Source organism: Fundulus heteroclitus, chromosome 22, assembly GCF_011125445.2.
Source record: "Fundulus heteroclitus isolate FHET01 chromosome 22, MU-UCD_Fhet_4.1, whole genome shotgun sequence".
Classification (NCBI taxonomy): domain Eukaryota; kingdom Metazoa; phylum Chordata; class Actinopteri; order Cyprinodontiformes; family Fundulidae; genus Fundulus; species Fundulus heteroclitus.
In genome coordinates, this window is record NC_046382.1 from 23,636,587 (window position 1) to 23,780,765 (window position 144,179).

At 38.8% G+C, this 144,179-nt stretch overlaps 7 protein-coding genes across 9 annotated transcripts in view; 2 read left to right on the forward strand and 5 right to left on the reverse strand.

The window, feature by feature from the left end:
* Positions 1-1,249: 1,249 nt before the first annotated feature.
* LOC118557029 (leucine-rich glioma-inactivated protein 1-like) lies at positions 1,250-3,327 on the reverse strand. Of its 2 annotated transcripts, XM_036125902.1 has the most exons (5): positions 3,032-3,327; positions 2,228-2,703; positions 1,972-2,043; positions 1,441-1,512; positions 1,250-1,341 (listed from the first exon to the last, which is right to left on the reverse strand). In XM_036125902.1, exons 2-5 carry the CDS (start codon positions 2,422-2,424, stop codon positions 1,266-1,268), a joined length of 417 nt encoding a protein of 138 aa, XP_035981795.1. In that variant the 5' UTR covers positions 2,425-2,703; positions 3,032-3,327; the 3' UTR covers positions 1,250-1,265. The 2 variants fall into 2 exon arrangements, with proteins under 2 accessions (XP_035981795.1, XP_035981794.1); XM_036125901.1 differs by having other exon boundaries at positions 2,228-3,327.
* A 3,118-nt stretch (positions 3,328-6,445) lies between these two features.
* LOC118557031 (centrosomal protein of 55 kDa-like) lies at positions 6,446-15,852 on the reverse strand. Its single transcript, XM_036125903.1, has 10 exons — positions 15,829-15,852; positions 13,714-13,878; positions 12,711-12,830; positions 11,770-11,841; positions 11,450-11,600; positions 11,090-11,201; positions 10,828-11,020; positions 8,482-8,556; positions 8,094-8,216; positions 6,446-7,694 (listed from the first exon to the last, which is right to left on the reverse strand). Exons 2-10 carry the CDS (start codon positions 13,864-13,866, stop codon positions 7,503-7,505), a joined length of 1,191 nt encoding a protein of 396 aa, XP_035981796.1. The 5' UTR covers positions 13,867-13,878; positions 15,829-15,852; the 3' UTR covers positions 6,446-7,502.
* A 5,936-nt stretch (positions 15,853-21,788) lies between these two features.
* Positions 21,789-51,694, forward strand: myofl (myoferlin like). Its single transcript, XM_012880487.3, has 53 exons — positions 21,789-22,074; positions 22,497-22,552; positions 22,642-22,733; positions 26,046-26,154; positions 26,352-26,445; positions 28,071-28,240; positions 28,657-28,785; positions 29,082-29,144; positions 29,848-29,898; positions 30,051-30,081; positions 30,163-30,278; positions 30,367-30,493; positions 30,594-30,697; positions 30,778-30,846; positions 30,928-30,971; positions 31,055-31,137; positions 31,226-31,261; positions 32,387-32,511; positions 32,625-32,738; positions 33,337-33,514; positions 33,640-33,764; positions 33,851-33,960; positions 34,069-34,261; positions 34,357-34,512; positions 35,494-35,625; positions 35,718-35,881; positions 37,263-37,377; positions 39,064-39,166; positions 39,260-39,399; positions 39,535-39,699; positions 39,909-39,996; positions 41,903-41,980; positions 42,072-42,253; positions 42,351-42,518; positions 42,599-42,700; positions 42,803-42,964; positions 43,849-44,014; positions 44,109-44,179; positions 44,605-44,703; positions 44,829-44,957; positions 45,377-45,532; positions 45,669-45,760; positions 45,855-46,025; positions 46,144-46,292; positions 47,931-48,070; positions 49,055-49,143; positions 49,236-49,331; positions 49,439-49,580; positions 49,674-49,773; positions 50,603-50,778; positions 50,877-50,986; positions 51,077-51,224; positions 51,378-51,694. Exons 1-53 carry the CDS (start codon positions 21,987-21,989, stop codon positions 51,414-51,416), a joined length of 6,135 nt encoding a protein of 2,044 aa, XP_012735941.2. The 5' UTR covers positions 21,789-21,986; the 3' UTR covers positions 51,417-51,694.
* Positions 51,695-54,999: 3,305 nt separating this feature from the next.
* On the forward strand, positions 55,000-88,318 carry parga (poly (ADP-ribose) glycohydrolase a). 2 transcript variants are annotated; one of them, XM_036126395.1, is made up of 18 exons: positions 55,000-55,079; positions 55,644-55,700; positions 57,423-58,070; positions 58,193-58,325; positions 59,936-60,058; positions 60,157-60,237; positions 60,695-60,769; positions 66,650-66,742; positions 70,756-70,910; positions 75,045-75,124; positions 75,223-75,283; positions 75,419-75,494; positions 80,350-80,497; positions 82,893-82,971; positions 83,114-83,222; positions 83,404-83,509; positions 85,241-85,369; positions 87,130-87,375. In XM_036126395.1, exons 2-18 carry the CDS (start codon positions 55,672-55,674, stop codon positions 87,300-87,302), a joined length of 2,298 nt encoding a protein of 765 aa, XP_035982288.1. In that variant the 5' UTR covers positions 55,000-55,079; positions 55,644-55,671; the 3' UTR covers positions 87,303-87,375. The 2 variants fall into 2 exon arrangements, with proteins under 2 accessions (XP_035982288.1, XP_035982287.1); XM_036126394.1 differs by having other exon boundaries at positions 55,044-55,195; positions 87,130-88,318.
* Positions 88,319-108,926: 20,608 nt separating this feature from the next.
* chata (choline O-acetyltransferase a) lies at positions 108,927-124,854 on the reverse strand. Its single transcript, XM_012880466.3, has 15 exons — positions 124,616-124,854; positions 124,003-124,068; positions 123,548-123,739; positions 122,352-122,470; positions 122,023-122,076; positions 121,769-121,949; positions 119,589-119,766; positions 117,079-117,248; positions 115,434-115,534; positions 115,211-115,339; positions 115,002-115,124; positions 114,770-114,911; positions 112,455-112,517; positions 112,229-112,366; positions 108,927-109,595 (listed from the first exon to the last, which is right to left on the reverse strand). The coding sequence occupies exons 2-15, from the start codon at positions 124,048-124,050 to the stop codon at positions 109,281-109,283; spliced, it is 1,953 nt and encodes a 650-aa protein (XP_012735920.2). The 5' UTR covers positions 124,051-124,068; positions 124,616-124,854; the 3' UTR covers positions 108,927-109,280.
* A 534-nt stretch (positions 124,855-125,388) lies between these two features.
* Positions 125,389-127,936, reverse strand: slc18a3a (solute carrier family 18 member 3a). Its single transcript, XM_012880467.3, has one exon. The coding sequence runs from the start codon at positions 127,448-127,450 to the stop codon at positions 125,888-125,890; it is 1,563 nt and encodes a 520-aa protein (XP_012735921.1). The 5' UTR covers positions 127,451-127,936; the 3' UTR covers positions 125,389-125,887.
* A 13,164-nt stretch (positions 127,937-141,100) lies between these two features.
* The window catches only part of rgra (retinal G protein coupled receptor a), a 6,728-nt gene continuing 3,649 nt past the window's right edge, over positions 141,101-144,179 (reverse strand). The window contains exons 6-7 of the mRNA XM_012880642.3: positions 141,874-141,987; positions 141,101-141,548 (exon numbers count right to left, since the gene is read on the reverse strand). Of these exons, the coding sequence (XP_012736096.3) occupies positions 141,405-141,548; positions 141,874-141,987 (258 nt within the window). The 3' untranslated portion in view covers positions 141,101-141,404. The remainder of the gene's footprint in view (positions 141,549-141,873; positions 141,988-144,179) is intronic.

Below are 144,179 nucleotides of genomic sequence, written 5' to 3' on the forward strand. Positions count from 1 at the left end.
ATGTCTCTTTGGGTGGTAATGGTTGTAGATCCCTGATTTAACCCGTTCTATTTTAGCTCCGGCTGCACGAGCACGGCTGTTTTCCTGCTCGAAGACTAACCTCAGCCCCAGGCTCAAATGTTTTGCAGCCTCTCATAGATTCTCTTCCAGCTTTGCTCTGTATTCAGGCTGGTGGTGAACTTAAAACAGCTTCCCTGTCCAACTGGCAAATTGCAATTGGACTTTAATATAATAAGACACTCAGATTTAGGTGAAGACTGTTTTAAAACGTGAATCTATTTTGATTTAAGCCATTTCCCTGTAGCGCTGCTTTATTTTTTGGGTTGCTGTCCAGCAGGAAGATGAGCGTCCACCCCACCAGAGCATGGTCAGCAACAATCCTCAGCTAGGCTTTGGCATTTAAACGATGCTCAGGTCCTCTGCAGCATCTGTCAAGTTTTTTATTTTCCCAGATATGTCTAGTTCTCTCCATCCATCTCCCCATCAACTCTGACCAGTTTCCCTGTCCCTGCTGAAGCAAAAACAGCCCACACAGCATGATGCATGTTTTACTGTGGGGCTAGTTTGTTCATTACCATTGTGTTTGTTGCCAGAGCACCTTGATTCACGTATCTGCGGTGTCCGCTTCGACTCTAAGCCTTAAACTTCTCTGCAACTGCATCCCTGATCTTTCTCTCTTGGCATGAAGCGGTCTGCTCACTCACGTCCTTTGGCAAACCAGAGGCCTTCACAGAACAGCTGGATTTATACTGAGATTAAATTACACACAAATTGACTGTTCACTAAGTAGGGGGGCTAAATACAGATGCTTTCCAGAGTTTTTATATCTTTACATTTGAAAAACATATATAAGTTTTTTTTCCCCCATTTCTTTTATGCTCTGCTTTATGCTGACCTATCACATAGACTCCATAAAATACATAAAGATTTGTGTTTGTAACATGTCAAATGTAGAAATGTAACAAGGTAAATGTATAAGTACAAGGGATATGAAAATTCAGGAAGCCAACAATAAATAAGAACATGTAAATGTGTTGGCCAGTCACGTAGCAAGGATGTTAAGATTTTGCTTTCTAATCATTTCACCAGCTGCGCATTGCTTGGAGAAATGTCTCTGTGGAAAATACAAACAGTGTAATAACCTTTCTCGGCATTTTATTGGGTCATGGGCCCCCTCTACACACACACACACACACACATGTTATTAATAGTATGTTTGATGCGCGCATATCTTGTTTTTACGTTCTTTGCAGAAACATAAGTACTTACAGGTGCACCAGGGTTTTCAGGCCCCGGAAAGCATACGGCGATATCGACTGGATTTGGTTGTTTTCTATAAACCTGGAAAAAAAAAAGGTGTAGGGTAAACTGCATCAGCAAAGAAAGACAAATTGTCCAGTAGAAGGAATGTTAACGATGCAATTTCTCACATCAACTCACAGATATTCGAGATGGGGAAGTCCAAGGAAGGCGTCCTCGTTGATAGATTCCAGGTTGTTTGCTGTGAACAGGCTGTGCAGAGAGATCCCGGTGTTGGTCACTTTACTGTCAGAGCACAACACTGAGAAAACGCATCTCTATGCCACCGTAAAACACCTCACAATACTGACTAAAGCATTTTGAGGATTCCTTCAGGCAGTCTTACACAGTTGCTTTTTAGGGGCTTAGTCAGAGCCAAAGTATGACTCAGATAAAGAAGGAAATCCCCTGGAATACATCTGTGTGAGCAGGCACATACAGACACATGTATGTGGCAAGACTTGGATGCATGCTGAGAGCAGCAGGGATCCTAATAGCTGTGAGGGAAAAGTAATCATTGAGGTTTCTTTTGCTTTCTTGTCCAATCAGTCTAAAGTGTTGCAACAGAAGGAAAACGTCTTGGGAAATTAAACATGGCGTTGATCAAGCTCTCAGGAAAATGACAGCATGCAACAAACACCAACATTAAAAGGCTCAGGAGAGATTTCTCACAGGAGATGCAGGGCGGGGGTGTGCATAAAGCTCTCCTTAGCGATCTCGGTGAATTCCGACTTGACAAATGATCTGTGGGAGTAAAATGCGACAAAAAAAAACACACTGTTCATTTCCACAGCAGATTTTTTTTTTCTTTTGTGTCATGGTTATTGCAGTCTGTTCGTTGGGAATGCATTGCTGTGCTGCTGCAGCAGTAAAGCCGCTGGTCATACATGTTCATAACAAAGCAATACCCTGGTTAAAACCCACTCACAGAGATGTGACATCGGGGGGAAAGCTGCGAGGAATCGACACTGCGCTTTCGCACAACGCGTTATCTTTGGTGCATGTGCAGGACATGGGACAGCGCTGCTGCCTGGCTCTCTTGCCCTCCGCGGAAAGTGCAACAGCCGCCGCCACAAGTAAGCCGAGCCAGAGCGATCTCCTGGGTATTCTGCGTGTTTTTTCCATCCTGGTGAACCGCGGCGGGCACGACTTGCGCGTCGAGCAGCCCTACACATGAACCAGGGTCTCCGCCGTGCTTCCTTCCCCCTGCCGCCGCCGCCGCCGCTGCTGCTGCTGCCTGGAGGCCAAGCGACGCGCCGTCCGCTCCTCGCTGTCTCCACCAAACGGGGCTTCGCGCCTTCTTCGCCGCCGATCTGGGGAGGGGATGGGAGGGCGATCGAACCGGGAGTCCCCTCTGATCTGCAATCACACCACAGCCTGGACAAAACACGACGAGCGCGTCTCCTGTGTGGCACAGATGAAAAAGTAGTCAGAAGTGTGTTGTGTTGTGGTGCGTGGAGCAGAGGAGGACGCCAGCTGGCGCTGTGACAGACTCGGCGTGAGGGCAGGTGGGGATCCCAGCGGGAGCAGACGGAGCATCTCTGTCCAAAACCACGCCTATGGTCTCAGCCAACGCTACCCGCTCACTGACAGGCGCATGGAGGATTCCGCCCAATGGACAAGCGCGGATCTGTGGATGTTATTTTTTTCTCTCTCTCCCTCCTCTCGTCAATCAATTAGTAAATGTACCACCAGCATATATGTACATTATAAAATAAAGTCCGCCACGAACCAGCAGATCGGTGCCTATATTGTGGCGCAGACGCTCCCTAAGCTGTTTATGCGGGAAGCGGGTTGCAAAACCGGGTTAAAATTGATCGCCGCCGTCTGATGGAAATGCACCTGCAACACACCGCCTCGTTACGAACCCATTAGCCTCAATTACAGGTAAATAGCTGGACCTGCGCGCGACCGTGGCAGATAAATTGGAAATGTTTTGGCGCATTTCCGGGTTTCCACCCGGTTGCCATGGTGACCGGGAGACGCAAAATGCTTGCGGCCAGTAAGTAATTAAAGGGTGTGGGGGAACATAGACGTAATATAATAATTATATAAAGTCTATGGTGGGGAAGCCCACCTGTTCTCCAGACATCTGTTAATGGGAGACGCCCCGCGATCTGCTAATCCATGTCTCTGTCAGATTATCACCAAAAAGTTCCCGTTTTTCACTCATTCAATCTAAAAAGTCATATTGTTACACACACAGTGATATTTCAAGCATTCATTCTGATAGCTATGACTTACAGGTAATAAAAAAAACAGTTCTTATCAATTTATTTATTTTTTGAGAATTAGAATATAATATAAAGCCAATAAAAAAAGCGTTTTTTTTAGTAGACATGTTTAATTGTTTACACCCAGCAGACTATGTGTGGATGGGTCACTGACACCCTCCATAAGTAGGGTAAACCAGAAAAGCTCGTTTCTATGAAAGGTGGCTTCTTACAGAGTGTTGTACCCAAACAGATTAAGGGAAAGTTAAGTGGAAGGAAACAGTGTGATAGAGGAAGGTGCACAAGCAAGAGAGATAAACACGGGACACTCTTCACAGGATTGTGAAGCAAACTTCTTGGAAGATTTTTTTGAAAAAAAAAAAAAAAAAGAAAAAAAAAAAAAAGAAAAAACATAAGCCGTGAAATACAGCCTGAGTCTTGAGGACATGATTATTGTTCCTTCGGTTATCCACTCCAGAAATTTCAGAAGGGTCTCACAGAGGCTAAGAAGAAAGAGGGTCAGATTGGTGATTAGTTGTCCAACTAATCACCAATCTGGGGGGGGGGGGGGGAAGAGAGTGTGGAAACGCAGAAGCCAATACAGAAGCAGTATTGCCCAAAAAGGCCTTGTTGTGGCCTTTTTGTAGATAACATGCACATTAAACCGAAACTGCTCCACCCTTTTGAAATTGGGGAGTCGTTAGGGTAATCCTTGCCTGGCTTACAGGGGAGATGTTGTGATCACCTGCATGGAGGCGAGGATAGAGGTGAAAATTGGAAGGAATCAACCCTATTGCTGTGTTGTAAGTTTTCGAAAGTTGAAAGTTTTCAACGTTTTAATTTGCACGTTATCTGTAATAATATAAAGTTTGGAACCCCACACTACTCCAGACATTTGAATTGAGAAAGCTTTCTGGATGGGAAGCGAAACGTCTTCAAACTTCGGAAAAAAGCCCAGCTGTTTTGTTTGTTTTTTTACTTTTTTTTTTAGAAAGATATCTGGTGGTGACGGGCCTCTGTGTTACATCAAGTCCAAAGCCAGCGGTGCAGTCTGCCAGGAAATTCTTGAGCACTTTGTGTTTCCCTCTGCTGACATGCTTTATGGGAGACACTGCTTTCTTTTCCCACCAGGACTTGGCGACGGCCAAAATGCAGAAAAAGTACCAATACCTGTTGGATCTCTGAAGTATTGTTGGGAGGAACATGAGATGCACCAGACCCAACAATAGAGACAAGCTTAAGGCCGGCAGAAAACCAACCTGGACTTCCTTAACACATTAAGCAAAGCACCGGGCCCATTCCCTCCATGCCATGCTGCAGTAACGCGAGAATTAAAATAGTCGGTGCATATACGTTACTGCACATGGACATGCTTTTTTTTAGAAGGCTGACATTCTGCATAGAAAAATGCTTTTTTTATTGGCCGTATGCAACATTCACATTTTCTGAATCCTGGGCTATTATTATCTGTAAGCTATAATCATGAAGACAACCAGCAGAGATGTGTCCCTCCTTGTGGTCGGGTTCCTCTCTGCTTGTCTGCAGAACACCATGTTAAAAAGATTTCATTTCCAGAAATGCATGCAGAGGAGACGCCTGGGAGCTCCATAAGGTCTTCTTCGCCGTATAATTCTTCAGATCCCATTAGAGCTGTAGGATTAATATGTTTACCCGCTGTGCATGCACCAGATCCATCTGGGAAGAAGCTTTTTGAAAGGTCTCTAAATAAATACACTCTGTTGTCCACCTCCTGCCTCTCCGTCCCTGATGTGATTACGCTATTAGATGCCCAGTGCCAGTTTGCCACGATAACATCATTTCGCCTGTAGAAATGAAAGCAGGAACGTTTAGAGGAGCGGAGCCATGTTCTGGGAGGCGTAGTTAGCGCGCTTGTGTGCTGTTTAGTAAGAACAAAACCTTCTTCTCAGGGAGAGAAGAGGGAGAAAAGAAGTGGTTGGAGAAGCCGAGCAAAGAAAGTGTTTTTCTCACTTTAGTTCTGCGGCAGAACATGGAGAACACTGGACTTCATTGTTTGCGCTGCTTAGTGATGGTGTTTCATAAATGTCATCATTCATCAGCAGAATGGAAAGCAGAGTGTCCAGAAATATATGGGCCACAGTGTGCGTCTCCATTCTTTCAGTGGAATTTGGGGCGACTGTCCTGCGACTCGTGACTTCGTTTTTCTACCGCCTTAATGTACTTCTCCAGCTGGAAAATATTTGGGACGTATGTGTATGATTAATCATACTTTATAAGCACTACACGTTTGGAACTTGGAGGTGCGAAAACAAGAGGGAATGGTAGTGTTAGCCTTCACTTTGTTGTGGCTCCGGTTCACGAGGCAGGATCCTAACATAGTCGGGCGATTGTCAAATCTTAGATAAAACAGGTTTGTTCGTATTGTGTGGTGTCCGGTCAGAGGGCGTGCTCAACACACCACATACAGACTTTTGCTTAAGCTCATTCAGATCTGACGGGAAATCTTGCGTACCCTCTCAATATCCAATGTGAGTACAGAGTAAATAAACATGAACGTCCAGGAAGAACAATGGGGATAGTTTGTGGACTGATTTTAACAGAGAAAAAACATGACAAAAAGAAAACGCGTTGGTTAAAGAAGCGGAGACGACGTGGCCGGGGGCTCTGCGCTTGTTGCACTATGAATTGGAAGTGAGTTAGTTTGTCTTTTTCTCTCCGGAAATCCCTCACCTCGCTTTCTGATTGGCTGCATGTCACATTCAACAGGATAGTGGGGCAAGAATATTGAATGTTGAATATCCCCAAGTTGAGGTCAGTGTCGCGAACGGGATTTGCAGGATCCGGTATTCAGCCAGGCAAGTAGAGATGAAAAGAAAGGAAATTTATTAAACAAATAACGGACAGTCAGAACTTAAATGGGCATCTAGCCAAAAATGGAACAACAGAGTCCAAAAAAAAAAAAAAAAATAGTTCAAAGCTGATGAATGGTGAAACTAAATAATCAAGAACAGGGGACAGGCAAGCTCCAATAAACAAAAATCCGATCCGGTCAGGCAACGGGCAGGCAGTCAGAACAAACAGGTAAATCAGGGGTCTGGCTGGCTCAGAAATCCAGAGGCTAAACGGGTCAGGTCAACAGGCAAAAGAACAGAGAACAGGATTCACCAATAGGCACGGAAATGATCTGGCCCGGAACAGAGGAGTGAAGCAGGTATAAACAGGGGAGTGAACAGGTGAACGGAGTAGAGACTAATTAAAGAAAACAGGTGGAACTAATCAAAAGAAGGGAAGTGACTGAAAGTAAACCGAAGCTGATTGGATGGTGACTGGTGAAAGGGGAGGGACAGGAAAACAGACAGGATGTTTACTGAGAGGTGAACTGAATGACTGGCAGGTGAAAACAGGTTAACTTAAACAGTTTCAGGACAAATCAAGACAAACCCAAAACTGAAATAACACCCAAAACTATAACAGAATCGGTTAAATTAAGAGAATAACTAAACCAAAACAGAAACTTAAACTGAGGCAGAAACTCAAAACACGACAGTCAGAGCGGTCCAGACGTTCCACCGAGCGGACCTGATGGCTCCTAACACACCACACACGGCACGAATGTCTCTTAAGAGTTTCTTAAGAGACACGGCGATAACCGGTGCCTCTCAGAAGGGGAGGATCGGGGTAAAAATTGGGCTAAAAATCCTGCCGTGTCAACCAGCCTTCCACTAAGGGGCTATAGAGAGTACAATTTTCAGGTTTTTGTCAAATATATAAACAAATTCTGGGATTTCCAGTTAGTCGGTTTTCACAGAGAAACAACAAAGGTGCAACAACAAGGTAATTTATTTAAACCAAAACAAAACCAAAATTCTGTTCCAACCTTAAATCATCGCAGAATAGCGGGCGAAAACAACATGGCAGCAAAGCCAAAGTTTGAACAAAGCCTGAACTTGTGGTCACACTGTGCGGCGGCCTTCTAACAAAAGACACACAAGTGAACTTTCTTATGTGGGTTCACTCGAGACACATCTCCAGGTGCGTTAGCAGCTCTCGGTACTGGCTGGCGGGGTACTCGGCCTGGCAGGTGGGACACTCCAGGAAACTTTCATCCAGCGCGCTGCTGTGAGAGAGGGACGCCAGGCTGCCTCTGGGGATCCAGGGGTCTGGGCTCGCCTCTTCACATACGCCGACGTCCCGCTGGTCTCTCTGGATAAAACCAAACGTCATTTCAGATTAAGGATTGGCTTAAAAAAAAGGACTTCTAGGTGAATCTGTAATTCTTATCCTGTGAGACTCAAAGCTGCACTGAATTTACAAAGAAGACGATAGGACGGTAATGAAAGTGTTGCAGTTAAGCTTATAGAGCCACCGATAGAGCACCTAAATCTGACTTTGATAAGAACTTTGGCTGTTCGGCGTGAGGCTTTGCTGTCTTCAACTTCAAGCCCAAACAAGAAGCAGTTAGCGTAGCAGCAGACCGCTGAACAAAGAGCAGCCATTTTTTGATTTGTTCCAAATGCGTTCTGGAGACATTTTTGATACAGCTTTAAGTTTCATCACAGATAAGAACTGATATCTGTGTTCCTCGCTGTATTCGTGCCAAACCTTTGACTGTTTTGGGTTTTTGCCTTTTGTTTTTGGCAGCCTCTTCAGAATTCTGAGCAATTGCTTCTTTAAATAGGAAGAGTCCCGCTTTGCGTCCTCAAGGTCTTGTGAAGAAATCCTGAGCTGGGATTGAAAAAAAAAAAAGAAAAAAAAAAAGAAAAACCTGCTAAGCTGTAGAGCTACTGGTCGCACATTTTTCCAACATTCACCAATATCAGAAGACTGCTTTTCAGAACCATGTCATGGATCTCTGTATAAGTATAACTTCATGGAGGGAAGCACTAAACGACACATTGTCATCAATCTGTGGATGTGTGGACGAGGGCCGACTCTGAGTAAAGACATCAGAACTGAAACAGCAAGTGGAAAATAAGCGTTTCTGTCCTACCTGTCTCTCTAGGTCTGCAATCTTTTCCTGGTCTGCATGGTGATGGTTTAACATGTACCTCTGATAGAGGCTTGCCTGAGAAACAAGCAGATTTCTTTTTTTGTCTTCTAGTTTAGGGGCTTCATATCCTCACATGAATGGAAACATGACCGATTATGGTGGCAATACATATTAACAACCCGTACATCCTTGGATTTAACGGTTACTATCCCAGAAACCAAGTGGTTACCTTCTCTAAAACCTTTGAAGTACTTACCAGGAACTTTACCAGAACAGTTTTTAGAGCAGTTTTCCCTCCTTTTGCATTCTAGCCTATCAAGTAGGTTAATACTGCACTCATTAAGCTCCGCCCCCCTCCCCAGGGTTCAGAGACCATGGCTGGGTCTCATTCCGCCTACTTCCGTCAGTGCACTGCTGATGTGCACTGACCACTTACTGCCATAGTGCCCACTTTCGACCGTTAGTAGTGTTCCAAAACACTTATGTTAAAACACTTACCGGAAATGACGGGATGACGTGACGAACGCAACACACGTGACCGCAAATTTTTCAGACCGCCAAAAAATATATGCCGGCGTTTTTTTTTTTATAAAAGCAACAATCGTTAACATTCACAGCATGTTGAAATTACATCGCCTCCGACGTCAACGCAGGATCCTCCAAATATTGGCGGAACATGAGGTATGTTCGTGTATTTTACAAACACCTATCAAGTACAATGCCTCATATTACCACCATAACTTACATCTATAAGATTGCGGTGTCGCAGCTCCGGCTGTCTCGGCTGAATTGTCCGCCATTATTTTCAAAATGGGAACATCTTCCCGACGTCCTTAGCCCCTCCCTTTCCGCTTTGTAGTCAAGATGGCGTCCGTTTAGTGCGCGTAGGGTCCATCGTTACACACTGTATTTTGTGCCCGTTTTTAGGGGGTCATCCGGGTATTTTTTAGTGCACTGACTTTTTGTGGTATCTACACTACCTACTTAAAACTAAGTGTTCGAAGTGTAGAAGTAGGCGGAATGAGACACAGCCACGTGTCCTTTTATAAAAACTTGCAGTTTTTGTAAAACGTTTGTTGAATAAAGGGTTGAAGTTGAATCTACTGTTTGTGTTCTTTATCTAAAAGTAGGTTATCAAGCAACAGCATAAAATGGCTGGAGCTGCATCTAAAATATGGTTTGAATTTTTTAATGATTATCGATTTCGATCAATATGAGTTCTATTTTATCGATATGCTTTTTTTCTATACCGTCCAGCCCCACCAGAACATACCAAGTACTTCCCTACAACGCACCGTCTGGAACTTACTGGGTCCTAGGGCTGGGTGTTATGGACCAAAAATAGTGTCCTGATATTTTTAGGCTGAAAGCTGATATAAAATATTTATCTCGATATGTTTTTGTTTTTAGAAAGAAACCAAAAAAAAAAAGGCATCTCTGAATCAAAGCTTTATCCCAAATGTCTCACAGGCACGTGTTTTAACAAACAGCTGTAGATAAACATGAGAAACGGCTGGGGAAAAAAAACCTACTGGAACACATAAAGGTAAAATTATAACACAGCGTAGACCATCTCAATATTAACTCGTCTCATCTAATATCTCTTTAAAAAAATCTCAATATTTTTTCTTGATAAATTACCCAGCCCTATTGGGTCCCTTCTGGTAATTTTCCAAGATTAGCCGAAAACATTTTTGAAACGTACAATGTCATTTTTGGGAACTGACTCAGTACTTTTAATAAACTTAATGCGAATTTTCCAGGAATTTTATTAAACATATCAGATATTTAAGGGAACTCACAGGGTTCTTTCAAGTTACTAACATAACACTTTTAAGAACCAGGTTGTACTGTAAGTTGACTCATAACACGGTAATTTCCTGGAACTTATCAGGCAACTTTGTGGAACCAAGTATTTTTCCAGCACTTATAAAAAGGTACCTTCTCAGAACTTTGACGTTCCTGAAACCTACTCAGTACTTTCTCTAGACTTACCTTGTAGTGTTACATAACCTACAGGTACATTTCTCAGATAATACCAGGTGCTTTCATCAAACAGGTCGTATTATATGGTTCCTTCTAACATGGAAACTTCCTGCAACACACCAAGTACCTTACCAGAACACAACGGGTACGTTCCCTGAACTTACTTGACATAACTAACCCAGAACCGTTCCCAAACGCTCGTGGAACAGTCTGGGTACTTTACAAATCCGAGTGCTCTCATAAGATGGGGCAATATTATATCAGGCTACCAGTTATAAGTCACCACATTACACAGCCTGGTTCCTCAAGCCTCTAACTTCAGGTGAAGCACAGGCTGTATTGTGTGGTATCAAAATGTACCTGCAGCTCAAAGCTGGTAGACCTTCGCTTCTCCTCCTTCAGCTGAGCTTGGAGCTCCTCAGTCTCCTCCTTCAGCTGTTGTTCTTCCTCCTCCTCGGGGTTGCTGCATTCTTCTTGTGGGCTTCCTTTACTTGCTGTGTCGCTCTTTAACTGGTGTGTGAGAGCCTCCAGCTCTTTCTCCCTTTCTCTGAACCTAATTATGACGTTCTTATGAAGTTCTAGGCAGGACTGAAAGTGTGTTGTTATTTTCCAGCTCACATACCTTTCTTCAGCACTGATCAGCTTCCGATGAACCACTTCAACCTGTTTATGAAGCAGATCCACCTCCTTCAGGAAACTTTCAAAGCGCTCCCTATTGTTTTTTTGTGCCTCTTCTGTAAGGAACGAATCACAAGTTAGGAGACAGACACCTGATGAAAAACGCTGTTCATCGTCTTAAAACGTGTTTTCCATGCACTATTAAACCACATCATCTTCAAACTGTTGCAGATGGCGATATTGGCTCTATACTCTGGTCTACTACAGCACAATCTTGATATCTTAAAAATACTTGTTGTGACAGTGGGCTGCCCACTGTTGCATCAGTGGTGAACGCTTGCTGCCCACTGTCCCTTTGCCTCACCATCTGAATGCTCCTCATTGTGCTGCTGTGAGTGGGCCTGATTGGCTTCATTCAGCTGCTTCTCCAGCCATAACATTTTGTCCAGAATTGCCCTCACATAGGCCTCTCTCTGCTGGTCATATTCCAGCCACTGCTGGTTCTTTTCCAAAGCCTTGAAGAATTGGATGAAAAAATAATAATAAGAAGAACACAAAAAGACAGCTGCACCAGGATATGAAGAAGCACTCAGCGAGAAAAATTAATTGGACACAGTCATCCTTTTTTTTTTTTTTTTTTACGTCAATAAATAAAGCGAGTAAAGTTTGTTTGGGAACACTTGCATCATTGAGCTTATTTTGAAGATGTAAAACAGCTTCGTCATTGGAGGAAACCTCTTTTTCTGAAGGGGAATCCTGCAAGACAAAAAGATACATACAGCAGAGCATCCCACATTTGAAAATCAACCACTGATATCAGCATCATTTCATCTGTAACTGGGGAAAAAAGAAAAAGAAAGGGAAATTTGGATTCCTGTGCAAATTCTCAGTTATCCGGGTCATAGCAACAGCAAATTGGAGGCCACCGGACCTTTGTTCAGTTCTTTCTGAAAACGTTTCGACACCTATCCAGGAGTCTCCGTCAATTCTGGTGGCTCGCCCTTGAGTGAAAAATTTAATAAAATAAAATAAGATAAATTAAAATAGGAACAGCCATTAGACGTGATTGGCCAAAAATGCAAGAGGGGGGAAACTGCTGCCATCTAGTGGTTTGAATCAGGTATGACAAGGGATCTCCTAAATTAAAGTGAAAGCAGCAGAACTTTCTATTTTACTGCCTGAATGCTGAAGTATTTTCAGGATAATTCACAATCCCATTAAAAAAAAAGAAAGTCTTCACCTTAATGTGAGGAGAAAATTAAGATTTCATATGTTCGGTATTTGTAATGGATAATCCTTGTAGTGTTTTTAAGTGTTTTCCCTTAACAGATTTTTTGTTTCTCAGTTGAAACGTCCAACATATATGTCAGATTAAAGATGTGAAAAGTCTTGAACGGACGTTTCGTGGTCTCATTTCCTGCCCAACACAAACCAGCCATGTTTCCAAAAATGCAAACAGCTTTTTTCATCCACTGTGTTTACATGCGATAAAATAAACCCGTGGTTCAGTCCAGCTTGAGTTTCTGCGACACCTCATCGACACCTAATGGCCCAAAGCCTATTTGCAATGTTTATTGACATCTCTGGCAAAACGGGATACACCTTTACATAACCCCCCTACTCACTCCGTCCACAGAGTTCATCTCTTTGGTGCAGAGATCCTCAGAGGACGAAGATGTTTTTTCATCCTTTGTTGGAAGCTGCTGACAACTCTCCAGCCGCAGAGTTTCCAGAGCCAGGAGTCTCTGTCGGTAGGGCAACAGAAAAAAGTGGTTTCAGAAGTCAAGGAAAACATTACTATTCGATAGAAATATAGCAGAACCCTTGAAGCTAGCAGCCGTTCTTTGGAACAACACCTAAAACGTCCTTTAACTCAGCTGTGTGTAGGAATGGACGATATAGAAAAAAAAAAGCATGTCGATAGAATAGAAATCACTTTGATCAATATCAATAATTATCAACAAATTCAAAACATATGTTCTACGTGCAACCGTGGCCATTTTATGCGGATGCTTTGCAACCTTTTTGTAGATACAGAACACACAATCACTGAATTCAAACTCAACCCTTTAATCAACCAACTTTTTACTAAACCTGCAAGTTTTTAAAAAAGACAAAAAAAGCATGCTCTTTGTTCCTTTGAAGGGGCGGAGCTTGGTGACTGTGTGGGTTTGAATTTGTGATTGGTTGGGAGAAAGTGATGACTGTAATATTAATTTACACTATATTTACACATTATATATTGCATTCTAGCCTATAATGTATATATATATATATATATATATATATATATATATATATATATATATATATATATATATATATATATATCCATCCATCCATCCATCCATTTTCTAAACCGCTTAATCCCTCATGGGGTCGCGGGGGGTGCTGGTGCCTGTCTCCAGCATTCACCGGGCGAGAGGAGGGGTACACCCTGGACAGGTTTTATATATATATATATATATATATATATATATATTATATTATATACATTATAGGCTAGAATGCAAAAGGAAACTTATTCTATTGAACTTTTTATTCACCCTTTTTTTTCTAGCTTTGATATTCGTCTAGCAATCAATATATTGTTATTAACTCATCATCCATCCCTAGCTGTGTGCTTACCTCCACGAGCTTATTATGTTCTGCGTGATGACGGGACACCTCAGCTAGAGTCTTCTTCAGATAGACATTCTCCTTCCTTAGGCTGCTGATGATCTTTACAAGGTCAGAGCTGAGCTTTTTCCTGAGCGAGCGATTACATTTATAGGCTGCCATCTTTCTCACCACCTAAGAGAAGTTTAGAGCCAGTTAAAAAATTGCAAAGTAGAGCACATAACCCCAGTTCTGAGGTCCTTAACACTGGATCCCTGTATCTCGAAAAATAGACTGGGAAACACTTCAGTTTGTTTATAAATCACTGAATGGTTTAGCACCATGATATATTTAAGAACAGTTGTTGTTGTATCAAGCTTTCAGACCACCTTAGGTCTTCTGGTTCAAGTCTACTTTGGTTCCCCAGAACCAGAATCACAAATCGAGAAGCAGCATTCAGTTTTCATGTTCCACTAATCTAAAACAAACTCCCAGTCTGGCAAAAATGCTAAAACCCTGTTTAAAAAAATAAAAATAAAAAATCAAGGCCAAAAACCCATTTGTTTAAAGTTGCCTTTGGGTGTTCTATTTAAACCTTTAGCTGAAGCATCATTATTTTCACTCTGTAGTCCAAGTTTTCTTTACTATGTCACAGCAATGTCGTTTTTTATGTGATTTTTCTTATGATTTCATCCTGTAAAGCACTTTGAATTGCCTTGTTGCTGAAATCTGCAATACAAACAAACTCATCTTGCCTTTTGTTCACAAGATAGGGTCCTGTATGGCAAACATAGAGCTGGCTAAAAGTATTTGTCACCAAATGAATGGCAATTAACAATTACACACTTAAAGGCCCTTATTACTGCTGTATTATCATACTTATGTCAGACTTTATTCCTAATTATATGGACCTGTTCCATTGTTAAGGATCTTTTGCAATAATATATTTCCTCTAGAACACTGATGTAAAGCAATCAGATGTATTTAGATGTTCGAAAAGAATTTACATTTTACAAGAGTCTTGACTTTTCTTTTACTATGGTTTACAAACATATTTCACAACTTTTTAATTTTCCTATTTGCATCAACTTTACTTTTTTTCTTCTTCCTTAACCGATCATTTAATTACTAGCGGTTTAGGCAGGGGTTGGGATGAGATTCTAACAGTATAATAATCTTATATAAAATAATAATACAGCATTATCTCAAAACAAAGACAGAAATGTAAAACCAAAATGTGTAACATGATCTAATTGCTTTTATTTAAAACCTAAAAAGCAGCATTTATTTCTACTGGTGCTGAAATAAAAGAATATATTGATTGCTACAGCTATAGTAATATGTATATATAAGATTTATTTTTATTTTTGAAACAGAGTCAAGTAAAATCGAGGATAAAATACCACTAAATTTAGCTGAAATTTACAAGTGCCTTTTCCTCGTTCCTCTCATTAAAATCAGTTTAAATCCCATGAATGGTATAATAAAAAAAACTTTGATGCCAGTAACCAGCCCCGGCATGTTTGAACTTTGCTCACCTTTTAAAAAGGAAAAAAAAAATCAGCACTGAATATATTTCTAGACAAAAGAATATTATACACAACTTTGTCTAAAACTGGCCCTGGTTAACTTGGGCTAGCATGCAGCTGAATGTGTTTGTGGGAGAGATATTAGCTAGAACAAAATAATTTTTTGCCTATTTTTACAAGCCAGTAGAGGCAAAGTTGTCATATAGATAAACTTGTTTTTACAGTTAAAATTAAATTATAATTGTTTCCCTTGGTTCATAAGTCGGTCTGACTGTAGTGTAAAAAACGTAGCTAGCTGGACAAATGAAGCTAACGCTAACGGTGCTGTGGTGAAATTTTACCATGTAGTTTTTTTTATTTTTTTAATGTTTTTCACACCCAATTAAACATAATCTATTGAAATTGGTTTATTTAAAATTACCTGAGGATGTTGGCAGTTGTCAAGCTGCGGCGTTGTTCTTCTGACCTCTGCTTTTTAAAACCAAATAAATAAATACAGGCGTTCGGCGCGATAACTTCCGTTTTAACAACAATTATTTCCTCTTAGCAACGTTTTATCACGACGTTCTGTTTAGGTTAACTTCAATGGAAAGTTAAATCAAAGCAGGACAAGTACTTGGGATGGTTTAGGTCCAGCGGGGACGAGCTCAATTTGCGGCGGCAGGTTCAGCGACTCTTTGGTATTTGGACTCCAGGGGGCGCTGTTGCTCACTGAACAGCCGCTGACTCAGAATGTATAAAAGAATTATAGCCTATGTTTTTCTCGCAGTCTATGTCTAAAAAGTTGTAATACAATAATAATGATAACAAAGAAAAATCGCATGAGCATATTTGGTTCAGTTATAGAGTTAGAATAGAGTTTTAAATTTTATATTTTAAATTGAAAGACTACCTGAATAACTTAGTTTCATGTTATATTGACACCAAAACTTCATTCTCACACTGTGTTTTCTGGAGGTGTTTCCACCCAAGTGGGCTTCTGCTGAATATGGGCAGGAAAAAAATAGCCTTGCTCAGGTTGTTAAAATGGGGCTGCTTTTCGCTCAATTTGGCGGGTTTTTAGGAAGTATTCATAGGAAAATTATTTTAAAATAGTTTTTGTGTGGCAAGAAAAAAAACAAAAACAAAAAACAACAACAACAATAACCCAACAAACAAAAAACTGTTAAACCTGACATCATCAAAGATTAATAGTCACTGGTTAAACAAGTGTCACTATGAAATGGTCAATATTGTGAATAGATTGGGATAAGTGCTCAACTGATCACCTTCAAAATATTTTCTGACTATATGTGAAAGAGAAATGTTAGATTGATCTATACTCGGTAAGAGAAAGAATGAGAGATATACATTTTTGTTAGATATACAATGATAGGCTAGATAACTTGTTTGCGGTTGCTACGACAACATGATTGGGGAAATTATCTTTCTGTGTAGGTTGTTTTGTTGCCTGATTGCACATTTTATGAAGGGTTTTCTTTGCATTAGTGCAGTTAATTGCATGTTCTTTAATATGTGTGTAATAGTTTGATGCAGTTACTGTAACATGAGTTTAAGAGAGGTTAATTTGTACAAGATTGTCTTTTTTTGTTTAGTTGGGCGGGTTTTACCCACTGAGCTATATAATACACTGGAGTGCTAATCACCGTCTGTTTGAACGAGTCACTTTGAAGCCACCAGCCGCCATATTGGTACTCCCTATTTCCCCCCAGTAACTAAGGAATATGTGCGCTACAGCATCGAATAACGACGATTTTCGCATGTTCAGGGGGAGCTTAAAACTTTTAAAATGTCAAATGCCATATATTTTTATGTTATGTTCTAAAAATATCAAGTACTGAGAAAGTCATGTGCTGAAATATTTAGCATTTTATTCATTTAAATATATATATTTAACATTTATAAATATATAAATAACAATATACAAAAACATATATTTACATATGTGTATACATATATATACATATATATACATATATACATATACACATACTTATATATACATATATATATCTAATATGAATAACATGTAAAATATTTCAGCACCTAATTTTCTAGTAGTTGATAGTGTTAGTACATCCACTGACTGTAGAATTACCTGTGAAACGTTTTCACTGAGCCAGAAAACTGCTTGTTGTTGCAACCAAATCCTCTTCTTTCTGTGAGAGTAGGGAGGAGCAAGATGGCGGCCAGTGACTTCAGTTTTTCGGCAAAATCAGCACTCCAGTGTATTATATAGCTCAGTGGTTTTACCTTGTGCTTGGGCTGGAAACTGTCAGATCTGGCAACCCTGTTTCTCGCCTAAACAATGCCACTATTTGAATTACTGCAAAGAGCTCTGTGTATTAATTTTTCACAAAGTAATCCTGGATCAGTGTTACTGTTTAAAGATAAGATAAGATGACATTTATTTATTGTTCCACAGTGGGTTAAACACAAAAAATAGTAATGAAAAAAGAGCAACCTAGTCTAATCTAAATTTATTTCAAAAGAAACGCCACGAATAAAAATTAAAACGTATATTCAAGTTTAACAGTGGTAAAAATAACTCCAATTTACAGAACCTGAGATAATATAATATGCATGTTTTTTTCTCTGTCTGCTTGCTGTCCTCTCAACCACTTGTGAATCATGGCAGATAGTGTCTCTTTCTAAACCGGGTTCAGATGGAGGTTTCCTTTGTTTGTTTGTTTGTTTTATTAGGATCCCCATTAGCTTCAGCATCAGCTAAAAGCTATTCTTCCTGGGGTCCTTCAGTCTTCCATGTGACAATACAATGTATCACATCACATTACACACTATACATACAAGACATTTACACAAAATTTAATACATATTTACATTTAACGCCTTTTATCATTAAAAAGTAACATAAATAAATAAACATAATTAACATAAAATGTTGCTACTCCAGATAAATCTATATCAAAGAACTAGCTGACAAGAACCCTACACAGTATCTCCTTAATAAAATTAACATTAACTATCCAAATTTCTTTGAAGGTAATATTTCTTAAGTGAAGTTTTGAAACCATAGAGAGTGTTTTGTTGTACAATAGTCTTTGGGAGTGAATTCCATTCACACATTGCCCTGTACCTAACTGAACGTTGAATTGATTTTGTTTTAACTCTAGGTAAAATAAAACTACCTCCTACTGCATGTCTTGTTGCATAATAATGTGTATCAGTACTAAAGGATAGTTTTGTATATAAAATGAAAGGCGTTTTATTTGTTATAACATTATATAGAAATACCATTACTGAATACACCAATCTGTTTTTAACTTTTAACCATAAAAGACTATCATGCATTTTGTCCACATTTGATCTAAACCCACATGAAAGGGCAACACGTGCAGCTTTATTCTGAATTACTTGTATTTTTTTTATATTAATTGATGAAGTATTTGACCAAACCACTGAGCAATAATCAAGATGTGAAAAAAACAAAGCATCAAGTACTTGTGTAACAACCTGCGGTGTAAAATATTTTGAACACCTTTTAATGACCGATAAACTATTACCCATTTTAGTTAACAAGTTCTGAACATGTCTATCCCAACACAATCTATTATCAATTATCACTCCCAACAGTTCAGCCTCTTGTTTTTGATCCACAGAATTTTGCTCTATGGTGAGTTCAAGTTTCGGTTTGGAAAGTAAAGAAAAAGGAGTTTGAACCACTAAACAGGTAGTTTTAGATACATTGAGAACCAATTTGTTACTCCTTATCCAGTCCACCACTAACTGTAGCTCTCTTTGTAGTTTTGTATTTAACTCACTAATATTAGTTTGTGCTAAATATATGGTGGAATCATCTGCAAACATTGAGATGCTTGCCTTTTCTAAAACAGATGGAAGATCATTTGTAAAGATTGTGTACAGGAGCGGCCCAAGACAACTTCCTTGAGGCACCCCGTGTTCCACAGCCCTTACATTTGAAAAACTGCCATTAAAATAAACTAGTTGTCTTCTATTCGACAAATAACTTTCCATCCATAATAATGCAGTTTGTGAAAAGCCATAATACTCCAGTTTTTTTTATCAGTAATTTGTGGTGTAAATGCTGCAGTGAAATCAAGCATTACAACACCTATTATTTTTCTCTCCTCCATATCCTTGAACCAGTCATCAACCATCTGAGTCAGGGCAGTGGCTGTTGAGTGTTTTTCTCTATATGCATGCTGAAACGTTGTAATCAAATCATTATTCTTAAAATAAGATTGAATCTGTTCATAAACAATTCATTCCATTATTTTACCAAGAATTGGTAATAAACTTATTGGTCTACTGTTTGATCTAGAAAAGGGCATTTTCTTATTTTTAGGTATTGGCACTACTTTACATATTTTCCATTCTTGCAAACATATATTGTGCATGAAACACAAATTAATTATATCAGCAATAATAGGAGCAATAATAGCAACTATTGGTTTAAGCAACATATAATCAAGGTAGTCCACACCAGGTGTTTTTTTTTTTTTTTTTTGCAATTCATCAGAAGTAATTCCACTTTAGAAACATTTACACTCTTAAATTTAAAGCTACAGGTTTTGTCTTTCATAATCTTATTTATTAGTGTATTTGATAACTCTGTCTTGTATGGCTGTGAAGTATCTTTTAGTTTGTTTATTTTGTTCATGAAATAATCATTAAGATGATTTGCTATATCACTTGGTCTAGTAAAAAATTCACCTTCATGTTCTAAATAAGCTGGAATTGATTTATTATTTCCTCTTAATATATTATTAAGAGGAAATAATTGTCTATATAATTGTTTACTATCATGTTTTATTGCTAGAATGTTTTTTATATAGAATTATATAAAAAAAAATTCTTGTTATTTACCTTAGTTACAAAATTTCTAAGTTTACAATAAACTTGCCAGTCCTATTTAAATTTAAATATAATTGCTGCTTTTTTGGCTAGCTCTCTCTCTTTCATAAGATGTTTTAATTCTTGATCCAACCATGGGGTGTTAACATTTCGAACAGTAAACTTTTTAATTGGTGCATGATTTTCTACAATTCTCATTAAGGTTTGATCAAAAAGCTGAAAGGCCTTCTCTGGATCCTTTTGTAGAATTACCTCTGACCAGTTTGTATTTCTTACATCATTTTCATATTTTAAATAATTAAATCTTCTAAATGACCTTTTCATTATTATTTTTGGACCCAATTTTGGAACTTTTGTTTTTCTTACAATTGCAATAAGATTGTGGTCACTAAAACTAACTGGCTAACGAAAAGCTATTTGAGCACATTTGTAGTCTATTTATAAACTAGAAATCGAGTACCATCCTTTTTTGTACATATTCTTGTTGGTTTATTAATTATCTGTAATAATCCACATGCTATTGCTGTGCCCATTAATTTGCTTTTCCTCGGACAGTCAGAAGAATTCCAGTCTATGTTAAAATCACCCATCAAATAAATTTCCATATTCATACTACTAACATGATCTAACATATCACATATTTTGTCCAAATATTCACTATTCGCATTTGGAGGCCTGTAACAGCATCCTATAAGTATTGGTTTTAGATGTTTCAGACTAACTTTTAACCAAATAACTTCAATACTAGAATACATTAAGTCTGGCATCACCTGAACAGGTGTATGATTCTGTATATAGATAGCAACTCCTCCTCCATATATATTCCTGTCATTCCTAAAAATGTTGTATCCATCAATCCTTAAAGTTGCATCATCAAATGAAGAGTCTACATGAGTCTCCGACACTGCCAATATGTGCAAATTATTTGGTTGCAATATCTCTGTTAAATCACTTAATTTATTTCTGAGACTACATATGTTAATATGGGCAATTTTAAGACCTTTCTTAGGTAATTTAAATAACATACTGAAGATTATGTATTTTAGGATTCATACTGTTAGATTCTATATTGGAGCAAAGCAATTCACAAAAAACAACTAAATTAAAAAACATAACTCAACTTTGCTTTATAACTAGGATCATATTCGAAAATGTGTAATTGAATTTGAATATGTCTGTATGTGTTGGACAGATCTGATTATGTTTCTGTATGAGTAGGCATTAATTGGTCCTGTCATGTGAATTGCATTCAAAAGACATTTGCTTTGAATTGGCACTATATAATTGATATGGATTTCACTGAATTGAACTGATTTTTGTAAAGTCGCATTTTCTTGACATAGTATCAAAAATATGTGACCATCTGTGTTTTAGCTCAAGGTATATGCAGTTATTAATCATGGTTATTTTCTGAAAGAGTAAAAAAAAAGGCACTCGGATTTTTCTTTAAGTTACAGCTTGGTCGCAATCTAAGAGCCATCAGAATGCGCAACCATCGGTGTTTCAGTCCAGCTTCATGTGTCTTTGAGAGGAAGTCATGGAAGAGTGAACAGATGCAACAGCGCCCTCTGGCGTAGAATAAGTTTGAACTACTGAAGCAATATCAATATCTTCACTAGAGGGCGATGTTTCACTGTATTAAACCTAGACTGCTTTGACCCATTTTAACTACGCTGGGATTAAAAGTTTAGAGACAAATTGAATATCTATAGACAGGCTCTTGTGTGCAGGTCCATCTTTGTTCCTCATTTGAAGCCACAAAAAGGTAAATTGCGTTTTGGTCGCTATATGACTCATGAATGAGGGTTTCCTCTTGTAGTCCAGTCCTCCCCTCCCTGCATCTCAGTTCTCTCTGAGGACTTCAGCCCTCCTGACGGAATATGTGACAGCAAACTTTTTTCTTTTTTTTTTTCCTCCTCTCTCTTCATTTGTGTCACCATGTTGCGGGTCATTGTCGAGTCTGCGAGTGGGATCCCTAAAAAGAAAATTGGAAACCCAGATCCAATTACTACTGTTCTCTTCAGAGGTGAGAAATCTCCTGTTAATTTGACTTTTTTTCCCCCTTTGTCACGCGAATGAGATGCAAACAGTCTTAACGCAGTTTTGATCAATCCCATTCTCTAAATAAAATGTTTTGGTTGCAGTCTTCTCATAATAAAGCTGGAAGTTAAGGTATTTTTTTTTTTACCACAGGGCTAAAGTTGAATATTTTGGCAGTGATTCACAAAATGGTGAAGGCACATCCTTATAAGGTCATAAGCCTGTATAGCCTCTCTGTTTGGGGTGTTGTGCCTGTTCTTTAACGTATCTATTATCGTTACTTAATTGTTGTTATTAGGAATGCAAAAACAGAAGAAAAATTACATGGAAAAACGCCACAACAGGAGCCAAGAACCCATAATAATAATGATAATGATAAAAACAAGATTTCCCTTATTATGGTTTCAGGTGAAAAGAAGAAAACCAAAGCAATTAACAATGAGTTGAATCCAGTTTGGAATGAAGTAAGTTGATTTTATTTTAAAATAATTATTTACTTTACAAGTTAAATAAGTCATTGACTATTTAAACTGCTCTTTATGTGGAATTACAGGTACTTGAGTTTGACCTGAAAGGCTCTCCTCTGGATGCGTCTTCATACATCGATGTGATTGTGAAGGACTATGAAACACTTGGGAAACATAAGTAAGTGTGTATGAAACGCTGTCACTTTTGTATACTCTGAATTGATATACTTTGGAGTGCAATGGGTTTCGGTTCAAGCTGGTCATTTATGCATGGTGAGGAGAATGGCTCTGGGGAGCGAGGCATTCCCATGAGAACATCTGTGTGAGATTAGAAAAAGAAAAGAAAGGGGGAAAACAAAAGATAACTGTTTCTTGCCAGGCAAAGGGGAAACACCCCCCACCCATCCAGCTTGAAATGTTTATCTTTTCAGATTTAAGATGCCTGATTACAGTGACATAATTATCCTTTAAACCTTAGTTGAAAACAGTGTAACTTTTCTCTAGATGCTGGACAGCATGTTGAAACTTTACTCAGTCTTAGACTCACTCCAACCATGTTGAGACTTGTAAAAGAGTATGCTCATGTAACCACAATGGAAATGTTTCCTTGAATAGAAATAAAACATGTTGTTTTCTAAAACGCACATCTATCACAACACATAGTGCTGTGACGGCTTGCTTATTGCTCTGGTTAATTATCTGTGGCTCTGTTTCTTGCACAAGTTTGAGTCTTTAGGGGAGGCCATGTCATAACATTGCCACTGAGTCATTCCAGTGACTGATTGTAACAATGTAAACTGTTTGCTGAGCCAAGAGGTGGAGGGTGAGGGCATTTGGGGTGTCTGCCTCACCCAAGAATGATGCTAAATGATTCTTCATGGTCAAGAGAGCTTCTTCTTCTTCCTTCGCACAGCTGTGAGGACTGCAGCTTGGCCAGTAATGGCATTTTAAAGGTTTTAAGTGTCCATACACTTTGAATTTTTCCCACATTTTGTCATGTTCCAGGCACAAATGTCCATGCATTTGTTAGACAGCTGCATATGACACATAGCGTTAGTTTTACAACACGCATAACATTTTGCATATGGGTCAAATAGTTAAGCTTTTGTCTGATCTCACCAGAAACCCTACTTCTACATGTTTGCTATGTCCCCTACATGGTTTTTGGAAAACTGCAAACAGGAATTAATAATAATAATAATAATAATAATAATAATAATAATAATAATAATAATAATAATAATAATAATAATAATAATAAAAATAATAAGAATAATACTTGTTATTATTATTATTATTATTATTATTATTATTATTATTATTATTATTATTATTATTATTATTATTATTATTAGTAGTAGTAGTAGTAGTAGTAGTAGTAGTATATTATTTATTGAATTTGTAATAAACTAAGATTCCTTATTTTAAAGTGTAACAATATTAAAAACAACTAAAGAATAGAGCACAGACTAAAAGCAGTAAATGTAAAATAAATATTTAATTACAAACTTTTTTAAAGAAAATAGTTTTTATTCCTTTTGTAAAACTCTATGTAGTATGTGGTACTTCAGCTGGTTGTGAAGGCTGGTTCACTGACTAGGTGCAGCAGGGCAGAGGGGCCTCTGTTGTTCACGGTGGGCAGTTTTCTGTGGATCCCTGCAGCTCCTCCAGAGTTACCATAGGCCTCCACACTGAGACTCTATCCAAATGCTATAATAATAATAATAATAGCTCCTGGCTCCTGTTCCTTGACCTTTCATGGGGTCAACTGTAAGAACACTATTGTAAGTAGGAAAGGAGATTCAGACTGCAGTACCCGTTTTGGACAGCCTTTAACTCCGACGTTATTACGTGACGGAAACACACATGGATGACATGAGTCATATCTGGGCCTGCAGCGTTCTGAAAATGAACTACAAAGAGCGCGCTCTCTTCTCTTTGGACATTTTGGTGGATTTCTGTGAGGTGGGCTTTGCTGAGGATAATTTAAGGCTCCTAAGCGCTCGTATTGTGAGGTTTCCTCGGCTAAACTTGCTGCAGGAGGGAGTATACAGGCTTATTTTCCTACTTCCTTCCTTACAGACTACACTACTCAGACAGCACTTATCATGGCGACTGCTGATGCACTTCTGCTTTGGCTAAAGAGTCCTTGCTCTAACAGGGAATTCGGATGGAGCCTGATTCTCAGGATAATATTCTATCAACTTTTGTTAAATTGAAGGGAGATCATTGAAATACTGATGGCTTGGGATGTTGTTGTATAACCTAACCCTGCTTTAAACTTTTTTTTGTGCCTTTGTGATGTTTTGTGTTCATTACGGTTCTATTTGAAACCTTAATAACAGTTGTACTTCTATTAAGATTAAATTACACACAGGAACACTCTGAAGGCCTGACTTCAGAATGCCACTGGATGCACTGGGTATCAGAGTAAAGAAGGTTGCATGCAATCATGCATTCCATCATTTGCTGGTTTTCGTTTGTAAATGTTCAAAGCCCGGTATTATTTCCCTATTTCATTCCACAATCATGCTCTACCTTGTGCGTCTGTTGCATAAAATCATAATAAAATACATAGAATGTTGTTCTTGTACAGAGTGGAAATGTTCTGTGGGTATGAATAATTTTTCCAGGCATTGTGCTCAAATCATAACTTGTGGAATAGCTTTGCAAATGCTTTGAAAACTGTATTGCTAAAATGAGAGTATTGACAAAAGAAATACGTGCAAAAGGTTATTTTTTACATTTATTTAGACAGCGGTTTAAATGTTCATTGATAGTTGTAAAAGTAAAAGTAGGACTGTTTTACTGAAAAAAAGAAACAACTATATTCAAACTTCTGTTAAAATAGACAATAAATGCAATAAATAATGAATTCCATGTGCCTTATGTTGTTTTTTGTAATTTAATCTTTTTTGTGCTGTTATCTGTCACTAAAGTGGCCACAAAGTATGATTCAGATGTCTGTGGTATTTCAATATTTCTATTCTTACTTGTACTTCCCCAAAGTACATCCTTGAAAAAACATTTAAACTTTGAAACACTTCTGCATTTGCCATTATTGGGCAATCGGGGTGGAGGCTTTCTTATATTGTAATGCCATCCTTTGTCAACTCCTGTTACTTGGTTCAAATTTTGTTGGTATGATTTTACAGAATTTACGCTGTGTTGCAATATGTTATGATCATTAATCATAGCTGTAGAGCTTCTGTTTTCGACACAAATGGACTATCTTTCCACGCTATGTCCAGGAAGCAGTGAAACTGAGAAGTGAGGCGTATCAGTCATTCATGGTAACGAGCAAATACAGCCATAAACATTTAATCTGGTTACAGTTTAGGCTGCATGTGTTGGTAACTGTCTGTTGAAGCAGTCTTGAAGTTCTCTGGGTGATGCAAACTTGGAGTGTTGGTTCTTTCAGCAGCGAAGACTCAGTAATTTCATGATTTGTGATTTTTCCTGAACAGAAATTAACGTGATTACTTTTCAGGTTTATTGGCTCTGCAAAAATTTCACTGAGGGAGTTGGCCAGCGGTCAAGTGAGGTCCCTGCCATCTAAAAATGTGCCTTTGGTCACTGAGAAGCAGCAAAGTGTCGGGGTAAATAAATTTACTTGCTACCATCGTAAATGTTTCCATGTACACTCCAAGCACTAACATGCTAGACTTTTATGATAGCTTCAGTTTTCCTTGTAATAGTTTATTCTTTTGTATTATATTCATACCATAATTAATTAACTGGATCTTACTAATTGATATATAAAGTATTTATAATAGTATTATTCATTATTCGGCAGGCAACCATTAATTTGGTCATTGGATATGAGTCACCAGCTAATGCCAACCTAAGTGATCAAACTAATGCAGATGCCTCATCAAACATGGAAGCTGGTAAGATGACAACTATTCATTTATATCAAAATGGCCCGAATTTTCATTTTAACATTAAATTGTCATGTACTTGTGTACATCTCTGGTCAGCCTCTACATTTGCCTCTAAAGTTATAATATATATTCATCATTAAGTACTATTAATCAAAATGACCTGCTACTTCCTAATAATAACACACAGCTTTCTGTTTCTCTGGCATATAGTTATGACATGACACAGAGTCCTGCTTCTTTTTGCAAACGGCCAACAGGCCATTTGAGGACTGAAGTTTATCTTACAGCCACATACAGCTAGCAGGATATTAAGGGAGGAAAAACATCTCCAAAGTTCACTGTGAACTTGTGGCTCCCAACACTCCTCAAGGACCAGCATACACTATCCACCTACCACCCTTTTTTACTTTATCTGTACTGCCAGGAATTATTCAAACATGTGGAGTCTGCCAGATCAGACTGAAGTTCCTTTTTAGATCACAAGCAGGCAACCACATTAACTAATCACTTGATCTTTTTTTTTAATGACTGTCTTTTTATTGATTTTTTTTTTCCTTTTGTGCATACAGTTTGTGAATACAAAGAAGTATTTATCCAACACAGACATAAAATAGTATACCACTTTATCTTTTGACATCATCCAAGAACATCTGTTAATGTCTGGGGCAACGGCAGCATTCAGATCACAACGCTGGGATTGCAGAATCAAAGGCTTACAACTTGCACCATTCACCTGAACAATGCGTTGGATATTTTGGGGACTTGTTGAGTAGAAATTCCTGAGTTCTAGGTTGCAATCCCCATGCAGACCTTTCAAAACCTCTCAGTGCTTTAAATGCAGCTGCTTCTGCAGCCGTTGTCGTAAAACAATCTAATATCGCCCCTTACCATCGATAGGGGGTTACGAGTTTGTACTATCTCCTGTGATTTATCTGGAACATTATACTGGTGGGTTGACTTCAACCTCCCATTATGTGTAAAAGGGTCACCTCTTATAATCTCCAAACCTAAATGATACTGAAAACATGCTTATTTTTAGCTAAAGATAGAGGAAATATCTGGTTTAACCCTAATTCTTTATGATCTAATAAAAATGTTGGGTACAAAACAAAGCATTTGTCTCTTAATCAACACACTTTTTACATTCTGTTTAATTTCATAGTAATTAGGAACACATCTAGCCACTGACTTTTAATTAGATTTATGCTTGGGTTGCACCAAAATCTGCTTTTATCCATTTATTAAAATTGGCTAAATATTGCATGTTTCATGTAAAAGAAAGAAAGGCCGACACAAATTCTATTCTTATAGATGAGAATAGACACTAAAATAAAATAAAATGTTCACTGTAAATGTCAAAATATGTCCAAACTTTATTTGGAAAACCTATGAAACACTTGATTATAGCTCAGTCGAAGTTATTTGTAAAATCATTTTACTGTTATTGTGAAGTCCAGTTTTGTGTGCTACATATCCATTGTCTGTAACCGACAGCGCTGCAGTTTTTTATTTTCGTTTTGATTAAATGTCTATAGTTTTACAAGCTTTTTCCTTTGAAAATAATAATTTCATATCCAAGAACAAGACAAAGCATAGTTGCAATATTTGTGTGTTTTTTTTTTTTTTTCCAGGAGATAATGAGGATGAGGATGAGGGAGAAGAGGTCATGGAGATAGCCGGTCAGGTTGGAAGTTCAGGAATACCTCCTTCAACAAACCAGCCTGGAAAGCCGAGCCATAAGTCGCACCGTTTCAGCAGAAATAGACGCAAAATTCTGGCCAACAAACCTCAAGACTTCCAGGTTTTGTCTGAATTTTGATTACACTTCCTGACTACAGACACCAACTGGAATTGGGATATAGGATTGTTCACTCAACCAGATTAAATGTGCACTCAACCCCACACCAGAGATTAAATGACACATATTTCTTTAATGCTGTAGAACTGAAACTTCTTATTTGATGTCCCACGTACTTTCACATGTTTGACTCCTTTGATGTGGGAGTACTGTATTTTTTTGGACTATAAGGCGCACTTAAAAATCCTTTATAATTACATTTTTTTCTCAAAAACTGATGTTGTGCCTTTTATAGTCTGAAAAATATGGTAGTAGTGATTATCTGCTTCATGGAATCAGTACCATTTTTTTTTTAAATGTACAATTGCATTGCCTGACTGTTTGCTGTCTTCTGTTTTTTTTTTTTTTTCAAAATCCAGATTCGTATCCGTGTTATCGAGGGTCGTCAGCTGCCGGGGAACAACATAAAGCCAGTGGTGAAAGTGAATGTTTGCGGACAGACCCACAGGACCAGAATCAGGAGAGGAAACAACCCGTTCTTCGATGAGGTACTTTAGTGATAATCTTTGTTGCTCTGCTGTTTCTAATTCTTTCTTTGCTTCTCAAATATCCTCAAGCTCCTGCAAAATACTTGGCCTTTTGTTCTTTATCAGCTGAAAACACAAGAGAGCCTTCTTTAAAGGATAACCCTGCTGTTCTTGAACTTCACATTCATTTAATTCATCCAGCATGAATTTAGCTTTTTTCTCAACAGTAAAAATCTTGGTTTGTGTCTGAAATCCTGAAATGTTGCCCCTCATATTCACCCAAGATAAATCTTTAGCTTTTCGTGTCTCTGTTTCAGATGTTTTTCTACAACGTTAACATGCTGCCTTCAGAGCTTTTTGATGAGAGCATCAGTCTTAGGGTGAGTATTTAGTTTCTGTGCGTCAAAAAGCCGGGGGAAAAGTAAGCATTGAGCATGTCATTGTTTTTCGTATTAAACGTATTTCTAATGGGCCTATAGACATGAAACTCACACTAAGTGAAACACACCTATGGCTATTGTATTGATTTTCTGTCTCCTAAACCAACAGAAGGTCTTTTGGCTGTGTATTTGGGGTCTTCTCCAGATTCTTATCAAAAATGTCCTGGTGCATTTCCTTATTCTTCCTTCTGTTGCATGACATCTACCATTACCGTGTTCTGAAAAACGTCCCCCCCAGCATGATGAACCCATACCGTCAGACTTTCTGTTGATACTACGTTTTTGGGGTGACGTGCAGAGCCATTCTTTTTCCAAATACGACGTATAAGAACTTTATTTTGTTCTATAATCTCACAGGATTGAATTTGCTTGTCCAAATGTTCTATAGCAAACTTTATTCTAGGCATCAAGATGCTTCTCCTTCATCATTTCTTGGCATGATGTCCCATTTTGCCCTTTGGTTTAATACTTAATCTTTTTGGATTCCTCTTGTTCCTGTTCCAATACATAGCGTGAAATTCATGTCAATAAACACACTAGAAATAACAATTTACTGAGAGAAATTTTAATTTAGACTTAGACCTATTGGCCCAGCACTATGTAGGATATTTTGAATGGCTCATTGCTTTGTTTTTCTTCACAGGTTTATGACTCCTTCTCCCTCAGAGCAGACAGTCTAATGGGAGAGTTCAAGGTATAGCAATTATATACTAATATATGATACACTAAGGCATATGTTTTAAGTATTTTAAGCAAATATTTTAAGTATTCAGGTATTTTTATAGTGGTAATTTTAATTCTACTGGTCTGCACGTTGACATTTTTCTTTGTTTTTCTTCTACTCAGTTGGATGTTGGCTACATCTACAATGAACCTGGTCTGTTTTTCCAAAGAAAATTTATATATATATTTTTTTTATTCAGCCACCAATGTGAACAAATTCTCCATCTGTTTCCAGGTCATTCCATAATGAGAAAATGGCTCCTCCTGAGTGATCCGGATGACTCCAGCACAGGGGCCAGAGGATACCTGAAAGTCAGCATTATTATTGTGGGCACTGGAGATGAGCCACCGGTACAGGAAACATTTTCACACATCTTACAGCAGCTTTTTATGCTTTTATAGCATGAAAAACTCATCCCTCCTTTCCTTTTGGTTGCAGAGTGAAAAGAGAGAGCCAAACGAGGAACAGGATGACATAGAGAGTAACCTTTTGGTGCCAGCTGGTGTCACGATGCGATGGGCCACTCTGAGCCTTAAAGTGTATCGTGCAGAGGATATGCCACAGAGTAAGGGACACATTTATGCATAAACCCTTCCTCCGTTGGTAGGTTTGTTCATTCAAACCCCTTCAAGAAACCTCAGTTTACAAAAGCCTTTGCATTGCAGTGGACGATGCCTTTGTTCAGACGGTGAAGCAAGTATTCGGAGGGGATGGGGATAAGAAAAACTTGGTTGATCCATATTTAGAAGTTAGCTTTGCTGGAAAGAAGGTATTTAACCTTTGATTTAAAAAAAATATGAATATGAACATTGTAAATTTGCAATCTTACTCATCGCAATGCTGTTTTAGCTTTGCACCAAAATAATCGAGAAGAACGCCAATCCAGAGTGGAACCAAGTCATCAGTCTGCAAGTCAAAGTAAGCAGCTTGTCATCATCTGAACTCCATAATGTAAAAAAAAACAACACCTTTCAGCACAATTAATCTCTGCTTTTGCAGTTTCCATCCATGTGTGAGCGCATCAAGCTGACCATGTATGACTGGTAAGGGTTAATAATAATTTACAGACAAGTCCCTGGGCTAAATGTCAGGATCAGGATCTGATATCGCTGTCTGCATTCCCAAGGGATCGTCTAAGCAAGGATGACGCTATAGGAACAACATTTTTGAATTTGAGCAAAATGTCTTACTCCGGTGGGGAGATTGAAGGTGATTATGTAGTTTTCTTTTCTTTTCACTTGGCTTTAAGCCTTGATGTATAGAGCAACTGTTGATATGTTTGTTTAATTTGAAACAGATGCCAGGACAGAAACTTCCAACACAATCTCTGAATGTATGTATGAAATTCATTCTCTGCTTATTTGATTTTTTTAAACCTAACAACTTTGTTTTTAAAAAAAGACTTGGCTCAATGGTTATAAAGGATCATAGCCACACATTTAACACAAAAGATAAATTGTGTAGATAGTATGCTCTTAGATTGAAATTAGACAATTTTCTATGGAAATATTAAAAATTTTACATTCAATCTTTGTAAGCATTGAGCTTACCTGTAAACAGCAAAACACGATCTAACAAATAAACCGCTGGAAATTACACAAAATCTGTATGTATACACGAGGGAGCACAATGTGACTAAAATTAGCTGAAATTATCTTTTTTTTTGTCTTGTGGGATGAGAAAGTTGGCATACAAATGAACAGGTTGGAAAAAGTAACAGACTTGTCCCCTTTAAGTTGGAGTTTAAGTTGAAACGTTGGATAACGGATGACTCTCACCAACCCTGTCCTGAAAACCCAACATTGCTACATTGCATAGAAAACTTTCTGATAGCTGCAACAGCAATGATTATATACACTTCCAACTATCTTTATCCAATCAGATTTCTCACTCTGCCCATTAATGAAGCTGTTGCTACTGCAGAGAAATGCACAGACAGCTCATGTTGCTAGTCGTTACCCTGATCGTTATCCACATCCATTAGCAAAATCCCAGTCGTTTTCAAACTTGAAACTGGAACGCGGCTTGGTTGGGGTGAGACGTCCTTCCCAGATCCAGGCTCTGACTTCAGAGCTAAACTGAGGTTGTTGTGAACTTGTTCCTGGTTCACTGTCATTCTCTTACATTTGTACTGGATGTGTTTACATTTGTTTTCCACTGAACTTATCTTTTGAGTTCCTCAAGAATAAAAGATCAACGTGCTTGAAAAGCTCCTATTAGCTGCATATCAGTTCATTTGTTAATATTTATTTAGTAAATACTTGATACCAACATTCCTTCTGACTACCACTAAAGGCAACCTGAGTACCTTTAAGACGGGGTCCATTAAGATGTTAGCTGAGTATGTTTGTCAGGCCTGCTTTAGTTATCTATTTCTCTTTCTGTATCTGATCCTCATCTTAACCTTTCTGAAGCCTAAACATTTTTAAGGTGGTTTTAAACATGCGGTACTTTACAGTGAGCTCCTCGGCATCAGAGGGGGGATTTCTCCCAGCTTTTGGACCCTGCTATGTAAACCTGTACGGAAGCCCAAGAGAGTTCACTGGCCTGCCTGATCCTTATGAAGAGCTGAACTTTGGGAATGTAAGAAGTCTTTTTTACTTCGAATCTAATTTAGCAACGCAAGTGCCCAAACTCATGGTGTTTTAAATTGTGACCATGCATGAATAAGGTTTTTGGTTTCTGATGTGTCCCAGGGCGAAGGAGTTGCCTATAGGGGGAGGGTCCTTATTGAACTCTCCACTCAGTTGGATGGAAAAGCTGATAAGAATGTGGATGACATCTGCAGTGATGACATCCTGGTGGCACAGGTAAAAATTTAAAATGGTAACGTTTTCATATTACTGGTCACTTTTTAAGTCTATGTTTTATTCTTTTATCAATGTGTGTGTGTTAGTCTATAAATCCCTGAATGGCTTAGCACCTAAATACATCACAGACTTGTTGTCAATGTATCAACCCTTCAGACCACTAAGGTCTTCTGGCTCCAGCCTACTCTGCATACCCAGAACCAGAACCAGACATGAAGAAGCAGCATTTAGTTTCTATGCTCCACTTATCTGGAACAAACTTCCAGAAAACTGTAAAAGTGCTGAAAACCTGAGTTCTTTAAAATCAAGATTAACAACACATTTGTTTAGGATTGCCTTTGACTGCTCTAGTTAAATTCTTTACTGAGACATCATTAGTTCGTACTGCAGCTGTTTTTAATATTTGCTTTTAGTTTCTATTTTCCCATGTGTTATTTTGTTTCTACATTTTATTCCAACATGCTTTTGCTCTGTTTTATTTTCCTATATTTTAATCATGTTAAGCACTTTGCAATGTCTTTGTACTGAAATGTGCTATACAGAGCTAACTTTGATCTTACTTTTATCCTCTAACACTCCCTCATCCTTCTTAATACAGAAATACCAGCGCAGGAGGAAGTACTCCCTCTGTGCTGTCTTCCACAGTGCGTGCATGCTCCAAGAGCCGGGTGAGCCCATCCAGTTTGAGGTCAGCATGGGAAACTATGGCAACAAGCTGGATTCCACCTGCAAGCCCCTGGCGTCCACCACCCAGTACAGTTTTGCTGTGTTTGATGGTACGAAGCAAACCAACCACAATAGAAAACTGCTGACTAGACGCACTTTAGAATGAGGACACAACTAGCCACGGGGCACAACGTGTGTTTAAAATGACTGGATACACTTACCGCGATCTCTGCAGGTAATCACTACTATTACCTGCCCTGGGCGGACACAAAGCCAGTCGTCATTCTCACGTCGTTTTGGGAGGACATCAGCCACCGCCTGGACTCTGTCAATGTTCTCCTCTTTATTGCTGACCGACTGGTGAGATGTGCTCTACATCTTCAGTCTACACTTATGTTTTGTTCCTCATTAATCACTGTTTGTCTGTTTATTTTTATTCAATTCAGGAGTCCCATCTTACTTCTCTGAAGAAAGAAATCCAGGCCAAAGTGTCTGAGGCACACCTGACCGAGGCTCTGCTCAGACTCATCAACCATTTAATTCAGGATGTGAACAAGTAAAATATGACCCGTTATTTCCCGGGGGATGGGGTGTATTATATATAATCAAAGAAAAGGATATTTTTGAATAAACTGTTAAACTCTGTTTTTTTTACTCCTAAAAGCTTCCAGCTTCCAACACTGGAAGGTCAGCCCAACATCACAGCCCTGGACCTCCAAATAAAAAGTCTACGTGAGGCTGCTTTAGCCGGCGTCAGAGAGGCGGCCTGTCAGATGGGAGAAGAGGCCCTGGATGTCAAGTCAGCTGTTGGAGACATTGAAGAGTGGTTGGACAGAATCAAGCTGCTTGCAGATGAGGTCCTGACTTCCCCTATACACCTTTGAGTAATATTATAATAAGTACCCTAAAAGGTTATGATCAAACTTAAAAAAATGATTTGTGTATACACCAGGCTCAGAACAGCATGCCCGATGTGATCATATGGATGCTGAGGGGAGAGAAGAGAGTGGCCTATGCCCGAGTCCCAGTCCACCAGATCCTGTACTCTAACTACACTGAGCAGGCTTGTGGCAAACACTGTGGAAAGACTCAGACCATCTTTATGCAGGTACAAGAAGAACCTAAGAGCCTCTTTGCAGCCTTGCAAACTGCCTTGCAAAAGTGTGTGTACCCTTCTAACTTTGCCAAGTTACAAACATGAAAATGAATGTCATTTATTTCTTACGCCACAAAGCAGTTTCTCTTTTTTTTTCAAATTTATTCTGATCACCCTGTGCTTTGGTACTTCTAAATAAAATCGAATGCAACTGCCTTCAGAAATCCCCCTAATAAGGTGACATTAGTGACTATAAAGTGTCACGAGGACCAAGAAACACAGCAGACAAGCCAGCGTTAAGGTTTAAAGTGAAGTTTAAACAATTACCCCAAGCTTTAAACATGAGTATAGCAAAGGAGCATGACACGACTGCCAGCCTATCTAATCCCTGCCATCCATCTTAAAGTGAGAGGCCAAGAAAGGAAGGCATTAATCACAGAAACAGCCAAGAGGCCAGTGACAACTCCAGCAGTGGTCAGGAAAGAAAATCTGTCTACAAAACAATTGCTCCACATACCTGGCTTTTGTGGAGCGTAAAAGTGAAAGCAATTTTTTAAAGAAAGCCCTATGAAGTCCCATTTACAATTTGCCGTAAGTTATGTTGGAGCATAATCCGATAGAAGGTGCTCTGGCCGGAGGAGAACAGCACTGAACTGATCGGATTGCATGCCAAAACCTTTGTGTGAAGGAAGTATTTTACGATAGAGACATACATATGCAAAAATGGTCCTCAAATGTACTAGTGCAGGGGGGATGAATACAAATGCACACCACACTTTTCAGATTTTTATTTGTGAATTGTTTTTTTCAAAAACCAACATAATTTCCCTTCCTTCTGTCATGATTATTTAGTAGTTGGTGTTGCACTATCACATAAAATCCTCACAAAATACTCTGAAATGATTGGTTATGATGTGGAAAAAAATGTAACAAGATTTGAATCCATTCTTGTGGCGTATTTCATCCCACGCTGCACAATGCTTGCTTTTTCAGTATCCCATGGACAAAAACAAAGGGGTGAAGATCCCCGTTCAGCTGCGCATCAACATGTGGCTGGGCCTCTCCGCTCACGAGAAGAAATTCAACAGCTTCTCAGAGGGAAACTTCAGTGTGTACGCTGAAATGGTAAAGCTGTGACACTTTATGACCTCTAACTTTCAGTCATATATCTCCTTTTACTCACAACTCTGCCTAACGCGCCTGTCAACTCTGCGCAGTATGAGAACCAGGCTCAGGTGTTTGGGAAGTGGGGAACCACCGGCCTGGTGGGTCGCCACAAGTTCTCAGACGTGACTGGAAAAGTAAAACTTAAACAAGAGCGCTTCCTGCCTCCACGAGGATGGGAATGGGAGGGGGACTGGTTTGTTGACCTAGAGCGAAGGTAAGTTTAAGAAGCCGACTTTATCACGTTAACCCACACAAAATTCTTTGCACGATCAGTATGCAAACATCCCGTTATCGGTTTTGCGCTTTGGTACTTTCAAGAATTCAGTTTATACTTCGTCGGCTGCAGGAATGCAGTGGGTTACAGAGCATGCGGGGTGTTTTGGTATGAAATGTGCAGAATGAAACCCGATTGCTTCTGCAAAATGCAGCTATTCTAACTAAAATTATAACGTACAAATTTGGATTAGGTTTTTTTTTACTAAAAGTTTTAAATTCAGGTGAAACATCACTGAGTGCTCACAGTCTCAACACAAAAGGTTTTCTACTCCAGAGGTTTAAACTTTCAGTCTTGTCGAGACAAGCTTGCATACCTGCAGGAGCCTTTCCCTTTCACAGACCTCCCCCCCTTTTTTTTGCAGCTTCTCCTAATCCCTGTCCTCGTTTGTCCTACTATTGACCCAGATTCTTAGAGTATTGCAAATGCAGAAGTGTCCAAAATTGGAAGCGATTTTTTTTGGTTCTTATTTATTTTATTTTATTAAGCCTCCAAGTCCACAGCGAGGAGCGAATGAGTCAGGCAAGGCATATTTTGAGTTATGTTGTATGTCTAAATGACATGTTAGAACTTTTGTTGAAAAATCATTAAATCTATGGACATGATAAATGTATAATATTCCTGAAATAGACATTGTTATATGGTAATAATTTTGGGATTTAGTGATCAACTATGTTTTTATAATTATTAATTGGGAATCTGGGTCAATGATAACCTGACTATGCATTGAATCCATTAGAATGCTTTTGTATTGTTCCACATAAAGACATGTTTATGTGACAATATTTTGGTATTTTGTTTCAATAAATGTATTGTAATGGTCAAATTTTAAGGAGTAAGCACTGTCCTGCAAATTCCCACTGGCTTAAGTTTGGGGAGGAAACTGCGTAGGGAGGGGGCGATGCCGAGGACAGGCTTGCTGGGTTTGGTTTGGAACCCTTTCATGGATGCTTGCTGTTTTTAGTTATTGTTTTAATTTAAATTTGTTCAATCATTAGTTTTTGCTATAGTTGGTGTTGAAGCTTCTTAAGAATCCATCTTTAATAAATAATAAATGGTTACTCGTGCTAGCCAGAGCGCAAAAGCACATCATGACGACAATCACAGGACACTAATAGAATTTTAAGCACCAGTGTTACGATGGAAGGTGCGCAGATTCCCAGACTTTAGTCCTGTGAAAGTGCTCACATCCTCTCACAAAGCCTCGCTCTTCGATGCATGACTTCCTGAGCTGCTCGCACCACTTTGTTATTGTTCTGCACATTCTGCGTCTACGCCTCTCATTGACCTGCGTGGTGTGGTGTGCCGGTGTTTTCTGCAGCCTGCTGACAGAAGCCGACGCCGGGCACACAGAGTTCACAGATGAAGTTTTCCACAACGAAACACGGTTTCCAGGAGGAGAGTGGAAACCTGCCGCGGAGCCTTACACAGACGTGGTATGGTTCATGGTTTTCTCTCACACGCATGTAGATTTTACCATAGAACGCTGCAAACCCTGGCACCCAGTATGCAGTGATGCTTATTCTGTCGTTTTGCTGTGTAGAAAAAAAAAAATACAAATATTATTACAACTGTTTTATTTAAAAGGCAAATAATCTTCTTTTTTTCCAAAATAGGCCTCAGAAAGACACAAAATGACAATATTACCCTTTTCTTTTAGTAGTAGTAATATTCAAGAAGAATTTTTTTATCTGCTTTATAATTTGCATTTCTAAAACATTCTGACTGGAAGTGATGCTACGGTTTTGAAATGTGGGCCAGCCACAGTCCTGCCTTGAATCTAATGGAGGAAGTGTTGGGGGAGCTAAAGATAAGGCTAATGGCAAAGAGGCCTTCATATTCATTCTAAATTCATCACAAAAGATAAATTGTCAAAATATCAGCGATGAAATGCAGAATGCTGCTTAGCAATTAAAGAAGGTTTTGATTACTGCAATGTCAATAATGAGTTACCCATCTATTACTTAGAAGGGTGTAAATAAATTTGACACACCGTCTTTACAAAAAAAAGTAAAAAAAAAAAGAAGATTTTTTTTTAAATTACAAAACTGTTTCTCAGTTTGCATCACTATAATACTTTTGAAGAGATGTCAGTCTCACTTCCTATTGGAAACAAATTTGCTGGTAGGATGAAAATAACTCAAGATCTAAATCTGCCAGGAATAGAAATAATTTTGGGCTTAACTATACATGAACAAGTCTAATAATGCAAATCAGTCTGCAGTTAAAATGAAATGCTTTCAGTTGTTGATGTTCTGTTTCTGATGAGAGGAAACAGGGCCTTCAGTTGAAACAATATAAAGGACTTGTTTAAGAGGGTGATTTAAACAGAGCAAACTAATTTTAACCAGAAATACACCAGACAGACACACACCTATAATTCTTGTTGAAGTGAGACTTCCTATTTGTACACAAGCTTAGCTATTTCAGTGTTATTTTCTTTCTGCTGAGGTCACTGAGCCATTTGGAAGCCATAGGAAATATACAACAGCACAGTGCCAATAATTACTACTTTTTTGGGTCCACGATACCAAAGTATGTTTTTTCCTCAAACTTTTTATTTCAAAAGCCGTTTTTATTAATTATGACACTGCCTTTCACTTTAGGTGTATTTTCAAAGAATGAAAAGGTGATTTATTAAATGTATTAAAGGATTCATGTGAGGTGTTTTGAATATATTTATGCACATTGCCTTTTCAGTGATATGACCAGCTGTCTTTGTGTTGTGATTGGTAGCTGTCATAAGGAATTAATAAAATCTTATGAAACTACATTTTGTACTTTTGTACTGCTAATAGTGAAAAATAGCAGTAGTGAAATTACTGAAAATGAATCCACACAGCAGAGGCAAGGAGGGTAAAATTGGACAAAAATATATATATATTTTTTTACATATTGTTTAGCCTCTGCAGTAGTACACATTTGGATTTGAATTACAAGCACATATGATTTCAGCTGATAAAAAAAGTATTTAAAACACTGTTGTTTTAAAACTACACGGCATTGATAGAAAGCGTTGACATTTTGGTTGTTTAAACAGGACCATAAATTTGATTCCAAAAGTTCCAAAAACTACAGGTATGACATTACAGTAAATCATAGTGTTTGTGTTCGCTTTGCAGAATGGAGAAAAGGCTCAGAGCCCCGGAGAGTTTGAATGTCCTCCCGGTTGGAGCTGGGAGGATGACTGGAGCTTCGACAGCGACCGCGCTGTTGATGAGAAAGGTAGTGTGATTGTAAGACTTTTCTGAAACTGATCTCTCCTTCATGTTTTTCCATGCTTGAAATACAGTATTGAACTACATCTTGTTTTCCTAGGTTGGGAATATGGAGTGACAATACCTCCTGATGACAAGCCCAAATCATGGGTTGCAGCAGAGAAGATGTACCACAACCACCGCAGGAGGAGGCTGAGGCGAAAAAGAAGGAAGATCTCAGATAAAGTTGCTGCAGCCGAGGTGAGAAAAGGCGTAGAAAAGAAAAAGTGTGCACATAAAATATGCTAGAGCCTTACATTGTTATAGCAGCTGATTGTGGAAACGACTAGTACTGTTTTTAAAGTGTTGAATCAATGAGTGAGATTTTCCTTATAGAAAAGAGAGCCTGGGGAAGGCTGGGAATACTCTTCTCTGATTGGCTGGAAGTTTCATAGAAAAGAGCGCTCCTCTGACACATTTCGACGCCGGCACTGGAGGAGAAAGATGGTTCCTTCGGACCGCATTGGAGCCTCCGCCATCTTTAAACTCGAGGGAGGACTAGTGAGTCTTGCTGAAATGTTCTAAGTGGGTTGGCTAAATTTGTGGGGATTGAACTGGCTTTCATGGCACATGTCTGATGTGATGCTGTCTGAGTCATATCCCCTGATTATTCTCCAGTCCCTGAAAGAAGTCTGATGTTGCACTGGACTCTGCTACAAACGGTTCTTGATTGCTCCTTTCAGTTCCTTTGGCATGTGTTGTGTTGACAGGGGGTTGATGTTGAGGAAAAGGCCAGTAAAACGGATGCAGCCAAACCATTTGGTGCCAACACGCCCACCGTTTCCTGCCACTTTAGCCGTGAGTAGCTGGGCTGGATGGAATTCACTGATGTTGATTAAAGGTTCTTTGAACACCACTTGTTGGCTGATCATAATGAAAGATAACACATTTCAACATGTACTGGAACGCTTGCAATGATGCATAGAGTGCCTTTAAAAATTCCCCTTTCATTGCAAAAGCACAGTTTGACACTATTCATTTTAAACTCAAAATTTTATTTGAGTGAATTTGTTCTGTGGGGGGGTAAAATAATCATGTTTTCATTATTTAAAATAAAAACTACAGTGCTACTCTTATTGAGACCCCTCTGTTCTATTTGTTGTGCAATAAGACAGCACTTAGTGTTTTATATTACATTTCACAAGGTTGGAAAATACAGTTTGTTATTCCATCCCTTTATATCTTGGGTTCTTGTGTTTTCCTATTTTGCCCTTCCCACAGTGTATCCATAGAAATTGGGTCTGGTAAAAGACCAAGTGAAAAACAATTTTTAGCTTTCTAGATAAGGGCTCTGGATATTTATTAAAATGCCCAGGCATTTAAAAGAGTGCATAATGGCTTACACACTAACAAGGTTTTCAGGGACTTTTAAAAGAAACATATCATCACAGATCCTTCGCAATTCTCAGTATTGCATATTGTGTGACTTTCCACAAATTCATGCTAGTGTGTTGCTAGCGTTTAGCAAAAGCAACACCTTTACATTTCCAGTGCTACGATGCAAAATCCTTTTTTGTGGCATTCTTCCCAAACAACCATTTCACACATAGACAGGACCTAATTGTTATTTTGTCTAGACAACAGTTAAGCCATATTTAAATTTTAAATTATCCTCAGACTACCTAAACATTTGGTGCTAACAGAGGTCTCACTCAAAAGATAATAAAACAATGTGAAAAGAGTATCAATTTTGAAAAGAATATGTATCTGACTGTTTTATCAACACTTTATTTACAATGGCTTGTCAGAAATTAGTCATAGCCTTTTCTACGTTCAGTGGAAAAACCTTTATTGACGTTTCAGCATTAAACTACAGACGAGCTTTAAGTTTGTTTTCAGTCGTATTTGGATGATTTATCTTTAGTGATGAACTCCAAGTCTTTAAGGTTGGAAAGCCTTCTTGCCATCAACCTAATCTTTAACTTCCTATCCAAGTTCTCTATTAGAGAAGTCAGGACTGTGGCTTGGTCGCTCCAAAACATTTACATTACTTCTAGTCAGAAAAAACGTGGGTAAAATTAAACTTTTTACCTCCATTACAATCATTCACACTGTGCAGGAATGCAATTAAAGTCACACTTCCAGTGTTTTCACTTTTACATATTTATTCTGTGATTTGTAGATATGGGCAAGTTTAGGAAAGAAACTATTTTCCTGTAGACATTTCCTGACTTATGAAGACCAACACACATTTGCCATTTTGAACATCTGGTTTTCCTGTCCCTCTGACTTTGCAATCACCAGATGAAATAGGCCTCTGTGCCATGTCATATTTTTTAGCTCAGGCAATTAGGAAGTCTAGGAATATTAATCAAAAGTTCCTAAATACTCTAAACAATCTAAAAAACTAATGCATGAATTCAAACATGGGCTTAGTTTCATTGATAAATTCGGGGCCAATGGGCATGGCAAAGTTAAAGCTTGCCAAAAACGCAATTGTTTATTAATGTTTTTCTTGGAAAATATAATTTAATTTAAAACTGGATTTTTCATTATTTGGAGTTTATGCTACAACAGTCATGAGTTTATTTATTTTAAAGCTGTTTGCATATCTTTACCACAATTGGCAATTAGAATGAAAGGTGCAGTGTTACAATGTCGATAAACATTAGAAGGCATAAAAGGCTTTGTGGGTGTCCCATCAACTCGTTCTGCTTCAGTAGTGGTGAAATTCAGCATTTTGAACAATGTATTCTCCCTCCAGGTTCTTACCATTACCACCTCAGGGTGTACGTTTACCAAGGGAGAAATCTCTGTGCAATGGACAAGGACAGTTTCTCAGGTAAAAACAACATATTATTGTAAGCAGACTATAAATACTCTAGAAAGTGATTAGTCAGAGTAAATGAGACACTTGCATTGTTCCCCTCCAGATCCCTACGCTCATGTGTCATTTCTGCATGTGAGCAAGACTACAGAAGTCATAAGAACCACGCTGAACCCCACATGGGACCAGACTCTTATCTTTGATGACATTGAACTCTTTGGAGACCCACAGACAATAGCCCGCAACCCGCCAGATGTGGTCTTCGAGCTGTACGACAGCGATCAAGTGGTGCTTTATAGTTTGAATTAGAACATTTGATAAATCCTGAATGGTAGGTTTACTAAGATTTACTAAGCCTTATGTGCCGATGTGGTTTATTTACCAGGGGAAGGATGAACCAATGGGTCACTGCATGTGCCCTCCTGTGGTAAAACTCCCAAGTAAAAGCCCCAGTGTGCCTGCCAGTTTGAAACTGCAGTGGTTTCCAGTCACCAAAAAAGGCTGCAGTGCTGGAGAGGTGCTTGTCGCTGCTGAGCTTATACTAAAGGAGAAGGTATGGGAAACACTAAAATGTAGCTGATACACCGAGTTAACGTTTTGTACAAATGGCTGAACATGGCGGCTGTTTGACAGGGCGATGATAGAGATCTGCCTCTAGTGCCTCCGCGGCGGGGGGAGACGCTCTACATGGTTCCTCAGGGAATCAGGCCAGTGGTTCAGCTTACTGCGATCGAGGTATTATATTTTGATTCCTCAGCCAACGCTTGTAAATTTGCTTATGAGGCTTTCTTCTGTTTCTCTGCCTTAACAACCTTCCTTTCCTTTCACTCATCCTAGGTTCTGACTTGGGGCTTGAGGAACATGAAGACCTTCCAACTGGCCACAGTGTCCTCCCCCAGTCTCATAGTGGAATGCGGAGGGGAGATGGTTCAAACGGCTGTCATCAGAAACTTCAAAAAGCACCCAAACTTTCCCGCATCTGTGCTGCTGCTCAAAGTGGTATCAACTCTTTATCTACTCTATCTACTAAGCACGCTTGTGAGGAAAAAAAAATAACAACTGCCTTTTAACGGGAAGATTTACTACAGCATTAAATGAGCAGTTTGAAACATGGCCAGACTCAAGTGGCTTGATTAAAAAACAATAAATTACAGGCGAAATACAGCAGATCTCTCTGCAAATGGTCACAGAAAATCAGTGAAAAAATGACAATGTTGAAATAAAAACTTTTAAAGTTATTCAGGAAGCTTGAAAAAATATATTTTTAGACTTTTTTTAACTTTGAAAGATTACAAGAAGATTTTTCTCCACTCCACAGCATCACCCATGACGGAAATAGTGTTTGACATATTCCTGTATCTCCTGAAATCTGTAATCATCTCTTGTTTTGTTCACATTCAAAATGGGACGATCGTTTTCGCACCATGCCACAAATCTTAGCTTTAGATAAGGAGTGAAAAACAGGAGTAAAATCAGTTATTTCGTTTTGATCAGGGATCTTAATTTTAGGTCACATTTGAAAAATATCTACTAGCCCAAATATGTGCCCCCGCCACTATCAGCAGTGGAACGGTGCACCATGAGTTACTCTGAACATGATGTACAAGTGTATCGAAATGTGTGCGAGATTTTAGCATCTTTATGAAATACAGAACTGTCAGAAGAAATAAACGGATATGCAATGGTTATAAAACTTAAAGTACGTGGTTACGAAATTGAAACAGGAAAGGACAAAATAGCTGCTTGAGGGAACAAACTGGAGAGGAGAACCAACAAGCTCCGATCATATGAATTGTGATGCTGATGCACCAAACATGGATTAAGCTTTGAAGATTGTAACTGGATTATTTTACATGATGTGTAATCTCTTGCTGTGTTCCTAGCTCCTGCCTAAAGAAGAGGTGTACGCCCCTCCCATTGTACTGAAAGTCATTGACCACAGACCATTTGGCAGAAAACCGGTGGTGGGTCAGTGCACCATTGACTGTCTGGAGGAGTTTCGTTGCAATCCATACAACCCTAACAGTGACGCCTGCATGTCAGCCCGAGGTATTCTCATACATCTACGACATCCCACAGATTGACACACCCTCAGCTCCTTACGGTTCAGACTCATTGTGCTTTTTTTCTACTAACTTTTTAGTGACCATGATAACTACTGCCCAAGGAGATACTATCATAGACATTGAGGAGGGATTCATTTTAAAAACGCAGGTAAAAAAAAAAAAAAAAAAGGTTGCCACATCCAGTTGCTGCACCCGCTTTGAATCAAGTTTATTGGCAAAATATGCTAAATAGCAAATGCTTGCTATAAAACCAAACAAAAACGAGTAAAATAGTTCAGCATGGCTAATATTACAAAGGGTTTCCCCAAACTCTAGACATGCTGAACTATTTTACTTGTTTTTGTTTGATTTAAACTGCTCTTCTGTACTTTGCTTATCGCAAACATCTAAAAAATTTTGACCTCTCCACCAATTAACCACATGTTTTGTTAAATAATATGTGCAACTGTATGGACTTTGAGAGGAATTTGGCATAATTTTCTTTTTGTACTCAAGCAGCAAAGGTGAACTTTCGTCCATTTAGAAATAAAACATGTATCTAGACACTTTAAGTAAATCCTTTTTTCTGAACAGGAGGAGGAGGCAGTAGACTGGTGGAGTAAGTTCTATGCCTCAATTGGAGACCATGAAAAATGCGGACCTTATCTAAAGCTGGGATATGACAAGCTACAGGTGAAATACTCGACAAATTCCCAATAAATATTAAAAACTGTTTTGTCTCTTTGCAAAGTTCACGTAAGTTGACACATTACACAGCTTCAAAGCGACTGTTTCTGTTGCCGTTTTGGTGCTCACAGGTTTACAACACTGAATTAGAGGAGGTCCAAGAGTTTCAGGGGCTGACTGATTTCTGCAGCACTTTCAAGCTTTATCGGGGAAAGACGGAAGATGAGGAGGAAGATCCCTCCGTGGTGGGGGAGTTTAAGGTAGCAAACTGTGACTAATGAGGAGCCCATTCCAACTATTACTTTATGGTTGTAATGTTAATTTTTAGAGTTTCAGCTTGCCCTCTGGTGGATGGTTACATAATTAAAATTGTGAATTTAATGAAAGTTTTAACAGTTTTAACAACTAATTTGAGATGATTGAATTGTCTTTGATAACTCAGTGGCTCAATTGTAAAATGAAAAGTTACATTCTGAGATGATTAATAAAGTATTTACCCAAACGTGTGTAGTTCTTTAGTTAAACTTTACATTCAAAAGAAGATTTATGTAAAATTGCCAATACCATTTTTTTTAATCTGATATTTTCACTTGCAGTAAAAAGAGTGTAGAGAAGTGTGGATATTTTATATATTTCTCCAATTCTAAGCCTTTGTTTGGTTTTCTTCGGTGGCGTTCAGGGTTCCTTCAGGATTTACTCTCTGTCTGATGACCCAGGGGAGCCTGCTCCGCCTCTCCAGTTCAGAGAGCGTCCTGAGCTCGGACCGCAGGAGTGCCTGGTCAGAATATATGTGGTGCGCGGCATTGACCTGCAACCAAAGGATACAAATGGCCTGGTGAGCTTCACAAAAAATTGTGAAAAAAATGTGAAATGGCAATTTCTTTTTAAATTGAATTCCACAAATTAACTTTGAAGATACAATCGTTATTGTTTTGGGTTTATCATTCGGTGTTTCTGTGCGATTCTTTTAGTGTGACCCGTACATCAAGATCACACTTGGGAGGAAAACACTTGATGACAGAGATAACTACAGACCAAACACCCTGAATCCAGAGTTTGGAAGGTGAGATTTCTAATTATTCAAGTTATTTTAGGACTTTTATAAATGAAAGCTGTATGAATGCATCATCTCTGCACTTCCATTGATGTTCTCATAGGATGTTTGAGCTGTCCTGCTTCCTGCCACTGGAAAAGGATCTGAAAATCGCCGTGTTTGACTTTGACTTACTGAGCAGAGATGAGAAAGTCGGTGAGACGATCATTGACTTGGAGAACAGGTTCCTATCTTGTTTCAGGGCCTGCTGTGGGCTGCCACAGACATACTGCGTGTAAGTGCAAGCAGACTTTTACCTGTATTTTTTCCTTAAATCGACGACTGGAGCCCATTCCGGCTTAGATATTGTGGTTTGATCAATATAAGTTCATTTTGGCTTTATTTGATTGTAGGTCTGGAGTGAATCAGTGGAGAGATCAATTGAGACCTTCCCAGATCCTCCAAAATGTGGCCAAAGAAAAAGGTTTTTCTCCTCCACGCATAGACGAAAATGGAAGCTCGCTGTCCTTCGCTGGAATGCTATACCATCTGCAAGACTTTGGTACCGTTAATGTTTCATTTTCTTTATTTCTCAGCAGCTGTTTTTGTTTTTTGGGCTTATTGCTTTGTCAACTCCTTATATTCTGCGCCTGTTTTACTGTTGTGTTTAAAATGGCAGGATTAAACAATACATCACAAACCAGATCATTCACTGTTTTTGGTAGGGCAGTAGAAAACTAACAGACCAGAAGTCATGACAGACATGTGGCTGATCAGTTACCTGAAAGGATCAAACTCACAATGACCACAGTATGAAGTTCAATCAACGAAGTCAATTCTACTAAAAAGCTGGTGTCAAACAGCAGCCCCTTGTTTAAGGACAAAGAAAGGAAACACAAATGCTATAGCACAGGTTATCAAATTATATAGTATAGTTGAGTATAGTTGTAGGTTTCAGACATTTTTACCAAAAATAATGTTGATTACAAAGTGGATTAGAGATGAAAACATGGACAGGTCTACAGTTACCTGTGAGTTCTGTACGAATTAGAAAATGCTTGTTTGAAGTTCAGCAATTGACAATAAGCCCCTGCAAAGCCCCGTTGTTAAAAAAAGGAAATGGGCCGAGGGGTTCCTGATCACTAAAGAACATATTGACTGTCCTAAAGTGAATTGGTGCAACTCTTTATGAACCAATAAAAAAAAAAACAATGTTGGTTTTGGATCTATAGGCTGCAAACAGTTTGTCAGATAATCCAAATCACTGAATTCACTGCACACTGTGAAGCAGGCTGGTTCGCATAATGTGATGTCAGGCCTATTTATTACACTTCACTGGTCAAGGAGTGTGAGTCCATTAAGATACTCGAAGGGGTCGTGTCAAGGAGGAAATTCCATAGAAATGGATATTTCAACAAGCGAGCAGTTCTTTGTTCCAGACCAACCACATTTCCGCTGCCAGTTCAATCAGTGGACCTTATTGCAGCACAGATTTTGTGGTGTGGCATCAGAAATGCTGTTTCTGTGGCAAAACTATTAAATGCAGAGAAACCGTGGAGTGAAGTCCAATCAGCTTTGGCATGTAAGGCAGTGGGAACATGGGTAATTTGCAGAACAGCTAAACCTTGAAACATTGTTCAGTTTTTAAAGTAAATAGAACTTTTTAAATGCTAATGATACAGTTTCTCTCCTTTTCTGTTAAAAGATTAATAGATACTGTATTTCCCATTCATGTATGTATATGTTAAAATAAAGCTTTTTAATTGAACTTATTTCACACTGTTATATGCAGAAGTTGCATCGTGCAAACAGTAATGCACTGATAGTCCTCAATAAAATACTCAGAGCTGGGAGTGATTTTCAGATGTTTGTAACTGCAGGTGTTTCCACATTTAAAACAGTTTTAAGAAAGTTTATGTTTAACTTTACAGAACATTTGGACAGTAGGCTACTACAAACTCTCAGATTTTACTACGAACAGATCCTTTTGTTAGTTGCTCCTGCTACTCATCCAGAGAAAGCTCCGGTTGACGTGCCTGTTAAGAAATTGTTTACTTTTAGTTTTGCTTTGTTTGCAGTTTTATATCTTTAGGTTTTTTTTCCATATTTTACCTATATTACCCTTTTATATTTTGTCTGTAAATAATGTGTTGAATTAATTAATGATTTTGAACACAACTGAGTATGATTCTTTCTTTAGAGGCAAACACTGTGATCCACCAACACTTGGGACCAGCCAGAGAGCGACTGGCCCTGCATGTCCTCAGAAACCAGGGAATGGTACCGGAACATGTGGAGACCAGAACCCTGCACAGTTCTCACCAACCAAATCTGCCCCAAGTAAATAAAAATAAAGAAATAAAAACAAAAATCTGACTGTACTTAGTTGAATTGTGTTGGATTTGACCTCATAAAATGCAGTAGATGAAACAATAATCGTACTCCTTGAATCTTTTCACATCATATTGATTTGCAGCCTTGAACCTCAATCGATTTTATTGGGGCTTCATGTGTGAGACCAACACAAAGTAGCACACAATTATGAAGTGGAAGAAAATCATACTCTGATCAGCTCTAAAAAACAGAAGCCTGAATGTGTGTCGTTCATTTACATTCAGCCCTTTTATTCTGATACGCTTAAATAAAATCTAGTGCAACCAATTGCCACTTTTCAAATTATTTTACTTTAATTTTATTACTTAAACATTATTGGTTGATTTTTAATTTTACAGTATGGTAATAAAATGATCCAATCAATAAAACACAAAGTGCTTAACGTGGCAATTGTTTACACTGGATTGTATTTAGGAGTATTGCAGTAAAGAGGGTTGACTAAATAGGCTCAGCACACCATGAAGTTTCAATTTGTGAAAAGATAAATTAGAAAATCACATACTTTTTTCCCCCCTTTTCGATCATGTTCTACTTCATGTTGGTCTTTTACATAACTTAAAAATGAAAACAGTGATTTGGGCAGCATTAGAAGGGGTGGCTTGGACAAGCATTAGATAAAAAGAATATAAACCTATATATCATCTATATCTTGAACAAATTTTCTTATCAATTTTATTTCAAATGCTTTGCGCTGGATGGCACTGCATTTTATGCCACTGGATACATTTTCATGATTTCCTGTACTTTGATTGGAGGCGGCAGAAAGAGGGGGGCCGCCCAGGGCACCGTTCATGCAACAGCCACCACTGCCTATAAAATACACAGAAGTTTGTGATCGTAGCATGTCAACGTGTGGAAAAGCTCAAGGCACTATGAAAAAAGTGTGATCCTTCCTTTTGGTTATAGAAGTCCTCTTTTTCCCAAATACAGGGACGGATTCAAATGTGGGTCGATATCTTCCCCAAGAGTCAGGGCCTGCCTGGACCCCCATGTGTCATTACTCCTCGCAAAGCCAAAAAGTAAGAAAAGTTACAAAACCTTGTATATAGGCTAATATTTCAACAGACTACACATAATACTGAGAAACTCTGTAACTATGTATTTAAAACAGATACTTCCTCCGAGCCATTGTTTGGAACACGACCGACGTCACGCTGGATGAGACAAGTATCACTGGAGAAAACATGAGTGATATCTATGTTAAGGGGTGAATTACTTTCGCTGTCTCTGACCTCAGTCGATTTTCTCCACTTCTGACTAGGCCATATTCTTGTTCAAGCAATCAGGCATGCATAATTGAATTTTGTTTTTTAGATGGATGCCTGGAATGGAAGAGGACAAGCAGAAGACTGACGTCCATTACCGATCACTGGATGGAGATGGAAATTTCAACTGGAGGTTCATCTTTGGCTTTGAGTATCTGCCTGCGGAGCAGCTGTGTGTTGCCTCGAGGAAGGTAAGTGAATCCCTACATCAGGACGAGGTCGTTAAATGTTTCCATCTGTGTTTTGAACATAGTTATTAACAAAAAGATTTGACCTTTTTTTAGGAACATTTTTGGAACCTGGACAAAACCGAGCAAAGATTCCCTCCTAAACTAATCCTCCAGATATGGGACAATGACAAATTCTCACTTGATGACTACTTAGGTGAAATATTTTGGTTATTTACTAATGATATACCAGGATTAATAATCAACATAAAGTTAAAACCCAACATTCATGCACTCTGTATAACAAACACACATTTTTCTCTTCACTGTCTGACATTAAATCAGGCAAAATAATTTATATTTGCTAAGCAGCCAGAGTATTTCTTTAAATAAATTTCTACAAAGTCAAAGGTTCATACAAGCAGTGTCACATCCATCAGCTGAGGAACCCAGCTTCTCAGTCTGCCAGCTGCACCAGGCTGACAAATCGTCACAGTACAGGAAGCCCTTTAACTCGGCTGATGTACAGGGTGATCAGCAAACCTCTTTGTCTTTCCAGAGGGGGAGAAAGAAAGAACGGGGATGAGGGAGGACCACCAGACTCTGTTCTTTGTTTGCTTCCCCCCTCCATCGCAGCCTACAAGGCTCTCCCCAAAACCCTTAGTTCACACACGACAAGAGAAAAAGAGGCAAGGCCAAACTGACCCATATTCTACTCTCCACAGGCAGTCTCATAAGCACACACCTGTGTTGCTGCTCAATTAAACACAGACTGATGCAACCAGGCTGCCTGGAAAGGGCACAGTCAAAATAAAAAACAAAACAAAATGATGCTAAAGAGCATAATGAAAATCAGCCCGGAAGCCACAGATAGTTAAAATATCTAAATATTTTTTTTTTTATCCAAAATGGCCAAGAATAGGAAATATTTAATCTGATTTAAACCCACACAGTGAGGGGAAAATACATGTTTCTTTTTACAGTGTATGTGAGTATGTGGTTGTCTGTGCATGAAACATTAATTTATGGTCATGTTTCTGCCACAGGTTCAGTTGAACTTGACCTGCTCAAATTGATACCCCCCGCCAAGACGCCAGAAAAGTGCAACTTGAAGATGTTGTCAGGAAAGATGGGACCTGTGACATCCTCTCTTTTCTCCCAGAAGTCTGTGCGGGGCTGGTGGCCATGTGCAATTGAGAAAGATGGGAAACAAGTGCTTGGTGTATGTTTGTACATTTCCAAAGGAAGATTCCAGATTGATTGATGTTTTTTTTTTTTTTACTTAGACAGTTTTAAATACAAAGTTTCTAACTTTTGTAGGGTAAAGTGGAGATGACTCTAGAAATCGTGGAAGAAAAAGAAATGGAGGAAAGACCTGCTGGAAAAGGGAGAGACGAGCCAAACATGAATCCAAAATTGGAACCACCCAAGTAAGAACAGGCCTCTCCTAGAACAAAGATCTGGATTGTTTTTGAGGATTTTACTTTAAGCAAACATTCCTGACTATGTTTATTCAACAGCCGCCCCGATACATCGTTTTTCTGGTTTACAAATCCTTGTAAGACCATGAAGTTTATTGTATGGCGCAGATTCAAGTGGATTTTCCTTGGATTGATTCTCCTTCTGCTGGTTCTCCTGTTCCTCGGGGTCTTGTTCTATTCCCTTCCTGTAAGACTTTTACAGTTATCTTTCACTTTTTGTCAACCACATTTGATCACATTTAGTCAAACATGTTCCAGGGGTCATTTGCTTTAATGGTAAAACTGATTTATTAGGGAAGAGCTTTTAACTCAGTAACATTGAATTTTCTTCTCTTGACAGAATTACATCTCGATGAAGATCGTGAAGCCCTTTTCTTGAAAAAATAAGGAAAAGGAATACATTTCTGCTGCAAAGCCTACAGTCCTGCTCAGTTATTCATACTAGCTTACATAAAAATGCATTTTCATATTACAGGTATCCATTTCCCTTCTCAAAGTGATGCAAAATGTTATATATAAGTTGAATTGATAATAACGTGGAATTCTTTTTCGATTTGTTTTATATACCGGTATGCATTTTTATATGATTTTAAAATTCTTAATGTTGGATGAGTTTTCTATCATTAAACTTCAATAAATTACACACATTAACAAAGACATTGAGTCTTCCTTCCTCCCATTTTAATCTTTTGTGACAAAATCTTTCTAAGCTAGCATTCTTTTTGACATTTTGAAGTCACATTTTAAAAGTTTTTACCCAATATAGAATAGATTTTTTTTATCATAAAATGTATCCATAACATGTCAGAATACACAAAGGAAAACAATAAATAAATAAAAAAGCTAAAAGATAGAGATTTTTAACATGATTTTATTACTGCTATCGTGATCATTCAGATATATTTCAAATAAGCCCCAAATGGCAGCCGCTGGTTTAAGATGCAACTTTTTTTCCCTCCCTTCTGACCATTGGCATGGTGGAATGGTGCTTTAAACTCTCTCATAGCAATGAGGTGGCAGGTTCAATTCTCATGTGTGGGTATTTTGTAGTGTCACTGAAACTCAGGGTTCCTGGTTTGGCTGTACAGCTTTAGATAAAATTGAAGTAAAATACTCAGGTTAAAATAATAATGACGTAATAATGTCATAGAAGGTAAAACTCCTGTAGAGAACAATGAAACAAATAAACAAGTGACTAAAAATGGACAAGTTCAATCATCCATCCATCACCTATATCCACTTATCCATGCAGGGTCGCAGGGGGGCTTGTACCTATCTCCTGGGTGAGAGGTAGGGTACACCCTGGACAGGTCACCAGTCGATCACAGGGCAGCGCAGTGGCACACAACCATGTACATACAACCACAGTCACCAAAGGACAGTTGGGAGAGACCAATTGACTGTCAACAGCTGCTGTTGTCTTTTAACAATGTGGGTCCCCAATTGTCTTTTACTCAGTTTTCAGATCGGCAGATTTAAAAATAACCTTCAGCACATATGTAAGTTATTTTTTGAGAGATTAGAATCCTATTCCTAGGAGTTAGTCTTCTGTCCCAAATAAGATGTGGTAAGGAGAGGAGACAAGTAGTGCAAGCATCTGCTCGTTCTTTGTCCAAGATCGCCCCCCGGTGGCGCATTTGTTACTGTGCCCGGTCTGTCCTGTCTTTTTATTATCGCTGTCATTATGATTCTCCTTGTTTTCGCCCCTTTGTTTCGCCAACTGTATTTCAAAGCGACTTAAAAACGATATATCATTCCTTTAATGGAAATGAAACAGCAGATAGGGCCAGCAAAAAAAAGGCAACAACAGGACTGATCAACCTGACAGTAACCACAAGCAAATCAGAAGCAAAAAGCATAATTAAATGATGAAACGAAAGATTGAAGGGAAAGTGGCCGAAAGAATGGGATGAAGATAACAAAGGAAGACGGCAGTATAGGATTTAAAATAATATGGGAGGGATTTAGGACAAATAAAGAAACATTTAATTTAATAGACATGCGGCAGGGAGATTCAGAAAGTAAAATCCTTAACATTTTAATTAGTTTTTTGGGGAAAATAAAGCTGATTGTCAAAATATGATAACACCAGCTTTGAAAAGCTGGTGAAAGAACACATCGTCTCCAGCCTTCCCCCAACACTCGACCCGTTCCAGTTTGCCTACCGAAAGAACCGCTCCACTGAGGACGCCATCTCCTCTGCTCTTCACCTGAGCCTGGCACACCTGGAGGAGACGAACACGTACGTGCGGATGCTGTTCCTGGACTTCAGTTCAGCGTTCAACACCATCATCCCACAGCATCTGGTGGGAAAACTGGAACATCTGGGCTTCAGCACACCCCTTCGAAACTGGCTGCTAGACTTCCTCACCAACAGACCTCAGTCGGTCCGGGTCGGTCAGACCACCTCTGATGTCATCACCCTCAGCACGGGCTCCCCTCAGGGCTGCATCCTGAGCCCTCTGCTGTTCACCCTGATGATACACGACTGTGTCCCCAGGTTCACTACCAATCACATCGTGAAGTTTGCTGACAACACAATGGTGGTGGGCCTGATCAGAGACGACAACGACCAGGACTACAGAGAGGAGGTGGAGCAGCTGGTAGGCTGCAGAGAAAACAGCCTGATCCTGAACATGGAGAAGACGAAGGAGCTCATCGTCGACTTCAGGAAGAACCGGCCCCACCACGCTCCACTGCTCATCAACAGCTCAGCTGTGGAGGTGGTCAGCAGCACCAAGTTCCTGGGGGTGCACATCACGGACAACCTGACCTGGTCTGTGAACACCACGTCACTGGTGAAGAAGGCGCAGAGGAGACTGTCCTTCCTGCGGAGGATGAGAAGAGCCCGCCTGCCCCCGCCCATCCTCAAGACCTTCTACAGAAGCACCATAGAGAGCATTCTGACAAGCGGTCTCACTGTGTGGGGTGGAGGCTGCAGTACCGCCGACTGGAAGAACGCGAGGAGAGTGGTGAGGACAGCAGAAGGGATCATCCGGGCTCCTCTCCCCTCCATCAAAGACATCTCATCACAGCGCTGTGTGTCCCGAGCCCGTAACATCATCAGGGACCCCTCACACCCCCACCATGGACTGTTCTCCTTGCTGCCTTCTGGGAAGAGGTTCCGCAGCATCTGCTGTAGTTCCTCCAGGTTCTGCAAAAGCTTTTTCCCTGTTGCCATCAGACTGTTGAACTGCTAGTGACTCTGGGCTGTCGAGGCCGAAAAACGGACTCTGTACCACATTCACGTAACTGCACATTTACACATTTGCACATATGCTTCAGAATGCTGGACCGCAGAATGCTGGACTGCTGAAGCCACTAAATGGACTATCTACACATTTGCACAATTGCTTCAGAATGCTGGTCTGCTGAAGCTACTAAATGGACTGTGAACTGCTGAAACCCAAAATGGACACTGCATCACACTTGCATAACTGCACATTTACACATTTGCACATATGCTTCATGCTGCTGAAATGCTGAAGCCACAAATGGACTCTGTACCACACGTGAATAGCACACTGTCTATTTCCCATGCATTGTTTACATTGTTACATTGTTTTTTCATTTCAACTGTTTACATAAATCGCTGCTGCATCTTTAACCTGAAAAATAGTGCAATCTACTGTGATTTTTAGTGATTTCTAGAGTGACTTTTTTCAAGCTGTATGCAAACGAAATTTCGTTCTGTACGCACTTTGTGCATACAAAATGACAATAAAGATATCTAATCTATCTATCTATCTATCTATCTATCTATCTATCTATCTATCTATCTATCTATCTATCTATCTATCTATCTATCTATCTATCTATCTATCTATCTATCTATCTATCTATCTATCTATCTATCTATCTATCTATCTATCTATCTATCTATCTATCTATCTATCTATCTATCTATCTAAAATAATGTAGATATTTTGAGCCACACTCCATACCAGTAGGTGGCGGTAATGCTAACCTAGCGTTTCTTGCCAACCGCTAACAAAAACCAAGAAGAAGAATGTTTTGATTTAACGCCAGCAGCAGAAACAAGGTGAAAGTTGACGTTTAAACAAAAATATTTGGAGCGATGCAGTTTGTACAGAGAAGTGTTTATATGAGTTTGTAATGTTTTGTCGTCGAGCGTCTCCCTCAGAAAGGTGCACCGGTGTAAGTGGTCATTTCTTTGTTTAAAAACCGCTAGCTTGATGTTCTCGGTGTTTATATTCAGTCCCCCCCAGAAGGTAGATTCTCTCAGTCAAAGGTATCAGCGCTGTAAGATGTTTTAACTCGTCGGGTCGGGAGAAAAAAAACAAATCCTTCTGGAGCAGCTACTCTGCCAGGTCCATGGATCGGGACTATTATCCGTCATCTAGTGGAGAATTAGCTTGGTCATCGTCTCGGTTTTCTGCTGCGATTTACACCAAAAGACACTTGCAAAGATCTTGCTTTGTTTTCTGAAATATTCCCTGCGACCAATCCATGTAGCTCAGCCTTAAAATGTTTGGGGTGGAAAGATTATCACAACTCAGTAGCACTTGTTAGATATTGCTTGCTTCACTGATATTAAAGATTTGATTGCATCACAGCTTTTACTTTCTTTTGCTTTGTTTCACAGGTGTGTTTGCTTGAATGACCTGTCAACGATGGATACAGTGATGGACTCTCAAGCCAGGTAAAGCCTAAAAGTAAAAGTAAAAGCTTTAAGTAGGTAATGGAAAGTGGATGGATGCTACTTTCCATGCTGCGTTTTGATAAGGAACTGAAGCATTCATTGGCTGTGCACTGTTTTCAAAGAGAGACAATAACCATACACTTTGATGTTTACATTATTTGTGAATGATCGTGAACTGTGTGCATCACACAAGCTTTTTTTTCTAATAGAAATCTGAAGATTGTGGCATTCATTTCTGACCAAAAACCCAACCTGTCATAACCAGCTTGGTGCATTTACAGCCTAAAGATGTTAACCCCTTCTTTTGTGCAGAATAGTTTCAGTGAAGGCAGATCTGATGGAAAGCAGCTATGGACGTCATGTCTTTAAAGTCTTGTTGCTGATTCCCAATTAGATTTAGATTTGGCTTTTGTGAGGCCTACTCTAACAAATTGAACATGCTTTGGTCTAAAGCAGCGGTTCCCAAACCTTTTTAGCCACACACTCCCTTCTGTGTCCCAACCGGGTTGAGGCACCCCCAATTTTAAAACAAGAAATAAAGAAATAACAAAAGAAATGCAGTTACAACAACACAACCATCATAACAAAGGTTATGGCAATACGATTAGAACATAATTTGAATTAAATTGCAATAAGGTTACACAACAGAATCCTGAGGATTCTCAGGTGCATCGGTGGCTCAGCGTGGGGCCAGAGAAAGAAAGAGACACTCAGATGGTTAAACCTCCACAGACAATCTGAAACATCTGTGAATCAGAGACTATCCAGGTGGATTCACGGACTATACTCTGATGATCTCCCTGTGTGTGTTCTCTCTTTATTTATTCCAGTACCAGCTTCTAAATCTGAGTCTGATTCACAATTTTACGCTGCAAAATAGAAACACGAAGAAGTTTAATTTGATTTGTGTCCGATGATGAGCAAGAGAGACACTTTGGTAGAGCGGCACAGAGTAACAATAACAGAGCGCTCCATAAAGATGTTATTAATCAGAGAAATAAAAAGTTATTTCCTGATTGTTTCACAAAGTTACATCCAACAGGTAAACGTGCCCACGGCAACACACCTCAACTCCCCTCAGCCCCACCGCCGGTTTCCCCATTCTTGTCACAATACGCGCTAAAACTGCACCTGTCTGAATCACAACGAATAATATACGTAGCCAAAGTCTCCCACCACAGCTTTGGATCTCTGCAGCTTCTCAAAGTTACAGCGGGCTTTTCTGATTAATTCCTTGCCTGGCCCGCTTTAGGTGTTCGCCCATATCTTTCTTAGCTTTGCTGTTTGGCCCTCCTACCATTTTCAGATGATACATTGAACTCTGCTTGGCGGTATGTTGAAATTGTGAAATACTGGTTTTGTTTCTTTGCTTTAACCTTTTCCACAACTTCATCCCTGCCACGTCTGGTGTGCGCTTGATCTTCATGTTGCTCATTGTCCACTAATGTTTTCACAAAAAAATAAAATAAAAGCCACCTCTGAGGCTTACAAAAAAAAAGCTGTATTCATACTGAAATAAAATTTCACACAGGTAATTGATTTTATTAGATTTTGTTTAAGGATGTCAGAAAAAGGGGAATTAATTCAATGCATTCCTCAGGTTTCCGATTTGGTTTGTTTAAACTTTAGAAAACCACGTATGCCTCAGTTATGCATGTCGCCGGGCTGTCCCTCTACATTATAGTCTAATGATTTACTCTGATTTGGTCTTTTCTGCTACAGCATGACCGATGAACCCAGGCCAGAAGACAAAAGGAACGATGTTCAACAAACGGATGCAAAAGTGGAACCCCAAACGTCGGACCAAACTAAAGATCGCATACAATCAGAGAGCACGCCCGATGGCCTGGCTCGTCAAAATTCAGCTGACTGTGGGTCTGCAGGTGAAGTGGAGGAATCGCTTTCTGCAGAAAGCAGAAGTAACCAAGCTCTCAGCTCTAATGGACAGAAATCGAGTCGACCCAGCTCACCTGGACCTCACCCAGTAGAAACAACCTGTGTTGCTGCGCGCCCCACAAACCCAAAACTCAGCCTCTGTCTTAGTAACAGTCCCAGTAAAGCTGCCGGCCCGCCCAGCGATGTGGAGATGCTGAGTCCTGACAGCCCAGTATGTGAAACTAACATCAGCAATTCATCAGATTTTTGTGCTGCTGGCGGCGTCTGTGCAGAAGACTCTGGATTTGCAAAGGATCCAGGTATAAAATCCCATCAGGTTGTCAAAGATTCCTGCTCTGGGGGTCCGACTAAGGACAAAGGCTGTCCAGTTGCCACAAGCACCGAAGAAGAAGATGCGGAGATGGCGGAGGGCAGTGGCTCATCTAATATGAGCCAGGAGTTAACCGAGAGCCAGCCAGATGCAATTTATAAAAGGTACAACTTCTTTGCATGTCGGTTTGTGCCTTAGAAAGTGAAGGTGTTATACGGTGTAATCTCTTTCCTTCACTCCAGTCTTTGCACACTGACCTGCTGTTTTTTGATTTTTTTTGTTGCAGTGTTCCCTTGGCGTTTTGTAACTTGGACAAAACATGGCTGGGGACTCCCATAGAGGAGCTCAACAGAATACCTCAGTGCGCTCCCCCTCTGTCTCACCTGAAAGCGACGCCAAATCATACCGTCACAGTCAGGGTGAGTCAACAGACACTTGCTCTCATATAGATCTTTGATGTTCGGTTAAAAAAAGGGAAAAAGAAGAAGAATGTCTCATCAAGAATACAGATGTCACATATCATGGCTACCGTGGAATATTTTCTGCTCTAATTGGAGGCAAGGAGTTGTGAAAATTTCCCTTTCTGTAGAGATACAGACGGCATGAGAAAGAAAAGAGGGTAGACGGCGGCGCTGTGCTGAGCCATCGTCTGTGATTCCCTCAGGGTATCCTGTCAGTAAAGAGCCTCTCAGACTATCCTCCACTGCCTTTCCCACAGGAACGATGTCTGTTCTAGTGAGGCTGCAAGAAAGTCCGACCATCGACAACCGCCCGCAGCAAAACTAGACAAGGATGCATAGCTACTGTAGGAGACCTGGCTAAAAGCTGCTGTAATGTTCAACATCGTGCGTCACTATTTCATACCCATAAGAATACGATTTTCTCTGTTGTCAGCCACAATCCTGGTGATACTTGTAAAATTACAGGGAATGAAGATATCACCACCCACTGCCTAGATCAGGGTTCATACACAGCGTGGAAAAAGCGTCATATTTGACTGAGTATTTTCCAGGTCTGGATAAATATGTAGAAATAAAATTGAGTGTGGGGAAAATGTGTGTATCTCCAGATTTCTTTCCTGTCTTATTACCAAAATGTCGCATCTCCTCATCCATCTATCTCTCTGCTTCCCTGTTATAAAATCTAAAGTTAAAAATTATCTGTTTGAAAGAGTACGTGTCCATCTTAGTGATTATTGTGAATTAATAGTGTTAAAATGCTTTTGCGTGATTTTTATTTTGCTCTGCATTGACAAAAGTTTTGGGCCACTTGTCTTTGCACTGATAATCTTCAATGATATTCCATTTTTATTGCTGATGTTGGTTCACCGCTTCAAATCTTACAGGGCGACTGTATTCCAGTTCCAGAATGCTCTTATGGGAGTTTTTGACCGTTTGATTAAAAAGTGCATTTGTGAGGTCAGGCACTGATGTTGGACAAGAAGGCCTGATCTGCAAGTCGCTGTGCTGATTTTAGTCCAAAGATGTTCCCTGGGTGGGTGTCAGGACTCTTTGGAGTCTTATTGGGGGGTGAGAATTTCACAGCTGGACCTTTTGCATCCTGTCACAGTAACTCGCTGATCTCCTGAGAGCGACCCATTATATCACTAATGTTTGTTGAAGCAGTCTGCCTGCCCTGATGCAGGTTTTCATAGACCTGTGGCCATGTACGACGCTGGAACACCTAAATCCAATTAAGTTCATGCGTGAGCCAGTACTCCTGTATTTTGGATTAAACGTATATAATTTGTGTTCTTTACAAGACGTGATTTATGAAATCACTTATTTTTTGTGTTGCTTGTTTGATTTAGCCTCCAGTAAATAATTTGACGTAGCATTATTGGAAAGGTGCTATTAGAAAGCGGTGTTTTATTTTATATTTTGATTCTACTGGACCTCTTTATTTCATAAATTCGGAAGCACCGGCGCAGGTTTCTTGGGACCAGATCATGAGACAGGATTCCAGTCTTGACGACTCTAGAAACATCAGTAACTGCTAAAGATGGGATTTCTTGCCTTCTGTGTTACAGACAGATCTCCTCAGAGAGGGAGAGGTCCCCACCCCGTACCCCTCCAAGTTCAGAGATATGTGGGATGATATGTCTGTTAAGATGCCCTGCTCTGAGAAGAATCTCTTTCCTCTGGAGACTGAGGTATATTAATTACAGTTTCATGCTTTAGTTTGCTCTACAGTCCCTCTTTAAATCATGCGACTGCTCTAAAATTGTTTTCTTTAATGACGTTTATAAAGGATGGAAGTGGTTTCCAAAGTCGGTGGGAGCTGATCCATACTGCCTTACGAAGAGGATTCAAAAGTTGTCTGGATGTCAGGGTGAGAACCTTTTTATACTTGTGTATATCATAATTTTATTATTTGTAAAACTGAGTAATTTTGATGCTACCTTTTTTTCTTGGTAAGTTTTATAATTTTAGTATATTTGTTTATTTTATTTTGTATATTATTTAAACAGGTCTTTAACAAACTTGTTGACTGATGTTCATAACTAAAAAGAGAGAGAAAAAATGCTACTATCTTTTATTTTTTTAAGATCTCACCTAAACTGTAGATTTCCCTCTTTGGTTTTTACTTTGATTCCTAACACTTGATGGATCACTGAACTTATGCCATAAACAACCACAAGGTGGCAGAGTTCATCACTCTTGTGCTTCGGGTTGTGCATGAAACGTTTGTGCCGTTTGGAAACATTTTGAGTTTTCTATTTAGGATCAATGATGGCCAACCTTAACAGATTTTTGTAAGAAATAATGTCTCCCATTCTCCTCTTCAGGATGCGATACTGAGGTACAACACGGCCCATGCAAAGAAATGGGACTTCACTGCCTTGAACCTTTTTTGCACAGAGGTAAGCAGTTCGAAATATAATTGTTTTACAAAATTAAATTGTTGCAACATTGAGCTGTCATTCCTGTGAGGTAATAGATTAAACACAAAAAGAGAAGTCAGTGATTTTAACTTTAGTTTATTTTGTAAAAAGAAACATGCCAATGCTGCCTTAGAGCTGAGTGAGGAACGTCTGCTTTAACTTGAGTGACTGCACACACGCTGCTGTTCTTCATCCCCAAAAGGAGGCTCAGAGGCTCATGGGAGCGCCGTACAGTTAGCATAGACGAGTGCAGATCAAAGCATCAGCAGCTGTTGCTGATAAACAAGAGCGATGGCTTCCCTTCATTTTCCGCTCGTTCTTTTTAAACTTTCTATCCTGCATTTAGACTTGCATTATGTACACAAATATTTTACTTTTATTTAAGGACCAAAGAATTTTATGTTTTCAGGGAATTTCTCATGTCTTTATGGGGCATTGATTTCTACAATGTTGCTAAACTACTTCCAGCTACTCATATATACTTCATATTTGTCATTATACATGTCAACTGTAATTATTCCTAATGTTACCAAGAAAACAAAACGATGTCTTTGCATGGATAACTTATTAAAAGTGTACATTGGTTTTGTTAAATGGTTTTAGTCAAGTTGTTAAGTTATTAAAATGATTGTTGTTTTTATATGGCTCTCTGTTTTCACCAGTCAAAAATATTTCTTAGGTCCATTCCCTCTCTTAATGAATTACTCAGTTAAACTCAGACCATTTATTGTTCCCCCTCTTGTGTAAAATACATTTTCAGAGTAAGACTTTGTGGGTCAATATCAACCTAAGCATGTTTTATAGCTTAATCCAAGTAAATTAAAAGCCCCTTTAAATTGGTACAGACGCCAAGGAGGAAGGCAAGAGAGTTGCTTTTCCAGGCCTCTGTCGTCAGCAACTCTTTCTGTCCAATCACATTGCATTTGCTCCTTTTTATAGAGCACCGATTTATTGTGTTGTCTGCCATTTTTGGTGCCAAAACCTTTTATAAAACAGAGCAGTTAGTGTAGGAGAACAAATGTTTACAGTTAAAAGGGTCTAGGTTGTCGACTAAAAAATAATTTTAAAATTTGTGATAATTTTACTAGTGAGCTTCCATTTCAAAACGTTACATAGCGGCGGTGGCTGATGATTAAAAACTTTTTCTAGGGGGGGCGCACTAGATATTTACAAATGACTACATAACAATAAACTCTACTTGAACATAAAAACGTACATGGTAACTTGCCTGCCGCTGGATGTTTAAGGCTGGCCAAATTCGTTTTTATGAATTTTTCTCTCTAGCAAAAGCTTTGAGAAATTATTAATTTGTAACTAAAATACCTAATTGTCTTTCATTGTGCTGCAACGTCATCTCCTGTCTTGTAATTTTTCTCTGACTCTTCTGTTTGCATCCACATGTGTGAGTAATATTTACGCCTGCACATCTGAGCTGCCAGGGGTGTGAGTTGAAAGGTATGATGAATTAATCTGATTGGATGAAGAATCACATAAAAAGTGCTGATTGGCAACATGCGCAGTGAGCTGCACCTTGGGGAGAATCTTTAAGTAACCAATTAGAGGCCAGCATGGAGTAACAAAGAAGCCAAAAGTGTTAGACTGCACATACACACTCATCAGTCGGGCTCCCCCCCTGTTGACACATTAAAATTAGGCCTAGCGCTCCCTACTGACAAGCCAGCTCTGATTATAAAGTATCTCCTAGTTCTATTTTTTTCTGGTGTTTGAAATCAATAAACTGGACTCGCTGTCTGTTAAAAGAGCTATAAGTAATACTGACGCCATGTGGCTGATTTGGTACAACAGCTTGCTAATCACAACAATCTAATATGCCATTTTAAAAAGGTGTGTTGCTGTTGTGAATTTTTACTAACACAGGATAGGTATAAGCTGTTGCATTCTGTTCTGTTTCTGGTCTGCTTCTCTTACTGGCTGCCATGTCTGCAGACTGCTGCTCTTTTGTGAAGATAAAATACCAAATGCTGCTCTATGTTTTGGGAACTCTGGGAATCCCCATATGATTGGCTCAGGAACCAGGAAGTAAACATGGGCTACACACTGAACTGAAGTAGTTCCAGACCGTACCTCTAGGTTTGAAAGGATAAAAACGTGACTAAAACATTGTTGATGGAGAGGACTGATTGTTTATAGGGAATGTTGCTTCCATCCAAGGTGACAAATGAGAACAATTTAGGTTGATTTTACAGTAAACTTACTTATAGCTCCTTTAACGTGTCAATTTATGTTCTCTGAATTTCAATACATTTGATAATCGGATCTACTTTAGGTTTAAATCATTTTATCATTTCATAGACGACCACTTATTCGCTGTATGTGATGTGTTTGGTGCAAAGCTGGTCACAGTGTAGTGGCATATGGAACAATATTTTGTTAAACTAAAAGTACTCCTTCATGTTTGAATGAGGATGTAGAGGTATAAAGGCTAGGGGCTACATGTTATTGGGGAGATGTGCAATCTTACATAATGGTGTGGAATCTCACAGGGATATTACTTGCAATGCATAAATATGTAAGAGTACATTTCTAATATCTTTCAGTTTGAGGTTCACAGTTAAAATACTAGTCTGTGCAGATACTGGAAAATAATGATGCCCATGCAAAACAAAATACATATCTGATTGACCGTGTTAGGTGCAAGTCAGCATTTGCCAAAATATGCTAAAACTGTGTGAGACATCAGTTTTCTTTTTTTGTAGGCCTTACAACCAGCCCAGTGTCTGAACATAGTCATATAACCAGTTTTGTGAAAAACAGCCACATTTCTTATATCAGGGTTCTTAAACAGTGTTGAGTATTTTCTTTATCTGAATAAGTCTGAGAAAAGAAAACAGTTTGGGGAGATGTTTGTAATTCAATTCAATTCAATTTTATTTATATAGCGCCAAATCATGAAACACGTCATCTCAAGGCACTTTACAAAGTCAAGTTCAATCATATTATACAGATTGGGTCAGATTATACAGATTGGTCAAAAATGTCCTATATAAGGAAACTAGTTGATTGCATCAAAGTCCCGACAAGCAGCATTCACTCCTGGGGAAGCGTAGAGCCACAGGAAGAGTCATCTGCATTGTACATGGCTTTGCAGCAATCCCTCATACTGAGCAAGCATGAAGCGACAGTGGGAAGAAAAACCACCCATTAACGGGAAGGAAAACCTCCAGCAGAACTGGGCTCAGTATGAACGGTCATCTGCCTCGACCGACTGGGGTTACAGAAGACAGAACAGAGACACAACAAGAGAGACAAAAAAGCACAGAAGCACACATTGATCTAGTCAGGCTTTCAAGGCTAATTCAAGGCTTTCCTTTCTGTCCTAGGAACTAGATGCTGAGTCCATTCCTCCGTCTGTTTACTCTTCTTTAAGTTCCTTCATGAATTTTCAGATTCATCCATCCATCCGTCTGCATGTTTGTCCATCCATCTGTTTGATTCATCTGTACGTCCGCTCCACAGCTACGTGTTTTTCCATATGTCTAAATAAATGACAATAACAAATGTGTTTTATACAAAGAAATTATCGAAATGTTATCATGTGAATATAGATCTAATAAATACAATCTTGTCCCTGTTTGGTAATCGGTGATTCCAGTTTTTTTTTTTTTCTTCCCCTTTTCTTTTTTTTGACCTTGCTATTAAGTAATTTTTCTATCCATCTCTTTCTCTCTCTATCCCTCCATCCAGCCACCCGTCTATGCAGCCTGCTTGTAGTTTTTTTGCAAGTTTATTTAAATCCTGGACGTGATTAAAATGTCTTCTTAGTGAAATGTTGGATTTTTTTTTAAGCGGTCAAAAGTGGACTGAAAATGTGTGGCCAACAGTAGCATATTTAGTTAAAACTGGTAAACTAAATATAATGGTGTTTAGGACTGCTTTGAAATGAAAACAGATTTCTCTAAAGCAGTTTATTGTGAGTTTGAAATGAAGCTGTGGTTCCTCTCCTTACCCCGAATTGTCTAATTTGATTCTGAGCGACGTTTTTGTTGCCTGGGGTAATTGCATGGAGGTGTATTGCCCCCGAGCCAATGATTGACACGCCTCTCAATGTTTTAACAGCCATAGGAGGCGGGGGGAAAATAGGGTCATCCAAATTAGAGCTTGTCTGTAAATCGTCGTATGTTTCGCTCTCAGCTGAATGAAACTGTCACCGTGTCACTATCTGATGAATGTTTGTGAGAACGGAGCTGGAGAACAGTCCAAGAATAAGTATAACTGATGCAGCTCTTATTCGTGAACCTTCGACAGTAAAACAAAAACCCGACAGTTTGTGTTTACTGTGCTGCAGCTTGGGTTTGGATCCATTATTAAAAGGGTTTGGTGGGATACATTAAGCAAAAACATATAAAACAATACTTGTGTCGGTTTTTACCCCCAAGAAATTACATTTACCTTTTTAACTAGAAGATAAATGGACAATTAACCATTAACCTACAATTACTATGACTTGTTGGAGATATTTTTTAAAAACATTTAAGTATAGAAATGATGTTGTTTGCTTTGCACAGCCATGTGGCCACCTTGCTGCTTTAGCTGTTTAAATGCAGTCCTTTCTTACGTCATCCTGCTGCATCACCACCTACCATCTATTAGTCCCACAGGAGCACTTTATGATGTCTGCCAGCTCATTACTTCTGACAGCATTTAGTCAGACCTGCTCTACAGCCATATAAATGCTTCTAGCTAAGTCAACCGCAGAAGACTTCCTCTTGAAAATCAACCAGCCTGCCACTCTCTCCACAATTGGTCATTTGCATTTGCTCCAGAAGGTCCATTTAATCAGCGCAGGCTCCCCTGCTTACCTTGATAGAATAAGGCGAGTGATTGATGACAGTGACATTCGAAGCCAATACACTCATAAATGATTGTGTTGTAAATCTGGGTGTATGATGGAAAACCTGGATGTTTATTTGAGAGGGAATTGCCCGTGGATGCTGAGGTAAGCTGCCGCTGAAGTATGGATGCCTCGGTCACGGCGGGCTCATTTTCAGATTGATGACGGTTTCCTCTTAAACGCGATCCGTGCAGCGAGTGGCTCAGCAGCATCTTCTCTTCCCCCTTTAAACGTTGGGACTCTGTGATATCTAAGATGTGTAACATTAACTTTATGGAAGGCCACTTGGACCGGAACGGCGTGGTTGCTTTTATTATTTCTTAAGTCCAACAGAGACCAGGAAATGAAATGCAAAAAAAAAAAAAGTGCAAATAAATGTCCCTGTGGAAATATAGTGGAGGTAAAAGTGCAAAAGGAAAACATTGGCGCCTGAACATAAATGTTTAAGTTCTAAAACACATTTACAATAAATCATTTTTTAAACATAATTATATGTTTTGATATAGTACCAGATAGTGTCAGGAGATAAAAAAATAAAAAGAAGATGTGAAATACAGAAATTAATATTTGGGAGAACAGTTGGTGAAAAGAAATAAAATAACTTGGTTGAAAATTGAGTGAAATAAAAAGGCTAATTAAATGAATAAGTATCTTAACACTGGCATAAGACAAACATCAGTATTAATGTATGCAACATTTATAGAAATGTCTTACTTTTGTTTATTTTTATTGCAGAATTGGTCCTCCATACTTATCACATTAACCTTCTCTTGCCTTCAAAGACATTTAAATTCTGTTTAAGAAAACCTTTTGTTAAAATGTGGCTCTTGGTACTGGGTCCCTACTTTTCCCTGTCATTATAAAACTTTTACTGAAATAACTTTTCTCCTCCTCGTACATTTTTTGTTACTTCTAACCATTTTTGTTGAAACCAGTAAGCACGCTGTGATTTCTGACTATCAGATTAATAAAAATGACCCCTCCTGTGTGTTTTGGCTTCTCTCCAGTATCTTGAGCATTGTGAGGTGCAACAGCTGTTTGATTCCGTACTACCTGCTATGGTCGACTTGGCACTTAGTGCTCCCCGCCTCTGCACAACGGTAAGTTTTTCTCTCTTAATCCCAGTGGTTATCAGAAGGGGCGGCTTCCTTTTTAATACAATAAACAAATAAAAATCCTTAACATACATGCATTATGCTTTGTTTTGTCAGTAATGCATTTCCAGCACACTCAGAGTGTCTTTAGTGTTGCATTTATGTGTTTTTAAAGTGAAGTATTTTTTTTTTTTTTCTTGGATGAAATCCTATTTAAGTAGGATTGTGTGTATTAGTACAGGTAAAATAAAGCTGATATTGAATAAACATTTACAAGCGTTGTGTCTACTTCCTCTTTTGGTAGTCACCACAGCGAGTCCTTTGTCTCCATCTAAACCTGTCTTCTGCTTCTTCCTGTATCACACCAGCTACCATCATGTCCTTCTTTAACTTCATCCACTAATCTCCTCTTTGTTCTTCCTCCGGGCCTCCAGCCTGGCAGTTCCAGCCTCAGTATCCTTCTATTGTCTGGCCTCTCTGGCTTTATCTCCAAAACATCTGACAAGAGCTGTCCCTTTGACTAACTCATTCCTGGTCTTATCCATCCTCTTCACTCCCAAACCTCAACATCTTCTCTGCTACCTGCAGCTCTACCTCCTGTGTCTTCCTCAGGACTACTGACTACCTTGCTGGTCTCACCACCATGTTGTAAACCTTTCCTTTCATTCTCTCTGATACTTTTTTTGTTATCACACAACACATCTGACACTTTTCTCCACCCATTCCGAGCTGCTTGGACACATTTCTTCACCTCTTTTTCACACTTGTCAACGGCATCATTCTGGACCTTTGACCTTAAGTACCTCAACCGTTTTTATCTCTGATCCCTGTAACCTCAGGGCTCCACTTGGGTCCCTCCCATTTACACACATGTATTCCTCTCCTTTCTAGGGGAAACCTCCATCTCTCTAGATTTCCCTCCACCTGTTCCCTGCCCTCACCCCCAGATCCCAATGTCATCTGCATACGTCATAGTCAATGGAAGGTCCTCTCTGACAGCATCTTTCAACCTGTCCATCACCACAGCAAACAAGAAGGGGCTCATAGCCAATCCTTGATGCAGTAACATTTTCACTTGAACTCCTCTGTCAGACCTACAGCACACGTCATCACTGTCTCACGGCTCTCATACATGTCCTGCACCACTCTAACATGCGTCTCTGCTAGTCAAGACTTCCTAATACAACACCACAGCTCCTCACTCTGCACCCGGTCATGTGCTTTCTCCAGATTTACAAAAACACAATGCATTCCCTCCGGCCTTCTCTGTCCTTCTCCATCAACATCCTCAAAGCAAATACTCCATCTGTAGGACTTTTTCTTGACATGACATCGTACTGCAGCTCACAGATGCTCACCTCTGACATCAGTCTAGCTTCCACTACTCTTTCCCATAATTTAATTGTTTGACTCATCAGCTTTATTCTTCTGTAGTTGCCAGAGCTCTGCATATCTCCATTTTTCTTGAATAGTGGTACCAAAAGTCTCCTCCATTTCTTTAGCCTTTTCTCGCTCTCTATGATCTCATTGAACAGCCTAGTCAAAAACTCTATTGCCGTCTTTCCTAGACACTTCCACACCTCCACAGGTAAATCATCAGACCCACTGCTTTTCCACTCTTCATCTATTTCAAAACCTTCCTTACTTCATCCTTTATAATCTTTGTTACTTCCTGACACTTCTTCTGCCTTTTGTTCTCCCTAATTTTCTTAATTCCTCAACTCTTAAAAGCACTCCTTCCATCTTCCTATCACACTAGTTTCACCTCTCAGTACATGTTTACCTCAATCCTTAATCACCCTAACCTGCTGAACATCCTTCCTATCTTTCTCTCTCTCTGCCTCGCCAACCTATATAATTCCTTCTTTCAGTCCTAACTGTCCAACCTATCATACAAGCGTCTATATACCCTTGGTTTGGCCGTAGCTACCTCTACCTTTACTTTACGCATCATTTCTCTTTACTCCTGGCAGTTCTTCAGTCCTCAGTGTCCCACTTTTGTTTTGTAGCTGATCTCTTTTTCTAAACACACTCCTGTACTTCCTTGTTCCACCCCCAAGTCTCCTTATCAATTTTTCTTCCAGAAGACGTACCAAGTACCCTTCTACCTGTCCCCCTTATAGCATTAGCTGCCGTTGTCCAGTCATCTGGAAGCTCTACCCGGCCACCCAGACCCTGTCTCAACTCCTCCCTGATAGCTGCACAACTTTCTTCCTTTACATATGTATACTTTGTATACATGTTTATACTCTGTATACTTTGTATATATGTTTTTTGAAAGTTAGTGTTTCAAATTAACACTTGTCACGAGAAATTTGTGCAAAGGGTGTGTTTGATAGTAGATGGTAAAGAGGCTTAGTTTATCACTTAAAATTGCAACATGATAAATCCCTGGTATCTGCATAAAACACTTTTTAGAAGTAAAAAGTAATTTCAGGCGTTTTACTTCTACTCTTTGGCTGTGTTCAAACTACAGGTCTTGATGCTCAATTCCATTATTATTTTTTTTACTTAAATCAGATTTTTTAATATTTTTTTGAGGTGGGTGTTAATATTATTATTAAATGTGAGCGCCATCATAGTGCTGTCTTAACGGTTCAAGACCGCAAAGCGACCCGCATGTACAGATAAGAGAAGGAGACGTCACACAGCAGCGCACTGTTTGCAGAAGTAATGGTGAATGTAATTGTTTCTAGAATGTTGAATAGAGTTTGTTAAAAAAAAAAAACACAGACAAAAAATGTTTTTTAAATGCGGAGACCAGCCGGCATCTCTCCTTGCTATTACTAGAAAGCTGTTGAGCAATGGGAGCCGACAATATTAAGACCACATCATAGCGAGATGGAATAAGGTAAGAAGAAAGCAGCACAGCTGTTAGCGATGGTCTTTCATGGAGCGCTAGCTGCTACTGCTGTGTGTGGATGTGTAGTGAGAGACAGGAGAGGGATGTGAAAGACGGATAAAATGCGACATGACCATTCAGACGGCGGACGCTTTGAAAAAAAATCTGATATTTACCCAAATTAGTACTAGATATGGAAGTGGCACAAATCAGATATTTTTGGGGGTGAAAAGATCAGAAGTGGGCTGTTCACACTACTGTGAAAAAGACGGATATGGGTCGCACGTGGGCAAAATATCGGATTTGGGTCACATTTCCCTGCAGTGTAAACGTAGCCTGTGTTGATCATTCATCATTCCTTCATTACTTTAGTTAACACAACGCATCAGGAATTCCCTTCACTGAGAAATGCATTCAGGGAAACGTGGCTTTATACGCTGCCCATTAGAGCCCACAGACCTCTCTTTAACTCCCAGTACATACAGCTGGTCCGTCTTAGAGGTCCGTCCAAATGTCATCCTCATTTGTCTTTGTTTTCAGTCTCTGCCATCCATTATAGCAATACAGGAATTATTACAAGATTGGTATTTTTGTAATTGCATTTTCTATTACAGAGTCTTCAGCTAATTTAATTTACTAAATTCAACTCCCACTCAGAAAGTAGAAGTGGAAAAAATAAAACCCTCCTGTGGCTTTCCAAGCAAGCAGCTGTTGACCACTGTTACTAAAAATGTATTGGTACCTGTAAAGTATAAAGATTGTCTATGTAGTATTAGGCAAAGTTAATGTTTATTTGTGTGTGATTAGAGCTTGTATCGATCTGCCTACTTGGCAGCCTTGGGAGGCTCTTTAGCCCTAATCAGTAAAGATTGATGGGCCCCATGCGTCTGACTGAACGAACCTGAGGGAGAGCAACAAAACCGGAACCTTAATTACTCCCACCCATTTAACTAATGGAGCCTTCCTTATCTCCTGCTCGCTAGATTGCTAAACTAATTTTCTGCTCTCATCAGCCCTCCAACCTACACTGCTACACCCACAAAACCCTGTTTGTATTGTCAGTATTTACCTTTGTCTAATATGTCGCCTTCAAAAACCTTTGTCTCCTTGCATTGACACCATGCCTCTAGTCTTATTATGTTTATAAGTTGTGTGTTTGTGTTCTTTCTCTCTTTAGCCAATTCCTCTACTCAAGTCAGGTATGCACCACTCCCTGACTCTGTCTCAGGAGCAAATAGCCTGTCTTCTGGCCAACGCCTTCTTCTGCACATTCCCTCGACGCAACTCCCGCAGGTCGGAGTACTGCAACTATCCTGAGATCAACTTCTACAGGTAAACAAACATTGATGGAGACATGATTCTCGGATAGCAGCAACCACTGTTTCTTATTATATTGTAACCTGTTCTGGGTCTCACCAAATTTACCCTAAATTCAGTACGTTTTGATTTTTTTTTGTAAACCTTTGCTTTAGACAGGAGAGAGGAGTGCTCCATTTATGACGCCTGTTTCATATCAACAGGGTCCTTTTTTAATAGGTTTTAAAGCATTTAAACTATTTGCTAAATGTTGTCTAAAAGGATGATTCCATTTTATTCCTTTTATTCACAAAAACATTATTTCCATAAGGGGGAGCTACTGCCTTGGAAACCAGCCGTATAGGAATCAATTGGATTTTTTCATTTTTGTTAAACTCCACGAATTCTGTTATTGGTTTGCAGGTATATTACATTCTCAGTTTGAATGTTAACTTGTAACTTAGTTTACTGACAGAGGCTATAAAGAGGATTTTCGCTTTTATTTTTGGTCAAATATTTAGTTTTGCTGTGTGTTTACCAAAACTTCATCGATCACTGGGAGGGAGTTTAAGCTGTGGGCTGAGATTTATTTTGCCCCCTGTTTCTATTTTGTCCTTTATGTGGGATGAAGACTGCAGTAGGTGTTTTTTTTTTTTTGTTTTTTTTTTAAATTGAGTTTTTCTTTTACCATCACCTCAACAGTAAATGGTTTGCTGAATACAAAAATACTGAGGTCCTTGTAAATATTTTAGATTTTTTTTATTTATTGGACAACACTGAAGGCATGACACATTGATACAATGTAACATAGTCAGTGCGCAGCTTGTATAACAGTTTAAATATGCTGTTGTCTCAATATAATACAATATACAGCCACTAATCTCTCAATGCTGGTAACAAAAGTGAGTAAGTGAAAATGTACAAATTGTACCTAAAGTGTCAGTATTTTGTGTGACCACCATTATTATCCAGCACTACCTTAAGTCTCTTAACCAAGACGTTCCCTAGAGCTTCAGAGGTGGCCACTGGAGTCTCCTTCCTCTCCTCCATGCAGAGCAGAGCTGGAAGCTTTCATTTCATTTAAGAATGCCCCGCAGATATGCCAAAGCATTTTAGATCTGGAGACACGCTTGATGAGTCCAGCACCTTTACCCTTAGTCTCTTTAGCAAGGCAGCGGTCGTTATCTTGTTTGAATTCAGTCCCGTAGTCCAGATTCCAAAGGGAGGGGATCATGCTCTGCCTCGGTGTGTCATAGTCCTTGGTGGCATTCGTGGTTTCCTCAAGCGTAGCTCCCAGAGCCGGCAGCACCCATGCAACTCCAAACCATGACACTCCCACCATCATGCCTGCCTGTAGGCAAGACGCATTTGTCTTTGTACACCTCACCTGGTCGCCACCAAATAAATGTATCTTGATCTCATCGAACCGCAGGACCCGATTCCAGTAATCGGGTCCTGCGTGAGCGGGACAAGATGGATTCTCGTGTGTTTGTTAACGCACAAATTCACACCTAACTTTTGTTGTGTTGGAGAGGATTGAACTTAAAAAATTACGAGACGAGACACAGCTGCTTCTTCTTAAAAAGCCATCAGGGGGATTTATTCCAAGACTTAGTCACATCTTCATTCAGCAGAATCCCGACCAGCACAACTTCATCATCACCTTTTTAAAGGTTTACATGTATACGCGAGTCTATGTGGGGGTGTTTCAGTCATGTATCATACCAGATGTTTCCTATATTCCTGGAAAGAATGCTTATACATCTGTTATACTGTGAAAAACAGGAAACATTAATCACCCTTGATATCATTAGGAGGGTCTCCAGGGTTGTTGAAACATAGGGTCAAGTTCAAGTCAACCAAGTTCAGCAACAGTCCAGCTGTCCGGATTTTATCTCTACTATCTCCCATAGATGTAACCCAGGTCTGCCTTAACAGGTGATGCATTTTATTACACCAGACTGTTAGAACGATGATGACATTTTGTTACCAGCCTCACATCGATTTCGGCCAGAAAAAGGCCTCATTTTAACCAATACCATGTCCAGATATCACCTTGACCCTCAGACTGGTTTCTTGGGACTCCTCCTTCTTGTTAGTGATGGTAAGGATTGGTGTAAAATCGGACAATTGTTACCTGGCAAACTGGATTTGTTGTTTTGGAAAAGTCTTAGTTATAGAGTTAAATGGTGTTTAAATTATTTTAAGATTATTTAATCTGAATGATCCTAAACTGTTGTCTTTAGGGTGTTTTTTTTATTTTATTTATGAATACCAAGACCTTATCCTTAATGTGTGTGGTTCAACTACCCACTTTTGGGTTTTGTTCTTTTATCTGCACTTTGGACCAACTTTAACTTTCCGTCTGATATCTGCAAGAATGCTGTAATAATATAAACATTGATTCAGTTGCGTAGCTGGGTTTTTTTTTTTTTTTTAGAACCACTTGGGCTCTTATCAGCACTTCTGCCAGCAGCAAAACTTGGGAAAGAGCAAGAGCGGGCGGGGGTTGGCTGTGGTCTTTCTGAGTAGATGAAATAAGACAACCACTGCAGTCTAAAATGGGCCCTGGATCGTTACCGGCCCTCCCTTTCTCCTGGTAATTGAGGGAGTGTCCGTCACTCTGCTTATTGGCTACAGTAGCTCTCTGTCTTGGACAAGCAGAGCAGCGAGCAATCTGCTGATTGCTGTTTTGGCAGAACTGTCAAGGTTTGTCCTTTGCTAAGTGATGGATGCATTCTAGGGGCAGCGCAGAAGGCAGGAGACTTCTTTAACTTGTGTTTTCTGCTGTTTGAGAAGGCTGTGACAGCAACCATGTTTTACAGGCAAAACTCCATTCATTCCTTATTGTTTGAGGAAAAATAAGGATGTTTTTTATAACACAAAAGATACTTAATTAAGACGAAAAGTACTTGTCATTAAATAAAAGTTTGCATATTTATAAATGTTAATACTTAATTATTATGTAGTCAGACATAAAAGATGCAGCCTTTTTATCTAAAGCATACACATGTAGAGTAACACCAATTTATTTTTTATTAAATTTTTTTTTAGCTAAACTATCATTATCAACCCATATCTCATCAACTCTGTCTTAAATGCTTGTTTTCCTCAGTGCAAGACTGACTGTTATCAGCGTAAAGGGTCACGAATCATTGCTTTATTCACAAAGTCGAAAACTGAAATTTAGCAGAAAAGGATAGGTTAGAATAGAAATACCTTTATTGTCCCACAATGGGGAAATTCAGGATATTTATACTGGCTTTGTATTAAATAAATGTTTTTTATCTCTGAAGGGCTTTTATTACATTAAGTTTATAATTTCATGGATCCCTCTTTTCTAAATTTTAATCAAACTGGCCAAAAGACAGAAAGAGAGAAAGACGAATGCTTAGTTGAATTAGCCATGAGCTTGGGGTGCTTTCAGTGTAGATGGTCCCAGTGTGTGGTGATTTAAGCTTTCTGTCCAGCACTCTTTGCTTTTTCATCCACCTGGGTTGTAGCGTCCTAAGAGCTGAAACCGCCCCAGGTAAAAACATTGTAGTAAGGAAAGCTCAACCTTATCCATGATGCCGTGGCCCGGTTGGTTTATAGATGATGCCTACAAAAATTTGCAAGAGTATTCAAACGGCTTGAACTTTTTCACATTTAGTCGTGCTACAACCATAAACCTCAGAGTATATTTTGGGGATTTCATGTCATAGACCAAAAACCCTCCCCAAAAAAGTTTGAGAACTCTGGCATGCACATCCATACGGCTCCCTGAGTCAATACTCAATACTGACTCAATCGTGTTGCTGCAATTAGTGTCAAGGTTTTTTGGGTTGTCTCCACACACTTTGCACATCTCAGACTGACTTGAGATGGTTTCTGAGCAAAAATTCTTAGTCTTGCTAAACTATTGTTAATTTGATTGAGGGCTGGACTGTGTCCAGATAGGAATATCCGAACAGGGAATATCTGGATAGGAATTTTCATCGAGCTCTGGTGCTATTGTAGCGCCATCGTGACTCACAGATGGCATCTTTTCTCCCAGAACATAAGAATTGTATACACTCCTTTGTAATTTTAATTTTTTTAGAAAATACTAAGTTGGCATCTCCATACCAGTTTGTAGAAAGCATATGAAAGCTCTTTAACTAATTTGGTCGTTTAATTTTTTCGTTTCAGGTTGTTTGAAAGTTCCTCTCCAAGAAAAATTGAGAAGTTGAAAACTCTGCTGTGTTATTTCAGAAGAGTTACTAGAGCAAGTAAGACCTGTAAATACATTTTTAGGTTTTTCACCTAAATTCTTTTGCCCTTATTGAGTCAATAAACTGTTTTCTTCTTTGTTTTTTTTCTTTTCAAGAACCCAAGGGTCTTGTTACGTTCACAAGACAAACACTTACTAGTCCACCAGACTGGGAAAGGTAATCAACAGTTGTCACATTATGCATCAAATCTGTGGTTTAAAACTAGGAAATTAGAATAATATAGTATTTTTTGTCAAAATGCACAAATAGCAGTCATTAACTCAGGATGTCTACAACCTTGTTTTTGTTAAGTTCTCAGACTCAGCTGACACGCCTACATATCACTTGTAGAGGCAAAATTGAGGATGATGGATATGGGATGCTCCAGGTAAGGATTCTTGTACGGTTTTATTTGGTTGTCGTTTTAACACGTATTTACTCGTGATGTTTATACAGCAGACTTTCTAAAGTCTGCAGACTTTCTAAAGTCTACAGCTAACTTCCCACAGGGATGATCTAATCCTATTATCTTACCAGATGTTTAAAAATGCCAATGGGATCAGCAGAAATCCCTTACATGTTACAGTTTACAATGGAAAAACATACAACAATAATTTCCATACTGTTATTACAGATTTGAGAGCATAACAATTTTGAAAATGCCTTATTATGCTGATGTATTGAGCTCCTTTCGCTTGAACTAGGAGGCTTAACTCAACTCCTGAGAAACAGCCCCACACAACAACCCCCCCCCCCTGCACCAAATGGCACACTTAACACAATGCAGTCAGGAAAGTGCCCATTCCACCAGGTTCTCTACACACCAGTGTTTAACTAATCTGAAGACCAGATGAAGTTTGCAGACCTCTCTGCACCACACACCTCAGCATCCACGGATCACACTCTGGGATTTTTATGACCTACCTCTTTAAACGTTAAAAATTGACATTTAATTTTTTTCTATATATAAATATAAATGGATAGTTGTTTTTTAAGACCGATAGCCTATGCACAATGTTTTAACCTTTCAGGTGCATAAAACAAACTTCTTGATTGATTGAAAATAATCACAATCTAACTTTGGCAGAATAATGGCAAATCTGGGTTAAACTGTTTTAAACACCTGTGGCCATAGTATTTCTTGTAACAACATAAGTCAATAGATTCATCCGAATACTCTTATTGGGTAAGGACTCTTTAGCCAAAGCGGAAGTGCGTTAGCGGTCGCCATAATAAGTGTTGTCCAAATAGTGCAGTTAGTGAGGAAGGAGGTAGGAAATAGAGTCTGTATGCTTCCTCCCACAGCTAGTTTAGCCTAGGAACCTCACAATGTCCCTTACCGGTGTATCCCACAATCCTTTGGGTCACATGACATATAAGCACAGCCAACCTCACGGAAATCACGACTATTTCCAGAGAGAAGACAGTACATTTTGTAGTTCATTTTTGGAACGCTGTAAGAGTTATTAAGGGTATTTTTTAATGGAGCCAATGTTATGGATGGATGACGGTGTCTGTTGATACACCAACCCTTGATACAACATTATGGCAATGACTGGAAGTGTGGATATGTATACTGTTTTAACCCATTTTCTACCTTTAGAACCATTAATGGGGTTTTAAGCTTATCCTTTTCTTCACTTGCTGACATTGTTCAATGTTACAAACCTGCCAGTGACCAGCAGCCTTCTTGCTCTATAACAAAACATAAAGTGGTAAAAAGGATCTGGGTCCGCTGGATTAGGTCCATCTTATCTTCCTCTGTTTTCCTTCGCTGCTGTTGCATTTATTTATTATTTTACTGGAGTTGACAGCATTTGTATACACATGAGCAGCTCAGAGTGGCAAGGGTGGAGGAGAGGACCCCTGCGCGGGAGGATGAGGGCGGGATGGCACATGAAGAAAATATAAATGACGAGGGTGAGGCATTTCACTGCGATGACCCAGAGGGCCAAAAGTCCTGCGAGAGAATTGACGGCTACCTCAGCAGGCCGGACACTGGCTGTGTGTTGATCTCGGCTAGGGCAGAGCAGACTGTCATCCTGTCAGGGGGTGAGATTGAAGGGGGGCGGAGGGGGTCAGGGGCTGAACCACAGAAAAAGGTGAGGAGTTGGTTGAGTGGTTGGAAAACATGTGCATACAAACACACTTACTGTCACACAGATTGACGTAGCTGCGGGCCACTGAGCAGGACCCTCACCCCTGACGGGATGTATCAGTATCTCTGTGATTGAATGGACTGTTCTTTTCTCTAAACCACACAAACGAGGATGGGGATTTCAGAATGTGGCGGTATAGTATCACACCAAAATATTTCTCATGAGTTTTAAGAATGATTACAGATAGAGCATTTTTTGGGAGATACGAACATCCTAAAAAATATATTTTCTTACACTTGTTGATCTTAGGTGTATGCAGGTATTTTCATGACAATTAAATAAACAGTCTATAGCTATATGATCAAAGGAAGAGCTGTTTATGAATAAGAAACATCTTAAGATTACATAATCTTTCACAAGGGTAGGGAAGCTACTACAGGGCTTAACTAAAGGGCCTATGGCATAATCTGCCCCTGCACATTAAAGAGGCTCCTTCACTGCCTACCTTTAAAACGTACTATTATTCTTCGGCTTTTACCACTAGCAAGACTTAGTTTTTGTCCTAAATTGGTTTTATTGTTTCTTTTAAGGGTTTTTTTTTTTTTTTTTTTTTTTTGCATTGTCTTTTTATTTTTGTCTTTTAATGGATGTGTTTTAGTTTGTAGTTATGTACAACACTTGGTTTCAGCTGTTTTTAAGCGCTTTACATATAAAGGTACAGTATGTTATAATTTGCCAACCTCATCATTGGAAAGAGTTTTTAAGTTTATGTTAGGAGTGTACTTCAATCACTTCAGCTCTTTCTGAATATTAGTATAATATCATGAAAATATTCAGTAATGCAATTCAACAAATGAGGTAAAGCCGTGTACTCCACAGTATGCAGTCGAATTACTGCAACAATGCGGCGTGGCATGGAGGCAGTCAGCCTTTGGCACTGCTGAGGTGTTATGGATGCCCAGATTGCTTTAAATGCTCCGTTCAGGTCTTCTGCATTATTGGGTCTGGTGTCTCTCATCTTCCTCTTGACAACACTCCACAGAATCTCTCTGAGGTTTCTTATACCTATTGCCTATGCAACATTTTCTCCCACATTTTTTCCCCTTCCACTCATTTTTCCATGACTGTACTTACAACACTCTGTGAACAGCCAGCTTCTTTAGCTAAGCCTTATTGTAGCTTCCCTCTCCTTGTTCAGGGCGTCAATAACTTACTGCTGGATAACTGTCATGTCAGCATACTTTCCTACGGTTGTGTAGGCCATAGTATCATAATTGGTGGTTAAAATTTTTTTTCTGTCATACTTAATATGCAAACTTTCTGAGAAGCAATTTTTTTTTGTGAGACATCAACATTAATAGAAATAAACACTTGTATATCTTGTATATATATCCCATGTGTGATATATCAGTTTCAGTTTAATTTGTTGAATTGAATGCTAATTGACTGTGCTAATTTGCTTCTTTGTCTTGAAATGATAAATGGATAAAGGACGGTTAAATCATTTTTTTTATTTTAATTTTATATATATGTATATATATGTATATATATGTATATATATATGTATATATATATATATATATATATATATATATATATATATATATATATATATATATATATATATATATATATATATATATATATATATATATATATTATATATATACACACTTATTTAAAATGGCCACTGGGGTTCATTTAGTCCTTTTCAGCTAAAATTGAATACTTGGTCTCCTCACTGTTTGCCTGTTATCCGGATTTTCCACAACTGCTCTGCTGTAAATTATGCATTTCATCGGTATTTATTGTAAGATTTCATGTGCATTGTTTTTGTTATGATTTTCTAATTAGATTTTCCCCAAGCAGGAAGAAGTAATCCTCAGACATTTGTTTGAATTAAACCTCCACTGTGGTTGACGGGTAATGAGAAAATAATTGTTGTTTGTTCAAGTAATGAGAGTGACAATAGCAGTTCCTGTCATCAATATTACATAAGCAGGTCAAAGGGCTATATTTCTTTAGTTGTATAATTTCATACGAATATATGGTGAATGCAGCTGTGTAACTTGCACTTAACTGGGGTGAGCTCGCAGGCAAACTTGGTTTCAGTTCATAATAGGGACATGTTTTTAATTGATTTACAGAAAAAACATTTTGAGACCCATTATTGAATGCGGTAACATCCATTGTTTATTGCCTCAATGCAAATGAGGCTGTTTCCCGGTGAACAACTTGCAAATTTACTTATAATCAGTATGGTTTCGGGCCCTGGCATTATCAATTTAGGAGCTTTCTGGTGCTCTTATGTTTGAAGTGGAGTCACTGAATATTGCTGAAAAACACGGCATGTATTTTTAAAATAACATTTACAGACACTATTTCTAATAAAAAGAAATTACTGCAGTGTTTTTTTTAGTGGTGTAACATAGAATGGGCTTTCATTACATTGTTTGTTTATTGCCGTGAAAACAGTCGAATAATTTGGATTCATAGTGACAGTGATAGAACAATAAATCTAAATGAATTATGTTTGACCACTCCAAAAACTGACTGTATTGTCTTCTAAGTTATTGTTTTTACTAATTTAGTAAATCAGCTGTGGGTTACAAGAAAGCATCAATAGCAATAATTTTGAAAATATGATTAAATACTGTTACTATGTGCAGTTTAGAGATTAAAAAAACAGGTCTTCCTGAAAGGCCCGGTCCCCCTCTTGGTCTTCCTGAAAGGCCCGGTCCCCCTTGTGGCGCGTGGAACAGCTAGAAGATCCCGTGCCTCTGAACGAAGACGGCGAGCAGTAGTTCCTCTTGTGAAAAGATCAGATAATTAATCTGGATACTGCTCCATTTGTTGGATGTTTCAAACACTGTTTGGTGCTCCAAACTCCTGCTTTCATAGGGGTGGTCAAACCTGCTGATGATTAGTAGCACCGAGCTCCTACTTTTCATTTAAATACAATCAAAGGTGTACCATGTTTTCTGCCCACAGCTTTTCTGTTTTGGCTTTGTTCTTGTTAAATAAATGACAATGTTGAGTCTGTATTATGTCCTAATGTTAAACCCCACTAAAAAAGGGCATGCTTTCCTTTTTCCAAGCATTGCGCTTCACCTGTGTATTTTTCTTTTATTTTGTCCCCTCTAGGTTGACTTTGCAAACAGGTTTGTTGGAGGTGGCGTCACAGGACATGGACTGGTCCAGGAGGAAATCCGCTTTCTCATCAACCCTGAACTCATTGTTTCTCGCCTCTTTACCGAAGCCCTGGAGCACAATGAATGCCTCATTGTCACAGGTGTGTAGTTTCTCTAGCTCTTTCCAAGAAACCTTTATAATTATAAGGATTCATACTTGAATTGGTCTCACATGAATTACTTGGCATTTGGAGCAACCTCAAGACTAAAATATAATGCGTCTCATTTGCTTTGAATTTATTTAACAATGTTTTCATTACGTATGCAGATATGAACGAGAGAAGTTGGGGTTTTCCATCAACACAGACAAGAAATATTGTGTTGCCACTGATAACTATACTTGTACCTGAATATTTGGTGCACCAAAACTTTCTATATGTGGGATCCAAAAAGTTTCTCCTCTCAAGCGACTTTCATTTACACTTTGCAATTATGTTATTATAAGTTAGAGGAAAACAGCCCCAGAGAACAAACTGATGCACACTGGTGTGACTACTCTGGATAAGAATAATTATCATTATTGATTCAGTTTTATTTTCTGAACTATTTTTTGGAAAATTGGGTAAGTTAAATGGCTTTACTAATTATTTGTGGCTAAGGTGGAAACCAGATGTTTTATGTCAAAAACTAGAGTTGAAGTCATGTTACATAAACTGACTTGTTTCCACAGCCACATTTTTGTCTCGTAAATTATATCAGTCTGCAAAATACTCAAGTTTTTTTTTTCTTTTTCAAAGAGAAAGTATTGCTTTTCTATATATTATATATTAATAATTAGTAATTTGTCTCAAATGTTGTTGTCAGTATTGCTAATTTGAAATCTAACACAACACCCATAATCCAATCCAATCGCCTTAATTTATATAGCACATTTAACAACAAAAAAAGTTTCCGATGTGCTGTACATAAGAATAAATAAATAAATAATCAGTGGAGCTGGATCGCTTCGGCTCTTATTTTAGGATGGAGACGTAATTCTCTTGGCGACCTGTCAAACTATTTTGCTTCTGCCTAATTAATAAAACAGTCAGTTCGCTCAAGAGGATATCTCATTTATTTTGGTGTCAGTGGTATTTATTAACTAAGAAGATATTTTTTTTTTTACTACACAAATCCTGTCAGTGCCACCGGAAGCATCGTTGTCCTGTTTGATCATCTTACCTCTGGTTCTGTTTTTCTGTAAAACTGTAAGTGAAGACGCAACTACAGAGAACAAAAAGTTTCTCCTGGTTCGTTTCCCTTGTTGTTTATCGACTGGGTGTCGACGTTAAAGCCCCTGCGCCACCTTGGCCGTACCTCTAAAACAAAAACCACTTTGCGGCGCCATGTTGTCTTGTGTCAAACTTGCATCTCTCCTTAGTGACCTTCATTGGTAAGTCGCTGTCCGCCTCTTCCCCTCCCATTATTGCCCCTCCTCCCCTTCCTCCACTACTGCACTTAGGATTATTACATTTAGACAGAAAGGAATTTATTGCCCAACTCAGGTCATTGCAACCACTAATGGAATGGACCCATTACGCCATAAATTCATTAAAAACCTCAAGATTATTCTAAGCACGTATGTGGCGTTTCCTTTTTAAACTCTTGTCTCTAATTTTAGAGTCTTTATGTCTGTCCCCGGAGCAGCTTAACAGAGGTCCTCAAGAGCATTTAGAAGTTTAGCTTGACACAACTCGAAAGATAAGAAACAAATGTTAACGGGGAGCGAGTTTGTAGACGGGAAGGTAGAGATTCCCTGATGTAATCATGTGATGGAGGCTCGTGTGGCAGGATGCCGTCACTGGCATTCGACAAAATAAACTCGATTAAGGTGAAGGAGGAGGAGGTCAGTTCCTTTTTGATGGACGAAGCGATACGGGTAGCCTGCTCTTTGAATTTGCTTTGTCGTGACCAGTAAATTTCTCTTCATAAAGTTAAAGGCATTATTTTTTTTAAATATAATTCCCGTGCCTTGGCGCATGGGCTGGTTACATTCCGGGAAGAGCCAGAAGAAAACAATGCAAATCAATAAAACCAGTGAAAAGGTATGCTCCCTAAAACCCACGTGTTAAATAATTCTGGCTGCTTTGTTTGAGAAGAAAAGATAAAAAAAAAGTATACTGTGCTGCATATGAGCTGACGTACAGTGTAATGCCGTAGCTTTGCTAATTCTACCCCGATGTTAAAAGGAAATAAAGGTAACATTTTGCTGACATATGTGTAAAACATTTGATGTATGCAGCATGGCCACGGTTTACTTATTCTGGAGTATCTCTGGCTATGGCTAACCGCTTTTAATTTTAAACCTCCAAAGGAGATTACTTATTAAATCAATGGGGGTTTATTTATGACAATCCAATAGAAGCTGATACTGTGTACTCACACGGGGAGCATAGAAAGCACTAAATCTGATTTAGGAAATAAGGCGCTGGAACAGATTTAGACCCGCTGTGTGCGCCGACTGCTGAGCACCGAATACCAGATTTTTTTTAATTTCTTGGCTTTGTCTTCCTGCAGGAACCGAACAGTACAGTAAATATTCTGGTTATGCTGAGAGTTACAAGTGGCAGGAGAGCTTTAAAGACGAGACGCCCAGGTAACTTCTGCCTTTGTTTAAAGCACATGATTTTAGATTAGTTCTGTAACGATTCAAGGGCAGCGTTTATATAATCACGTTGAATGTATTAGAAGGAAGGCAGATAATGGTAACCGTGTCTTCTGCATTGCTGCGTTTCCAGGGATGACTGGCAGAGAAGGTGTACAGAGATTGTGGCCATTGATGCTGTCAAATACAGACACTTCCTGGAACAGTTTCTTCCTGAGAAGATAACCAGAGAACTGAACAAGGTGAGGAGAAAGGTTCCTGCTTTTCCTCAAATATTAAAGCATATTTTGCACTGTTCTCTGAACAGGTTACACGTTGTTCATCTTAAGCCTTTTACTTTATTTTTTCTGGGTTCATTTTGTTATTTTAAGCAATTATCATGTAAGGAGGTTCACCTCCTTCTGATCTGTGTTGTTTTTTCAGGCGTATTGTGGATTTTATCGAAGTAACATCAACGTGAAGCACCTCCCTGCTGTAGCCACCGGCAACTGGGGCTGTGGAGCCTTCGGTGGAGACACACGGCTGAAAGGTGCGGTTAGTCGAGCTGCTGACATCTGTGCTAAATTACTGTTTTTCCCTTGAGACAAAAGATTTTAAGATCTTAGAATAGGCTGGTTAAAAAAAAAAAAGTTATATTGTTTTTTCTGGACTTTAAGGCGCTCCGGAATAGAAGTGGCATCAGTCAAAAAATGCGTCATAAAGAGGGAAAAAAACATATATGTCAGCCCAGACTATATGCATTTATTTAGAAATTAATTTCACACAATCCAAGACTAAAAACTGACATTTAATCTGGAAAGCCAATTTATTAAATTACACAGCTGCATCCACAACCCGACTGAACAACGTGGAACATACCTGGGAGGATGAAAGGGGGTTTAAAATTACGCCTAAATTAGACCGTGAGCGTAACGGTGCTACTTGCTAAGCTAACAGTACGACACTGATGTTTCAGAGCAAACCAGATTCACAGATTTGTGTTATACATTTTTGGAGGCGACGTCAGACCCTGTGTGTGTCTTAGAAAGCAGTTGGCTTCACACAGCTCCGCAGTCATACTCTTTATTTTGCCGTTTCACACCAGAGACAAAATGGTTACAGGGGATGACATTTTCAATCATCTTTCATCACTTTTACCAGCACTTAACAGAAATGGCATTATGAACTGTAAACGGTCTCTGTGGTCAATTGGAGACAACACTGAAGTCTTCAAAAGGGACAGAGTACCTTCTCTGTTATAAAGTTCAGTCTTCCATTTATCTGCTGGAGTCTCGGCCCGTTTTAAAGCAGAAGCTTCAGTTGACAGCCGGCACGACTGCTAAAAATGCAGCTTCAACTTCAGCAGCGCTCATGCCTCCTCTGGCTTCATTTTTAAACACTTTGCTTAAGCTGAACATAACCGAGGAGGTCTTCCTCCCTCAGTTACAACTTGCTGTCTGAAGAGTGCTGTTGTCAGTGCGACCTAGCAGACCTTATTGTGGTGCATTCACTGACAGGAGAAACAGACTGAATTTTAGGTTCTGACTGTAGGATCGCCGATCTGAGCCTGGGGAGTTTCAAGTTCCGGTCATGGCCCGGTTTGTCGAAAATACTCTACTTTGATATTGTTAAACGAACATTTTTACAGCTGTTTTTATCAGTCTTTATATTTATAGCTGAAGATGCTGGTTTTCATCTATAGCATGCTCTCAATAGATCCACCGATTATTCCCTAAGGATTTGATCCATATCATAAATAATTAAACCTCTGGACACCAGAAACGCACATTAGCATCTTGGGTTCCTTCATCTAAACCCCGGGATAACCAGAGCTGGTTAATTTCGAGCATAATGGCTATATGTAAAATGAAACATTAATAATAGCTTGTTTGACACATAAAGCCATTGTTGTGTTGTAGAGATTACAACCCTTTTTGCAGATGAATTGTTGGCCCTGTGAGGTAATAAATCAGAAAACTATAACAGTTGTTTTAAATATTTAAAAGCCTCAAGACCTAATTTACAAAGGCCTGAAGATTGAGTGCTGCTGATGAGGCTATTCTACTAGCACAGCATTATTTACTGTTGCCTTACAAATTGCTCCTGTCACTCATTTTCTCCGCTGCTCCACGCCATGCCTTCCCTGGTCTTTGACCAACTAGTCCGGCTGATGCAATTTCCAGCGGTCAAATGTTTCATCCTGAAATTATAAATGCTGCGGCAGTTTGATGTTGCTGGTTAAGGTTTCCCTTTAAGCATGCTGCTGCTTTGTTTTTTTCAGCCCTGATTCAGCTGATGGCAGCTGCCCAGGCTGGGAGAGATGTCGCGTACTTCACATTTGGAGATGCTCAGCTTATGAGAGACGTTCATGAAATGCACACCTTCCTCACTGAGAGACGAGTTACAGTTGGTAAGAAGCACAGAAATGCAACTTAATAATGTAACTTGGTTAGCTGGTATGAGTAATACAGCTAGTTAGGCTGTTAGTGTTGGCTGCATAGTGCTTTATGTGTTTTATCACTTCAGAATATTTAAAATTAATTTCAAAGGGTCAGTTTTGTATTTCTTATTTATTTTTTTTATTATTTTATCATTTTGTTGCAGTTTTTGTTCCTCTTCGATATTTGGTTTCCAGAAAATTTGTTGTTCCCGGTAGTAATCTAGAGTCATATTAAGGGTTCCTCACCGTCTGGAAACATGAAGCTTTTACTGATTTCCAGATCTGCATAGCTATGAAAAAATAAATCTCAGTATGGCAAATACTGTAGGTTTTGTGACATTATTCCATGTTCTATTATCAAAGAGGGCAAAATAAAGCACCATTTCTAAACAGGTGCTTCTTATGTTGATTTATATTTAATAGCACACTTTATCTTTAAAATTATATATCTTAAGTCACTTATTAATTGGTTTGGTTTTGCAAACTGTTATAAAATCTATTTCAAACATTTTTTTCTCAGTCCTGTTGCTCAGTGATAAAAATGTAGTTTGGAAAAACAAGAATATAAATGTATTTTAGTTTTAGACATACTGAGTGAGAGAACCCACATGTAAAACACCCTTTAAAGTTAATTATCCTCTAGTTTTGCCATTTAGACCTCAGCTCTGAGAATGGACCTGTGTTTTAAAAAATCAATCAGTCTGGTTTAGGTGTGAAACAAAGCCCTAAAACTGTTTTTAGTAAGTATTATTTATTTATTAATTTTATTTCACTTTTTAAAAAGTGCAGGATTATCCAGTCCGGATTTGCCAAATCTAAGTGTTTTAAAACAGAACTGATATAAATGGCCAAAATATATCAAAAACAATAAAGCCCTTACCAAACAGCTAGATGAGAACTCAGCATGGTGTTGCTTCAGGAATTTTTAAACCTAATGCTTTTAAAACCCACTGGGATAAAACTCTTCTCAAACGTTCACAAAATATTAGAAAATGTGAACTGTAAAAGTGGCATTATGAATTGGAAAATGTGTACGAACCCTGTTTATTGCCCTTCTCTTTTGCTTCTAAAAATTGCCTTTTTCACACAACTTCACCGTTGTCACCATATGCAAGTGTTTCCTCTTATTTTATTGACTTGGATTAATTGCTCAATGAGATACACAGAGGGACCAAATGTTAAAGGAATTCACATTTCTTTCTTTAGACACATATCCCAAACAACTGGTGCAGATCACCACACGACAGCCGCGCTTACCAGCCGACTAGGAGAGTTTATCCTTGTTGGCATCAATACACAACCGTTGTTTATACGCACACAACGGGACTACAACTTATTTCGTCTTGTAGACCACGGCTATCGTCTCAGCCCATCCATTTAGGCTGAGCTGCAGAGTGGATTACTGCCTGAACTAACCACAGCATCAGCTCTCTACTCCCCCCTTTTCATTTTTTTTTTTTTTTGCTGACATTTATTGAAGCCTTTCAGAGAAATTCCCCTCCAGCCATCCATTTCCTAAAGTGGAGCTACCGTGAAGAAAAAAAAAAAAAAAAAAGCTCATGCCATGCGCCTGTGTGTGTATGTGATTTATAAATGATCCCAACACTTTTTTCTTTTTTTCCCCCCTGCTAGTTCCAGTCTCTCTTGTTCTTTGCCTCTCAACCTGTTTGTGCTTTTTGTCTCTGAAATGCTCATATGTCTTCTTTGACTGCACTTCTTCCATTTCCCAGGGCATCTGTACAGCCTCCTCAACCACTACTTCGACGAAGAGTGCAAGAACTGCCGCACAGCGCGCCCTCACGTCAGTCTCTACAGTTTCATCTTTGAGAAAGTCTCTGCCCCGGCAGCGTCCAACCCCGAGCAGGACTCCAGCACGTCACGTGTGACTCCAGAACCTCAATAATAGGCCAAGGACTGCAACTCTGTTCCACTTTCTGTGTCTGTAATACAAAATACAACTTCACAAGTGTCAAGTATTCAGAAGTCCTGTGCTCAAACTCACCTGTTCCCCGCACACACACACACAGACACACAGACTCCCTTTAGGTTTGTGGTCCTGACACAAACTACCAAAGCAGGGTTTTGCCTTTTCGCTGGTGGTATTATCGGAGCCTCGTATTTGCGACACCACATCTGGTGAAAGGTTTATGAAACTTATAGCAATAGTGAATCCTTGTTGCTCTTTGAGGCCTTTTTTTCTGAAGTGCGATCCATTTTTTTTTTCTTTCTTTCTTCAACACCTATTACAAATGTGGCCAAATATCCATCATATGCATGACTGTGGTAAAGCTTCACTGTTGATAATCAAAACCATGGTTATTTCCCTGCCTTTTCTCGTGCTTCATTATTTTTGCTACTTCTTTTCGGACAATTTGTCTCCTGTTTTCTTGAATGCGGAGAGAATGAGATGCTGTACTGTAGTCTATGCATGGTAAACATTTATTTATCCCATATTCTCCAGATGTTTGCTGCTCTTTTGTATACTCTGTGATGGTTAGGCTCTACATATTGTCTTTAAGGCATATTTCAAAGCGTCAACAATAATTACTACTGCTAGAATCATCTCAGATGGAACATACAGGAAATTCATGGTCACTATCATTGTAGACCTTTGTTACTCACAAGTAACACTTTATAGTTATCAAATATAATCAGTGCTCAGCGCAGTATTATCACTGTATTTAATTATAGATGGTGAAGAGATAAGGAAACGCATGAAAATCAGTATTTTTATCAAAGTTTTTACTGAATGTTTGGTTTGGTGTGAGTATGGTATTTTATTATTTACCGTAATTTCTTAAAATTTGTTTGACTGGATGATTGGCTTACACTAAAATTGGGGATGTAAATGTACTGTGTTGTATTTTAGTTTGTAATTATATTTTTATCATAATTTCTTAATTAAAACATCCCAAAAAATTTAGTTGTTGTTTATTACGCTATACAGGTTGCTAACTAGACCAAAGGATTCGCATTTTAAAAATGTATTCGTAAACTATATTTAATATGCCTGTGCAAATTCTCAGTTATCCGGGTCATCGCAACAGCAAACAGGCTTAAATCGGACTTTCGCTCAGTTCTTTCTGAAACGTTTTGACACCTATCCAGGAGTCTTTGTCAATAGGACATTCTTCAAATGACGTGACATTTGCCTGGTTTCCCGGATGGTCGGACAAGTAGAGTGCAAATTACATTGGCAACAACTGCAATACTAAACATTTTGGAAGATGACAACGTCGTCCCGGGAGCTTCATTTCAACCTGCTTCAATCGAAAAACCCGGCGTTGAACAGCTGAAACGTTGGTGGAAATGCAGATGCCTCAAAATGAGCGGAAAGAAATCAGTATTAGTAGAAAGGTATGTGAGGCTGTCCTCTCACAACGGATCAAACGTGAGGAAGAAACCTGCTAAATCTACATAGTATTTCAGTTATTATTAAGAAAAAATGTCTGTATTATTACAGGCCAATAAATCATTACAGGGCTTATTGCAAAAAATAGACAAAGCTTTTTTTCTAAAGTTCCAAAGTCAATCTTCCCACTATAATCAGACACACGGATCCTGTGTCACCTTCACAGACACCCCTCCGTGCAGACACACACACACACACACACACACACACACACACACACACACACACACACACACACACACACACACACACACACACACACACACACACACACACACACACAATCCCTGTGAGAGAAACATGAAAACAAGCTGAGGTGCACCAAGCACACCACCACACTGCAGAGGCCACTTCTAATCGCGCCCCTCTCCCTGTACATCCCCAGTGTAGGAGTCTGAGCAGTCCTCGCTGCGTTGGACCACATATGCAACGCCGCTCAGCTGTGGTTTGGGTGTTCTGTCTCAGGGATGAACCGGTTTTTGTCTGAGAGTTATTGGGTTTGAAATTTACTGGTATGTTGTGTTTGGAGAAAATTCTCCTGAGTCTCTCAGAAACTCCTGACACATGTAATGACAAAGTGCTTGCGTCTCTCAGGTCTCTCCTCTGTGTTCGAAGCTGTGCTGTTTTTTTTTTTCTGCCAGCTTTGATGGCTGATTTGACAAAGGCCCATTTTGGGTAACCACAAGCTTGCAGATTTCCTGATGTGCTCGCGTTCTTGTGTTTCTCCTCCGTGGCAGAGGAAACATTGTCCGCCTGGTAACTCAGAGTTCAGAGAGTTTGTGCTCCAGCGGGTGATGTGAATCAAAATGCACATATTGGTCCGTGTGTTTGGGCTTCCAGTAAACCTCAGTTTTGAGACTCCCATCTTCCTCAATGTGTACCACACTGTCCAGAAAAGGCAAACATGTTGTTCTTGGCATCCTCTCTGGTAAACCATATGTTGCTGTCCACTGAGTTGATGTGATTGGTGAATGCCCCAACTTCTTTGGTCATGATTTTGACCCTCATTCATGTTTATAAACCAGTGAGTTGGTGGTGTTCCCTTGTGAGCACCAAGTGCCCTGCTCTCCACCTCCTCCATGTACAAATTGGCCACAGTGGGTGACACTGGGGAGCCCATGGCACGCCCATGTTTCTGTCGGTGAAAGTTGTCTCTGTACTTGAAATATGTGGCTGAGAGACAAAGATCCAACAAGTCACAAATCTGGTTTGGTGTTAAATTGGTTCTGTCTTTTTGTGATGCATCATGTTCCAGTCCTGAGTCCTGACAGTGTTCACTGCCTCTGATGTCAGAATGCAGGTGAAAAGAGAGGTGACAGCAAAGGAAACAATGGTTTCCCCTGGTACCAGTCTCAGGTGTCGGACATTGGAAATTAAGTCTGCGGAGTTTGCATGTGGTGTGGAGTGTTTCCAACCAGCGGAGCCAAAATTGTTGCATTTTGTTTTGCAGTGTTGTATGTGACCGAGTTAATGTTGCTAACTATGGGCCTGAGAGACACCTCTTCTTTGTGTATTTTTAGAAGTCCATACAAGCAGTGAATGGCTTCGCCTGAGTACCGCTGATAGTAGCGGAAACGATTGATCGCTTTCTCTTTTTCCAGTTTTTGTAGCAAGTCAGTTATTTTCTTTTTTGTAGTTATTGGTTGGGTCCCTTTTCAGGGTCTCACTTATATTACTGTCCCTCAGTAAACGCTTGTCTCAGTTGTGTTAAGTACCACAATGCATCTGTGTTAGTCTGCTTGGAAAATTGTGACATTAGTCTTTGCTGAGGGATGTAACAGCCATGTTATGTGATGTGGAGTGATGTTTGAAACCTAAAATTTCAAACCTAATAATAACACGCTCAGACAAAAACTGGTTCATCCCTGAGACAGAACACCCAAACCACAGCTGAGCGGCGTTGTGTATGCGGTCCAATGCAGCGAGGACTGCTTAGACTCCTACATCGGAGAAACTAAACAACAGCTACAGAAACACACGGCACAACACAGGAGGGCCAGGAACTCGGGTGTAATATTCAGCAGGCCACTTGCACCTCAAGAACAGAGGACACACGTTTGATGACAATGATGTCCAGATTTTGGACAAAGAGAACAGATGGTTTGAAAGGGGGTGAAAGAAGCCATTTTGGTCAAAAGAGAAAAGCCATCACTAAACAGAGAGGGAGGATTGCATTTCCAACTCCCCAGTGTTTACAGCTCCGTCCTCCAACACATTCCAAAGAGAGACATCAGCATCTTGTCATGATTGAGGTGACCAAGTACTCCACTTACACCAAGCAATAGCCTTTAATCACCCAGAACAGTGACAGATGGGTGATTGATTTGCATTGGACTTAAAATGGAGGATGGGCCTCCATGTCCTTTAAAACAGCAGCGCACCAACTGCAGGTTGCTCAGTGAGAACCACCAGAATTGACAAAGACTCCTAAATAGGCGTCGAAACTTTTCAGAAAGAACGGAATGAAAGTCCGGTTTTCTCCTATTTAAGGCTGTTTGCCATATTTAATATGTAATTTCCCTCTTTCGAATCATTTTACAAATGCAGTATTCAAGTGTTTATAACCCATGAACATTTTTGCATATTGTCATCATGGAACAACAAAATTTATTGCATTTTTTTGGGGATTCTATCACAACACTGAGAAGCATCTAATGGTGAAGTGAAGGGAAAATATTTTTTTTTTTTCTACATTTGATGAAATTAAAAACCTGAAGTGTGTGGCAAGCATTTGTTTTGAGCTACTTTGTAGAGCAATATTCTCTTAAATTTCAACAGCTTTGCACAAAACTTTGCATATTTACAAAATAACTATAGCTTAGTCAGTTTGGATGGACACAATCTGCGAGCATCCATTTTCAGTTTTGACTCAAATTCTCAGTTTTTGAATTAACTGGGTCATCCTGACACTTTGATTTTGCACCTATGGGCTCGTTGTCCTGCTAGAAGATAAATCACTACGCTAGTGTCAAGTCTTCTGCAGTATTGGGTTTTATTTCCAAGATTGCTCTATATTTAACTCCTGCACCTTCTCATTAAGTTTTCTGTGCCTGTTGAAGAAATCACACCCGCAGTACGATTGTGCCACCACCTATGTTTTGCTGTGGGGCTGGTGTTTTCAGGGTCATGTGCAGAGCTAGTTTTCAACCTCTGTTTTTGCAAACCTACCAAGATTTTTTTTAACAGTAACTTTTTTTTTCCTTAAATACCTTTCATCATTTTACTTTCTTGCCTGCTGTGTCTCGTTTGTCTCCGTGATGCCGTTTGTTCACTGATCTCTAAGAAATCCCTATGGCCTTTACAGACCAGCTGTATTTATTCTTTAGATTGTGGGAATAAATATTACATTGCACACACATGGACTTACTAATTAGTTGACTTTTGGAAAAAAAGAAAATTGCTGTGAATTTTATTTAGGGGTGTAAGAATAAAGGGGACTGAAATTAAATGTGTGCCACACTTAAGATTTTCATTTGTTACAAAAGAAATCCTTGCTATGCAAAATGATGCACTACTGTGTGTTGGTTAGTCACATAAAATCACAATAAAATGCATTGAAGTCTGTAATTGAATGTGGTCAAATGCGAAAATCTGATTTCAAGTGGCATGTATACTTTTGCCAAGTACTGGGTGTAGGTGGACGGCTCCGTGGAATTTGTATTTTTTCAACCCCTGCCGGCAAATTTATTTATATTTTTTCATTGGAAAAAAAAATCACAAATTTTCAGGTGTTTGCAATGAACAAATTAAACAAAATGAGCTTTATTTCAAAAAAATGAAATAAAGCTAATATTACATGAATTACATGAAATCCCTATTTTTAAAGACTACTGCAATCTCAAAATGATTGAACCTCCTGAAGGGCATTCTTCATTGATGATTTGCAAATTAGGTTTGATCACCAGCACCTCTGGAATCCAATCACAGATCCATTACTTCCTTGAGGTGTGCTTGAGATCGAACGTTTCAAATATGATGGTGACCTTTCGATGCTCGTTAGAAATTGGGTCCAAGTCAACATTGCCAAATCTGCTCAGAAAACAGTTTGTTGCCTTGCACTAACAAGGAAAAGGACACAAAAGAGATCCTCAAGAGAAATAATTGAATCATTTTGGTTGTAATACATTTTTTGTGATAAGATGTGGTTCTACAGTTCTCAGAAGAAGAAAAAAAAATCAGCCTTCAGACCTGTTAGGTGAATTAGGGTTTCTAAATAACCTCATGACGTAGTGCTCCATAAATTGTGTGTAGGCTTGGCTGAGGTAAGTGGATTACGCATTATCTGTGTCTCTGACTCTTTGTACTATGCCCTGTGTTGACCAAATGAGCTGTGGTCTCATGTACTAAGTCAATTTCGCTGAGCAGATTCAGCAAGTGGGTGCTGCTGTAAGCCTTGTTTACCTGGTTCAGAAAATTTAAATTGGACAACTACATTAAATAAATAAAAAATATATTCACCAAATTTGGTTTAATGTCAGGCAGCTTCAATAAATGAATAACTGATCTATAAAATTATGCATAAACATTTCTTTTTAAACCTTTATATCACCAGAAAAAGGATTTTAAAAAAATTAGTTGTGTTTGTTTATGCAGTACTCAAGAAGTCTTCTGAAATATGTGGCTTAGTTCACTCTTCTATGTGATAATACTAAACAGAATCCTATTTAATGACGTGCTTGTAATGTTACCCCAGGGCACTTCTCTTTTTGTCATCAAACATTATTAATAAAATGCCACAAAGCAGCCAGTCTTCGCTCCATCTCTGTCAGGCAACAAAATCACTACAACAAAGTGGCATTTCAATTCATAATTGCCTGACCCTGCATTCCCCAGGTCAGCTGCAGAATAGACGCTGATAAAAAAAGAGACGAGGAAAAACCTTTTTGGTGCTCGCAGTAGAGTCAGAAAAACGTGCAAACATGTTCAGTATTTCTTTGAAGTTAAAAGGTTTACGCTGTTTAAGATCTCTATGTCTGAGAATAGAAAAAAAAAAAAACACGGCTCTTATTAGTTATTTTAGGTCTACAGCATTCTGCTTGTGGTGCTTTCCTTTTTTCCTTTTTTTTTGACCCTTCTCAATAATGTTATTGTCAAGATTAATGGTACTGTTCTCTGTGTGCCATTGAGTATGAATGATGAAAGTAGATGAGGGGAGTAGGGTTGTAGTGGGGGAAGAAAAACTGCTGGAGGGAAGCAGGGAGGGCCAATTATCTTATTGTTTAACCCACTCTAGGTAGAGACCCATCAATCTGGAAACACTTGCTCAAATGACTCATGTTCAGCCGCTATAAAAGTTTAATTGGACTATATAATTAATACTCAAGAAAAAAAAAAAGACATGATGTATCCTAGGCTGAAAAACAACCTGTCTGCCTAAGAAGTGTGAGCTCAGCCTTAGAAACACAATTTTTATTATATATTTATATTTGGTTTGTGGCCTTGGAGATAAAGAATCTATATTTCTAAATTGGTGTGCGGTAGGTAGAAGATAAAAAGCAAATGATCTAGAAAGAAAGAAGTGTTATTTTAAAGCCCATGCTGAGTAAAGTATACAAGCACCAGGAAGATAAGGCAAGAAATTGAACTTGACTATATTGGCTGTCTACAGCTGTATAGGCTTCGCACACAGAAACCGATGGACAAAATGTTACATGGAAGCACTTGTTGTTCCAATTAATTCTGAGGGATTGACTATTAAATTAAGAGCTTTGCTTTTGGTCTCAAACTGCAGCAATCCACCTTTTTCTAAATGTGAGCTATGGACTTAGAGGAGCTGACTCCTAGTTTCTTCACTCCTGGCTGTGAACCACTCCAAGGCAAGGCAAATTTATTTATATAGCACAATTCAGTACAAAGACAATGCAAAGTGCTTTACATGATTAAAATATAGCGGCTGTGGATACTCTGACCATTACATCTTATGTATTAAGCAAAGTTGTGATAGAGTACCCTGCCTAGATAGAGTACCCTGCCCTCTAGGCAGGGAAGTCCTCCAGGGACACCAAAGAATCCCCAGAAAGTACTCCTTCCTGGACACCATTTAGAAACTCCCTGAAGGTAACATGGGTACTTTTGGCATTATGTTGGGAACTCCAACACTTTAATGTTTAGCTTGTGGTTATGCCTTTGCTTGCCCAACACCTTATTTTCTCAGTTTCCCTGGGAGCCCAGGATTTGGGTTGCAAAGTCTAAGCTGTGTTTTGAGATGAGTTCAACTTTTTGTGGATAATGTTGCTATACCACACAGACCAGCCTTATAATTAAGATGTTCTACTGTATGTCTCAAAAGCCAGATTATTCAATCCAAAACCAGCATCCCTTATGTCCTACCCTTGCCTTTCACCCTCATGTTCCTTCATTGATGAGGGAACACATCTTATTTTGTCCAACCAAGCCCCAAGAACCAAGGCTTGAGCACCAGCCAAATGGTGTCCCGATCTAAAGACTTGCTCCTAAAAACCCTTTCAGACAAATCATTCTTGTTCAGTATTTTTCTACCAATCTATGATTGGTTAGAGTTTTTACCGGCCTGCAGCTCTAACAGAGGTCTAATTTTTGTTGTTTGTCTTTCTGAATACATAATGTATTGACTATTCTCAGGATGGAAGGACCATTTCACCCAGTATAACAAATGGTGTTTCTGAACTGTACTACCAACTATAGCTTTAACTCCTTGGCAAGCAGCAAATGTGTTTTTATTGGTTTGTTTATTACATGCAGCTGCTCAGTTTCCCTTTTCTGCGTTTAATAGCAAAAGATGATATAGGATCTGTTATGTGTTTATGTATGCTTGATTTAAACCATTTTAAAGACAAAATCATTTCCTTTGTGTTTTGATTTCTACGCTGGCATTAAGAAACCTATACTTTTCTTTTATACCTTGACTATTTTAATTAAAATTGTCACTGTGGGTGTCATCGAAAAAAATATGAATCTGAGCTTCAAAACTGGTTCTGTTGGACAGAACCAGATGAACAAACAATTTTGATCATGCCTGGCCAGGTGTTTGGCTAATCCCAGCGGAGACTGCTCCTCCTGGACTAAGATGTATTTTCACACTGATGTCCAGAGGGTCTCCTGGTTTATTAAGGAGATTTATGGAGCCCTGCTGAAAGACAAGAGGTAAAACACTAGGTGGAATTTCTTCCAAGAAAAAAAAAATTTCTGTTGTCACAGACACATATGTCATAACTATGTTAAATATGGTTTATTCTATCTATAGGAAGAACGGGTTAAGTAGAATAGATTATACATAAAAGATTATGCCTTTAACAGTGGTATCGCGCTTAAGGTTTTTGCAATCCTATGGTCTCGCAGTTGATAAGAAGCAAGTCGAGATGTTTATGGTCTCTGCTGATTCTGTCTCTCTCTAAATTCTCTCTAAACTCTTGGTATAGATTCCTCCCAAACATCCAAGCCTCCAGTCCATCTGGCGAGGCAGGTGAAAAACATCCCCCTCCTCTGCTCCGGGGCCAAATGTTACCCCAAACACCAAGATGGCACAGAAAGTTGTGTAAGACCACCTGGCTGTTTACTCTCTAATTAGGGCCTACTAGATACCCCACATTGTCCCAGGCCAGCTGTAAGACACACACACACACACACACACATACACACACACACACACACACACACACACACGCACACACACACACACACACACACACACACACACACACACATACACACACAGCAGCAGCAGCTTGTGGAGCAAAGGGGCTTTATGTTTACCACAGAAAACATTTACTTTTAAGTTCTACGTTCTAAGCCACATGCAACTTCCACGTGTTGGCATGTAAAAACTGTTTAACAAAATCCATTTCCACTTGGCAAATGGCTGCACCTGACACTTTGCTCTGTTTATAGGATGTGTGCACTGCCGTTAAAACGAATGTATAATGTTCGTCACTGCAAGAGGTTGTACAAATTATCCGATTACCCTTACCCTGCTTTGCCCAAATGTTTTTTTTTTTTTTTTTTCAAAATGGAAATGTCAAAGAGACTACTTAAACAAAACAGGTGGTAACATTTCTCCTCGGCTTCAAATTAATTCTAGGAACTATCCGAGGGATTTATTAAATCTCATCTTTTGGCAAGGACGTTTCTTTTATGCCCAACTAGTTGCAATACTTGTGGAAAAATGTGTGTGCATAGACATAAAAACGCGAGGAGTTAAAGTTAATCGGCAGTAGCACTACAAACTATTAATGTTCAATAAAACTCACAGTTCCTTCTTTTTTCCATCACTTTCATTGTATCTCCTTGTGCGTATTGTTTATTAGCTGATATGATGTTAAACTAAACCTGAGAAGTGCTGGATGCAGAGCTTTACTCCTTCATAGCCTACTCCCTTGATCAATTAGATGAGTATAAGAGAAAAGTCAAGCTTTTAGTTTTAAGACTTTACCTTCTGGAACATAATGAAATATAATTTACTACTTGTCGGGTCTCTAATTTTAAACACAATACATATATCAGTGCACTTTTATTTCTTCAAGTAAAGTTATGCCAAGCTGTGAATAGGCTATGTGGATAAAACAAGTAAAAAGATATTGTAAAGGTTTAGATTTTTAAGACCTTGCAGAACATGATTCCTGATTTACAGACCTGGAGATAAGATGGAAGGAAACATCAAAATTTTTTACATTGTGTTGTCCGGGATCAGACATCTAAGCTGGTTCTCTGTGATCCTCAGTGACGGACTGTCAACCTGTCCAGGGTGCTCTCCAGCTCTCACCCGGTGATTCTGAAGTAGAGCACCAACCCCCCTGCAACACTGCTACAAAAAGCAAACATAGTCATCTAACTAAATAATACTGGAAAAATATAGTTTAAATGCACAATTAAAGCCCAAAATTAAAGCGAGTCATGCCAATGATGACTGTATGTAAACTTTTGCTCTAGAAGTAATTTATTTCATCATCTTTATCAGAATACTATACCTAAAATCTATACCTAAAATCCCTATCTTGCTGACAGATATGGCTTTCAACACTTGTCTTCTTTAAGTTTATTTATTTATTTTTTTTGATTAATATTTTGAATGTTCTTTCATACCATTTGTGCATTTCTTTGAGTGATTTCCCAGCAGGTGCATGCTAAGCTTTAACCAGCCGTATAGACACACCTCAGAGCTGAATAACTCTTCAAAGCAACGAGGTGGAAGAAGGATTTCAGAATAAAGGATCCCATCACATTCTTCACCAAGTGACTGTTTGTGTTGGTCAGCCTAATGCTGTCATTAATCTTAGAGCCAGCTCTTGTCATTCCCCATTTCATTTAGTAGACTGTGGGCCGGAGGATGCAGGACGGCCACAGAAGGCGATCGAAGTCTACAGTAATAGTGAGTCAAGAACAGAGACATAGTTGCTGTTGGCTGCTGTTATCAGGGATCAGTGTATGTCAGGCCATTGCGTTGCATAATGTATTATCACCACGGTCCATAGCTTCCTAATGAAAGCTAACGATAGACTTCATGGTTCCTTATTTGTTCAACTGATAGTCTACAAGTCTATTCTCGTCCCTCCTTGTCGTCTCTGCTGTTTATAATATGGTTTGCACCTGTCTCCTCTTATAAAGCCTGCGATCCTGAGCCTCACCAGCTCACTCAGGTGGTTTTGTTTGAACAGAAACCTGCTAAATGTCTGTCCACTAATGCTAAACTGTACCTTCACAAGTCAGTGCACCACTCTATAAAATGCTCTGAATGTTCTTTTTTCACCCAATCTCCATTTTATCATCCGCCAGCCTTTAAATCCAGTCAATTACCAAAAGATTATCAATTAATCTTTTGGTTAATATAGTTTCATAGATCTATTAAGCACTTGTAAATATTAATCAGTGCATATAATATGAAAAAAAAACGGCCTTTTCAGTTTTGCCACTTGAATTATTACATCCATTAGGGACACACAAAATATTAACTATTCTAAGTTTTTCACACATTTATAGAAATTGCTACACGTTGTCATGTGAGATATGTTTCTAGTTTCGATAAAGGAATTTTATGCATCACTAAAGCTTGCTCAATGCGATATGCCTTATTGCTCGGTAGTTTGTGTTTCTTCTCTGTTTTTGCTTTTTGGACACAGCTTAATATTTCCGATTGTCAAACAAATTTCAACATCAGACAATAATAACCAGGCTCAATAAAAATAAAAATTATTTTAAATAGGACCTAATGGTTTCATTTGTTAAAAGAAAAACAAGCTAACCAAACCAGCCTTGCCCTATGTGAAAAAAGAGTAATCTTAAAAAAATGGCTGTGTCACCCTTGGTGGCGCTGCATCTTGGTTGGATTTAAATCGAGGCTTTCACTAGACCTTCAAATATCAGCGTTTTAATTTTCTAAGTGATTTACAGTTATATTAGTTGTTACAGAAATATTTCGGATCCTGCAGCACAACATCGAGTTTCAGGTCAAGGTCACGAACTGGCAGCAAGACATTTTCTTTCACAATTTTCTAATAGAGAGCAGAGTTGATGTTGCGTCAATTACAGCAAGTTGTCCGGGTCCATCTCCCTACCACCGCCATCTTCCACTGTCGGTATTATTTTTTACTGAAATGCTTTGTTGGTCCTGTGGCACATGTTCCAAGAGTCACACTTTCCAAAACGTTCAATATATTCCACAAAAGATAAAACAGTCTGAACATCATCAGGATTAGTTTTTTTTAATTATTTACTTATTTACTGGTTTTGGTCCTAGGATGCTATTTTTGCCAGTCTCTCTCTTATAATTGAGTCGTGCACACTGACCTTACCTGAAGTAAGTGCGGCCTGCAGTGCTTTGGATGTTGTTCTGAGTACTTCTCTGACTTCTTGGATGTGTCGTCAATCTGCTTTGATATTCAAAGGTTTGCTGCTATTCCATGTTAATGCCTTTTGTGGATCGTGGCTCTCACTGTGGTTCACTGGATTCCAAAATTATTATTAATGACATTGCAACCTTTTCTGCCCTGTCTGTGTTTTTTCTTTCTAATCTGTTCTTGAATTTCTTTAGATTGAGTTATGATGCATTGCTTTTTGAAAATTATTAAGCCTATTTCATTTTTCCAGGTTCTTGTAATATTTAGGCATTTTTAGGTCTTGTAAATTTTAACTCAAGTTTCCAAAAGTGTATTTGATGACGCCAATCATTTAAGTGTAAATAAAAAAAGCAAAAGTATCAAAAAAATCTCAAAGATAACAAGTATACTTTCATGGCACTCCTATAATTTTCTATAGTACTGAATCATCTTATTTCTGTCATCCAGCCCTCTAACAGCGTTTTAATTCATTTAGCACAATCCCAAGTGTACGATTTGAAAACAAACTGTTAATCATTGTATTTCACTGCACGCTACCAGACTTAAGGGCTAAGTGACAGTTTCTTTATACACAATTAATTAAGTAACTTGGGTTGCATGGAGAGCAGCCCGGTGAGTCTAACAGACTGAAGACGTCAGCACTGTCCCCGCGGAGCTGCAGAGCCCACATGGTGTTGTCATGCTACGAAGGCAACGAGTGACACATGAACAAAACCAGCCCCCTTTTCACTGTGCCTGTCTCATCTGTCCCCTATCATTTCTCCACCGGCCCATCTTTACTGACAACAACCAACCCCCCAGCTCACTGCGACATACATCACAGTAACTAACCAGAGCCTTCGGGGCTTTTACTCTTCCCTCACATTTAGCTCTGAGACCTACCTTTCCTAGTCAGCTGTCCCTTTTGCAATAGGATGCATTGAAGGATCTCTCTATTACCAGATTTATTTTGATCTCACTTCATTCCAGATCTCAATTTAAGTCCTGTTTCTTTTTCCTTTAACCCCCTGCTTTTCTTTATTTTTTAAAGCAACATTTCTTTCCATCCTCCACCACTCTGATTCCCTTCACAGTTCTCAGAAGCTGAGCATATTGGCATGTTACAGATGAGTGGGCCTGCTTGCGTTTTGTGATGTACGTAACAGCATGGACTACTGGATTCAGCCGCTGTATTTGGATGGGGTATGTGTGCTGCAGCGCGCACCCCTTTCCCTGACTAATGGGGCCCCCAGGCAGAGGAGAAGCACGTGTATGTGTGCTCACATAAACTAAATGGGGAAAAAAAGAGAAAAGCATACATTTTTTTGGATGTAATCCTTTAAGAAAAATCAAACTACCGTAACTAATTATTATAGAGCCTCACAAAAAGTATTTACACCCCCTGACCCTTTCCACAAATTGTCTCATTACAACCAGTGTGATTTTATGGTTTAGAGTCCAACACAAAGTAGTTCATAATCTGGTCTTTGTAAAAGAGAACCGAAATGAAACCCCTTGTTACAAGAAAGCCACAGGAAGTCCTGTTTACGATTTGCCGTAAGTCTGGGGGACACTTTGAAGATGTGGAACCAGTTGCTCTGGTGCCACAAGACAAATATTGACCTATGTGGCTTAAATCCAAAACACAATGTGAGACGGAGGACCAATACGGCCCACTTTTCTTCTTTTTTCTTCTTCTTTTTTTCCTTTTTTTTCTCTTCTTTTTTCCCCTTTTTTTCTCTTTTTTTTACAGCCCACTTTTCTAAATACAACATCCCCACAGTGAAACATAGAGGTGGCAGCATTGTGCTGTGGGGATGCTTATTTTAATCTGCCGACAGGAAACTTGGTCATAGTTGATGGGATGATGGATGGAGCTAAATACAAGGTATCCTAAAAATATATATATATATAAAAAAACAAAACAAGTAGATGCTGCAACAGATTTAGACTATGGTAGGGATTCACTTTCCAGGAGAATGAGCATGCAGCCAGAGCCACAATGAAATGGCTTAAATAAGGGGTGGCCAACTTCCAGCCCTCAAGAACCAGTGTCCTGCTCGCTTTAAATGAGCCCCTGCTTCTGAGTATCTCTATTAAGAGATGAATTAACACATCAGTGAGTCATGGAGTTCTGTAGATGCCTGATAATGAAACATTTAGCTGTGCTGTGCATTTGAAAAGTGCAGGGCACTAGAAGTTGAAGACTGTGGTGGGCCTTTCAATGTTTTGATGTAAGAGCTGTCCAGTCCAGGACTAAATCCACTTAAGTATCTGAGGGCAAGGATAAAAAGTTAAAAGGGACATTTCATGCAAATTCCCATTTTTGTTTAGCACTTGAATAGATTTTGTTGTGTCTCTAGAAGTGAAGAGAATTTGAATTGATTCTGTCCAGGTACTGCTTAGTTATGTTTATATCGTGTTTCTTGGGGTGAGGTGTGAAGTACCTCTGGTGTATTTAAAGAGACGGCACCAAAACGAGTTGCTCTCAGACAAACCTCAGGACAGGGGCAAAAGAGGGGCTGTAGGGCAACAATAACAAGGAATTCAGACCAAAGTATTGCAGTTCCACTTTATATAGACCACAACTGAATGATTTCAATGTGAAAAGGAAGGCATTAAAAAGCATGATATGTCCCCTTAATGTTGGCAGGTGTTCTCGATCAAACTTACTGAGCTTGAGCTATTTTGTAAATAAGAATGATCAAACAAATGCACTATCTACATGTGCAAAGCTGCTAAAAACATCATGACGAATCAAAAAGACTTGAATTGCAATAAAAACTGGTTTAATTGTAATAAAAACTGGTTTCACAAAGTGTTATTTTCTGTCTCTTTCCCAGCAAGGTGCTTGTTGTGTCAAATAAAATGCCAATTAAATACACTGGCAAGTTCAAGAGTTATGTATACTATTGAAAGAGGTTCAAATATTTGTATAGATATCAAAAATTACAGAATTCTTTAGAAATTATTGTGTTTTGCGAATAAAGATAACAAAATCTGATTTATTATCCTGCACAGAATGTTACTTTAAAATCTGACTACAGCAGGACTCAAAACAATCATGTATTCTAAATCTTCAATGTGTCATTTCTGATTTTCTAGTTTAGTTTCTAGTTATTGCTTATTTTCTCAACATTACATAACCTGCATGCTCATGTGTATGAGACATGTGCTTCGGTGAGGATTTTATTGCAGTAAAATTACAAGCGTTGGAGTGATTGTTTGTTCAGTTGGGTTTTAAATCCTAATTTGCTCCCAAAAGTGAACAGACAGATAGAGCTTTTTCCCACTTTGCTCTTTTTGTGCAAAGTGGTAATAGCCTTTTTGTGCCCTCCATTTAGTGCCTTCATGGGCTTTTACAAGCTGCTTTAGGTGCTTTATAGCAGCAACTTGTTCTAGTTCAACATAGAAAAAATACTCTAGAAAAAGTATTTAATATTTAGTTCTCTTTTTCTTCATGGACAAAATAAAAAGGGTTTATAATGAGCAATGATATTCTTGAGAAATTGCATTATTGCGTAGCATTTACACAGGTGCTGGCTGAAAAAACTTTTTTGTATTGGTTTTAGGGTTAGGGTTATGATACTGAAATATTTGGGATTAGTTGTCAGTTATTATCATCAAAAATAAAATAAACACTTAAAATATATCAGTCTCTGTAATGAATTAATAAAATAATTATCTTTTTGAATTGAATTATTGAAAAAAAACCTACTTTTTGATGTATTCTGCCACCTAATAGTCTTTTCTTTACATCTTTTTGATCATCTTATATTCTTTGCTTTAGAAGAAATTCCTGAAGGCCAAACGGAAATTTGCCAGAGTGAACATAGAAAGACCAGGACCTCTAACAATGTTCTTTGGGCAGATGTGTCTAAAACTGAATTATTTTGGTAACGAGAACATATCGTGCATGTTTGGTAGAAACCAAATAGATTATTTCAGGAAAAAATTATGCCATGGCATCTGTGAAGCATAGAGCTGAAGGTGTCATAGTAGGGATGATTCTGGCTGCAGCAAGACCCAGACAGCTCACCATCGTACCATCCACCGTGAAATCTAAAATATGTCTGAGTGTACTTGAAGAAAATGGGAGAGCGTCTGTAAAATAAATAAAGCTCATTTCCACTAACAAAGCCGTTCTCTGGTGTTCTCTTCAACAATTAATATTCGGCAGATTGGACAACACGATGAAATAGCAGTCGCTTCTCTGATACATCACATCTACGAATATCCTGCCCAGCGATCCTGATTGGCTCATCCACTTTATGTGGTATTGAAATCCCTCCCAATGGCAGCGAGTCCAGATGGATGTGTGGAGCCGTGTGGAACCACATCCATCTGCTGAGAGTCAGGTTAGGTGTTCTCTGCAGCAGGGCATACAAGTTCAGGCTTTTTCTACACTTGAAAACTTTCTAACTTCCCCTGAGGTAGATGTCACTGATGGCAACTCACTGCTGTTATTTATTTAATTAGAGATGTTTTCTCTGTTATCCTCCAAAGAAAACCAGCTTGAGCTAATAGTCCACTTGCAGCACGTAAAGTCATGCGCTCTACTTGCTGCTCCGAGTTAGCTGGCAACAAAAAGTTGTGTTGTATTGATTTTCAACAAACCTAATTATCTGTGCTTTTTCCTCTTTTGCCTCATCTTCTTTTCTTCTCTGTCTTGCCTGAGCAGCAACAGCTTTGGCCTTTTGCACATGATTCCAACTTAACGTCTACCCTGTAAATGGACTGTGGAACAGTTGGTGTGAGCATAGCTTGTCTGCTAGACGTGTGTTGAAGTGAGCTGAGCTCTCTGCGTGCTTTCCAAGATTACGCTTGGCCTCACTCTGTCTCTGCTTCAGGTTAACCGTAATCCATGCTGCTCAGACCCTCTTGTTCTTCTTAAGATAGCTGTGCAAACAATGATCAACTATCATTATTCAGATAGTTTGTCGCATGTCAGTCTGGGTCACTGTTGTATATTGCACATTGTTTAGGCCTCTTAAAATGTACTTGCACCTCATTACAAGACTCGCTTCCCCACTCCTTTGAAGGACACATTTGTTTCACCCTCATGGTAGTCAGCACTTGTGTTGTCACGTTGCTGCCACGATTTCCAGAAGAATTGTCTATAAATTCATATTTTAAAAGCCTCTTCATTTGGTGTCGGGTTCAACTGTAAAAGGTTCCATGTTGGAACATTTAAAGAGGGAAACAACGGGCCACATCAGCCGGAGCCTTTCACACTCACCTTGTGGGTGACTGTGCCATAGAGCCCATCAGAGTTGTGGATTCAAGCTTCCTCCTGTCACATTTTCGTGTGCCCCTGGGTAAAGCACTTAACTCTGGTTGCCTGTGTCTGTGCGTGTGGATGGGTGATTGTGGCTTTATATAAATTCATGCCATCTACCATCTTTAAGTGCGTTATTGATCGAACCATCAGGAGATTCACCCTCGGGGAGTAGAGCTGTCTGCCTTTAATGTGCAAGAAAGAAATGGTAAATGAGTGCTTTAATTTACCTTATATTCTCTAATCAACTATAACATGCGTTGCTAACAGAATAGCCTAAATATCTGTGTAAGATGTTTTTTTTTTTTTATAAAGCACTTCAGGGAGGATTTTAAAGTCCAGCAGCTGTATGATTGTAACTGGATTTTTTTTTATCAACTTCTCATCGTCCGCTAACTTTTATGTGCTTAGACAGATTCTGCTGCCATTCACAAAACAAGAGAAGTGTAACATCATGATTACTGAAGTGAGTTCTGTCTATGTTTGCCTCGGATAAGTGTGCTACTGGTGTTTTCTTTTTAAAATATGAGATCTTGCTTACATTTCTTTCAGATTGCACAGAAAAGGTATGACTTTTATTAATTGAGAACAGCATTTCCAAAACCCGTAGGCTGCGACATTTTAGGAGCCCGAAATATATTTTTCTTCATTATTAGGACAAGCATTTTTGTTATTTAACGTCTCCAATATGTAAAATATGACTTGATGCCGTTTGTCTTGTTTCATGGTGACAGACGTGTAACATTTACATTCCATTATATGACAGCTGCAGTATATTTCACAAAAAATCTCCGTTTACAGACACACATATGAAGATATACTTTGTATGTCGCTAATTAGCACTCAAACTTTAGTTTTAATATAAAGTTTAGGTTTTTTTTGGCATGTACACAACTCTATTTTAGTTTTTCACAGTTTTCTGCCAGTTCTAAGTGATCCCCTGTTGCCTGTAATTGTAATGCTTAGCCAAGCATGAGAGAATTTCTTCCAGAGCAAATTAGTGATAAGGTCTAAAGGGAATGATATTGTTTTTCTTTTTTTCTTTTTTTTTATGAAACCCCCTTAAAGTTTCAACTTGGTTGACTGAGCATGAAGAGTTTTATTTATTTGATTGTTAAAGAAATCTTTTGTTGTCCCAGTGCTAATGGGAATTTGCTATATGTTGCAAGCAGATGACAGTGAAAATTAGTTCAGCAACTTTAATCTCAGGAGTTTTTTGAGCACACACACTAAATATACCTGCAGGTGACATGATCAGTACGTAGCTTGTGATTAGAAAAATAGTTTCTTGTTGATTTTGTTTATTTGTTTGAAATAAGTTTTGATTTCTTCTGTGGAATTTCAGCTGAAAGGTTTATGGTTTTTCAAAATGCACTATATTCAGTGTATAACAAATTGAAGTCAGGACAAAACAACAAAGGTACTGATAGTGTTTTCTACACCAGAAATTGTACTATACGATGCGTTACAAAAAGTATTAATGCCTGTTGTGCATTGTCACACTACTATCAATAAGTTCAGTGTGTTTTATTGGGACTTTCCACAACACACCAACACAAAATGGTGCAAAAATGTTGTGAAGTGGAAGAAAATGGCAGCCATTTGTATCAAGCCCCCTGAATCAATACTTTGTGGAAGGATATTTCCCTGCAAGTATAGCTTTCAGTCCATATGTTTCTATCAGCTTATCACTCCAAGAGGTGTTGTCTGAACATCAGCTTTGAAGTGCTAAGTCTGGCTGTATGTTTCTGTCGATTTTCCTTTGCAAAATAGCTCAGGCTCGGTCATATCAAATGGAAAGTTTCTGTGACCATCAACTTTCAAGGCTCGTCACAGGTTCTCTAGATCTGCTCTTTGACCGTGTCATTCTAGCCCATGATTATGATTTGATCTAAACCATCCAATTGTTAGTTTGACTTCATTGATCAGCTAAAATGAGAAAGTATACCCCAGTATTATTTTCGAGTAGATTTTATTCCAGGATTATCCTGCGATAGCTCAATCTATCTTTGTTTAAACTGTTACCAGCCTCCCTTTTTTCTGTCAGGGCCAGCTTCCCATACCATGATCCTGCCAATATTATGTTACACCATGTAGATGTTTTTTGTGGAGGTGATGTGCTTTTAGTAATATTTCACCACATCGTATTTTGTTAGTTGTCCAAAAAGTTGAATATTGATCTCTCAGAACACCTTCTAAATTTTTTACTGCGTATCCTCCACTCATATTACTTTCTTTCAAAACGCTTATTGCCCCTCACCCATAAAGGTCAGATTTGTGGATTGCTGGTTTCTTCAGTTCCCCCTAAAGTATAGCAGGCCTCTATACTGTTTGACTGATTAATGCGATCCTTGCCTAGCCATTCAGTCTCAGTAGACGGCCAGGTCTTTGTAGGTTTGCAGTTGTGACATCCTCGTTCCATTTTCAGTTGACGCATTGAAATCTGTAAGATTTTCAAAAATATGGTCTGTCAAACCTTTGAGGCCTTCACAGAACAGCCGCATTTTTATTGAGATAAAATTTTATTGAGCTATTGAGAGACATATGAACTTCTTCTAAAGGCAGGCATTTGCAGGGGATTGTATATCGGAGTAATGCCGCCTGAATAAATTCTGTAATGATGAGCCAACGTTACATGTTAAGTTGAATATTGTTTTTTAGAAAAGATTTAATGGTGAACAGTTAAACAGCACGGCAGCTGTTTTTCCCCTTTGTTTGTTTTGTTTGGTTGGAACTTGTTTGTTTTTCTGGGCGTGGTTTCACCTGCAGTGAAAAGCACTTTGCATTGTCCTTGTACTGAATTGTGCTATATAAATAAATTTGCCTTGCCTTGCTTGCAGTGGAGGGACCTCGTCCAGGTGTGTTACACTCAGGTTAATTGGTATTTAAGATGTTTGTCATTTGTTGTTCATTGTTGGTTGGGTGTTCGTGGTTCTGTTGGTTACACTGCTGGCTACAAAAAATAATAAAAAGAAGAAGACACTGCTTCCATAGATGTCATATTGTTGTTTTTTGGACTGTAGTTTGGATCCCACTTCCATGGCCGCTCGACCAGTTTGACAAACACATGACAATTCCCATGACACACCGTTAACCAAGTATACTTGTACTTCCACTTTAAGATTATGTGCTACTTTGTATCATATAAAGTGCCAATAAAGTAAATTAAAGTTTTTGGTTTTAATTTCAAAATATCTCCTAACTTTCAAAGATACAGTATCTATTCCCAGGAAAAAACACATTTAAATCACTACTATGACAATATATGGCTTTGTTGCTTTTATTATGTACAAACGTGGTCAACTGAGTGCAACTGAGAAGCTTTTTTTTTTTAAAAGACAATGTTGCTGATCTATCTACCGATTGCACATTATTTTATTGTTTGACAAAGGATCACAAAACCCTGAAAGATAATTTTGCTTCTTCTTTTATCATAAGCAAAATAAACAAAGACCCGTGAACCGCTTTGGTTTGAATCTTTTTAATACCCTTTGAATTTCACAATTACAATATTTTAACATACAAAACACAGTGATCACTGGTTATTATTATGTAAGTTTGTACGTACTTATTTTTCTTTTACTTCTATTCTTTAAATTAACCACTTATGTGTCCTGCCCATAGATACTTACGGTATCCCTTTTAAATATTGTAAATTCAAATTCTGTTTGTACATAAGCACAGTGTCAGTCCCAGTGTGCAACATACAGGGAATACACATTGTGAATTTAAAGCAAATAATTCGATCAAATGATGCTTCACTTGAGAAGAGACGCTAGTACTATAGAGCACAATGTTGGTACAATAGAAATGATCAAGACTGCAATTAAACATTACACTGAAGATTTCAGTAAACAATCTTAAGTGAATAATTGGATATGAGTGAGCAATTAGATATCATTAGGCAGATAGTTGCAATAACTTACAGCCCTGGGCAAGCTCAATTTAAAAAAATGATGCTGACATGTAAACTAAGAAAAACAACATTATTTATAATCTGAAATGTATTTTTTGTCTAAAGCATCTCACCATGTGCAAAATAATAATTGATTTTTATAAATATGGTTATTTTTTTCCCATCTAATATAGTTGTAATTTGAATATATTTAATCTCCCGCTGCTTTTGACAACAGACATAAAGCTTCACCCATAGAAAAATAATCATTTCTAATTCTAATAATTAGAATATCTTCACTTACAATTCACAGTACACATTGCACATTAATGTAACATTTTGCATCACAGTTACAGTGTGCTTTTCAGGAGTCAGGAAAAATACAGTATTGTACCATGAATACATTTAAAAACACACCACAGGTAACGAGACTGGCCTTTTGCAAAGGTCTGGATTCAGGTCTACGCAGAAGTCGGTTCTAGACTCTTCACCAGAACCTGCAAGGTTGTTTACTGACACTTGGTTGAGTCAGATGTTCTATGTGATGTTTTATCCTTTGTTTCTTTCTGCATTTTCATTTCCGCCGCCGGATTTTCCATTTGCTGGGCTGGTTTGTGGCCACAGTTGAAGCTATTGCACAGATCCATCATATCCTGAAGTCCCTGGACCAGGCACTTTACAAATTCTGCTGAACACGTCTGCTGGCTCTCGTGGAAACTGGACACTGAGAAGATGATGTGGTCTGACTGAGGGTTATAGCAAACGCCGTATCCATTTGGTACCACTGGTCCATAACAGCAGAACATCTCTACACTGGTTGGGACCTGAGTGTGGAGACATTGCTTAGTATTGAACTACAAACACTTTAACCACTAAAGTACTGTTGTAGGGCTTGGGGAAAGAATAAGGATGTGTACGCTGACAATTTCACAATTTTACAGGTTTGTAATTTTAGAATCCCCCATCATGCAGGCATAACACATTCACCTTGTAAAATGAGACAATACATAATATCAGGTTCACAAGAAGGAGATAAAAATGTAACAACAATTTGGGGGGGGAAATAAGAATCCTTCTCAAATCTCCAAATGCTTTGAATAATCTGTAAACCCTGTAAAATAATTCAGTTCGGGAAGGAGCAGTCTATGGGTTGTTGTTTATACTTGTCTCAATCTAAGGTGGTCCAAGTCTCAAAAAAAAAAAAAAAACATCAGAAATGTACTTTTGGTGTTTTCACCAACTAATTAAAAGTTTCACAAATCTCCAACTGTATTTAAAATACTCTCTGCTCAGGATTATCTAGCTCAGGTCTGACCAGTCTAATGCCCCATACACAAAACACTGCAGGGAGGGATAAAGTCGCCTTTTTGCGCTCTGCGTGTGTTCTGTGAAAGGATTTATGTGGCGAGGGTGGTTGAAGTCAGCCCGCCTCTGTTAGGCCCTGACTCCCCAAGTGAGGTAGTCACAGGCCCACTTCGGCTGACTTTTATGGGGTGAGTCGCCTTTGCAGGTCGGGGGTGTTATATAGTGATGATGTGGTTCTAACAGCAGCAGGGTATACGACTGTAACCAAGGCTCAGATGTAATTTCGGAGAAGAAGAGAAAGAAGGTAAGAGATAATTAAAATTGCAAGCATTTGCTCAGATAACAATAGGATTGCTACACTGAGTTTATGTGCCATTAATGTTTTGAGAAGAAGAGCACAGGGAGACTTCTGATGCAGATAGCTCCTGTCATCCTCCACTGCCGGCTATATTTTTTTGTAAACTGTCTGTAGTGCAGGACGGGCTTGTCTTTGTTGGTGTATGAAATAAATAATTTTGCCAAAGCTTAAGTATTTCAGATCTTTAACGAACGGTTATCAGTGTTGTTCCAGATTCTTTAAAACAAAAAACGTTACAATAGTCATTTATGTTAGCGCCGATAGTAAGCTACAAAATCACTGACAAATGATTCATATCTTGTCCATCACAGTTCCTTTTTTCCACAGGCTACCAAAATACTGCAACGCAAACACTTTAAAGGTGTTAGTGGCTTTAATAATGTAACTGGGTGTCTTCAAGGCTGAAGCACACCCAGTTTTACATCTTTGACCGACACCATTTTGCCAAAAGTATTTGCTCATCTGTCTTCACACACGTGAGTTTGAGCGATAGCCTCTTCTTCCTAAAGTACATTAATGAGGTCAGACACTGATGTTGGACGAACAGGTCTAACTCAGTCACAGTCTCTGCTCTAATTTATCACAAATGTGTTTTGTTGGGTTGAGGTCTGAACTCTGTGGAGGCCAGTCAAGTTTCTCCACACCTTGCTCACCCAAACTGTTCCCCCAAAGTCAGGAGCCTGAGATTGTCCAAAATATCTAGGTGTGCTGATTCACTAATGATCTCTTTCCTCTGGAGCTCAAGCCCCATTTACATGAAAACAATCTGTTCAAAACGAGATTGTTATTCCACAGGTCTACACAACAGCGTTTTTATTGCGATCTCTGTGCAGTAAACACTGGCAGTAACATTAAAATGTTGTGATTTTTCTGCCATGCCAGTAGGCGGTGTGTTCTTTGAAACACAACAACCTGCACATGTGTACAAACCCTCCCTGCTTCTAAGTGCGCCACCACTAAGTTGTACTGCGGATGTGCCAGGGCTTCCCCAGACAGGCAGACTGTTTTTCCTGTGTACTTGACAACAAAGACTGGGATGTTTTTTTAGTTTTTTTAAATGATACACTCTGGAACCCGCTCTCAAATAGTCTTGGAGAAAACAAGTGCCATTGTGGTGTAGACGAATAGTAGAAAGGCATGAAAACGTTTCTGTTTTCACCAAGAATTGCTGTGTAAACAGGGCCTAAGTCGATGAGCAGAATTCCTGAAAAACAGCCCAACACCACATTCTCCTCTGCCTAAAACCTTACAATTGTCCAGTGTGATCCTCCCAGGAATGACAAAACTGAGACTCATCTATTGGATCGGATTGCCAGATAGGAAGGCATGATTCATCCCTCCAGAGAACGCATCTATTCCTCTAGAGTCCAGTGGTGTCATGCTTTACAGCACTGCTTCTGATGTTCTGCACTTGGTGATGCAAGGATTGGATGCAACGGCCGGCCATTAAAAACCATTCCACTGAGCTGTTTTTGCTCGTGTATTGAGCTAATTTGAAACCCAGATGAAGTTGGAGCTCTTTAGCCATTGACTGCAGAAGTTTTCTGACCTCTGTGCACTATGATATTCTACATGCAATCACTTCCAATTTATTTAAATATCAGTAACGGTTAATCCAATTTAAAAGGGTTCCTAACATTCATTGTATATTTATTTGTTTAAACTTGAGAATATACTTTTTGATTTACATTTCTCTCCTACTCGCACACCAGTTCCTACACGGCAGATTTCTTAGATAAAAATCATAAATCGGAAAGTGTTTTGTTTCAGCATTTAAAACTCTTTTAAAATCACCTGACTTGTAGAGAGAATAAAGTGACTGCTGATGACATAAGCTTTATCTTTGAAGATCTCGGGTTTCTCTAGTTTCATTTCACGAGCCACTTCACGCAGACCTAGAAGATGGTTGTCTATTGCCATCCCAGTAATTGCCTAAAAGAACACACACAATACGGGTTGTTATCACAGTAATTCAATGAGGCAACACTGTAGTAGAAATCTTATGACAGAAAGAGGTTACCAGAACGGTGTACTTTGTCTGTGCATCGATGGCACATCGCAACAGCTCCATTTTCTCCCTGCCCTGTAAATGCAGAGAGTCACAATTATTTTTTTGTGATGATATCACTTTATTTGCAGTATGATTTATAACTTTACACTCTACTAAAAATAACAGTGCAAATAGGAGCAAGGAAATCTCTGATGCTGGCCCTTGTTACATCAGAAAGATTGATTCAGAATTAATTTACCAGAAATGGGAAATACAATTGAAACCATGTATTGAAATACCCTGAATGTGAAGAAACAAACATATCTTTCACTCTCTAATAACAAAGAACATTAAACATTACTGCTTTTGGTCATTTAAGATTACCAACATTATTTTTTTTGCTAATTGCTAGAACAATGAGTGAGATTAATTTATATATAAATCTTTTTTTCTTTCTTCTAATTCACAAGTTTACATGGATTTCCTTAACATTTGTTATAGCTACCCTTTGAACTGTATGACTTTGGTCCAATGTTTGTATATCTTACAACAAGGTTTTTGAATGAGTTTGCTAGAATTTTGGCCCATTCCTCATGACAGAATTAGTGACACTGAGTCAGGTTTGTATCCCACCTTGCTTTGTAATGGCCAATTCATAATGTTCACTTTGTTGTCCTTAGGCTTAAATGAGCTATAAATAGTAATGGCAACTTGTGGCTCAAATCAATACAACAGCTTACCAATCACAACAATCTAATATGCTGTTTTTAAACGGCGTGTTGCTGTTCTTGTCCACTTCTCGTACTGACTTCCATGTTTGCAGGCTGCTGCTCTTTTACCAAGATAAAATACCAAATACTGAGCTCTGTTTTGGGAACACTGGGAACTTTCATATGATTGGCTCAGAAACCAGGAATTAAACACAGGCTACACACTGCAATGAAGCAGTTCCAGACCGTACCTCTAGGTTTGCATGGATAAAAACATGACTCAGACATTGTTGATGAGGACTGATTGTTTACAGGGAATATTACTTCCATCCCAGGTGACAAATGAGAATGATCTAAGTTGATTTTACAGTAAATATATTACTTATAGCTCATTAAAGTAACTAATTTAGCCACATGATCTTTGTCCATTTGGAAGACCCATTTGTTCTTAAGGTTTGCCTTCCTGGCTGATGTTTTAAGATTTTGATGGCTTTTTTTGGTGCCTTTAAAATATTGGCTCTTCTTCTCGGAGTGTCCTTTCAGGTCTGTGTATGAGCAGGACTTTTTTTCCACTATGGATTATAACATTTTCTTACCTGCTTAAGTCAGCGCCTTCGGGTCTTTGGCTTTTAATCTGTGTTGAAACTCACATTTTGCCCTGAAACACGTTCTTCTTGAGGACAGAGACCCTACCTCCATCCTGAGTGGGTATAATGGTTGGCCATTTCCTCTCTGTTTTCCTATGGAATTTTTATTGCAAATTAGCATCATGCTGACCTTTAATTGTCTATGTCTTTTCAGCTGTAGTTAAGTGTAAGCGAATTATAGGCACATTTTTCAGCATGTATTATTGCTAATGTTAAGGTGTGTATTTATTTCAATAATAATTATAATGTCAATGTAAGATGTTATAAAAGTAATGTGTAAAAATATTATAGTGTTACGTCGCCTGGGTTGCTAGGTGAGGGGCATAGCCCGCCGACTGTGACGGAGGTTTTCGAAACGGCTTGTTTTCAAGAGACCAAATGACATTTATTTATTTCCGAAAAACAGCTGGATGTGGTTTTAATTTTGTGTTTTTTGCACTTTGGCTTTTTCTAGAAGAAGTAGATACCTAAATGTAAGCACAAAAACGTGAAAAAAAGGGAATTTTTCACAATAGGTCATCTATAAACAAATGAAACGTCACTTTCAGGTCTCAAGAAATTGCCCACAAGTATGAACCGAACATGTTGAGATTTACAATTTTCTTCACAATATTTTCCTTGATTTCTTTCAATTCTTCGGCACTGTCACACAAGGAATTGTTGTGTTGAAAGTTTTATCATAAAAAAAAATCCACAAATGTGGTTCCATTTAACTGAAGTGTTATGAATAAACTTATTAGAAAATTACAAAGCATTCCCAAATTGTTAAAAGGTATGGTAATCTTAGTGTATGTAAACTTGTAATGTTTCAGTAATAAAAATGCAATAAATAAATAAATTATAAAAAAATAAACTCTCTCTCCCCCTTCAATTATTCTGGCATTTAGCAGGTAGGGATTATTTAGCAAATCTTAACTGACCTAAACCAGGAAAAGCCTAGTCTTTTTTATATTTAAATATCTGGTTTCAACTCCTTGCAGCATCTTACACTTGAGATGAGCTTCCCATCAGTCATTGCTCTAACGAAGGCCAAAGCTTCAGGTGTGGCCGAGCGAATGTTGTCTACTCTGCCCTGCTGAAAACGACGTGTAGAGGCGCTCTCATATGTTGACACTGGTCTGCCATGACACCTGTGGTGAAAAGCAGAGGAAGAAAATCCTAACCTGTGAACTGAAATGATACAAAGAATCACAAACATTCCTTTTTTTTTCTTTTCTTACCGATAGTATGCCAACTGTAGTGCCACCTGGATATAGGCATCTGGACTCATTTTCTGCTGCTTGATGAACTGTTTTCCATAGTCAGAGAATTTGTGGACGTTCATGTCCAGATTTTTCACCAGTCTGATCACACACGGAATAAACGTGGCAGTGTGTTAACAAAACCTATCACATTTTATGGCATTAAACGATCCAGCGAGAACACAAACCTGTGGAGTTTGTCAGCAGAGGAGGTGAGGAGTTTTTGTATTTCTGGGGAACATTTCCAACGGAGTCTGCGTGGCGCAGGCAGCTCGCTTACACTCGCAGCCCTAACCAGTTTTGACGGACTGCCAATCCTGATGCCACATGGGGACAAAAGAAAGAAATTAGCGTTGCTTTGATTAGAGTTGACATCTGTAACACATCAGAAAGACATATTTCATTTCTCACATGTATTTAAGGAGATACTCTGTGCACTGCACAAGAACAATTCCTTCAAATGGTGAGTGTTCACACACGACTCCACAGCAGCCATCAGCTCCGACGATAAACTGAAAAAGAAGCATTTTTGGGCAGCATCCGTTTAATGCCTGAGATCGTTTGAAACGTCATTTCTGTGTCTTTACTTGTGCAGGTATGTTGCAAAAATACTTTAGGATCTCATCTGCATGATAGATAAATTAATTTTAACGAAGCTCCTTTCCTTTAAATGTTCATTTAATCAAAGTGTAATTTTTTTAGATGAACATTTATATAAAAATAAAGACTTATGTTCAGCTGGTAGCACAAAATCTAATTTTAAAAGCAAACCTATTCAATGCAAAACTGTCAGATTTTCTTTCTCCAAGCAAACTGTTACATTGATTTTCTGAACAAATCAAATGTCACTGCAAAAGTACATACTTAGCAATGTTTAGTTGTTTTATTTTAATTTTCATATAGAAAAAAAAGCAGGTTGTTCCAGTACATGTTAAATAATGCACTGCATTCTGAATAACAGTACCTTGCAAACATGATCATTACCCTTGAACCTTGTCACACTACAAACATAAACTTAAGTCAAAGCCTGGAACGGATGTGTTTGCTTGGTAGACCTATACAATGTAACACAAAATTCACAAGTAGAAGTAAACGGATGCATGGTTTCAGTTTGCACCTCTGCACCTTCAGAGACATTCAGAAACTCAGATTTAGGTCTGGACTTTGACTGGGCCGTCACATATGCTTTGATGTAATGCCTTCCATTATAACTCTGACTGTATGTTTATCAAGGTTGTCCTGTTGTCCTGTGAATCCTTCCCTGGTTCCTACTGTTACAGGCTTTCAACCAGGATTGACCCTCATTTATCTACATTAACACCGACCAGCTTTCCTGTTCCTGATGAAGAACCCCCCCCCCCCCCCCCCCGACTTCCTATCCCATTTTGCTTCACAAAAATCTTTAGATAGGTCCAAAGAATAAATGTAATTGTGGTCTTTTGATCAGAGCACCTTGCTTTCCAACTTCTGCATAGTTTGTGACGAAATCCAGATGGAACTTCTTGTGGCTTTCTTTTAATAATGGGTTTAATTTTGTCAATCTTGCATAAAAGCCAGATTTATCCATAATTCTGGTTTAGCTTATACATATTCTGTTGACATATTCTTCCACCTGTGGATCTTTGCCTCTCCTTCACACTTATCAAGTGCCTCATACCTGTTTAAGTGATTAATACGTGCCATTCTTGTCACATGAGGTGAACAGCAACGTGTTGGCAGGTTTGCTATCTTGTCATTCTACTTATTCCTTATTTATGAATAATTGAAGATGTTTATTAATTTATTAGACAACTCCTGTGGGCAATAAGTTGCACAGAATTTATTTCACTGGTATCCCAGTGAAGGAAGCTTATTAGATTTGCTTGCCACACTTTTCAAATTTAAAAAAAATATATATATATTTTTTTTAAATATATATTTAAAATAAAAGTTCTAAAATATAGAACTTTTATTTTACTCCCTCTTCACAATTATGTACAACTTTGCGTCGGCCTATCACGTAAAGCCAAAGCTCTCGTACACATGTTGAAGCTTAAAGACAGCTGAGCTCACTGACCTGCATCGGCTTGTCATACCAGCGGTTGCCCCCGTTCATGCTCGGCCCACCTCCGTGCAGCATCATTGCAGCCCGTGTCGTGTCACTTTGTTCAGTTCCACTTGCTTCATCCAAACAAACCAGGCACAAACATCTCTCAATCATGTCCAGGTTGTCTCGGTTGGTTGAATCTGTGAGAAGAAAAAAAATTTCATAGCAAAGCTCAGCTACTAAAACTTAATTTATGAATTAAAAATTCCTTTCAGTCTCATGAGATAAAATTTATCAGTCTCATACCTATCAGAAATCGCAAAGTTAATTATTTTTGTAATGTTTGAGTTCTAACTGCGTATCACAGATGTGAATGAGATCTCTGTCATAAAAAAAAACAAAAAAACATTTGCGTGAAAATCACAATATTTATACTTCCATTGAAAATGAGATAGTTACTGGTAGTAGTCACTAGTTGAATCAAGAATTAAACTATTTGTAATCACACAAGTACTTTTATGAATAATTCAGTGAAGAAACTAAAACTTAAAATAATATTAAGAAATTAACATGGAACAAATACTAGTGAGAGTACAAATTTGATAAACATAAACACTTCAGCACTGGACAGCTCATGGAGGACCTTTGTGATATCATCTGGTGCTGACCAACCCACCAGAGGGAGGCTTTGGAAAATATGTGTTTGTACATCATGACGGCAAGAATATCCCAACAGATCCTACTATTTTTTTTAAATACTATCCCTAAACTTTAAAATGGTCCCTTCACTCCCGCTGCAGTTAGTCACACCTGCCAGTCACTAATTAGCCAGACTAATTTCACCTGCCAGCCTCCCTACTTAAGCCTCCCTCTGCCTTCACTTCTCTGTCGGTCCATCTTCAGTACACCACTACTCCTTGCTTGTCTACCTGAGTTTTCCCTACTTGCTGTTGGAACCCTGTCACCTCTGCATCTCAAGTTAAGTTTAGCCTGTTGCTGGATCCTTTCTGTCTCATCTCAGTCTGTAGTGTTGCCTCTGCCTGTTTACTGGACTTTTTAAACTCCTCTCTGTTCCAAGCCTCATCATCTGTTGGTTTACCTGTCTCTCCTGTGCTCCAGTTACCTCAGCCTCCCATTGTTACTATCAGCTGTTTCTGTGCTCTCCCTCCTGGACATTCTCTGCCAGCCCTCTGTCTCCAGCAACTGTGGAAATATCCTGCCTCATCTGTGCAACTAATCCTGCTGTTACTCAGATCTGCAAGTATTCATCCAGCCAAGCTATACATCCTGTAGTGACTCTGACCAGCTAGTATTCACCCAGCCTAGCTGCATATCCTGCTGAGCTCTGGTCTCTAAATACCCTCTCTGCCGTGTTTCTGGTCCTGCTTGCTAGCTCCTGCACACATGTACACCTCTGCTCCAGTTCAGTCCTGTATCTCTGTTTCCACATGCCATTGTTCATCTTCCTTACAATAAACTCTCTATTTTTAGCTCTGTGTGTGCGTGCTCTGTCCGGGTTCATCCAAGAACAAATCATGACAATATATTTATTATACATAATTTCTCATTAATGATCAGTATCATGATGCTTATTTGCACCAATCCAATCATGTCTTCCTCTTTGTAAATCATGTACATATTTACATAAGAAAAATGTTTTTTTTCTATTTTCCTTTTTATAAAGGCTTCATAGACAGCAAAGTGGAACAAAAGTAAAAATCTTTGTGTCAAACTTGTATTCTCATTCTGAGTTATGAAGAATTATAAAAGCTTGAGTATTCAACTAGCAGAACATGAATAAGGAACTATTTTAATATGTATTTAAAGGGGACATGTCATGCAATCTCCACTTTTTTAGCCCTTAAATACCTTTTGTTGCGTACTTGGAGTCTCAAGGCATGCAGAAAATATTAATGCAGTTAGTCCAGGTGATGCTTTGTATTCTTTTTGGGTCATGTTCTCAAGCTGTTCAGTTTTCCCTGTTTTCTATTACAGTTTTTGAATAATTATGTCACAGTATTTGCTGCGGAGCTACTCAAGGTCATGGACTTCTGGCTTACCAATTTCTAAAGCTCTATTTTTAGTTCTTGGAGCTATTTTGTAGTCTAAGCTTAAGGATGACCAAGCTACAAGTGGATAAGTCAAAATGTTTGGTTGTTCATTATACCGTCCCCCAGCATACTGTCTGGGGGATGCCTCGTTTAGATTTAAAGAGACGGCACCAAAACAAGTTGCTCTCAGATGTTTCTCGGAACAGGGGTAAAAAGGGGAAATGTGAGAGTAAATTAATGAGGAATTCAGACCAAAGTATTGGAGTTCCTCTTTATATAGACCACAACTGAATGATTTCAATGTGAGAAGGAAGAACTGAACAGCATGAGATATCCTTTAAATTCCTTTAAATAAGAAGTCTTTGTTCAGAGCACTTCATAGAGTGTATATGTGTAGCATTAAAGTGTCTCTAATGCTACACAGTTGTAGCTGTAAACATTTAGCCACTTGGTTTTTATAAGAAAGAGATAAATCTATAAAAAATACACCTCTCATTAGCACTCTGCGAGCCTCGGCCCATTCTGTCCGTCCGTCTGAAGTGAGAAGACCGATGGGTGGGACAGGCTCATCCTCACAGCCTGCCATCTTGGTTATTTTTTCCAGCTGACTTAGCAGATCTCTTTCATTTAGTCTTCGGAAATTGATCACCACATCCAGAACGAAGAACTGCAAAGAGTCAGATTGGATACAAGAAGATTTTAGTGGAGACATTCCTCTGTTTGTCCCTATCGTATCAAATGTAAAGAGCTGGCAGATCTTCTTATCATGAGTGCACATCAATTTATCAGTAAGTGACTGTAAAGCAGACTAAAACCTGATGCAGGGACCCCACCAAAACAATGTTACCTTCAAAGACAAACAAAAAATGGGATATCTTTGAAATGTCCAGACACAAATTTTAAAGTGTACTGAACCCAAACACTCAGCCATTTTTTATCCCTTTTGGTAACATTATCTTTTCAAGAAAATCCATATCGAATGTATTCTTTTCTAAAGCTCCTACTATTTTCTGCTCTTGTTTTAATGATGGGAGGGTTAAAGTCTCACAGAAAGTCTTCACCACCACACCCCAACGTCTCTGAGCTTCAGGTCCGGACTCTGCAGCAGTATAATCCATCTTTTAATTGTACAGTCAAGATAAAAGAAATTGATTGTCCTTGGACATGTTAAGCAACAGATAGATCTTTTGGGGTCCTGACGTTATTGAACTTGAACTTGGAAGCTGAAGCAACCTGAGATCATAACACTGTCCTAGAGGTTTGATGGGTATATCTCTTCATTGCCTGCTTTTGTTAACTTTGTAGTCTACTGTGATGCTTCATACTCCTCTGGAAACTAAGACCGTCTTGGTTTCTCTCGTTGATCAATTTATTTTTTTTTTATCTGCCACTTAGGCTGGTTGCGATCATGCTCAGAGAGTTATAGGGCGACCTCTTCCAGTTATGTCTTTTCTGTTGTGCATTTAAAGTTTCTTGTTTCATGATTTATTCTTAAGGGAAACATTAGGTGGATTTACCTGTCACATTAGGTGTTCTGGTTGGGTCTTGCGTTATTGACATCACATTATTTATTGTACACAGTAAATATAGCCAATAAAATGTGGAGACAGGTTTATTTTCATGATTCAGTTATTTGCTCATGTCTGGCTTATAGCTTTTCAATATAGACTTTATGGAGTTCGTGCTGAAGAGTTTAAGCACAATTACTAAAACTTTCCGCACTGGTTCAATCTTTACCACCACTTGTCTGTTCCTGCAAATAAACAGGTGGCATAAAATATTAAACTGGTGGTTGGTTAATTATGACTGATACCACAATTATCAGTGTTTAAAACCATGGATTTTTCTCTGTCTGTTTTCAAATAGGATGTTAATGAATTATTTTAAAACCCATAATAAACAAAGTTTTAAATTTAAAAAAATTATTCAGGTGGCTGTTTCTTGCTACACAAAGCTACAAACACAGATGTGGTCATGCTGAATTTAAAATGCTTTTACTTTTACCCAATTTCTTTAAGTTTTGATATTTATGTTAAAACATTTTTTTTTACAAATAATACTACTACTACCACCAATCTTTCGCATTTCCTTCATCACACAAACCACCAAAATATTTTCTGAGCCCATGTGGAAGTATCTTCCTGTATAGGTAAGTATAGACAAGTGACTCTGTGTGTTAGTGTGGCTTTTAAAGCTTTTTCCAGTTGAATATATTAATCAGTCTATTTCATAGTAGACTGGTCTGAGTCATAAATTCTCAACTGGTCAACGTAACTCCACTAAGGAAAAGTGTAAAAAGGTCTGACTCTAAACAAAATGTTGAGATATATATATATATATAAATGAAAAATCCCTCTTTTACTGCCTTGGCATTTAGCAAACTATATATATATATATATAAATAATTTTGGCAATGATAACTGAATTTAAACAGGAAACAATTAATCCTCCCCTTTACACCTGTTGCAACAAAGATGGGTTAAAAATATCCAATTAATAATCGTTTTGTAAATTAATTCAATTTTCAGAGCTTATCTCAAGAATTTATATTTACAGTTTTACATCCCACAGTTGGGTCCCGACTATGAGTTTGGGAACCAGTGACTTTGGATTGGGTTCATTGTAACTGTTACAACACAAATTTAGCTATGGGTTTCTTCATGTCTCACCTGGTTCTTACAAGCCACAATGATGTGCTCAGGCTCTGGCATCACGCTGCTCTCCTGGGCCACCAGCGTGTCCCTGTCAGGCCCCGGTAGGCGGTACGAGGTGAAGAGGCGATAGTACTGCTCCATGCACAGAGGTGTTCCAGACAGCTGGCCCCGGCCGTAGTCCACAGGCAGGGCCCGACTACACACGGGAACACGTGCTTTTCACTAACATTAAATGTTTTCCAGGAGAGGCTTATTTCATGGTGACTTACGCGTCAAGAAGAGTCTTGTACTCCAAAACCCCTGAAATTAAGTGTGCAGCAAACCTAGAAACAAAAAGCGGGCTTTGTTTTAAATCTCAGACAGCACACATTCAGCCGTTTAATCCCACACGTTTGGAGCAGCTAAAGTTGTAATAATTCATGAAATTAATGGGGAAATAAAAACAAAATCTAGATATCCAATAGTAACTGGCTTTTACATCTTTTCCCTCTCTGATGTTGAGGATAAATTAATCTTTGAAATGTTAACATTCCCTGAAAGACTGTTTTTATCAGACCACACATGTACATCACAACATAATGCCTCAATTGTCGCACACCTTAAAGAGTCGATGGGAGCCTTGAAGGTCTGTTGGGGGAAAACCATTGCAGGGCTTGAGTTGACGGGCAGAGCCACTCTGTTGTTCAGGTACATGTCATTCAGCCAGTAGTCATAAACCTGGAGGGTTGATAGCATTTTTGCATGATTTAAACTGCAACAACCAAAACAAACAGGTAAAAAAAATAAAGATTTAAATGTGAATACAAGTGCAGGCGCATCTTAATGAACCAGAAAATCCAGTAGTTCAGAAATTCAATTAAAAAAGCAAAACAACTGAACTATATCAATTCATCACACAGAGTGATATATTTCAATATTTGTTTCTGCTCATTTTGTTGATGATGGGTGACAGCTGATGAAAAATAAAATCGAATTCATCCAAAAGTAAGAACATTACATAAGACTTATAAAATGTAATTTCTAATACAAGAATGTTAAGATTTGGTTAATGTATGGCCTATATAATCATGAGGAAAACTACTGATTCAACAGCACTTCCAAATGCACGTTAAGGCACAAAAGTTAAGTTCTGATGAAGCTGGCTGTACTCAGAAAGCTGTATATAGACATAATTATGGAAAATTAAGTAGAAGGAAAAACTTTTGGTGTTAAAGATAATGTCAAGAGGTCCCTAGAGAGACACGAGAGCCAAGAGTGTGCCGACCTGAAGGGCACCATTAAAGCAACGTGGACTTTAGCACAGCTGTAGGCTGATCCCCTCGATGCTCCACTGATTCATGCAAAAGGATTTTCAAGTAACTGATATATTATACAGCTCATGTACATGCTTATGAGTCAACTGACTTTCCTGTATTAATTTTTTTTTTCAGTGGTCTCGTGTAACACTGAAATAATCCCAGAAACAGAAATTTGGGGTTTTATGAGCTATACACCATAAATGATGAGAATTGCCAGCAATAAAATCCTTTAAATTTATTACCCTGCATATATTGAATTTATATAATGAATTTATATAAAATATGGGATTTTTTGTTTAACTGAATTACTGAAATAGTTGAACATGTGTAATATTCGAATTCACTGCAATGTCTGTGATTAAAACTTTTTAGAGTTTAGACTGTTGATTTATTTTAAGTGGTGGTGTAGAGATGAATGAACATTTCTGTATTCTTTGTAAATCCAAGTCAGAAACAGATTGCTTCCAATTCCTTTATATAAAACAGGATTATTTACCCAGTTTGCTGTTTTTCCCCTCCTCTCCTCAAGTTTGCGCTGCAGCAGCTCTCCCACCCCTCCAGGTGCTCCGAACTGCTTCACGACGTTCTGGGTCTTGTTGAATTGTTCTTCAGTGAGCAGGTGCTTCATGCACCTCAGGTATGTGGCCAGAGTTTCACCAAGGCTAGGCAGCGGCAGCTTTGGCAGAGCCTGGGCAATGGTGAGAGTCAGTAAGCTTTAACAACTCATTATACATCAAAACGTAAAATGTAAGATCTTAATTAGTCATATCACTCAAGAAGATTTTTATGTTAGACCAACAATTCTCTCTGAATGGAGAATCTCTGTAGGAAATTGTTTCTTTTTATCGATCCACTCTAATTAACCGTGGGATTTCTCATGCTTTTCAACACATTTCATTTGTCTAAATCTTTGTGTCATCCACATTTAAAAGAACCACAGAACATATTTACATCTCTGCTTGCTGAATCTTTGAAGGACTCTCGATTCAGGATCGGCATCTTGGTGACACACGAGGGCTGTCAAGAAGGTATAGACATGAGACTTTAGATTTTGAATACATAACTAAAATTGGATAAAATATATTTTTAAATGTAGTGGGTAATAAATCTGTTAGAAAAAATCCTACTATGTGAAAAATCTGTATGGTATCCATCGTTTAGATAGTAATTTTCTCATGTCTAGGTCTCTTTATTCTCTTGCCTTTCTGAAGCATTTGCATTTATCATGATGTGGATATAGAGGATAGCAAACTACTGTATTCAGATGTCAGTCTAAAGGCTGGAAGACTTTTCCCACATTTGTTGTGTAAAACCAAAAAGGGTTGTCAAGAAGTTGAATTGTTTTGGGAATTTAAAATGGATTTACCTTAGTCTTTGCTTTACAAATTAATTGCACCATATACACAATTTGTCAATGTAAAAAGAGGAATAGAAAAAGGATGGAATACAAACAGAAATGCAATCAGTAAGATTTGTATATGAGCCACCTAAGTTCTGTTAACTAACACTAACATACCTATAAAACCAAAATGACCCACGACCAGAGATTAAACATGGTACTCACCTCACGTACAGTCGGAAAATGTCACTCCTCCTCCTGAGGCTCAAGCAGGAAATTTATGTTGATGCATCGTAATTTGGAGCCAGTTGTAGTATAGACAAAAAAAAAATCCTTAAAAAACAAAATTCTCTGTCCTTCATTATTTTGAGCATCTTTTTCTCCCTCGTTTCATGGCATCAGTACAACTCCCTTGCTGGCTCAAGAGAGATGCTGAGAAGATCCCTCAGCCTCCAGGCAGCCTGGCTCCTCCCAGAAGTCCTGCTATTCGCTGAGAAGTTTGTTTGGCAACTCTGATCCTCACTCCACCTTATTTAGGCATCACTCGGTGCCTCAGATCCAACACTTTTTCCTCAGACACTTTGCCAGTGCATGTCTTATTTTTCGCGTTTTTTTATGTGTTTTTATTCCTAGTATGAAATTTGCGTTTTCAGCAACAACAAAAATATTTCTCAAATACATTTTCTAACATTTACAAAGACATCCTTTAGTGATATATCTAAAAAGGAAATTACATGTTACTGTTTGATAGTAGTTTCATTAGCAATATGATTAAACTTTTTTTTTTTTTTTTGCGAAAATGCGGCCCTCTTAATGCCTTTAATATGTTTCATTTTCCATAATTGTTTTAATGTCTTTGTAGTGGGAAAAGGGCGCTTTTTTTGGGGAGGGAGGGGGGGGGGGTAAATTCTTTCACCTGTTGATTTATTTAAAATGATCATAAATCACACTGTGTAATAATCAAAGTTACTGCATAAATAAACGACATAGAACGGCGGTGTTGTTCACATACTGTCGTTTTAATTATGTACATGAATATACATGTATACAGTCGCAGGTCAGTTCAGGCTTTGCATTCCAGAAGCACATCATTCATTTAAACTAGAGTGTAAATAATCGACGGGAAGGAGCTTCCAGGTAATTCCCGTCTTTCTGTCCCGCAACGCACAATTTTGCATATTTAATTTATAAGCAACAGGAAAACGGATGACATTAAAAGACGCATACATTTTATTTTCTTAAACCACATTTTCACAATATTCCCTGAAGAGCCCGTTTCTGTTAACGTGATGGATAGATAGACATTTATCGTTTTTTTACCCACTATATTCCCATTTTTAAACAAAGGCGCGATGTGTCTTGAAAACCACTTGATTTGACAAAACCCACAGGAATTGTCACGCACGGATACAATTTCACAATCCTAATCGAAACGTACACACACAGGTCAACATTGGCACTTTTTAAATTTCACATACACTTTAAAGGTCTTTTATTTTACGCGTACTCTCCTCCTGAGGATTCCTCCTCCGAGTGCGAGCGCTGGACAAAAGTCTCGATGCCGTTGTCGTCAATTGTTGTGCACAGACCTTTTCTCTTCTTCTCCCGTTGTTCCATCTTAATCGCGTCATACAGACCCGTGGGGCCGTCCTCCAGGAGCATGTTGCGCTCCGAGAAAGAGGGCTTCATCTTCGTCACGTTCTTCAGCAGCAGCAACGCCGGCGCGTAAAGAACGTTGACGAGCCCCATGCCCAGGTTGAGCTGGACGAAGCCCTGGTCGTGCACGATCTGCCCGGCTACGATGGGCCCCAGGGCATAGGCCACGCAGTAGGAGATGTCCGCGATAGCGTACACGCTACCGTACACGGACACGTGTCGCACATCCACGAGGAAGGCCAGCGTGGGCAGCAGCGCCGTGTCCACGAAGGCGATGCCGAAGCAGATGCCGCACAGCGGGATCATGAGCTGCCCGAAGTTCTTGCAGGCCGGTACCGTGCATGAGCTGGCCCCTATGAACACCATGCCTATGGCCCCATAGAACCACTGCAGGTGTGGGTACTTGGCTGCTAGTTTCACAGTGAGAAACACCCCTAAGACATGAGGGAAGAACGCGGGGAACCACGTCATGCCGATCTGCCACTCGCTCGCATTCATAGTTTCCTCCATCCAGTTCGCGATAGTGGGCTCCAGGAAGGCGAGGGGGATGTTGCAGACGATCAGAGCGCCAGCCACCACAGCTATGTATGGGTCTACCATCAGTTTATAGATCGGGGTGCCCACTGGCATGTTTTCCCTCTCTCTGTTGGAGAAGGGCTTGAGTACGAGCAGACACAGCACTCCGTCAGTGAAACAGATGCAGGCCAGGATCAGAAAAGGCGCCTGCTTCCCCGCCAAGTCATACAGGACCCCTCCGAAGGGCGGTGCGACCAAACTCCCGAAAGAGATGAAAGCTAAGGCGATGCCCAGCGCTTTGCTCCGCTCCGTGTCCTCCGTGAACTTGTCCGCGATGAGCGCGATCCCTGAGGTGTCCGCGAAAGCCGAGCCGAGGCCCTGGATGCTGCGCGCCAGGAACAGGGTCGCGTAGTTCTCGGCGAAGGCGAAAGTGACGGTGGAGAGGAACATGATGTTGAGCCCGATGAACAGCGGGATGTCATAGCCGACCCTGTCTATGAAGGTTCCGCTCAGCGGGTTCACCAGCAGTTGCAGGATGGCCTTGGAGGCGAACAAGACGCCTATCTGCAGGTCGAAGTTCCCCTCGGGCGCTCTGTGGATGGTGCTGTTGGTGGAGTTAGTGTGCAGCTCAGCGGCTAACTGGTCCTGATCAGCTGCTTTCTGCAAGTCCTCCAGATAATCGGGTATAATTGGCACAATCACCATGTAAAGCATGTTGTCTAATAAAAGTGCAACACAGACAATTACGAGAATGATGCGTTTTTGTCGTTCTGGGTCTTGAATAACGTTACCCAGCTGTTTAGTTCTTTCCCCCATCTGGGACAGTTTGGAGGCGGCAGATTGTGCCACATTAGCAGCTTGCTCCTCTGTGATCCCCTCTGGCTCCATGATTGTTCTCTCTTTTTGATTAATAAATTCTGCTCCCCAAGTTTGTTTTACAGAATCACGGACATCTGCTTTTCCTCCGCTTCCCCGGTGAACTAAACAACTTGCCGCTCCTTTACCTCTTCTCTGTCCCCTGCGCTGCTCTTCGCCGGGCGCCTTCTTCCAATTCCGTGAGTTGGACTCGTTTTTATCACCGTTCCCTCTTGTTGCTTCATAGCCTCACGTACCGTCAGGTGACGCACGGGTTCCGGACAGCGAGACTCCCAGGTTGGGGGGTCCAATCCGGAGCGCAGCGGATCTATCAGCGGTCCGTTCTTCTGCGCCCCGCCGGCTCCCGGACGCATCCAGCTGTCTTCAGCCACCTGTAACACGCCCAGCTAAGTCATCATTTCACATCATGCGGGTTTGGTTTTTGTCGGCTGATGGAAGGAATACGCACAGCTGCTGGGTGACTCCCATAGGTATCCCCCCCCTCCCCAGTCTCCCTCCCATCTTGGTCCGTGGCTGTGACGCATCGTCCTGCTGCTCTCCAGCAGATCTTTTATGCTAATTAAACACGAAATCCCGAGTGCGCACTGCTGTCCAGCCAGTCGCGTCAAAGCAGAGCCGCAGATGCTCGGTTAGTGGCGTTTTTTCTTCACTTTTCCTTAAGTAGTCAAAACGTGTTTTGCAGCGCACAAACATTTGACAGTTTGAGGTAACTTAGAGTAGCAATGTAAAAAAACCCAACAACAACCAGTGGCTATAATTTAGAACGAAACTAAAGCGAAATGGGTGTATATTAATTAATAAAGCGTTTGTTTTCAGCACCACACTTTAGTGGACAGCTACAGAGTTTTTTTTTTTGTTCTGTTTTTGGTCGGACAGGAACGGACGCTTCATAATGACTGTGCAGAAATAAACTAACTAAAGGCTTCTGTCAGTACTTTATCCAAAAATCTTAAATTCCATGGACTTTACTGTCTTTGAACCATCATATCTTTTCACATATCTGAAACTGTATTTATGTTATCCAAACTCTGTTTGGCTCCCGTTTGACGTATACAGTTATCTTTCTCATAAAGTCTGCTACTTTTTAATAAAAATAAAATCTGAGACATTCATGGACTTTCATGAATAGCTGGGGGCCTTCACAATTCTTGGGGTTGCCGAACCGAATTTCAGGAGTTTATCTTGATATGCAGCTAAAGTTGAACTTGAAATGTTGATCATCTCTTGGAGTTTTTGTTTTCCGGTACCCACATACCAAGAGTCCACCGATTTGTTATTAGAGCACCTATGCTTTGGTTATCTCCAGCAAAATGTAATGTTCGTAATAAAAAAATAAATAGAAATCTGTAACTGTCCTCGTTTGTAGCCTCAATGTGCAAACATATCATTTGAGGGCTCCCACCCTCAAATGGGGTGCGTAAAAGACTTTCAAAAAATTGCCAGTATAACGGACCAACAAGGGAAAAATAATATAAATCACAAAAAGTAACTGCTCATTAAAGTTAATCCTTTCCTCTCTGAGATTCATGAACATAGTCATCCATCCATCCATCCATCCATCCATCCATCCATCCATCCATCCATCCATCCATCCATCCATCCATCCATCCATCCATCCATCCATCCATCCATCCATCCATCCATCCACCCATGAGGCGTAAGGGCTGTACCCGTCTCGAATACTCCGCTGCAGCTCACAGCAGTTTAAAACACGTCGACACTGCCATCTACTGGTACAAACAGGCTTTAGTGACTATTGCAACATTTTTGTACAGTCCTCTTCAACGTTTTACGGGTGCTGCGTAGGGTAAACAAAAATTTTACTCAAATAAGAGCCGCATTACTTCAACATATTTTTCCTCAAGTAAAAGTAAAAAGTAGCCAACCAAGAAATGACTCAAGCAAGAGTAAAAATGTATTCTATCAGGAGGATATTCAAGTAAGAGTAGCAATATTTTTAATAATATTGCTCAGTGCAGTAAAACTGCTCATTAAAGTGCATGCACAGAAATTCTGCATGCATTTGTGTCAGCGGTGTGTGTGTGAGTGTGTGTGGATTGCTCTCAAACAATCATTTGACATTTGAGTTTCCAAATGTGAGACATACTTAAGGGCACTTTAAGCACATAAGGTAGATCTCTGTATGCAATTTGCAGTTTTTAACAATGAAATAAAAACAAAATCTAAATCTAAACCACAACTTGGCATTATGTATATAGCATGTTCTATTGTTTCACCATCCCCACAGTTGTCACAGTTACCTTTATTATGTAGTTTGAAGCATAAAACCATAAAATTAATTATAGTAACTACAGTGTGTCCAAATCCTAGTCTTGTTATTGTTCTTTCCTCGTTTCTGCTCCATCTTCCAATGTCATTTAATCTCTTTTTAATCCAATTAAACCATCTTCCTTTTCTTCCCCCATCTTAGCTTTTCTGGAATTCTTTTGATTTGTTGTTTTGATTAAGGATCCTCCTTCTCTCTGAAATACTTGGAGGAGTTTAAATACTTCTTATTGCTACTTATTACTTGGACACTCCCAAATAAGTTCCAGTGCAAGCAATTTGTTGTAGAAGGCAGAGGGAAAACCCTTATTTCTATCTTCAGCTGTCACTTTATAGATGTCGTATTAATTAATACTGTACATATTTCAGTGATGGTATCACGGCGTTACTTGATTGTGTCTGTAATACGTTATCAGCTGGTTGTGCTTTTCTTTTTACATCTCTCTTTGCAGGTCAAGAAGCAGACAGAGGATGTTGTATCATTGTCTACCTTTTCTCTCCTCTGTCTTTCACCTTTTCTCCTTTTTTTCTCTTCTACCATATTGTTTTAGTGTCCATATAACATAAGATATTCCCTGCATAAATTATAATGAAACTACTTGCATGTATAAATTAAGAGGAGCAATATGGTGAAAGCGGTATGGCTCCGCTTGTGAAAGTAAAATCTGTTGGGCTCTTTTTGGCATTAAGACAACGATTCTTATTGCCACATTGCCAGACAGGACACTATAAAAAAAATGACACCAAATTAAGACACAGAGTCAACTTGTAAGTGATTGTAATGCAGTATAACCCAGCTGCTCTGTCAAGGCTTCAAGAGGTTTGTCAGGGAACATCATTAAACAAACCGCATCAAAGAGACTGGGCAACTCTGCAGATGGATCAACGTTTTGGAAGAGTTTAAAGCAGCAGATCATACAATATTATAGCACACTTTGAACTCCTCGCAGGGCACTGTTCAGTCCATCAGCAAAATAATTTTAAGATTATGACCTAACTGAAAACCTGCCAAGACGTTGCTGTCTGTTTAAACTTACTAGTCACACAAGAAAGACATTGGTCAGACAAGCAGCCAAAAAGCCAATGGTAACTCTGGATGAGGCTCCAGAGATCCAGAGCTCAGGCAGAAGAAAGTGTTGAGCGGACAAGCATTGTGCACTTCTCAAATCAGCCCTGTATGGAAGTGTGTCAAAAAGAGAAACCAACACAGGCGATGGAAGATGGATGGAGATAAATACAAGGCAGTCCTGGAGGAAAATATTAATGCAAGAAAAAACAAGCCTCAATACTGCAAAAACTGATCTAAAAATAAGTAAAATGTTCTTAAAGTTAGTGTATTTATCCTTTATTTGAGCAGGTAAATAAGATTATCTGCCAATGGAATGAGTATTTTGACCCCTTAAAATAAGATAATTAGACATCCTGCACTTGAAATAAGATGATTGAGATGAATTGTTCCTATTCTAAGTGCAAAATTCTTATTCCATTGGCAAATCATCTTATTTACCTGCTCAAATCAAGGACAAATACACAAATTTTAAGAACATTTTACTTATTTCTAGTTCCGTTTTTGCAGTGAACATGTGGACAGAACCAAAATAAAATGGTTTAGATCAAACCATAATGATGAGTTGGAATGGCCCAGTAAAGCAAATCAAGTCTCTGCGATATTTTAATATTGATATTCACAGATGCTCTCAAGAACTTGAGTTATTCGTCCAAGAACAATGGGAAAAAAATGTTATCTTTTAGCTGTTCAAAACAGGTAGAAGCATAACTTCATGTGGCTTCAATGAAAGATCAAGAATCATTTTTTTTTTTTTTATGTCATTGAACAAGAAATGAACAGAGGCTGGGTCTTCAGACACATCAGAAAAGATCACAAAAACCTGAGAAGTACTTCATGGTGGACATAGTACAATGGGCTCTAGATAAAGGGGGGAGAATGTTCTTGTCATTATAGCAAAAATATTTTATATCAGTATAATCAACTAATGGTTTGGCTGCCAGGCATCACTTGAATTTAACAGAACAAAGCAACAGACTCATTTGAAACAAAAATGTGTTACATTGTAAATTTATTTGTGCGTTTATATTTTCAGCATGCCAGGATGTAAACTAATAGATCTCCACACTGAGTTATTTTGTAAATCGAAATGCTAAAAAAAAAAAAAAAAAAATCAATGTTTGACCACCAGATGTCCTTATTCCCCTTTCATTTCTAGTCATCAAGCTATTCTTGTTTTACATACTTATATAATGTCTTGTACTTTTTTCCAATGGATGAGTACATCCTGGCTATCAAAGGGCAGCACAGACTCTCTCATACCCAAGGGTTACTGAAAGTTCTTCATCAACCTAAGATGAATGCTTTTAGACATTAGAGGAAGACGGAATACCTGGAGGAAAAAAACAAAACATGCATGCAAACATGGAAACATCGTAACTTAATACAGAAAGGTTGATATATGAATACAACATTGCCCACAACTGCAACACCCTGAAGCTCTAACTTCCAATTACAGTGGCTTGCAAAAGTATTCACACCCCTTGAGCAGTTCCACATTTTGTCACATTACAACCACAAACATCAATGTATTTTTTTTTAAATTTTATGTGAAAGACCAACACAAAATGTTATACAGTTGTGAAGAAGAAAGAAAATTATACATGAGTTATTTTTAATCAAAACAACTGAAAAGGAAATTGTTTACAAGTATGCAGTCCCCCGAGTCAACACTTTGTGGAACCACCTGTTGCTGCAATTATAGCTGCAAGTTTTTCAAGGTATGTCTCTACCAGCTTTGCACATCTAGTGACTAAAATTTTTACCCATTCTTTTTTGCAAAACAGCCCAAGCTCAGTCAGATTATTGTAGCCCTGGCTTTATATTTAGGGTCGTTGTCCTGCTGGAAGGTGAACCTCTGCCCCAGTCTCAAGTGTTTTACAGACTCCAACAGATTTTTTTCCAGGACTGCCCTGTGTTTGTCTCCATCCATCTTCCCATCAATTCTGACCATCTTCCCTGTCCCTGCTAAAGAGAAGCACCCCAGAGCATGATGCTGCCACCACCATATCTGACTGTGGGCTTGGTGTGTCCAGAGTGATGTGCAGTGTTAGTTCTCCGCCACAATCGATGTTCACATAGCGTTTTGCATTTTGGCCAAAAAGTTCAAAGTCTCGTCTGACCAAAGCACCTTCTTCCACGTGTTTGCTGTGTCCCCAACATGACTTCTGGCAAATGGCAAACAGGACTTCTTATAGTTTTCTTTTAACAATGGCTTTCTTCTTCCATAAAGACCACATTTGTGCTTGACTAATAGTTGTCCTGTGGACAGATTCCCCACCTGAGCTGTGGATCTCTGCAGTTCCTCCAGATTCACCATGGGCCTCTTGGCTGCATCTCTGATCACTGCTCTCCTTGTTTGGCCTGTAAATTTAGGTGGACGGTCTTGTCTTGGTAGGTTCACAGTTATGCTGTACTCTTTCCATTTCCAGATGATGGATTGAACAGTGATCCGTGAGATGTTCAAAGCTTCGGAAATCTTTTTATACTCTAATCCTGCTTTTAACCTCTACACAATTTTATCCCTGACGTGTCTGGTGTGTTCCTTGGACTTCATGATGCTGTTTGCTTCCTAATATTCTCTTAACCAAGATCTGAAGCCGTCACAGAGCAACTGCATTTGTACTGAGATCAGATCACACATAGGTGACTCTATTCAATCATTAGCAATCATCAGGCAACTTCTGAGGGCAACTGGTTACATTCAGAGAAAAGGGGGCTGAATACTTTTGCACACCGCACTTTTCAGTTTTTTATTTGTACGTTTTTTTTATCATGTATAAATGTATTTCCACTTCACAACTGTATACCACTTTGTGTTGATCTTTCACATAAAATTCCTTTAAAATATATTTATGTTTGTGGTTGTAATGGGAGAATATGTGGAAAAGTTCAAGGCGTTTGAATACTTTTGCAAGCCACCGCAATAGTCAACAAAAGACTATTTCTTCATGACTTCGTATTTCACCTTAGTCTGGATGTAGAGAGGCTTTTATTATCATTCAATCAGTGATGATCCAGAAAAACCATGGAAATATTTATTCACCTATTGCCTAAATACTCATAATGAGACAAAATGCCCCCAGACTGGTATATATCATCAATACCTGTACTCCATAAACAACTTGTTCCAAGCAGGCTTGAAAACTATTTTACAGTAGTAGATTTCTTTAAAAGCATGCTCCACTGTGCTTCCTTCAAGCTTATTTCCAGTCTAAATCAGTGGACGATGTTTGGAAAATGGTAAAGTTATATTTTTTTATATAGAGAATGGAAAGCCAAAAGGGACTTTAGATATTTTTTCTTTTTAGAAAACTTCTCCAACTACATGTGTTGGCATCTACAATAAAGAACCATAATTCAGATTCAGAAATGTTTTATGTGACGTAGATAAGTTAAAACCCGGCTAATACATCCTGGGATTCAAACCCAAAGGAGGCTCAACGTGTTTTTGTTTTATTTTTAGACAAAATGTTACGTCAGATGGCGCGCAGCTTTGATAATCACATTTGTTTCCCTCACTGAACATACTGCAGCTGGAGAGCTTACAGGCGGAGCCATGAAGGTCCAAACTCCGGCACTGGCTGCTGGTTCACCCAAGAGGCTGCACTGGGCTTAATCTCTTTCTATCTCAAACACATGCACGCATACCCTCAGAAAAGCGGCAGATAAACAAATGCAGTTTATAAACCTCACTATCTTCATTTTTTTTTCTCTCTTTGCGATTTTTGTTTTAATGAATCTGCCCTTATGGGATTGGATGCTTGCTCGGGCGATTCAAGATAACCATGTAATCATGAGCATTTGCCAAAGTATTAATTTATGGCAGCCTGGCAAAATCCCCAAACTGCTGCAGCCAACATGCATGCAGTATGGACATGACATCAAATATTAACTGCACAGCCGAGGGATCAGAGTATTTGCCTGTTTTTAATAGACTGGGGTGTTTAACTGAACAGTTTCAGAAAATCAGAATTAGAATATTGCGTGGTGCATTAGAAAAAAAAAACCTGTACCTTTAAATGCAGAAACCTAAATGTTGGCTCAAAGTCCACAGAAAGGCCTTTCAGTAAATACAATATAAATGTTCATGTTAGTGTGCTGCATAAATGTTACAATTCACATTTATTAAAATACATAACTAATCCAACCAAATGGATAAAAAGGACCATGAGTGATGATGTGTGCAATAAGTTAATTTGATCAAATTAAAAGTAAGGGTTAATTAAACGTGAAGATTGCATTTGAAACATTTATGTAAATTTTAGCTTCAGTGACTCAGCAAACTAAGGTTATTGTTGGTAAAATTTAAGAGTATTAGAAGAAATTACGCCAAAGAAAAATTACAGTAAAAAAAACAAAACATAAACGGTAAGGTGACCACACAGTGTAAACCATCAAGTGGCCATATTATCATCTCCTTAGAAGTGGTCCCAGTCTGCCCTTTAACAATTTAAAACAGTGGTTTCTAAAGAGCTGTGACGCACAGCTCCTCTTTAATCCAGATTACACTAAAACATGAATCCTGCAAAACCCCTTTTTTCCCTGTTTTTCTTTTTCAAATGTTTTTCTCACTTGTATTATGTTAGTTTAGTTTTATTGCTTTCAAAAAAAATGTCTGTCTGGTGTACATGCTCTCTCTCTCTCTCTACATATATATATATATATATATATATATATATATATATATATATATATATATATATATATATATATATATATATATATATATATATATATATATATATATGTGTGTGTGTGTGTGTGTGTAAATACACCCAAAACACTGGACACATACATTAGCTGATGAGATTTTTTTTTTCAGATTTTCTGGATTGATTGGAGCAGCAGCTGTGCTCAGTTTTACAATTGATTCTGCTGTGGCTGCTCAACAAGACATAGTGAAGGGCTGTGCGAGTGTCTGCAGTTATGTAATCAACGTCACATCAAACAGTCCCAATCATTAAAGGGGAGTGCGGTTGATCTGAGGGGGAATATTGACATTTCACTTCATTTAGGATCTAGATTAGAATCAGCTTTATTTGTCAACACTGCGTGCACAAACAAGGAATTTGACTCCGGTTTCACATTGCATACAGAAAAAGTGTCTGTCACAAGGTGTTGGAGATAAAATCTTACTTTTCTTACAAAGGTTAAACAACTTAAAGTTTGCAGGAAAAAGAAATAATGCTGCAGGTTTTGAAACTACTTTTATTTTTGTTACTGGAAAGTAAAGGGGTCCTTTACAGCTGAGGGAAATAGATTTCTCAGCAGCAAACTATTTAATTATCATGCTGCTTAATGCCAGAGCAGGATTGGTTTCATGTTATCTGACAACATAAAACAGTCTATACAAATACCACAGCATGAACTTCGCATAGATTGTGGTGATGATGGGATGTCGTTTGCTGGGAAAATGGCTCATTCATGCAGCTTCTGTTTCCTTCTCGATCACTCCTCCCTCTCTCCGATTCCCTCTTCCTGCAGCACTTGTGCTCATATTGCTATGTAATCCTCTCAAAAAGCCCATATGAAAACTTTATTGGTTGACCAGACATAATCCTCAGTGAACTCTAAGTACCTGAATATGTTTGATTGTAAGAGCGGGAAAGCGGATAAAAATAAGCAAACCCTGTTCGCCTGCCAGACATTTGGATTCAAAGTATAACATGATCCAGCAGTGATGTGATGTCAAACCTTAAGCCAGTATGTTTTAAATAATTAATCTGTATGCGTCATCTATGACGGCACATTAATATTAGCTACTAATAATCTTCTTAAATTAGAATCTTCAAAAATGTTATCAATAATTTAATGCAGAATATAGATTTAAGATCTTAATATATTACTATACACTATTTTTGAGGGTCTTGTTTGTGCATTTTATTATTGTATTTTAAATGGTATTAAGAACATTCTTTGCATTTATTTCTTGCAGAGTGTATACACACATTTAAAAAAAAAGGTTTTGCTGGTCTTTTATAAAATGAGAATGTATTTGATCCATTTGCAGTGAACTGTGAGCCTTTTAGGATGTTGAGGTTAAAATAACACTTCCCCCATCTGACAGCTCTAAATGTCCATCAATGTCAATGAAGTCTGCGGATGTCATCAACATTAACATCAAATAAATGAATCTATTCAGGACACATGAATGAACAAAGTTCCTCCAAGTTCTCGTTCATTTGAATGCAAGTAATTTTCTGATTGCAGAGAATTTGCTTAAAAGTGAGAAATTTGCTTAATGCACATGGTCTGGCTTTGCCCACAGTGGATATATTGTAAATAAATAATTACACAACACCCCTTCGCAATGACAGATTGTTGATGAATCTGTTTAAAAAAGTCCTATATGATACTTCTGTAAGTAGCAATTACCATTTGTTTATCTCTTTACCATGCTGAGTGAATGAGTGCTTCATTCACTGTGATTACACTAACTCACATCCATTAGAGGAAGACATACTATCAGTATTCTTGGTTACATCATAAAATGACAAACTTTTGAATATTGAAAGCTTCACGGGGCCTGGCCACACAGGGCTCGGTCAGGGCTCCCGCCGGTGGATGGGGCGTCCCTGGGGCCTCGGGTCCCTGGGGCCCACGGTCAGATCTGCTCCAGTGTAGCTGGCTGCCGGTGGAGTCCACAGGCTCATCCCCGCGGCTCCCGGGGGCTTCGGCATTGTGGCTGTTGGGGGGATTCCTTGGGGCCATGTGATGGACCGAGCAGTAGGACAGTCAGGCACAGGTGTATGTCCAAAAAACAGGGTTCTTTTATTTAACCCCAAAAAGATAAAATGTAACAAGTACAAAAATGGATCCCAAAAAGAGGTCAAAGGAACAAAAACTAATCAAACTAACTAGTAACAGAACAGAACTAACTCAAACAAACTGACTTCCCTTAATGAGACAAAGGGGAACTTAAATAGTGGCTGATCAGTCCACCAAAGAAGCACATGGGGCAAAACATACACAAACCAAACTAAACCAAATGACACAAAACCCCCATTTCCCCCCATAACACTGATGTGGTATGGTCCAAATCAGCTCAGCCCCTTGGCCACCTGCTAGTTCCAGGCCATCTCTCCTCTTCCTTTGGGTGGGGGAGACAGATTTCCTGTGTTCGCCCGTCTTGGGTACCTTTACTCTGAAAGTCATCTGGGGTTTTGGTTCCCCTGGCGTCTGCCTCAGTGCTCTGGGGGGCAGGTTTTGGCTCTTCTCAACCACTATTGAGCATTTTTCTCATGGATAAACCTTACATGCACGGGCACACTCTCACGGACACCTGCGGGTGCTGGGATCCAGGTGCTTACAGACTCACTTCCATACAGAAAACCCCAGTTATCATCTTCGGCTGTCACTGTATGCATGTCGTGTTGAATAATACTGTAAATACTTCGGTGATGGTATCAAGGCGTTGCTTGATTGTATCTGTGACACTTTGTCGGCGGGTTGTTCTGTTCTTTTAACATCTCTCTTTGCAGGTGAAGAAGCACGCAGAGGGTGTTGTATCATTCTCTCCCTTTTCTCTCCTCTTTCTTTCACCTTTTCTCCTTTTTTTTCTTCTACCTTCTTGTTTTAGTGTCCATATAACATAAAATATTCCCTGCATAAATTATAATAAAGCTACTTGCATGAATAAATCATTGTGAAAGTAAAATCTGTTGGGCTCCTTTTGGCATTAAGACAATAATTCTTATTGCCACATTGCCAAACAGGACACTATTAAAAAACAGGTTTCTGTTGCGTTAAGATGCTGTATACTTAACTTGCAATGTTACAGCGGGTTACGAGGTTGTAGTTAAGAGTTCTTATCAATATATAGATTTGGGGGTTGAAATTATGTCTGAGTACATTATGACTAAAATCAGTGGCACCAGGTGGCTCAGTGGTAAAGTAAGTGCAAATATTAAGGCTACAGTCCTTGACACAGCTGTCCTGGGTTCGATTTTCAGCCCCTCTTGTCTCTGATCTGCTTGTCGTTCAGCAGCTAATGAAGGAATACCTTTCAGAATAAATAAAATCAAATGAATGCTTAATTAAATAATATTTTCCTGTCTAAAAAATATCTTCCTGTCTGTTTCACTTGGTAAACTTACACCACATTATTCCATAGGTATTGGTGTAGTTCTTATATAATTAGCAACGTTGTTTCCAGCTTCCATTTACAGGCCATCTATCGCTGTCTGTTTGGCTGGATAGATAGATAGATAGATAGATAGATAGATAGATAGATAGATAGATAGATAGATAGATAGATAGATAGATAGATAGATAGATAGATAGATAGATAGATAGATAGATAGATAGATAGATAGATAGATAGATAGATAGATAGATAGATAGATAGGTGTGTGTGTGTATTTTTATGATGCCAACTCACAAAATCATTGTCACAAAGGCTTGCAACCTTTTGTATCACTTGAGTTCCTGTCACAATCACCACAGTGTATATACTGTATATACACTGTCTATTTCCCCTGCATTGTTTACATTGTTAACATTTCAGTTGTTTACATAAATTACTACTGCACCTTATCCTGAAACTTACTGCAACTTACTGTGATTTTTCAAGCTCTTATGCAAACGAAATTTCGTTCTGTACGCACTCTGTGCATACAAAATGACAAATAAAGTGTCTAAGTCTAAGTCTAAGTCACAAAGCCACTGGGAAAGGCCTGAATGAAAACACAAAAAGGATCAACTACATTCATCTTTGTATTGCTCTTAGGACCTCTAACTTGGTGCTATATGATTCGCAGCAAAGCCCCGAACCATACTTTGGGAGCCCATATTTACCACACAACAACATACAGTACTGGAGCAACTCTACTTTCACTTCAATAGTAGCAATGTCTTTATCTCTACCCATCAATAGTAACAAGTATTTGGTAGATAAACATCACTTTTTATAAAATATAAATATAAAATAAAAGTTTGGATCTTATTATTTATTCATTCATATATATAAAGACACAAGACAATATATTTGCCAGTGATTGCAACATTTATTGGGGTCTTTCTATAGACAAAATCCAGTGTACATGCTATTCCATTAGACAGACAATTATCATTATCTAGTTTTATCATCAGAAACAAAGAAAATTGCATAACAAGTAAATATTTTGTAAAATCTAATATCTTTGTGTGGATGGGTCTGTTGGACTGTTTTGAGATTTCCCTTTGGTCACAAATCGCATGTGCAACACAAGGCAGAAATAGGATTCACTTTTATGATATGCATGATAAAAATGTCTCTCTTTTATTTAAGGTTAATTACTTTTCTGACAGTGTATTTGCTTTACTGTACATTCCTTATAACAAATCTAAAAGAACTGAATAACTGGTTTTTAAAACCTACAGTATGAACTTTGATTATGTAATAACCAGTGAATAACAGTGTGTTTTTAATGTTGCTCTTGGACAACATTCAAACTAGGATTTGTGTGCAAAATAAAAAGTGAAAAATGTTGCTATACTATTTAACGATGCTTAAAATACAAATGGCAAGCTGTAGTTATTAATTGTGTGATATGCTGGACAACATTAAAGCACCAAAGAAGAGGCCTATTGTGTATGATTACACTGGTTAAGCTAAGGAAATAAACTCCTTCAATTAAGTTTTATTACCTGACTGGCTCCTCTCCTTACAACAAATATGCAAAGCTCAGAAGCCTTTCTTGTTAAACCAATGCTGTTTCATAATCTGACCTTTCCTGGATGTGCGTCTGCATTGAAGAATGGATTTTTTGTTTAGAGAATTATAACAGTTTCACCCTGAATACAGAGATCAGTAAAAGAGCAGGAGGTAATATCTGGTCCAATACACACTTTTGTGGCCAGTAAGTAAAGAATGCCAGCTTGGAGCCCCTTTGGCCTGCTGACGTCAAGGTAAAACTTATTTAGCTAAAATTAGATTATTTGGGGGGATTTCCTCTTCATTCCACTAGAGACAACTTTATATGTATATATATGTATATATATGTATATATATATATATATATATATATATATATATATATATATATATATATATATATATATATATATATATATATATATATATACATATATATATATATATATATATATACATCTTTTTGCTTTTTCTTCTAATAAACCATTGTGTTGAAAAGATTGCTTGTCTATATTATTTGAGTTAAACTGATAAACATTGGTTGTTTTGCATGACGCGGTTTGTGCCTACCTAGGATGCTTTGTATAACTGTACTTTTCTTTTTTCTTTTTAAACAACTACATTTTGAACATTTGGATGTAATCTGCATCAAAAATAAATACGATCAGCTAAAAATTAAAGCCATTCATTACTTAAATTAAGAAATTAAATTAAACTGAGAAAACACAAATCACGTGTTACAAAAGGAAAACACATCAAGTGTTTTACTATATTCCATAAGTGACGGCAATGAAATTGAACATGATGACAGTGTATTTTGTAATATTTGCAGCACTGCAGACACACACTGGCAGAGGTGATGGGGGAACAAATCCAGGGCATATGTAAAGCAGACAAGAGGCAACGGTTCGCACTGCTTACAACACATTGTACAGCACAGACTCTCACGGAAAGAAACATCTACAACAGTATGCTGTTTATTTGGACTTATTATCAGTTTGAGGCACATCAATCTTTTCCCCTGTTAGAAGCTGCCAGATGCCTCCTCTGTAGTTCTCATTTCCCAAAGCGTACAGAAGAGGATTAAAGGTGGGCGAGGTCTTAGCCAGGATAGGAGCGATCTGTGTGGGGAGGTGAACGCTACATGAATATCAGGACTTAAAAGACGTCACATGTTGGTTTGTTGTACATACGTGCAAAAACTCTAATTGCAAATAGACGTTTCAGACAAATCAATACTAATACAGAATTTTTTTTTTATTCAACCAGATTCCAAAGGTCAGACCCTAACCTGTACAATTCAATCAAATCCCAAACGAACCCATTGGGGTTATGTTCTTTCAAATTAAAGTTCTACATGATGAGTACAACCTATTTCCAAAGCAAAAGAGCTGATATACAGTATTTTTACTCTACTACACTGCTCACTGTACTACATGTCCTTACCATCCGCAGCTTTGGTGAAACTAGGGTTGCATTTTCCACAGCTGCATAGAAAGCCAGGATACCATAAGGCCCCCAGCAGAACAGCAGAGTCTTCAGAGGAGTGTTGGGATTAAACTGCAAATCAATAGTAACAAAAGCATAAAAATTAAGAACTTAAAGCTCCAGTTCAAGAATGATTTGTTTTTGATAAGGAGGTTGGGGGTGGGGCGTGTAGACAAAAAAATGCCATTCATCATGAGATTTTCCTGCTTGCAAGGCCGATCACATGCCCAGAAGAATGTCTGAGAGAACAAGAGTATGCGTTAAGATCATTATAACAAAGCTAGAAAAAGCCAATGAGTGTTGTAATACAAAGCTCAAAGTAGATGTTATTCTCAGTTACACCCCTTGTTTGTACAGAAACATTACTAAACTTTGACTTAATGGTGGTATAAAATTTTTTCCCAAAGTCTTAAAACTGTTACAGTCCTTGCTTTGTTCTCAAATAATTTCTTTGTTTTTTTATGTGTTCTATAGGTCTTGTAATATTTAGTTCAATTCTCTGTATTGATCACTGTTAGTAAGGTGTTGCCATATTAGTTTGTTTATTTTGGAATAGTTTCTTAGTATAGCCTCATGTTCTGCTCTTTGTGCGATTGGATTCATTTCTTCTAGATCTCTGGTAATCTCGTCCCTTTGGCTTGCTCTTAGTGTCTGGTTTCTGATTTGGTGTTAATAAGTATTCCTTCCCTGATTTCCTTCGGCCACAGCTGTTCTATATCTCCCCTGATTAGCTCTGGCTCCTTTGTGCCTCCTTACACCATTGGCTCAGTATTTAAGCTCCTGGTTTCTCATTGTTCATTGCTGGATTATTCTGTTCTTTTTGTTGCCTGTCCTTCATGACCTGCTATTTCCTCTGTGAGTTCTCTTTGTTTTATATTATTAAAGAACTCCTTTTTTTTCCACAGTCAGTCTCTGCACTTGGGTCCTTTACGAACCTCAACATGACAAAAACGTAAGACTTTAATGAAGTTAAGTGATTTTAAACAAAATGTGGCTGCACTCTCTTCTGCATAGATGAATTAGTGACGTGTAAAGACTCTTTAAACCCTGTGAAATGTGTTGAAAGCTATGCAGAATGGTGTGGTGACATTGTTTGATGTTATAGTGCTTTGGTTGAAGCACTCATTTTTGGTCCTAGCCCATTGTAATAACAGTGTATCCAGCCAGTTCAGATGACTGTAAGTAATGGGCTTACGCAACATAACGTGGGGCAACCGGATTCAACCAATGCAGATCTCTTCTATTCAACCTACTATAGACAGAGATGTTTGTGTCAATGAAGCCCTGACCTCCCCCTAAGGCAATGTCACAATGTGCTCTAAATAGCATCCATGTGAGAAAAATGCTTGTCCTCAAGGATTAGTTTGATTTCCTTCAACGGGTGACATCAGAGCAGGCAGACACATGATCTTTAGTGACTATTGTGAAGATTTACTTTGTAGTTGTTGTTTTTAAATTGCTTGTAAGAGTCACTTTGTTGGATTTAAGTAATTACATGCTCTTTCGTCCCTGAAAGCCTCAACGTCTGTGCTGATGCCAAGTTGAAGGGATAGCTCTAGATTTCTTGTCATTTTTTTATCTGCAGTAGATAACATTCTTCAAAAACATCCTAGTGATTTATAAAAAATGCTATTTGATAAACCTACACATAATTTTCAGATTTACATAGGGCAGCTATTTATACTGACGTTTTGAATAATTTACAGGGTAAATGGACATGAAACGTGTACTGAGAATGAAACGTGAAAAATTTCCTCAAAATGTAATTGGCTGACACACATTGGAAATTTTGCAAAACGCAAAATATTATAGTGGTTTAGGTAAAATTTGATTTTTATATTGCCTCACTTATTTTCAGGTAGTTACTCTGATCAGAAATGCTTTAAATGTTCTGTTCTGAGCACAGGTTTCACAAAGGGAGATTATTGAAAGCATACGTACCTCCGTTTCACGTGCAAATAACCGTGCAAATGTAAATAAAATTGATTGTTTTAAGCAGTCATAAAACAGCGTCAACATAAACCTCTTCAATGTTTTTGACACTGGAGTTGTTTATGATAGGAGAAATCTACCATGGCCTTAGTGTCTCTGAGACCAGCTGTTGGCATTATCCCCCAGGACCAGCTAATTTGCAGCTAACAACCCATCAGTTGTAGATATATAGATAAAACATATTTTCAACAAATACCCTTTCAGCACAATCCAACTTCAAAAATTCTGAGCTACCTCTTTAAATCTAATATCTCTGTGTATGCTCCCACCCC

Bases quoted from the DNA above. Each gene is read 5' to 3' on its own strand.
- slc18a3a (XM_012880467.3), bottom strand. From the start codon at position 127,450: ATGGAGCCAGAGGGGATCACAGAGGAGCAAGCTGCTAATGTGGCACAA.
- LOC118557029 (XM_036125902.1), bottom strand. From the start codon at position 2,424: ATGGAAAAAACACGCAGAATACCCAGGAGATCGCTCTGGCTCGGCTTA. The intron at 1,513-1,971 runs GTGAGAAATCTC...CTCTCTGCACAG, and splicing joins ACCCCCGCCCTGCATCTCCT to CCTGTTCACAGCAAACAACC. The intron at 1,342-1,440 runs GTGAGTTGATGT...TTTTTTTTCCAG, and splicing joins CTTCCCCATCTCGAATATCT to GTTTATAGAAAACAACCAAA.
- chata (XM_012880466.3), bottom strand. From the start codon at position 124,050: ATGCCGATCCTGAATCGAGAGTCCTTCAAAGATTCAGCAAGCAGAGAT. The intron at 115,535-117,078 runs GTCAGTGAGCTC...CTTCTTTTTCAG, and splicing joins GGTATGACAAGCCGATGCAG to TTTATCGTCGGAGCTGATGG. The intron at 112,518-114,769 runs GTAAGATGCTGC...CTGCATTTACAG, and splicing joins ATGGGAAGCTCATCTCAAGT to GGCAGGGAGAAAATGGAGCT.
- myofl (XM_012880487.3), top strand. From the start codon at position 21,987: ATGTTGCGGGTCATTGTCGAGTCTGCGAGTGGGATCCCTAAAAAGAAA. The intron at 30,494-30,593 runs GTAAGGGACACA...TTTGCATTGCAG, and splicing joins TGCAGAGGATATGCCACAGA to TGGACGATGCCTTTGTTCAG. The intron at 44,015-44,108 runs GTATTCTCATAC...CTAACTTTTTAG, and splicing joins CGCCTGCATGTCAGCCCGAG to TGACCATGATAACTACTGCC.
- parga (XM_036126395.1), top strand. From the start codon at position 55,672: ATGGATACAGTGATGGACTCTCAAGCCAG. The intron at 75,284-75,418 runs GTAATCAACAGT...GTTTTTGTTAAG, and splicing joins AGTCCACCAGACTGGGAAAG to TTCTCAGACTCAGCTGACAC. The intron at 83,223-83,403 runs GTGAGGAGAAAG...TTGTTTTTTCAG, and splicing joins TAACCAGAGAACTGAACAAG to GCGTATTGTGGATTTTATCG.
- LOC118557031 (XM_036125903.1), bottom strand. From the start codon at position 13,866: ATGGCAGCCTATAAATGTAATCGCTCGCTCAGGAAAAAGCTCAGCTCT. The intron at 8,217-8,481 runs GTAGGACAGAAA...TTTCAATCCCAG, and splicing joins TTGCAGACCTAGAGAGACAG to CTCAGGATTTCTTCACAAGA. The intron at 7,695-8,093 runs GTTTGGCACGAA...GGTTTTATCCAG, and splicing joins AAAACCCAAAACAGTCAAAG to AGAGACCAGCGGGACGTCGG.